The sequence below is a fragment of the Mesoplodon densirostris genome, chromosome 11 (assembly GCF_025265405.1).
Source record: "Mesoplodon densirostris isolate mMesDen1 chromosome 11, mMesDen1 primary haplotype, whole genome shotgun sequence".
In the NCBI taxonomy this organism is placed as follows: domain Eukaryota; kingdom Metazoa; phylum Chordata; class Mammalia; order Artiodactyla; family Ziphiidae; genus Mesoplodon; species Mesoplodon densirostris.
Genome location: NC_082671.1, coordinates 5595038 through 5716933, shown reverse-complemented (window position 1 = coordinate 5716933; position 121896 = coordinate 5595038). Strand labels below are relative to the sequence as shown.

The following is a 121896-nucleotide window of genomic DNA, read 5'->3' as shown; positions in this document are numbered from 1 at the left end:
ACCAAATGACATCTCCAGGCCTCATCTTCCACGTAGGTTTCCTGGAGCGCGCGCGCACACACACACACACACGCATACACTCATTCCTGGGGGACAAACAACAAGTATGTTTTAGATGCTTGATAAGTATTCTTGTTGGGGCAGAAAGTGTCACCCAAGTTATGCAAGTACAAAGCATTAAAGTACATTTAGTTCTTTTTTTGTGTAAAAGTCAAGATTGTAGATGAGAATCTATTTTTGTTAGATTTATGATAAATCCACATAGACTATCACAGGTATCAGAATTATCTCTATATCGTGATGCTAAAAAGTATTGAGCAGGCGGCTGAAACCTGACACCATGTCCCAGAGCTCGTGACAGTGAAATCCAAGGACCCACAGGGGCAATGGACCACTGGAAAGATGTGACCTGACCAGGTCTGGCTTTGGCTGGGGCTACCGTGCAGTCAGCCCGGGTGGGTCAGAGGGAGGGAGAGGGAATTTATGTCACAGCAGGATGTCCTTGTCTGTACTTGTCTCTCTGGGCGTCCATCTTCCAGAGGGCACATCTCCCTTGCTGAATCAGTCCTGGGCATCAGACTTTGTTTTTACAGATTTATTGAGGTATAATTGACATACCTTAAAATTCACCCCTTGCAAGTATATGCTTTAATTATTTTTAATAAATGTATAGAGTTGTGCAACCATCACTACAAGCCAGTTTGAGGACATTGCTACCATCCTAAAAATGTTATTAAGTTCATTTGCAGTCAACATTGACTCCCATCTCCCGACCCAGGTAGTCACGGATCTGCTTTCTGTCTCTGTAATTTGCCTTTTCTGGGCATTTAATATAAATGAATCATATAATATGTATAGGCTTTGCAACTGGCTTCTTGAAGCATGATTTGTTTAGGTTCATCCATGCTGTAAAATGCACAGGTATTTCATTCCTTTCTAGCACCAAATAGCATTCCATTGAGTGGATATACCACACTGGGTTTATTCATTCAGCAGCTGGTAGACATTTGGATTATTTCCAATTTAGAGCTATTATGAATAATGCTGCAGTGAACATTCACTTACAAGTCTTTGTGTGAACACATCTTCATTTCTCTTGGATAGATTCCTTAGAGTGAATTTGCTGGGTTTGGGGGAAGTTTATATCCAAAGTAGATGCACCATTTTCATTCCTGCCAGGAATGTGTAAGTGTTCCCATTTCTCCAGATCTTCGTCAATACTGTCCTTCTAAATAGAGCACACTAGTGAGTGTGTGGTGGTATCGCACTGTGATTTTCATCTGCATTTCCTAATGACTAATGACGTTGAGCCCCTTTCCATGTGCTTATTAGCTCTTCATATGTCTTTCTTGGTGAAATGTTTATTCAAGTCTTTTATCCATTCTTCAGTGGGGTTGTCTGTCTTCTTATTGAGTTGTAAAAGTTCTTTTCATATTCTGGATACAAGTCCTTTAACAAATACATGTTTTGCAAATATTTTATCCCAGTCTGTGGCTGGATTTTTCCATTTGTTAAGGTTGTTTCTTGAAGCATAAAGGTTTTTTAGTTTTAATAAAGTGCAATTTATCCATTTTTTATGGCTCTTGTGTTGGAGCCATAAAGATTTTCACAAGATTTCTCAAAGATTTTTCTCCTATGTTTTCTTCTAAAAGTTTTATAGTTTTAGCTCTTTCACGTAGGACTATGATCCATTTTGAGTTAATTTTTATGTGTGATGTGAGAGAAGGATCTAAGTTATGGATATCCCCCATCCCAGTCCCTCTTGCTGCAAAGATTATCATATCTCCATTGAATTGTCTTGTTACTTTAGTTGAAAATCAAATGACCATAAATGTAAAGTTTTATTTCTAGACTTTCAATTCTGTTCCAATAATCTATATGCCCAACTTGATGCCAATACCACATTGCCTTGATCCCTGAAGGTTTTTAATAAGTTTTGTAATCACGTGGTGTAAATCCTCCAACTTTTTTTTCTTTTACAAAATTGTCTTGGCTACCCTAGGTCTTTGCATTTTCCATATAAAATTTTAGGATCAACTTGTCATTTCTACCAAAAATCAAATTAGGGAGAAATGACATCTTAACAACATTGAGTCTTCCAATCCATGACCATTTCACCTTCGTTTATTAAGATCTTACTTTAGATTTAATTTGTTCTTCTTTTTCTAGTTTCCTAAGATGGAAACTTAGATTACTGATTTTAGATCTTTCTTCTTTTCTAATATATGCATTCAATCCTATAATTTCCCTTGAAGCACTGCTTTCACTGAATTAGACAAATTTTGATAAGTTGCATTCATTTTCATTTAGTTCAAAATATTTTAAAATTTCTCTTGAGACAGGAAAGCAGGTAATGGTTGGAGAGGTAGGTAGACTGACTTGAGACTTCTTTCACCATGAGTTATTTAGAAACGTGTGATTCAATCTCCAAATATTTTGGGATTTCCCATCTATCTTTCTGTTATTGATTTCTACTTTAATTTTGTTGTGGTGAGAACACACTTTGTATTATTTTTATTCTTTTAAATTGTGTATAAATGTTCTTTAGTGGTCCCAAATGTGTCTATCTTGCTGAATATTCCATGTGAGTTTGAGAAGACTGTGTATTCTACTTTTGTTGAAGTGTTGATTAGATCCAGTTGATTAATTGTGCTATTCAGTTCAACTATATCCTTATTAATTTTCTGCCTACTGAATCCATCAGTTACTGAAAGAGGGGTCTGAAGTCTCCAACTATAATAGTGGATTTGTCTCTTTCTCCTTGCTTTCTGTTTTGCCACTCTGCTGTCAGGTGCGTACATGTTAAGGATTGAGTCTTCCTGGGGAATTGACTCCTGTATCACTAGGTAATGTCCTTCTTTATCCATGATAACCTACCTTGTTCTGCAGTCTGATTTGCCAAATTAATGTAGCTCCTGCAGCTTTCCTTTGATTAGTGTAGCATGGTGCACCCCTTTCATTTAATCTATCTGTGTCTTTATATTTAAATTGGGTTTCTTATAGACAACATATAGTTGGGTCTTGTGCTTTTACTCATTGTGACAATCTTGGTCTTTTGATTTGATATTCATATTTTAAGTGATATTTTATAACATTGGATTAATATCTACTGCATTTATAACCATCTTGTATTTGTTACACTTGTCCTTTGTTTCTTTTTTTATTTTCCCCTCTTTCTTTTCCTTCTCAATTTCTTCCTCCTGTTGTTATAATATTGCTGTCATTCACTTATCTATATGGTGTAATCACCCCAAATATTGTTATTACTAGTACTCTAAACAAATATTTATCAATTAGATCAATTAAGAATAAGATAAGTAAAAAATTTTATTTTACTTCACTTATTCCTTCCCTGATGTTCTCCCTTTGATTATATAGATCCAAGTTTCTGACCTATGTCATTTTCCTTCTCTCTTTTTCTTTGTCTTTTTTTCCATTTATTTTTTAATTGAAGTATACGTGATTTACAATGTTGTTTTAGTTTCAGGTGTATAGCAAAGTGATTCAGTTATACATACGCACATTATATATATACATTTATATTCTTTTTCAGAGTCTTTTCCATTATAGCTTATTACAAGATATTGAGTAGAGTTCCCTGTAGTATACAGTAGGTCCTTGTTGGTTATCTATTATATATATAATACGTGTATACCTTCAGGTGAGACAGGAAGGCTCTAGGGAACTGGAGCTTGTTAATTGCCCTTCCCCCCCAGTGGTTAAGGCTCTGGTAAAGTTGGTCCCTTGGAGAGCAGAACTTCATTATGGAGAATGTTCTGGGCATATATAAAAATGGTCACTTCCCCCAACCTCTGCCTGAAACATGAGGGAATTTGTGTCGGGTCCTGACCTTGAGAATCCAGTGGGTTCCTGAAAGTAGAACTCGTAAAAATGGGGGGGCCTCCCTAAAACTGCACCTCCAGGAGATTCTCAATCTCCAGAAAATCCACACTCGGCCTCCAGCAGTTCATCAAAATTATCATTTAAGTGTTTCTACCCTTTTATGGCCACAGCGACTTCTTCCCCAGATGAGCTGATCAAGGCTGTGGTTCTCCATATTCACCTGTTCCCCCAGGATGGTTCCTTGCCTGTGATGTCCATTTTCTGATATTCATTTTCTAAGATATTCATTTATTTTCAGTTGGTTCAGCTTTTATCTTGTCAGAAGTATAGAAGTGATGAGTTCCAAACTCTTTACGTGTTACAGCTGAAACTGGAATTCCTCCATTCTTTTACTTTTAATCTCATTGTTTCTTTGACTCTAAGCCACTTCCCTTGTAGACAGGATATAGTTTGGTCTTGCTCTTTTTTATTCAGTCTGATAATCTGTGCTTTTAAAGTGGAGTGTTTAGTGACAATTCTGCACCCAGTTCCATGCGTGGGTCTTTTTTCCCACACCACCAAGCAATTCTCTGACATCAGCTGGGTTTTCAATTCAATTTTGACACTACCTGGAAATAGCATCTGATTCCACAAGTTGAGGGTTCAGTTGCACAAGCCTGTCCCCCACTTCAGATGCCAATTGAAAGTCCAGGTTGTTACCTGTGCTTCTGACCAACCAGCTATAAACTGGAGGTTCCCACGACCCCCTCCTCTGGTTTGATTAATTTGCTAGAGTTGCTCACAGAACTCAGGAAACAAAGGATATCAAAAGATACAAATCAACAGCCAGATCAAGAGATACACAGCACAGGGTCCCAAACAAAAGAGCTTCTGTCCCAGTGGAGGTTGGCGCCCAGCATGGTGGCACATGGAAGTGTTCTGGTTCACCAACCTGGAAGGTCTCCAAACCCCATCCTTTGGGGGTTTTATGGAGGCCCCATTACACAGGCTTGATTGATTAAATCGTGGGCTGTTGTAATTGACTCAACCTTCAGCCCCTCTCCCTTGCCCAGAAATCAGGGGGTGGCATTGAAAGTTCCAACTCTCAGTTCATGGTTGGTTCCCCTGCCAACTAGCTCCCCCATCTTTAGGGGATTTCCAAAAGTCATCTCATTAATATAAACTCAGTTGTGGTGGAAAGGGACTTGTTATAAATAACACGACACCCATTTTACCTTTATGACTCTGAAGCTATTTGGGAAACTGAGGACAGGAGACCAAATATTATAACAAAAGATACCCCTATGGCTCTAACCACTTAGGAAGTCCCAAGGGTTTTGGGAGCTGTGAGTCAGAAACCATGGACAAAGACCAAATATATATTTCTTATCATAAATCACAATATCACAGTAGCCCATTTACATTTAGTGTAATTACTGATATGGTTGGATTTACATCTGCTATTTTGGTATTTGTTTTCTATTTTTCTCATGTCTTTTTTAATTCCCCTCCTCCTCCCTTCCTTCCTTCTTTTGTGTTCAATAACTATTTTTAGTGTATCATTTTAATTCCTCCGTTGATTTTTTTGCTATATTTTTAGTACTTTCTTGATGGTTGCTCTAAGTATTATAATATGCATCTCAACCTACTCCAAATCTAATTGAGAATAACACTAAATTAATTCTAGAAACTTTGTTTCGATATATTTTCCTTTCGTCTCCCTCCTTTGGTCCATTATTATCCTATCTATTTCTACATAGCTATTTCTACCTAATAATACAGTGTTATAATGTTTGCTTTATACAGCTTCTTTTAAAGAAGTTAGGAGAAGAAACGAGAAAATGTATTTATAGAGCCTTCTGTATTTACACACATCTTTATCATTTCTGGAACTCTTCATTTCTTATTGTGGTTTTGAGTATTATCTGGTGTTACTTTCTTTCAGCCTAAAGGACTTCCTTTAGTATTTCTTGTAAGGTGTGTCTGCTAGTAAAACATTATACTGGTCTTTGGTTATCTGGGAGTATCTCTATTTTGCTCTCATTTGTGAAGGATGGTTTTGCTGGATATAGAATTCTCGGTGGACAGATATTTTTCAGCCCTGTGAATATGCCAGTCCATTCCTCTGTGGCCTCCATTGTTTCAGAACGGATTCATTTGTATAATTTCTACCTTTTTATTGAAGTTTTTAAAATTCATTGAATCATTATTGTAATACTTTCCTTAAATTTTAAACACAGTTTCTTTTACTTACTTAAACATATTTATAATAGCTGCTGTAAAGATTTTGTCTGATAAACCCAACATCTTAGGGACACACAGAGACAGTTTCTCTTGACTGCAATTTTTTTTTCTGAATATGGTCACAATTTCTTGTTACTTTGCCTGTCTTGTAATTTCTTTGGTGAAAACTGGGTATTTTACATAGTATATTTAGCGATGATGTCTTCTAATTTTCTGCTAATGGTGTTGGGTTTTGGTATGTGTGTGTTTGTTTAATAACTTGCCCGCACTAAGTTTACTTCTGCTAAGTTTACCACCTCTGCAGGGTGCATCCATGAAGGCCTCTGCTGTTTTGTTTTTCTTGTGTTGTATTCTTGAGCCTAGCTTTCTGCAGTCATCCTTTGTCTTCTTAGATCAGTGTTCAACCAAAGATTGGTCACAGGTTGGGCTCAAGTACCACGAGCCAGTAAGACCTCCACTCTCTGCTGATAAACCTGTGAGTGAGCTGGGCAGCACACTCCAATGTACAGGTTTTTTTGTTTTTTCAAGTCTGCCCAGGCTTCTGTTTTCCATCAAGCCCTTGCATCTCCACCGTACGTGTGGGCAGGTTCCACTGGCCAGCACTGTGTGGGTGACGTGGGCTGTTCCTGTCTGTGTAGTGCTTGCAACCTGGGTCAACCCGTGATATGTGGAGAGTTTATCCATCTCCCCATGGCTGCTTCACCTCCCTCAATTTCCAGGTAATCACCAGTCCATTGCTCACCAGTTTCAAGCTAGCAGAGCTGCTGGCCCTCCCTGTCCACTTGCTTCTGAGATCACTGTTTAAACTGACACCTCTCCAAATACAAAGAGGCCACTCTGGCAATGACAAAACACTGCTCACTTTCCCAGTCTGCCCTGGTTGAACCATCAAACAACAGAGCTTCTGGGGATGAGAACAGCTCCAGGCAAGAACACAAATTCAGTCGTTTTCGTGGACAAACATTTCTCAGTTTGTGGCATGTTTTCAGTCAACTTCTGGAGGGCTGAAATGGTTGTTTGTGACAGTTTTGACCAAGCTTTAAAGTTGCTATTTGGAGAACTGGTTTATCAAACTCTTTACGTTCTCATGCTGGAAGTTACCCTCTGAGCAGGAGGTTTTTACTGTGTCTTTCCCAAGCCTGGAAAAGTGATGTACAAGGAAGGTAAGAGCTCTGGGCTGAAAGCTTTTCAGTCTGGACCCTGCCTCTTAACCAGCTCTTGCCCTTTGCCATTTCCTTAGCAGAAAAGCATGGGGGTGGATGGGTGATTGCCACCGTTTTTCCCATTTTGAAAATGTTAAGTTTCTAATAGAATTCAGCTCATAAATGTACACAGTGGACCTAAAGATATTAATTGATTTCACCCTTTCCCTGATCCTGATGTCATTTTTATGTCAGACTTTGTCTCCAAGGAAGGTTATGTGTGTGTGTTTCATCTAAGAAGAGGCAAGTCCTTTGACTCCAGTAGAAAAAGGAGGTGATTGGTTTCGTTTTCTCCCTTCTCTTCCCTTCCATTCCCTCCTCTTTTCTCTCCCCCCGCCCTGCCTTCCCCCCACCCTGTCTCTCACCTCGTTTCTTCCATTCGATCACTGTGAGCCCTGACTTAGCCCCACGCTCTGGGCTAAGTACTGCCTGCGTGAGTTATCCCCCCTGCTCCCCACGACACCCTCATCAGGTCGGTCCTGCGTCGACGACATGTGACACATGAGGAAACTCAAGATGGGAGAAACTTCCCGGTTTGCTCAAAGCCAAAGAGTTAGTTTGTGTCTCCCTCCCTATCCCCTTCCCCTCTGGGACACCAACTCCAGAAATAAATTGGGCATGAGGCGGCGGTGCGATGGTGTCTCTGGGAGACATGGTTGGGAGTCGGGGGTGGGGAGTAGGATGCTCCTCCCCGCTGTGAGGTGAGGGCGAAGGCTTCCTGCGCAGGGGCGGCGTGAGAGCTGGATCTGGCCCTGGACTTCGGATGGAGACGGCCGGGAAGGCCCTTTGGGCAGGAGAACAAGGTTAGCACAACACTGATGCTGGAGTGCAAACGAGGACCTCTTAAAGGCCTGTCGTCGGTGAGTCAGAAGGAGCGAACTCACAGGTGCCGAGCACTTTGGAGGCCAGCCTAAAGATTTTGGATTTCATTCAGAAAACACAGAAAGGGTGTTCATGGAAGGTTTTTCTGTGCAGAGGGGGGACAGGTCTAGACTGTGCTTTGCATTTGTCATCATCTGGCCGTCCCGTGTAGGGAGCGTTGGGTGCAGGAGAGAATAAAAGTATACAGTCAAGGGCTTCCCTGGTGGCGCAGTGGTTGAGAGTCCGCCTGCCAATGCTGGGGACACAGGTTCGTTTTCTCGGGCCGGGAAGGTCCCACATGCCGCGGAGCGGCTGGGCCCGTGAGCCATGGCCGCTGAGCCTGCGCGTCCGGAGCCTGTGCTCCGCAACGGGAGAGGCCACAACAGTGAGAGTCCCTCGTACGGCAAAAAAAAAAAAAAAAGTATACAGTCAAGGTCATTGTGTAGAAGGAGGGGAGGAAACCTGAGCCCAGGTGACAAACTGGGAAAGGAGACTAGGTGCAGGCCAAAGCGTCACCAAGGAGAGTCCATGGGGCTTAGGAGGACTTACCACCTCTTAAATCAGTAGCAAAATCCTACTACCAATCTCATCTTTTATTGCTGTCTAGTGAGCTGTTTTATACTCTCTGTATTGTTTTTCCTGAAATAACGTTAAGCAGTTGTAGTCTTGATTCTTTCCTCTTTTCCAGTGGGTCAAGAGACAACTGTAGCTTTAAAAAAAATAGGTCATTTACATTTTCTCTGGGAGGCAAGACAGATGCTGTCCTTCTGCATGGCGCCCGGGGAGAGTCAACATTGAAAGGTCTGTTTGTTTTTCTGGCTTCCACCTGTTGGAAATTCTGTCGTCGTAGCCTCTCATAATAAGGAAAAAGGGTCAGCAGGAAATTCCTGCACTGGGACAGGGAATGTTTCCACTGTTCCCCTGGGGGACCACACACGAGCAACTTGCCTCCCATTATAGTCGAGAGCAGCACGTTAGCAAGAAAACACAGAGACGCGGGTGGGGGGGGGGGCGGGGGGCTCAGGAGGAGGAGCGCGCATCTCCCTGAAGCGTGCCCTGCAAGCCCACGGACTGCTCTATGTGCGCCCCCTGCCGGGGCGGGTGGGTAGCAGCTCCCTCACAAAGAATAAGTGGAGTTTGGTGAGAACAACAGCCCCTTGGAAGCAGTGATTCCTTAGATGAGTCTCAGCCTTTCCAACTCTCAGTTACTCCACCTGTAAAATAATACAATGTACGGTAGCAAAGAATCAGTAAGAGCCAATGCGTTGGGCATTTTTTATGTACCAGCTACTCTTCTAAACCCTTTAAAGACACACTCTTATTTAGATCCTTAGAGCAACCCTGTGCTACAGGAACGGTCACTGCCCACATGCTAGCAATGGAGGAACGTTCAGTAACTCGTCAAGGTCACAGCAGACAGATTGGAGCACCGAGGTCCAAACCCAGGTCTCTGGCTCCAGACATGTACTTCACCGCTGATATCTTAAGACCTCGTGGGACCCAGAGGGGCAAACAAGCATCCGTACGTGGAATGGCTTTAGGACTCGAAAGGCCATCTCAACCCGCAACGTAACAGTATTAATACTACCTTTTAACAACAACGACAGCAATGGTAGGTACCTCTGATGCCCCTGATCTCTCTGCCCTCGGGGATGGGTACGCTTCACATCAGAAGAGCTACACGAGCCCTTGCAGTCCTGGATGCTGATAATAAAGGTCGTCCTTTCCCGTCAAGGGGCTGGGAGGAGGGTAGGCCACCTGTGCCGCTTGCTGTGCTACCCGGAAGGCCAGCCCTCACATGTGGATGACGGGACAGCACAAGACTCAGAGATGGACACAGTCACCTTTGACCTTGGGGCTGACGCAAGCAGGCACAGCCCAGAGCAGGGACGGCGAAACCCAGTGCGTGGCGCAGGGGTGTGAGGAGGAGGGCGGGAGAGACCTGACAGCCTTCTGAACCTCCGGTGGGGACAGCTCCGGTGCATCCCTGCTGCTGGCGTATGGGGCGGGGTGGGGCGAGGGGGGGCTGTGAGCCTGTGGTACCCGGGCTTCATGGAGAGGCACGTCCGCAGCACATAGCAATTTATAACAGCGTCTCGATACGTGTTTACCGAGTGTTTCCATCCCTCCTGGAACGGGGCTTGGTGTGGAGGGGAGGCGAGCAGAACCGGGGAGAGAAAGGAGATGCTAACCTATAAACCAGCGAGGGAACCGTGGGTTCACCAAAGAGGGGCTGAGAGCTCTTTTGGAGCCGGCGTCTGGGGAAGGATTCCCTGAGAAGCGGGCATTTCCGTGGGGCCTGGATGGATGAGTAGGATTTCGTGCGCAGGCAGAGAAGAATGGGAAAGCGCGTTCCAGGCAAAGCAAGAGCCCCCGGCAGCTGGTGGGTGGCCGCCAGAGCGTGGCTGCATGTGTGTGTTTGGGGGAGAAGCTGCGAGTCTGGAAAGGTAGCTCGTGTCCAGAGAGTGTGGGTGGAGGGCCCTGTGTGCCAGGCTCAGGGCCATCCTTCAGCCTGACTGCCTCGGGAGGCCTTTGAAGGTTTATTTAATGCTTTATTAATTGGATGCTTTTTATTACACAAGCCCTCATGACCACGGTAGAATGTACAGAAGAGGCAGAAATGTATAAAGGACAAAAGCCCAGAGATACCAGCTGGAGGGGGCCTGGATGTTGCAGGTTTTCAGGGAGACTCACCTAGTCTGTCACTTTTTCTAGCGGGCCACTAAGGCCGGGGACTGATGTCCACCTTTAGAGAAATGCCTGGAAACATCCTGGAATGGGGGCAAGAGGCTTCTGGGACTCCGGAACAGAGGGGCCCAGGAAGCCCGACCAGTCAGACAGGCTGTCACCAGCAGCCCCGCCCTCGACACCCAGGCTCTCCAGCAGGGCAGTCAGAGGTCGCCGCCAGCCCGGTCCCCACGCGGCGGGTTTGCGCAGATCCCGGAGGGCGCCCGGGAGGCGGCGGCTCCCGGCGCCACTTCCGCTGGGGGCCGGTTCATTGGCGCGGGGTCGCGTGGAGCGGCGGGAGGGCGGGCGGTGCCTGACAGCTGTGGGCCGGCGGCGCACGGTGGCTGCGGAGTCGAGGCGGCGGCGGCGCTGGTGCAAGGTGGGTCCGGAGGGAGGGAGTGGGAGGTGTGGATGGGCGCCCCACCCCCACCCCTGCCCGGCAGCCGGCCCGGGTGGCACTTCCTGCTCTCTGGCCTGCCGCGGGGGCCCGCGAGGGTGTGCAGCACATGCAGTTCCGAGGTGTGCGCCCCAGGGAGCAGCTGGACTCCCCACCCCTGTCCCCAGGCCCCGCCTGGCCCTGGCCCCCCCTGACGCTCTGAACCCTGTGCGGACTAGAGGAGGGCCAGAAGCCCCCGGTCTGAGATCAGAAGGGACCTCAGGGACCCTGTCGCCACACCCAGCCTCTTCATTTCACAGAAAAAGAAACCGAGGTTCAGAGTGGTGAAGTGACTTGTCCAGGATGGCAGGTCTGGAAGCCAGAAGTCCTCACCTGGAGGTCAGTGCTGCTGGGAGCCCTTGCGACGGGGCCAGGACAGCAGGCTGTGGCCCTGAGTAGAAACAAGGCTCTGGGAGAGACGGAGTCAGAAAGACAAAGAGACAGAAAGAGAACCTCCCAGAGCAAAGGAGGGTCAGGAAATGGGGCGGCACTTCCTCCCTGGCCCCGCTTGAGCTGTGGTCTGGCTGCGTGACTCAGCCAGCCTTGCTGACTCTGGCCTAGGTGTGTGTGTGCCTGTGTGTGTACGTGGGTAAGTGCACGGGAAAGCCCTCTGACTACATAGGTCTGTCCACATGCACACAGTGACCTTGCTGGGAGTCTGCCCTGGGTTTGGTATCTGAAGAGGATACCAAGGACCCCAGATGACTTAGTTCTGAGTGGCTCCAGACAGCAGGAAAGGCCCGGAGGGTGGGAGTCCCCGGAAGGGGGTGCAGATCAGAGTCCAGGAGAAGAGCCTAACTCATGAGGCAGTGAGTTCCCTGTCACTGGAAGAAACCAACATGTACCAGAGAATCTTTTTATCAAGGCTGTGGGCCTAGGAATATGAAACTTGCTAGGGCAGCGTACTCCGTATAGAATTGGAATTATTTTATCTTGAGGGCCCAGGGTTTGTGTCCTTTTTTGGGCGACATTACCATGCATGGCCATGTTCGGTAGTGTTTGCCCATCAGAGCTGCTGTGTGCACAGTTTTGGGAGATAAATGAGAGGCCTGTGTCTGCCCTCTGAGGCCCCCTCGCCTCTCAGTACTGACTGGAAGGGGTGATGAATGACGTGAGTCTAGGGTGAGTTTGCAGGAGGGGGTCATCACCTCTGCAAGGAGTGGGTCAGGTGGCCCTCTGGAGGTGGCGCTTCGGCTGGGCCTTGAGGAGGAGGCTGGGTCAGGGCGTTTGGGGTCAGGGACGTCTCAGCAGAGTCAGGGAGGTGGCGGTGTCTGGGGACCAGGGAAAACGCAGTGGACAGTGTGGTGCAGAATGTGGGCTGGGACGAGGTCGGGGAAAGCCTGGTGCGTCAGGCCAGGAAACCTGCACGTCTTATTCGGCCTGGGCATTTTTGGATGGGTTCTGAGAAGGGCAGTGAGGTCACTGGGGTTCCGAAGAACTTGTCATTTGACAGCGATATTTGGGAAGCAGAGGATGCTGTGGGAGGAGAACCCGGGAAGGAGAGGAGGCTGAGCAGGGCTGCAGGGCATGCGGAGGAGGGCAGGGCCAGGGATGCTGCTAAAAGGGGCCAGGGTAGGAGGAGAAGCCGTCTGTTATAGGCCGGCACCCGTGGTAGGGCATTTCCACCCAGGACCCCACTTAGTCCTCCCCACAACCCGACGGAGAGCTAGTCACTGCTGTCTCCACTCTGTAAAGGAGGAAACTGAGACTCAGATCAGAGAGGTCAACAACTTGTCCAAGGTCACACAGCACATGAGTGGTGGGGCAGGGACTGAACCAGAGAAGGCTGGAATAGATCCAATCTGGCAGCTACATAAATGTCAGAGGCCTGAGCAGAGGAAGAGACCATGGTGATGGAGACTGGGGTTCCAGGGCTGGACAGGGAAGCCCAGGTTAGGAGCAGGGTCGGGTTTGGTGGTGATTGGAGATGTGTGAGCCTGTGATGGTCCCAAGCACCGGGGTCGGGGCTGCAGTAGCTATTGCTCTGCAGCCCTACCTCGAGGCTCTCTGTCATGGATTTGCTGAGCCCACAGGCAGCTGGGGGGTGGCCGGGCTGAGGGAGTTTGGTGGGGGATCCCCCAGGGATCTGGTAAGTCAGTCGCTGAGTTCACGCGCACACGGAACATGCGTGCGTGCTGTGCCCGTGCTCGGGGCCCTCAGGCATTTGTCATTACTCCTTGGGCGAGAATTCATTCAGGTTGTCACACTCTCCCAGGCCTTGGTTCCTTCCTGTGTTTCACCCATGAAAAGGGCTGGACAGACCCTGAAGATGTGTTTGCAGAATATTGTGGAATTCCACAAGTGCCTTTTCAGGATCCTAAGAACAGGGCCAGGCCTCTTACGGTGTCAGAGCATCTGGGTGACCTAGGGCCAACTGTGCTCAGTTTTACAGATGGGGAAACTGAGGCTTCAGAAATCACGGTCCTTCACCAGTGGTGAGTGAGTGGCAGAGAGGGTGCCGACCCCTGAGCTCCTGGCCCTCTCCACTGCCATGCGGGGGGGCAGCCTCCAGCCTCTCCCTTTATAAAACCGCCCTGGGGGGTGGTTTTCACAGACAGACCCCCGCATCAGATGGACCCTTTCCAACTATTATTCTCTTTTTCCCCGTTAAACAATACACACTCACACCCATACACAAAATGGAAAATGATTTCCATTCACCCGTCTGGTGGTCAAGTCATGTTTGACGTCTCAGAGGGTTTCCATTTCTCTAAGGGAAATGTGGTGAGACCTACCTAGTCTAGTCAGTGAGCCAGAAAGCACCCCATCCCCGTGTGCAGAGCCAGAGGAGTCCCCACTACCGTCAGCATGTAAATAAGGTGGCACCCATAGGGGAGCAGCGGAGAGAACAGGCGGGAGACCGGGAGACAAAGGGAAGAGAAAAGGAGGAAAGGCAAACTGAGCAAGTTTCCGGCACAGGGCAGAGCTACCTTTGGGGACACACCCTCTGGGGACCTGGTTGTCCGATCCTCAGACAGTGTGGAGCAGGGAGGTAACGAGGGGGCCCTAAAAAAAGACAAGAGCTCCTCAGCCTGACCATCCATCCTGCAACCCGTTCACGTTCACGTTTGAGAGTGAAAGGCAGAGTGTTGGCAGTGATGCTGGGACAACGGGCAGAAGCTAGGCTGTCCTGGGCAAACTGTCGTCCTGATGACAGCACACGTCGAGCGCCAGACGTGGATCTGCTGTTTAAGCCTCACGAGGACCCAATGGCGTAGGCGCTGCTATCATTCCCGCTTTATAGGAAGAGTACAGGAGGAACAGAGAGGCAGAACGCCACGCCCAGGGTCACACAGCCAGTAACTGGCAGAGGCAGGGTTTGCAGCAGGCAGTTTGGCTGCCCCAGAGCCGGGGCCCACAGCTTCACACCTCACTGGCCCTGGAGGCTTGGATGCACCAACAGCTTTGGCACAGACAAGACTCCCTGTCGCTTTCCACGACTCAGCGCGTGACCTTTTGGTTCTTGTCATCCCTTCCCCGCTGTTCTCAAAGCCCGATTTAGCCTGACTTCATCTGTGGTCGAGCCCGAGGTGATGCGGGGGAAGTGCCCTGCAGGTCCTGTCCTCTGTGGCCCCTGCACCTGCTTCAGGCTGGTCTCTCCCTTCTTTCTTGCCTTGTAACCGCTCTGCTGTTCAGACAAGGTCACGGGGACGGATGGACTGGGTCAGACACGGGAAGACCCTCTTGAAGACCAGTGTGGGGAGTGGGTTGTCTGCCTGAGGGGACTCTCAGGGGCCGCCGTCTGGGGGACTAAGTGACATTCAGGGGCCTCTCCCAGCTTGAGGAATATGAGCTTTTCTTTTGCGACAGATTCTTCCGAGACGTTGCATTCCCTTTGTCAGTTTGTTTTGGCTCCCAGCCCTGGCTTCTCAGAAAGTCAGCGGTACTTTCTCCCCTGCCCGTTTGTTGACACATCCTGGTCGGGCAGCAGAGCCTGACCCTGGTGACACGCCAGTGAGCAGACAGGTGTCCCAGGAGGCTCAGATTCCAAGGGCCTCTGAACCCACTGAGCCTGTGCTGAAGGCTCTTTATTTGCATAGTAGAGCAGCCCTGTGGCTGGTTGGCTTGGCCCCGGCCCTCTGCTCCCGGGACCCCTGGGTCTGTGCAGCTCTCTGTCCTGCTGGGCCGAGGGGAAAGGCGAGAAGAGCAAGACATAGTGCACACGCTGTGGGTGTGCTGAGACCTGCCGCATCCAGGATCCAGCGGTGTGGACGCCCGCCTCCCAGACCTGCATTTGCATCTCTGGCCAGGCAGCTTCCTGAACTCCCTTTTTAACTAAGGGGAATAGGAGGCTGGCTCCAATGGCTGAATTATCAGGGCAGACAAGAGGAAAATCTCCTATTACTGGGTGATTGGCTTATTTTCACTTTATTTACTTTAGAGATCGCTCCGCGTTGAGCTCCGGGATTTGGTGGATGGATGGAGCTTTGCCACATTGAAGCTGTGTAAACACAAACCCTTGCCCGCTGGTTTGGAAGGTTGCACTGGTGCTGAGGTGGGGGAAGGAGACCAGCTTCCCACAGCGCTACCCTGATCCAACACAGAATGTCAGGAACCCCCTTCTCCCCTGTGCCTTGAGGCTGGATGCACAGAAATGCCCCAAGCATGGCTAAGAGCTTGGCTCCAGTGGAGTCACTGGTCCTTACAGCAGCCTGGCAAGATAAGTGACTATTATTATTATTCTCCCCATGTTATGGATGAGAAAACCAAGGCTGCGAGAGCTGGAGTAACTTGCTTGAGGTCATACGGCTCCTAAGAGGCTGAGCTGGGATTTGAACCCAGGCAACCTGGCCCCAGGGTCACGGGCTCAACCCAGCCTGCCCCTCGGGATGCTGAGCGCCGGGAACAGTTCTGACTCTAACCAGCCATGTGTCCTCGGGATTCACTTTTCTGGCCGGCAGGGGCTGGGTCACCACATCAGCTCTTGTTCTTGATTGTGATCAGTTGTGCTTTTCTGTCCCCTCTTTGTGTCTTGCTGTCGCCTGATCCTGCATCTGCTCAGGGCAAGGTACTTTATTTCTGGGGTGTGGTTGTCCTGCTACAAATGTGGCTACGTGTGTTTCCTAGTTCTCCAGCAGGCATTCTTTCTAGCATTTTTATCTTCTGCGCTGTGTCTCTCTGGCACATTTCTTTTGTTGGGGGGAGGGGTTCAGCAAGGCATTTAATTAATTAACGAACTTTTAATATTTTAATTCTATTGGAGTAAGTTGATGTACAATGTTGTGTTAGTTTCAGGTGTACAGCAAAGTGATTCAGTTATACGTATATATATATATATATTTATATATGTATATTCATTCTTTTTTAGATTCTTTTCTTGTATAGGTTATCACAGAATATTGAGTAGAGTTTCCTGTGTTATGCAGTAGGCTCTTATATATAGTAGTGTGTATATGTTAATCCCAAGCTCCTGATTTATCCCTCCCACCATGTTTCCCCTTTGGTAACCATGAGTTTGTTTTCGATATCTGTAATTCTGTTTCTGTTTTGTAAATAAGTTCATTTCTATCTTTATTTTTTAATTAGAATCCACATATGAGTGATATCATATGATATTTGTCTTTCTCTGTCTGACTTACTTCACGTCGTATGATGATCTCTAGGTCCATCCATCTTGCTGCAAATGACATTATCTCACCTTTTTTATGGCTGAGTAGTATTCCATTGTATATACACACCACATCTTCTTTATCCATTCATCTGTCATTGGACATTTAGGTTGTTTCTATATCTTGGCTATTGTGAATAGTGCTGCTATGAATATCGGGGTGCACGTATCTTTTCAGATTATGGTTTTCTCCAGATATATGCCCAGCTGTCTGGCACGTTTCTTGTTGCTTGTCATTACCCTCTCCATGAACTATACTAGCCCCTGCTGTGTTGTCCTATACTCAGGTTTTGGGGGTTCATCTTTGCTCTGGGCTCGGGGTTCTGGCTTCAGTAGGTGTGGTGTAATTCTGGGGATGAAGGCAGATGGAGAAGCAGCAAGGCCCCCAACAGACTCCCACAGGGACCCCTGCAAATAAGAGAATGTATTGAGTGCCTGCCATGTGCCAGGCACTTTTTCTCATCTAGGACTTAGCATCCCCATTTTACAGATGAGAAAACCGAGGCTCAGAGAGGTAAATCGGTCATCTGAGTCCACACACCTAGTTCTGGTATAGACACCTCCCTCAGGGACACCCCACCATGCTGCTTCTCCCTGCGCCCCACGCTGGCTGCCTGCAAAGAGCTGCCCTGGTGAGTGGAGGGCTCTGCTTGATACCAGAGCTCTGTTAACACACCTGTAAGATCCCCTGACTCCACACCAGGTGAGCTGCCCCAGGCACAGCCCAGTCAGAAATACAGGGGTGGGGAGGGCCAGTTAAAAAGTCTGCTCTGGAACTTCTTTTTAAGGAATGCAATTTTAATACATTGAACCACGGCTCAAATCAGAAACAAAGACACAGAAAGGAACTGCTAAGGGAAATGAATGTTAATGAAAAAAAAAATGACTAGGCCTCCATTATGTAATCACACATTGCAAACTAAAAATATTTTTTTAAATGCACAAGACCTATTTACTGGAATTAGAAATAGAATCAAAAGCTCTAATTTGTACTGAATAGTGATCGTGTTATTCCACTCACACCACATCTGAATTTCCTGACAGTGGAGGGGCTAAATCAATGAGGTTTTATTAAATGTTAATGCACTCCCCCCGCAAAAAAACCCTCCAGAACAAAAGCAAAAGGGTTGAACACCTACTGTGTGCAGTGCATTGTACTGGGAGAAAGAACAAAGCCCACAGTACTTCTTCTGACAGCATAGGAGACCCCTGCCGAGCGAGCAGGACAGACTGTATGTTCTCTAGAGGGACATGGACTTTGGAGAGGCTTAACTAGTTAGGCGAGAGCAGAGTGGGGCCTGCAAGGATGGTGGAATTCAGCAGATGGGGGTGGTGGGGTCCTGGAAGAGTGTTGCGTGGGGGGTCTTCAGTCCATCTTAGTAGACAGCGTCTGAGGACCAGTCTGCATAGAAATGAAACCGATGAATTTCTGCCCAGGCTGTAAGATGTGCCTTGACCCTCTCCGTATTTCTAAGGGTCACCTCCTCCTCTGGCTGGCCTCCACTGACTCAGTTTACCATCTAAAAGCGATGAGGACCCAGGATGCGGCCCTGGACCCTCTGAACCTTCCTGTTTCCTGTGGATAGAGGCTGTCGTATAGAATGAAGCACAGCTGGCCCTGCCTGGCACACGAGTGTCTGCTCTGGAGGGAGCATCTCTAGAATCTGCATGGGTGTGGGGGGGTGTTACATGGACCACGCTCCGTTAGGAAGGAGATGGTGATCGAAACCCCACAGAAGGTGCTGTGGGGCTGAGGGGGAAGCAGGTAGGCCCACCCTCAGAGGCTGACTCACTTCGTACAAACTTATCCACCAGGAAAGCCAAACAAAACAGACGGCAAGGAGAAGCCAGGTGATACCCTTTTAACAATAGGCCACTGTTGATTTCTTTCCTGTCTGCTGCCTTGTCAGCCCTGGTTGGTTATAGGGCCAAAGGCAGCTTTTCACAGTTGGCCCCATCCGAGGTCTGGTCACAGTGGTTGATGGAGACCTCTGTGCCCCTGCCTGCCCGGGGCTGTGGTGTGTCCCTCACCGGGCAGCAGTGCCGTGCTCCGTCTGCAGCCGGCGGAGTCTCTGGGCTAGGCTGTCCAGAGTCACTTTAGAAAGAGATGCTGAGCTTCCCTGGTGGCTCAGTGGTTGAGAGTCCACCTGCCGATGCAGGGGACACGGGTTCGTGCCCCGGTCCGGGAGGATACCCCATGCCGTGGAGCGGCTGGGCCCGTGAGCCATGGCCGCTGAGCCTGCACTTCCGGAGCCTGTGCTCCGCAACGGGAGAGGCCACAACAGTGAGAGGCCCGCGTACCGCTAAAAAAAAAAAAAGAAAAAAAGAAAGAGATGCTGACTAGCACAGAGATGGTCCTGGCTGACCATCTCGCTGTCACCCAGGGGACACGCATACCCACCCCACTGCCGATGGCAGTGAGCTGTACCTCCAGGCCAGCTGAGCATGTGTTTTCTTTCCTGAGACTAAGACACAAGCTGAGCGACCAGCTCCCGTCCTCTGGCCCTGCCCCATCTGATGGGGTCCTGATGCGGCCCTCCTAGGATGCAGTTCTAGAACTCAGCGCCGGGGGGCCAGAGCCGGCAGATGGGTGAGCAGCTGTGCTTGGTGGCAGGTTCGCGTCGGGAGGAACTTCTCCGCGTGCCGCTTGCGGGCTCCGGCCGCCTCACTGATGAAATAGCTGTCCTTCCCATCTCTTAGGCAGGTCATGACCGTGGGATGAAGCAGTGACAAGGTGAAAGTGCTTTGAAGTGGGGCTGCTTATATTTTTTGCAGCCCAGTGGTTTCCATCCATTCATCAAGTTGGGCTTAATTAACCATTTTCTTCGTAGGTCATCTAACGGGTCCACGTGGTGTCGGCTCAGGCCTGGGTGCCTTTTAATAGGGTGGCTGCACAGTCCAGTTAGGGGACTGAGGCTTAGCTGGCGACCTATATTCCAGAACTCTCTGGCCCGCCGAAGCAAGACCCTCAGCTGGCAGTGGGAAGCGTCGGGCTGCCTGGGACCTCAGGGAGCCTGCACTCTGCTTCCATCCACAGCAGCCTGGAGACACCCACAAATCTAGAGAGAACCTGAAGGCTGGTCGTCTTCAAGAAACCGTCCACAGTGGGTCCTGTTGTTCAGAGCTCCTGCCCTCCCTTTGCAAATATTTGCCCAGGCCTGGGGAGAGTGGATGTAACCACGGATAAGAAAGGATGGAGGATGCTGGGAGTCAGGCAGTGTGGGTGTGTGTGGTCAGACACCCGTGGGCTTAACTTCGTGTCGATACAGTCAGTTCTCATTCCCGGAGAGCCTCCCATGTACTCAGGAGCCCTAAGCTGTGAGATGGGGCTAATGTTACCATCCTTCACTTAGAAGTGAGGAACCGAGAAGCTAAGCAACTCACTCAAGGTCACATAGCCGGTCAGCATAGAATCAATCCAAGCACGGGCACTTGGACAGCAGAGCCCCCGCTCTTAAGAGGGTCAGTCATGTCACACTGGTGATGATCCTTCATATGGATGGAGCTCTTTGCCGTGTACACAGCCGTCCACGCAATGCTTTTAAATCTTTACAGCAGTGAGGTGAGCATTAGGCTGGGTATTATAGACCTGACGGTGCATAGTAAATGAAATTATGACTGAGGAAACAGTTGGGAAATTGTAAAATGCTCTACAAATATGGAATAATGGTTGACTCCAATTTACAGGTGAGGAAAAGAAAGTCAGAGAGGTTAACTGGCTTGCCTGGGGACACACAGGTGACAAAGGGCAGAGTGGAGATGCCAGCCCGGGTCCTAGGACCTCCTAACTGGTGCTATTTGTTTCCTTGACATCATCAGGGAAGGACTGGCTCTGAGTTTATCTGTCCCTCCTCCATCCCCGTCTCCCGTCCTTGCCCGCCACCACCAAATTGGTGCCATATGAAAATTAGGCAGAGAATCTAAAGGAGACTAAGCTCGCTTTCCTTAGCTTGGCTTCCTTGTCCTAAATGAAAAAGAGAGTGAAGTTAGGGGTGGAGCTGGGGAGGGTATCTGTCAGCACGGGGGCGGGGTGGGGGGATCCTCTGTGTGCTGCTCCCCCCTACTTGGCGGAAGAGCCCTGGGAAGGGGTGGGCAGGACAGGCCATTTTGCCCCCGTGGATGGGCCAGCACGTATTTTATGATCTCATGAAACTGTGGACACAAATTTATTTTAAAATTGTGAGTTAAGCTGGAATCCAGGGTCTGTCCCTGGGGCTTGTGTGTTCACGTGCAGTATTTATAAAACAAAGAAAGCATAAATATTTTGTCTGAAAGATCTTAGGCTTGCTACTGAAAAGATGAAAAGAAAACCTCTAAAGCATCAGCTCTGCAGTGCAGCCTTTTACGACGTGGAAAAGCGCTAGAGTTCTATCTCACACTTGAAGCAGAGGGAGGGATTCCTTTTGCTAACAATGTCTTATTTACTTGCTTGTTTATTAATTTTTGAAAAGATAAGAAATGAACATTTATTTCACACCTTCTAAATGCAGAATCTATGTTCTGAGCATTTGTATGTGGTGGCTCATTTATTCCTCACAAAGACCTTGCTTATGTATTTCTTTTTTTTTTTTTTTGCGGTACGCGGGCCTCTCACTGTTGTGGCCTCTCCCGTTGCGGAGCACAGGCTCCGGACGCGCAGGCTCAGCGGCCATGGCTCACGCGCCCAGCCGCTCCGCGGCATGGGGGATCCTCCCGGACCCGGGCACGAACCCGCGTCCCCTGCATCGGCAGGCAGACTCCCAACCACTGCGCCACCAGGGATAGCCCAACTTATGTATTTTTTAAATGAGGCTATCAAGATTCTGAGAGATTAACTTGATTCAAACTTCCCAGATAGTAAGAAATGACAGCAAATGCGAGATAAATACGTCTGACTTCCAATTGATGTTATTTCCTCAACAACAGACTGAGAAAATCTATTTTCATTTTCTTTGTTTTTCATTCCTTCTTTAATCTCAGATCTTCCATCTAGAATCCTTCCTCCCATCTGAAATACCGCTTTAACAAATGTCATTTAATGAGGGTCTGTGACAAACTAGAGTTTTATTTATTGGAGAATGTCTTCATTTCTCTTTTTCTTAAAGGACATATTCTTTAAGGCTAGAATTCTCAGATGACAGTTACTTTGGTTTAGCGTGTGGAAGGTATTCTACGTTGTGACCATTGAAAGGGAACGCTTTCTCTTTGGCTGCTTTTAAGAATATGTTAGCCTCTAGCTTTCATGTCTCTTAAGCTCCCATATTCTTCTGAGTCTTTGTCTTTTGGGGCTGCATTTGGTTAATTTATTTTGACCTAGCTTCTAGTTCACGGCTTTTTTCTCAGGCTGTATCTACTATGCAATTAAGTCTGTCCACAGTTGGTGATTTCAGTTATTTAATTTTTATTTCTAAAAATTCTCTTGGGTCCATTTTTCTTGAAATCTTCTTGATTATTTCTCATGTGTTTTTTTGTTTTTGGTTGTTGTTCCCTGTTCATATTTACCAGCTCATCTTTAATTTCTTTAATTACATTATAGTCATAATTATAGTCAGAACCCGAATATTCCATTATCTGAAGACATGCCTGGCCAGTGAGTTCCTTCCTTTCTTGCCAGCTCATCAATGCTTTTAGAAATATTGTTTTTTATCATTTATACAAGATTTTCAGTGGGAGGTTCAGTCTAAGTACTTAGCCTGCCGTAATGCGGGAAATAGCAGTCCAGCATATTTATTTAGTATTGACAAAATTAGGAGAGGGAAAAGCAATCCAATGGAGGTCGGCCTTCTGGACCTAGAAGCCCACCCTCTACTGAAAGGCTTCTGTGAGTGCCCCCAAACAGCTCATGAGATACCTCGGTGAGGAGCGGTCATGGCGTGGCTCACCCAGTGGAGACTTGTTCTGTTCAGCACCCACCCACCAAGGACGTGATGCCAGAAGGAGCACTGACCAAACAAGAGGAGGAGATTTTCAGGAGTCATTTTATCTCTGAGAGTTTCCAGGATGGATGTAGAGAGGACCACTGAGTCCAAGGCAGCCTCCACCTCTCCTCCGCCTTTGCCGCATCGAACCCCTCCATCCTCTTGATCCCGCTTCTAAATAGCCTAGCATCCATCCACCTGTACCTCCTCATCTGCCTCCGCCCTGGTCAGGACACAGCAGCGTTTGTCTGGACTGTAATATTCCCCTAACGGGTCTCAGTGTATCCACTCCCCCTCCTCCCCCTCCTAAATTCATTCCCACAAGGAGCCCAAGTCACCATTTAAAAATGCACGTCAGATCCTGTCTCTTGCAGCCTTTAGGTGTAGCTTCAGTGATTACTCACGGCCGTGCGGATGGAGTCCCAGGTCAGCATTAAAGCCAGAGATCTCATCCCAGAGAACAAAGCTTAATCCTGCCACTTCCCTGATACCAGAGGAAGGTGGGCCTGCTTCTCCCTTAGGGACCAGTAAAACATTTCCAGGGTCCCTCCCACGAAGCCCCTCTCCTGTCTCAGTGACCAGCAGGGGGTCAGGAGCCCACCCCCACCACCTTCCAGCAAGGGCCTGCACTTGCTTTGACTGGATGGGGCCCTGAGCTGAGCAGAAGGTCACTTATTACCCTGAGTGATGAACAAAATTGGAATCTTTTTGGAAAGGAGGAAGGGAAAAATGAGTGACATTAGGCAGGCAGCCAGGGTCTGCTGCCAAACCTGACCCAGACCACAGCTGGCAGTTGATTTCAGAAGTCCCAGGAGGAAAATTAAGAGACTTTCAGGGCGCTCTCTATCCTGAGATCTATAATGAGTTACTTGAAGCCAAACTGAGGACACCTTCTGTCTGTGTGTTCTACCGGCAGGTCCCGCCCTGACCACAGCTGCCCTTCAGGAGACTGGCCTGGAGCCACGGTCGGGCCACTGGGCTGCTTGTCAAGGGTGGGGCAGTGGCGACTTGCCACCTTGCCTCGTCAGCCCGGCCTGGGGCTCCACCTGGCACTCGGCGCGGCCACGGAGAGAGCTCCAGGAGGACCCCGGAGACCGGGATCCAGAAGAAACCGCAGGAGAGACCAGTCAAGGTGAGCTGTCCCCACCCCTGCCCACCCCGGGTGTGTAGCTGGACACGAGGCTTCTTATGGTGAGAATCAGAGGTTCCTAGAGGCAGGTATGGTGTGAGCAGCCACCTGCAGGAAGGCTGGGCCGAGCGAGCAGAGGTTCTGAATGATGCCACAGGAAACAGTATCTCTCATCTTCTGTAGCCCCTCTTAAAAAGTGTTGGTCAGCTTACCCAAGTGGACTCCCAGACCATGTGGCCCTTGTGTTTTCTGCGTGCCGGGTTTGTGGAGGGCTGCAGAAAAGGCTCACTGTCCCTCCAGGGCCTGCCTCTCTGAACAGAAAAAGCAAGTGCGTGAGAAACCAATGTGAGAGCCTTCGATCAAGGGTGGCAGATGGATGTCACAGACGACAGTGGGCCTCCGCGGTGGGCGAGAAGTTTGAGTTCCAGGCCAGGCGCAGGGGTGACAGCTTCTAGAAGTTGTCTGCTAGCCTGACATTCTAGTTCCCCCAGTTCTTCAGCCAAAAGGAAATACAGTAGAAGATGGAGTCCGGATGGCAGCACCGTGGGGTTTAGTTACGGGTGACCTATGTAGCGTCCGCTGGGGGCTGAAGTCACGCTTATTTGGCCACCGTGCTGTGTGTTGTTACGTCTTATGTGTCTGTCTTAAACCTTCAGATTGTCGACTCCTTGAGGGCAGTCACAATACTCTACTTCTCTTATATTCTTCGCGAGGTCGCTACTCAGTAATTGCGTACTGTTTGATTGTTCGCTGTATACCTATGCGATAAAGCGTGATCAGTCAGGGCCTAGAATTCTCATTCATTGGGCAGAGTCGCCATCAGCATCTCCTGAGCACCTCCTGAGGTGGGAGAATGTCAGATGCCTTTGCCGCTAGAGCTGGCCTGAGTGTATTCATTCCTTAGGGCTGCCCTATGAGTGCAGGACACTGGGGGATTTAAAACAACAGAAATGTGTTGTCTCACGGTTCCGGAGGATGGAAGTCCAAAGTCAAGGTGTTGGCAGGGCCCTGCTCCCTCTCCGACCAGCAGGGGAAGTCCTTCCTGGCTGCCTCCTTGTTCTGGCTGTTGGTTGGCAATCTTCAGCGTTTCTCGGCTTGCAGCCTCATAATCCACACTCTGCCTGCGTTGTCACACAGTTTATCCCTGTGTGTCTCTGTCTTCACGTGACTGTCTTCTGAGGACACCGGTCATATTGGGGTACCTTCTGAGGTCTTGGGATTTAGGACTTCACTGTGCCTTTTCTTGGAGATCGTAGTTCAACCTGGAACACTAAGTGAGCTCTTTTCAGTGACAAGACTAGGATGTACACGGGGCCGGGGTGAATAGTTGCTGTGTCCCTTGGTGCGGGTGGAAGGAACAGGGAGATGAATCAGCGGGCCGTGTCCTCTGTTCTCTCGATATCCTCCAGGGAACGTGGCTGGGCCCAGTGGAACACACATGACGCTCTGGCCAGTGATGGGATGCCACGCTCCTATCACTGCACCTTTTTTTTTTTTTTTTTTTTTTTGCGGTACTCAGGCCTCTCACTGTTGTGGCCTCTCCCGTTGCGGAGCACAGGCTCCGGACGCGCAGGCCCAGAGGCCTTGGCTCACGGGCCCAGCCGCTCCACAGCATGTGGGATCTTCCTGGACCGGGGCACGAACCCGCGTTCCCTGCATCGGCAGGCGGACTCTCAACCACTGCGCCACCAGGGAAGCCCCGCTGCACCTTTTTTATAGGACAAGTCAGGGAGAGGCCTCAACCGAAGGGAGCAAATAGACCATCTGGGTTCCGGTCAGCCTTAACTTGGGAGGAAGGTGGAGAAACCCAAGCTCAGAAGCTGGTGGAGAGTGGCACCCCCTTCTCCTGGGAGAACAGGAGCTCCTGGGCCCAACCAGCTCATTGCCAGGCAACCCAGAGGGTGTTCCAGATGCCAGATTTGAACAACCTGCTGGTCTTCAAACCCAACACAACTTGGACCCCTTGCTACCAACTTTCTGCCTCCCGGTCGGGACCCCTTAGTGCAGAGGTTGTAAAGCTGAGGCCAACAGGCCATGTGTAGCCTGTAGATGTGTGTTGTTCACACTGGCCGGTGTTCACATTGTTTTTATATTATTTTTGGAGTAAGTGCTGTATTCACATAGCTCAAAAGTCAAATCATTATAGAAAGATACCCAGTGACCTCTTATACCAACCTCCACCTGCCCATCCTGCCCCCTCCCAGTAACCATTTTTATTTGTTTCTTATTGCAAAGAAGAAGCAGTACAAATATACATTCTCCCTCCATCCCATTCTTTCTTACATAATTATAGTATACATACTACACACGCTGTTTTACCTCGCTTTTTTCACTTCATTGATCTTGGCGATCTTTCCCTATCAGTGAACCAGGAGCTTTCTCCTTCTTTTTCACAGGGGTGTAGTATTCCATTATATGTATCGCTATGAACTTCCTTCTAAGAACCGCTGCATCCCATAGATGCAGCGGTTTTTTGTATGGTTGTGAGTGTTCTGCTGTATGGATGCACCGTCATTTATTCAACCAATCCCTGCTGATGGACACAAGCTGTTTATAGCTGTTTGGTGTTTATTTCAAGTAACGTTGCAGTGAATAAAACTGTATTTCGTCCTGTACCTGAACACGTACAACATTTTAAAATTCGGAAATATCTTTGAATGACCAAAAGGGCTGGAAACACTGGGTTCTGATGAGTGTATGTTGACAGCCGGGTGGATCGAGTGGCAGCTGTCTCTAAGGGTCCCTAACTGGGGACCAGCCTGCCCACATCCAACGTTTTCTCCACCCCCTCTCTGGCTCTTCCGCTAAGGCTAAGTGCTGACTCTCACTGAGCACACGAGGATGCTGCTTTTCTCATAGTAGATTAAGAAGGAAGGGAAATTGCTCTCGTCCTAATGTCTCTTCAAAATGGAAAATGAAAGTCAGGGAGGCTGTGTTTTTCCAGAAACAAGGGAAGGGCAGACGTCTACGTGGATGTGATTCTGCTTCATTTGCACCTGATGGGTCGGCCCCTGTGTGTTATCGTCTGAGCGCTTGAGCGCACCCCTGCCTTGCTAGGCCCCTGCCTTCTTCTCATCTCAGGAGGGAAGGAACTCTGCTCGCTGGTTGCTTTTGCTCTGCTTGGAGAACTTCAGCTGCTCAGAGACCAGCAGTAAAAACGAACAAGAGAGTCAAGAGTACTGTTCGATGACATATATCATCTCACCAGAAACCCACGAGGACATGGTATTCCTACGCCTGTTTTATAGACAAGAAAACAGTAACGGAGTGAAGTCGCTCGGCCAAGGTTCCTAACTTGTACATGGCAGACCTAGGATCTGACCCAAGAATTTCAGGCTCTAGAACCTGTTGTTTTAGCCGATATATTATGCTGCCTCCAAAGTCTGAAAAAAGAGGTGTGGTTCACGGTTACACCTTTGTGACTGTTGTCAGTGGTGGCATGGTGAGGACGGTCACGACAAAGAGAACATCTCTGAAAATGGGTGAGATGGCGACGTGCCCCAGAGGAGGCACATAAAGAGGATGCCATTTTGTTCTCCTAACAAAGGCGATGGCTCATCCTTTGTGGTCTGTCACATTGTATAGAGAGGAATTGGCTTCATTGCCCCTGAGGGGCTTTTATACCCAAACATCTAGGGAGCGCCTTCTGCATGCCAGGCCCTGTGCCTGGCGTGAGAGATGAGACGAAAGAGCCACATCCTGGTCGGAGGGGCCGAGTGAAGACATGTGGACCGAAAGCTGCAGTGCCACCTGGTACACGGATGTGTCAGGCTGGGTCCTGAATTTCTTGACAAAAGAAACAAATTCACTGTGGAGTAAGGAGGTGGGTGGTTTCCTGTCTTGGGTCCACCGTTGCCTGATGAAGGAAGGAAGCGGGGCCCGGAAGCAGAGGCTGTGAGTTAAGGTGTTGAGCCATCTTTCTGCCCGCAGCCTGGGGGGAGGCTGATGGTCCTGCTCTCCGGAGGCCGTGGGCTCCTTGAGATGGCCTCGGCTGGGGTCGAGAGGCGGCCGGAAGGAAGCCTCCTTTCCCATCGCTGTCCCCCAGCTCAGCTTTTCTCGTTCCTGGTCATTTGCTGAGCAGCTGAGCTGGGCTTACCTCCCCGTGAGGCACTTACTCTCTTCCCCAGTGAAGGACCAGCCTAGCCAGCCTGGGGGCAGGGATAGGGCTGGGAGGGCACAGTTCACACCCTAGCAGAAGGCTCTGCAGACCGGGGCTTCTTGTCACTGGGACACGCCTTTCTTGGTTTTTTATTGTCACTGTTTATCTTTCATCTCCCCCAAGTTTGCAGCATCTGTCATCTCTGTGGCTATCTTAGAACAACGGGGTGGGGGGTTGCTTTCTATTTATTCTTTCTTGAGTGTGACGCTAACCACAAGGGCCTACAGGCAGGGGGATGGGGAGGGAGCCAATGCCTCTTCAAACCCTGTGGTCCTCCGTGCAGCTGGGGCTGGTGGTGAAACTGACAAGACCAAGGTGGTAGATGTGCCCCAGTGACCATGAGGGCTGGAGGGATATGGCCTGTGCTTCTGTGGATGAGCAAAGGGAGCGAGTTGCTTTCTGGGTACAAAGGAGAATTTGGCGTCCGGAGGGAATACAGACAACAGGCATTTCTAGGGCCACAGCTGTGTGGGCTTCTCCGTGCTGGCAGCTGGGTGGACATTCAAGAGAAGAATCCTGTGTCCTTCTTGTCCTCAAGGAACTTAGTGACAAGGAGAGGAGATAAATAACAAGGATTTACTGTAGAGCCCACGGAACTATATTCAATATCTTGTAATGGAAAAGAATCGAAGAAAAAAGAACATAGATACATACATATATATGTGTATATGTATAACTGAATCCCTTTGCTATACACCTGAAACTAACACAATATTGTAAATCAAGTATACTCCAATTAGAAAAAAAAAAGAGGAGCAAAATGTACAGCTGAGCTGTGCTCTTGGGCCTGTTTTCTCATTGGAGAAATGAATGAGGTTGAACTTGCTGAGGATTCCTAACGGGGTCGGTGGAGTAGTGCCTTGCTGTGTTTGTGAGTGGATCAATCACCTGGGGGTCTCCTTATAAAAGGAACATTCTGATGCGGTAGGTCTAGTCCAAGGCTGAAGATCCTGCATTTCCAACAGACTCCCAGGTGCTACTGCTGGTCCAAGGACCACAGTGCTTTGAGTGTTGAAGCCCCGTAGGGCATTCTGGAAATCTGTGGGGTGGCTTTGAACTGCCATGTGACTAAGAGATGCCCTTGGCATTGACTGGGTGCGGGTTAGGGTACGGTTTAGGGTTAGGGTACGGGTTAGGGTATGGGTTGGGATATGGGTTAGGCTACGGGTTAGGGTATGGGTTAGGGTATGGGTTAGGGTACGGGTTAGAGTATGGGTTAGGGTTAGGGTACGGGTTAGGGTTAGGGTATGAGGGTATGGGTTAGGGTACAGGTTAGGGTATGGGTTAGGGTACAGGTTAGGGTACAGGTTAGGGTACGGGTTAGGGTATGGTTAGGGTACGGGTTAGGGTATGGGTTAGGGTACAGGTTAGGGTACGGGTTAGGGTATGGGTTAGGGTACAGGTTAGAGTATGGGTTGGGGTATGGGTTAGGGTACGGGTTAGGGTATGGGTTAGGGTTAGGGTATGGGTTAGGGTTAGGGTACGGGTTAGGGTATGGGTTAGGGTACAGGTTAGGGTATGGGTACGGGTACGGGTTAGGGTTAGGGTATGGGTTAGGGTTAGGGTTAGGGTTAGGGATACTCCTTGTGGTTCCACGTGCAAATCAACCCCATCAGTGAAGAATTGTCACCTGCCCTGGCAAACTCAATCCAACACAAAGAGAAATCAGTTAGTACCTTTGACATAGTAGTGTGAAACATTTTCAAAGAAGTTATGCCCAAAGCCCAGTGATTTAGGAGCTGGTTGTTTTGGGACAAGAAGCCTGAATGGAATAAAGGCAGAGTCCTGAGGTGATTGGATAATTTCCCCACTCCACGCGTTCTGTCTAGTTTAGAGCATTTCCAAACATACATTTAACTGAAAAGGGTTTCAGTGCAATGTGGAGTTACTGCAAAGGCAAGGAAACCTTTGTAACAGGAGATTCGAGACTCCATCTAACAGGCATAGACTTAGGGCAGCACATATTGAATTAGCAGGTGCCTGAGGTGCCAGCATCTTAGGGAACTTCTGTATGGACGCTGTTTTAGAAATAGTTTATAGTCTACTGTATGTATATGTATAATCTAATCTATCTAGCTGTATACACATATATAGGGAGTTCAGTGATAAGAAACCTCTTGCAAAATTTATATATTACAATGATTTTCTTTGGGGTTGCCTGGGAACTCTGATGTTCTCATTAGACATCTACCAAACAACTTTTTCCAATCCATCTTCCTCTCCCCTCTCCCTAAAGGAAAAGGATAATGTTTCCAAGGCTTTTTTAATGCTAAAGACTGAATATTGGGATTGACATATATACACGAATATGTATAAGATGGATAACTAATAAGAACCTGCTGTATAAAAAAATAAATAAAATAAAATTCAAAAAAAAACACTGAATATGTGTGCCTACCCCCCTCCATGGGTGGAGTTTCCAGGTTAGAGACTTGGTTTTCCATGATACCTTGTTCCCTGTCTCAGCACGCTAAAGTATATTACATCATACTTGTATATAAGGCTTCGCTCATTCACAAGAATACTTTACTTCTTTGTTTTCTCTATTTCCACACTTGTAATTTAATTTCACAGTGAGGTGATTTCCTTCCTGTTATCAGATGCAGACAGGTAAACGGGTTTGTTGTTTCTCATCCTAACATGTTGTATTCTGCTGTCCTCTGCTCGTTTATTTCCTTGTGCTCCTTATATGGGTGGTTTAGCCTAACCTTACCCCTCACGAGCATGTATAAGCATTGTCTGCCTCATTCTGGGTTCCAGGGCAGTCACGCATGAGTACTTCCTTACTGAAGAGGTTATTATTTTGTTATAAATGGCATTCCCTTTTCTCCTTCAGATTACAATTAGAGCTCAATGATGCATATGGGTCAACTGATTTATCTAGGAGTTTTATTTCCGGCGGTGGAGGGGGCGTTTCCAAATATTTGTTATAAAAAGGGGGTGTTGATTGGAGAGGGCGGGGCATCACGGACAAAATGATCTCGGAGGTCAGGGACCTTCTTTGTGCAACATAGAAAAAACAGTAGATGACAGGCAGTGTGATTTGTGAGTAAACTGAAAATCATCCTATCAGGGAAAGTTGGTGTCACCCATGATGTCTGCTTGGATGAGAGGCTGTGAGTCCTCGAGCCTGGGAAACTCTAAGAAACCAAACAACAAAACCTTGTTCCCCTCCCCGACCCCGCTCCTCACACTTTGACCCCACTCAGGATCACGTGAAACTGAATCTCTGGAGTGAGGCCCAGGCATCTGGAGTCTAAAACTGTCCCCAGATGATTCTAATGTGCTGAGAGGTTCTGGTTGTCCCAACTACCAGAACCTATGAAGGTGAGCCTATCAGAAAAAGGTTTTTGCAGATGTCATTCAGCTACAGATCTCCGGGTGAGACCATCCTGATTATCCAGGTGGGCCCTAAATTCAGTGACAGGTGTCCTTATAAGAGGCACGCGGAGTAGAGACCCAGGGAGGACAAGGCCGTGTGAAGACAGAGGCAGAGCCTCTAGTGATGGGGACACCGGGAGGCGCCAGAAGCCAGAAGTAAGGAAAGGACTCTCTCTAGAGCCTTCAGAGGGAGCACGGCCCTGTGGACACCTTGATTTAGGACTTCCGGCTTCTAGAACTATGAGAGAATCCATTTCTGTTGTTTTAAGATACCTAGTTGTTTCTTTTTTTCTTTTTTAACATCTTTATTGGAGTATAATTGCTTTACAGTTGTTAGTTTCTGCTTTATAACAAAGTGAATCCGTTATACATATCCATATACATATGTCCCCGTATCTCCTCCCTCTTGCATCTCCCTTCCACCCTCCCTATCCCACCCCTCTAGGTGGTCACAAAGCACCGATCTGATCTCCCTGTGCTATGCGGCTCCTTCCCACTAGCTATCTATTTTGCATTTGGTAGTGTATATATGATACCCAGTTTTGTTGTTGTTGTTGTTGTTTGCAGTATGTGGGCCTCTCACTGTTGTGGCCTCTCCCGTTGTGGAGCACAGGCTCCGGACGCACAGGCTCAGCGGCCATGGCTCACGGGCCCAGCCGCTCCGCGGCATGTGGGATCTTCCCAGACCGGGGCATGAACCCGTGTCCCCTGCATCAGCAGGCGGACTCTCAACCACTGCGCCACCAGGGAAGCCCAGATACCCAGTTTTTGATCATTTGTTTTGGCAGCCCCAGCAAATGAATGCTCTGCCTATAAGGTGGATAAAATTTGGTGAGATGGGGACTTCCCTGGTGGCACAGTGGTTAAGAATCCTCCTGTCAATGCAAGGGACATGGGTTCAATCTCTGGTCCGGGAAGATCCCACATGCTGTGGAGCAACTAAGCCCGTGCACCACAACTACTGAGCCTGCACGCTACAACTACTGAAGCCCGCGTGCCTAGAGCCCGTGCTCTGCAACAAGAGAAGCCACCGCAATGAGAAGCCCATGCACTGCAACGAAGACCCAACGCAGCCAAAATTAAAGTAAATTAAATAAATAAATTTTTTTTAAGAAGGACCATTTAAAAAATTTTTGGTGAGATAGAAGGAGTAAAGGAGTTTTTCAGAAATGGAAGCAAAATGAATGAAATTGAGAAGGCACGGCTAGAGGTAGAATAGAGGCAGAGTGGCTACCACAGAGGGCTGTTCCTAAGACAAGTGGGAACTCCTTCTGTACAGAGCCCCCCCAGAGCACCCCAGAAGTTGGCGATGCCTTTCCTCTCCATCTCTCCTGGCATATTTCAGGGAATTGGCTTTGCCACACCTCCTTAGAGCACAAAAGGCCCAGGAACCCGGGAAGTGAGTTTGAACTTCCTTCCGCAAGCATGGGGGCTACTGGGGGATGCTGAGGAGGGAACTATGTGGCGAAGTTTGGAGGCCTGCCTGCCTGGCCTGGCGTTGCACGTCTCAACACTGGGTCCCTTCTGCTCTCCGCCCCTCCCTGCATTGGGGGTGGGGGGGACCTCTTTCCATGGCAGCTTCGTGAGTTTGAGTGAAGCATTTGTTTCCCAGCCCGGGAGGTCTGGGTGACTTCACCAACATCAGTGCGTGGATCTGCCGACATCTTAGAAGTTGATCCCTTCTGCAGACCCCTAACTAGAGCTCCATCACTTCTGAGGAACCCCGGAGGGACCGTCCTCAGCCCACCACATTGGAATGAGGGCAACCAGCTTCCAAGCGTGCACAATGCCAACTGTACTTTGTTAATAACCAGGCACTTATCTTTCGGAGGCATCTCGTGGGCACTGCGTTGAAACCCAGACCCAAACCCTACTTTCTGCCAACACAAGCAAGGGAAGCATTCTTTATGGAGCCTGGGAAACCAGAGTCCTCCCTGACTCTTCGGCCAGCCCAGCGGGAGCTGACGGGTGAGAGTGTTTGTACTGGAACTCACTAATCACGTGACTGGATCGCATGTGTGCATTTCCCAGGCATTGTTTTGAATAGCAGACTCAGAAAGGACCAGTAGCACGGGAGCAGAGAGGTCACCCTAAGAATGATTGCCTTAGGGGTGGAGAAGCGATTAAATGCTGCCTGGCAGGAGCTGTCTAGGGACTACAGTGCCCTGAACTGCAGGTGGGCAAGGGGGCCTGGATGGGATGCAGAGAGAAACAGAAACATGGGAGCAGCCACCCATCAGCCGTGTTGGAGATTTAACGTCACCTGATGTCCCAGATATGAAGGAAGGACACAGGAACACCTTCTTTTCATTTCATGGGGATGAACGTCTTTACAGAAAGCAGGTCGGGCTTCCCTGGTGGCGCAGTGGTTGAGAGTCCGCCTGCCGATGCAGGGGACACGGGTTCGTGCCCCGGTCCAGGAAGATCCCACATGCTGCGGAGTGGCTGGGCCCGTGAACCTTGGCCGCTGAGCCTGCGCGTCCGGAGCCTGTGCTCCGCAACGGGAAAGGCCACAACAGTGAGAGGCCTGCATACCGCAAAAAAAAAAAAAAAAAAAGAAAGAAAGAAAAAGAAAGCAGGTCACTTCCTCCATGGACACCCCCCTTTGACACTGTGAGGTCAGTGGCTTCTGTTTTAATGTCAAGGTCGAGGCTGCAGAATGCTGGGTGCAGGTCGGAAGGCAGCTGCTGACCTCGAGGTGCAGTGTTGGGGTCCCCTGGATAGGATGCTCTGGTAGAGGTCATTCTGGGCATCCTCCCACTTCCAGGAACCCCTGCCCATTATGGGTTGTGAAAAAGAAGGGCATCTTCAAGTGAGCGTGATGCTGAAGCCAGGGACGGAGGACCACTGCCGCTAAGCCTCCCCGGGTGCTGAGCTGCCCCCTCTCGAGCCTTCCTCTCACTCTGATCCTGAGAGAGGGCACCAGTGAAGATGTTTCCAGCCAAGCAGCAGAGTGTTCTGAACGCAGACATACAGCCTGTTTCAAAACCTCCACCTCCGATGTCGTCCTATTGGCAAGAAAACCAGAGGGATTTTCCCGGCGTGGGTGGAAGACACCCACCGATCTGACACTAACTGGCCCCCTGAACTGTGGGGAGAAACTGGACCCCAGGGAGTCATGCCTCCCGGAGAATCCTTGCTGTGATGGGACGTCTAGGGCTGGCTGCCTTCCCACAGGTGGGGACAACCTGGAGAAGGGTGGCCCCAAGACCAGCCACAGGTCCATTCAATGGATAGACACGGGGTGAGGCCTCCTGCTCAGCACTCAGGACAGGACCGAGGATGCTGCTGGGAACAGGCCAAGCTGCCCTCGGGGAGCTTAGGTCCAGCAGGAGAGGCAGAGGTCAACTGATGCTGCGTTGTTACAATGGGCATACATGCTAGAGAGGGGTCGAGGTCCCTGAGAACCTACAACAGTAAACCTAGTCTGAGGGTCTTAAAGGGCATCTGCCCCTTTAAGATCTGCCCTATTTACAAATGGACCCTCCCCATTACAGATGAGGAAACTGGCTCCCAATTCTGTCTCCATCTCGGCCGGGGGTCAGTTCACGTCTGCTGTGGTCGGGGCCAGTTTGACGGACATTGTCAGGACAGTGTCGAGGTCCAGGAAGTCGTAAAGCCCTCGGTGGATGGGGGGGTGGCAGGGGTGCCCACAGCCTGGGCTGGCGAGGGGCTCTTTCCACGGGCCCTATTTCTGAGAGGCGGGAGCTCTTCCAAGGGATGGGTGAGTCCCTGTGGAGCTGTTTGTCCCTGAGTTGACATCAGAAATAACGAGCATGCTTGGGAAGCAGCCGTGGCAGGGTCCATGCTCAGGTGTTGGCCCTGCCTTCAGGCTGCCCTCCAGCCTTTCCCTCCCCTCCCCTCCCCTCCCCACTCTGAGCCTCTGGGCCAGCCCAGGTCACCACAGCCCCTCGCTGCTCTAGTCTCCTTGTTTCTACGAGGTTTCTGTTTGACTCCGTCCTCCACGCTGTCTTCAAACTGTCCTGGTTCTCTTACCCTTGGCTGTATGACCTCAGGCAGGTGACTTGACCTTTCTGAGCCTCGTGTGTAAACGAGGGCGGTCGACATCATACACGGTTGTAAGTAGGATCAGTTAGGACAATGTCCTTGCACCCAGCACAGCGCCTGGCATGTATTAGCTGCCTTAAGTGCGTAAGTTTCTGCAACCCATGATAAGTCCTTACCACCGACGAAATAAAGAATGACCCCCTTAGCATTCAGCTCATCCAAGAAGCTTCTGTGGACTCCTGTTCTGTGCTAGTCATTGTGCTAGTGCTATGGTTACAGGATGAGTGAGCCAGGATCCCTGACCTCCAGGAGCTAAAAATTTAGTGGGGGGATAGATTTGAATAGAACCAAGTGTAACACAGTGTGATGAGTGATGTTTTAACAGAAAGCACCAAGGGCGATAGGAGCACAGAATAAGCAACTGAGTCCGTTTGGCCTGGCCTCCCAGGCTCCCAGGCCCCCAGTCCTACCTCTTTCGACGTGAATGCCCAGGCATAGTCTGTCAGACATCAGCACTCAGTCTTGGGAAAGAGCTTGTTCTGTTGGGAAGAAAGCAGGCACTTTTTAAATGTTGATCAGTTTTGCAGCAGTGTCTTTAATATATACCAGCCACCTTGAAATACATCTGATTAACCACCAGATCTCACGCTGAGCCTGTGTTTGGCTTTGATGTACTCATCTGCAAGGAAATATTGGAAAGCTAATCATCATAGGACTTTTACCGCTTATAAAACGCCTTTTATCTTCAAAGTGGTTTACAACCACTAATTATGAGACGAATTAGTGTGAACAGCAACCGTGTCACAGAGACCCCCAAACCATTATCAAGGCCTTTAACGTATCTTATAATATAGCAAGAGAAGTGTGAATGGTGCTGCTGAATATTAGTTGCCCAGACTTGGAAGAGTTATTTTATAGCGGTAGAGACAGCTGTTCCCTGTCTCCCTTGAGGCCAGACAAGGAAATTGGACCTAATTCGAGGAAAAAGGAGGCAGAACATAGCGGTTGCATAAGCCACAGCAGGCAGAGTGGTGAGTTGCCCTCTCAAAGGTGCTTCTGTACAGCTGCCCCTTTAAACGGGCTGGTGGGGCATGTGGCCTTCCTGGTGGCCTGTGGTGGGTGACATCACACCATGAGGTCCCCTCCCACTGGGCCATCAAAGGTAGATCATATGTCTTCATGTAGTGTTTTTTTGTCATTGTGTTGCTTTTTTGTTTATGAGTTTCTTTTGTTAGAACTGTATCTGGGGTGGAGGAGGCCAGTTTGGGTTCCATAATGGGAAGAAAGATAACAGTAGCTAACACTCATAAGGTACTACCCTTGCCTTCATTGTACAGGTGAGGAAAGTGGGGCTCAGAGAGGTTGAGTAACCTGTTTGTGGCCACACAGCCAGGGGCTCGGGGGCTCTGGACTTGGACCTGATGTTCTAACCCACCACAGTAAGAGGCCTATCAGAGAAGGGGTGGGACTGTCCGAAGCCCCCCCGGCACTGTTGAAGTAAAGAACAATCTGATACACAACAGGGAAAGACTCCTTTCCAGACTGGCCTGCCTCCTGTGCTTAATAGTTTAATTGTGAGCAGTGGTTGGTGAAGAAGCAGCATCTTTGTTCATCTGTCTCCCTGTCCTGGTCCCACCAGAGGGTATTCTTAGGGCTGTGGGGTGTCGGAGGCCACAGGCATGAATGTCAGGCAGGCCACCTGTGAGACCCTGAAGCTTGGGAAAAGCACACTTTCCCAGGTACTCAGATGGATTTAAAATGGGCCCTGAGCTGTAAGTCTAGGGTGGGGAATACAGTTTAAAGAGGCATCTTCACCTGTGCAGACCATGCTGGGGATTCAGAGATCACCCTCTCGGGAGACCCTGGGCAGAAACATTAGCCTCACAATTTCTTTCGTGGTGAGAGCTGACGGTCGGTAGCTTGACAGTGACCACGGTGGGAATATTGACACCACAGAAATAGGCAGAAGCTGCAAATCAGCGTTCTTCCCCACCCTCCCAGGGGGCCTGATGGTTAAATATTGCGGTATCTTTTTTTCTAACACCATTTCTGACACCAAATGTGTGTCCTAGGATACAATTCAATTCTAACACTAACACAGAGCCCACAGGGTAAAGGCTCAGTCCCACAAGACTGTCCCCATTCAGATGCCAGCTGCACATCCCAAGTTGTTACCCTGTTGTACTCCACCCCGCAGACCTGTAAGCCCTGTACTCGCCCAGCCTCAAAACCGAAAAAAGAGCCTGGAGGCGGCAACAGAGACATGAGTGGTTTATTGAATAGGGGATTTTACATGTCGGAAGCAAAAGGGTCCTGGAGTGACACCCTGCCATGCATGGCAGACGGCAGGCAGGACCTGGCAGCGGTGTTGACTCCCAGGGGAAGAGGGAGGTTACCAGTTATAGAGGGGATTGCCATAGGTTGGCCCATCAGTTGGTTACCAGGAAAACCAGCAGAGGACACACCCCTCACCACCCCTTTGATCCACTATCATAGTGGAGACGTTCTGATCTAAAGATGAGACCAGTCACTAGCTGGGGCTGGGGGCAAGTACTAGGCATTTATTGATTAGACTGTATGGTTGAGAGGGAAGGTCAGTCATGTGGGTAGGTGTGGGTGCAACAGGGACTGGTCGAGCAGGGGATGTGCAGAGAGCAAGGGAGCAGCCACCTTGGGGGGCCTCATCATACACCCCCATACATCTGACCGACTAGCTATAAATTCTGAGTTTCCCACAACCGCTCCTCAGGTTCAAAAACTCTCTAGCGCACAGAACTCAGGAAGGTGCCTTACTTATTATTACCAATTGTTATAAAGGATACAACTGGGGAACAGCCAGAAGGAAGAAAGCCCAAGGCAAGGGAAGGTAGGGTATGGCATGGGTGCGGCACCCCCTAGATCTTCCACGGGTTCACCAACCCGGAAGCTCCCCAAGCCCCATCCTTTGGGGCTTCTTTTTTTTTTTTTTTTTTTGCGGTACACGGGCCTCTCACTGTTGTGGCCTCTCCCACTGCGGAGCACAGGTTCCGGACACGCAGGCTCAGCGGCCATGGCTCACAGGCCCAGCCGCTCCACGGCATGTGGGATCTTCCCAGACCGGGTCACGAACCCATGTCCCCTGCATCGACAGGTGGTCTCTCAACCACTGCGCCACCAGGGAAGCCCTGGGGCTTCTTATGTAGGCAGAATTGATTAAATCATTGGCCATGGGTGATTAACTCAAGCTCTGGCCTCTCTGTCCTTCCTGGAGGTTGGCGGTGGGGCTGAAAGTTCTAACCTACTGTGGACAAAAAATGTCACCATTTCAGTAAACAACAATGTTGAGACCATCAAGCTATCGGTCACTGAAGCCACCCCCAGCCGTGCACCCTGAGGTGATGCAGGATGGAGAAAAATAAGATACCGGCCCTACATATTTACGATGCATATGAAAGGAATAATTTCAATGAGCCCAGACCCTTGCATCTTCCCATACATAGAAAAGTCCTAAAATCATTAACTTGAGATGTCTGTTTTTTGTGATTAGCAGTAATTTTTTTTTTTTTTTTGCGGTACGCGGGCCTCTCACTGTTGTGGCCTCTCCCGTTGCGGAGCACAGGCTCCGGACACGCAGGCTCAGCGGCCATGGCTCACGGGCCCAGCCGCTCCGCGGGGTGTGGGATCTTCCCAGACCGGGGCACGAACCCGTGTCCCCTGCATCGGCAGGCGGACTCTCAACCACTGCACCACCACAGAAGCCCAGCAGTAATCTTTTGATCTTCGACTACAAGTTTTATTTTTTAGCAAAAACTCCTATGTATCCTGGCTCCTTCCTTGCCTCTTGGGAACGGAGCGATCTGAGAGGCTGCCTTCCAGTGCTAGGGTCCTCAAGAGTGTCCTCAAAAAAAACATAATTCTCAACTTTTAGGCCGTGCATTCTTTTCAGTCGCCACTTCGAATCACACGGTTGGTTCCTCTGGCCACCAGCCCCCATTCCTGAAACCGAGCCAGAGTCACTCCTTAGCATGAACTCAGATGTAGTTGAAAAGGGGCTCATTGTAAATAACAAAAGACCCTTCTTTCGTTCAGGAAATTCTGAGGGTTTTAGGAGCTCTGCACCAGGAACTGGCACAAAGACCAGATAGATATTGTTCCTTGTACCACCAATACGTTCCCTTCTCAGCCCTCACTCTCAGTGGCCAGTTAGGAAGCCAGCACACACTTACTGAGCACCTGTTCTATGCAAAGTACCAGGCTGGGAATTTGTTCATTTAAATGATCAAATATCCATTTCACACTTACTAAGATTTCTTGATAGGGCTTCTGCTTTTGCAGAAGAAATAAGACATATCACGTGCACTTGAAAATCTAGCCGACTGGATCAAGCCGGGGGTTCTAATGCATGAAGCATGAAAGAGTAAGTACTCAGAGGGACAGAGGCCAAAGCAGTCCAGACCAGGGAGTCAGGGAAGACTTCTTGGAGGAGGCGGACTTAGAGCTGGGCCCTGAAGGCACATACAAGGCTGAGAGTTGGCGCAGACTGTGGAGCGTTCTTACAGGGAGGGAGGGCGAACTGAAACTGCCCTTCATTGAGTCCTAGAAAACAAACGCAGCCCCTGTATGCCTCTGGTCTTCTCACTTACTCTCAGGGGTGGTAAGTTCGAGTCCCAGCTCTTCCTGATGACCCTGGACAGGTCACGTAACCTCTCGGAGACTGAGATGTTCATTACTAAAAGAGGGAAAAGACAGCCAGTCCGGACAGCGTCACAGGATCGCTATGGAAATGGGATGATACAAGTGAAAGTTCTTTTTAAACTGTGAAATACAATTAGCATCATTATGAGTTTATATGTCTTTCATTATTTTATCACCTCCCAAGGAGTCATCTCACTATCAGAATTTCGAACGAAAAAGAATAATGCTGAAAATGCCCTAGAAATTACTGTAAGAGCTCACACTTACCAACCGCTTACTGTGTGCCAGGCATCGTTTCCAAGTGTTTTACCCGTTTTTACGTTGCCCGGTCCTCACAGGAAGTAGGTACTGTCACCTGCTTTTTTACAGATGGGGCAGTTGAGGGTTAGGGCCTGTGTGGATGGCATGTGGGTGGCCCAGAGCCTCTCCTTCCCCCACGTCCTATGAACCAGATGCTTTTGGTGGCCTGCCCTCATCACAGTGGGAGGACTGGCCATTTCCTTGTCCTGTGGCCACTTCCAGCTGCTGGCCTCTGTCCCTTTGCCTGGGGGCTTTCTCCAAAGCCATCACCCATGGCCCACTGGAGCGCTGGGGGTTAACACCCTCAGGGGCAGCCTCCCCATGACTGAGTGGTTGGCCTACAAGTAGCCTGACCCTTTCCCCTGGGGTTGGACCCCTGAGACCTGTGATCTACCCTTGAGTTCCCGGGAGGCCCCCAGCAGCTGCTCGCCCGTTGCTGGCTGGAGAAGGTGCCTCTCGCAGGCTGATTCCCTTCCCACTCCCCGGACAGTGTTTCCCGCGTCCCTTCCAAACAAGCCACTTTCACCCAAAGCCCTGTCTCAGGGTCTTCTAAGACACCACCGATCAGAAGCTGAATTGTGTCCCCGAAAGGTATGTTGAAGCCTTACCCCCCAGGACCTTGGAATGTGACCTGATTTGGAAGTAGGGTGATTATGAATGTAATTAGTCAAGTTGAGATGAGGTCATTGAGCAGGCCCTTAATCAATAGGACTGGTGATAAGACAGGAAGAGGATGGGGGCAGACACGGGAGGGGAGAGGCCACGTGATGAAGAAGGCAGAGCTCACAGGAGAGATGCAGCCGAAAGCCAAGGACTCCAGGGTGGCCGCCACCTCCAGACGCTGGGAAGAGGCAAAGAAGGATCCTACCTGGAGTCTCAGGGCGCACAGCCTGCTCTGAGACATCTGGAGTTTGGGCTTCTAGCCCCAGAACTGTGAGAGAGTACGTTTCTGTTGTTTAAGCCACCCAGTGTTTGGTCCTCTGTTGTAGTGGCCCTAGGAAACTAACACACCTCCTGTCTGAGGTCTTGATTCTTCCTTAACTTGCTCCCTCCCAGGGGTCCGGTAAGACCTGTGAGCATCTCACGTCCTTTGCTGGTGCAGCTCCCTTTCAGATCCTTTGCTCAGCAACCCTCCTGTGTCCTCACAGCTTGACACGACTGGCCCGTCCGCCTCTCTTTGACACGGCCAACGTGGAGTTAGTGGTGGACATGTGGGGCATTGCCACATATAGAATATTCCTCCATTGGAGCCTGGGTAATTAATGGGATTTGAATGGATCCTGAAGATGCTTTGGAGCTCTTGACTTCCTAATTGTCTGCTGCAGGAGAGATTCAAGGGAGATCAGGGTGACTTTCAAGTCAGTCTCTGGTGTGGTGTGCCGCAAGGTATCAGCCATTCTCCAGCTCCGTGGAGCCCAGAGTGAGGGGGAAGGGAGCTTAGGGCCTTCAGAAGGGATATGGGCTTGGTCCATGAATGTTCTGATTACAGCAGTTACTAAGCTGTGAATTACTTTGGAAATCTGGGAAATGTTCCTGGAAATATTTGAGGGCTGGATAATTTCCATCTGTGTATAAAAGCTTTCATGGAACCATTCTGGAGGGAGAATGGCAGTCTGCCGGCTCTGATAGAGACGGGCAGATAAAAATGGGCTCTTTTTTCCCTTTGTGATGGTGATGGCCTTTGCCCTTTGCCTCTGGAACGCATCGCACCCTTTTCCCTTTTATGGGTGTACTGTCTGGTGGCCAAAAAAATCTTGGAGACAGAAAGCTGTGTCCAGCCGGGGCCCAGGGCATCACAGGGCTTCATCCAAGTGTGAGGCAGCCAAGCCCATCACAGAGCTTCCATTTTATTTTGAAATGAAAATAGAAGCACTTCTGTTGTTTTGTCTTCCCTTCTACTTGGAAACCCCACAGATGCTGTGGGAAGACCGCAGGTCAAAGCCAGAGGAGAAAGGAGGCGAACTCATAAAGGGAAATTGTCTGCAGGAGGGGCTCTGCCCTGCTCCCTTACTTTCCAAGTTCATTTAGCTCCCTACACTAAGGGACTGAGCATTTTCACAGGGAAATGACTTAATTTTCAGCCATTTCCGGCTTGCCAGAGTTGAAAGTATGAGGAAGAAACTGGATCCTGGGAATAAACACAGTAGGCAGGCCTAGATTTGCAAGTCCTGGGGAATATGAGAAGGGTCTGGCTGATGTATTCTTTTTTTAAAAAAATAGATCTAGTCAACTATTGACATACAATAAACCACATGTGTTTAAAATGTATAATTTGATGTTTTGATATATATTTGTATCTACGTGTATGTATGTTTGCGTATGTGTGTCTGTCTGTATGTATATGTACATCTCCATGCAACCATCACCACAATTAAGATTTCGAACATATCCACACCCCCAAAAGTTTGCTGTTGCCCATTTGTCATTCCTCCTTTTCACCCTTCCCTACCCTCCCTTATCTCTTTCCTGTCACTATAGATGAGTCTTCATTTTTTTATAATTTTATATAAGTAGAATCAAATAGGATGCACTCTTTTTGTCCAGCTTCTTTCACTCACATGATTATTTTGAGATTCATACAGTTTGTTGCTTGGATCAACAGTCCCTTCCTTTCAAAGCTGAATAGCATCCCTTTGTGTGTTTATACCACAATCTTACCAGTTCACCTGCTGATGAATATTTGGGCTGCTTTTGGCTACTACAAATAAAGCTTCTGTGAACCTTCACGGACAAGTCTTTGTATGGACGTATGCTTTTATTCTCTTGGGTAAGTAATCTTGAGGAGTGTCGTGGCTGGATCAGATGGTAGAAGTTTGTTTGACTTTTCTAGGAGACCGCAAAGTGTTTTCCGAAGGGATTGTACGTTTGTGGACATTCCCACCAGCGACCTATGAGTGTTCCATCCTGTCACCCCACATCCTTGGCAAGACTTGATCAATCTTTTTCTTTTCAGACATTCTAACAAGTGTGTAGTGGCATTTCATTTTGGTTTTAAATTTCATTTCCCTTATGACTAATAATGATGAACATTTTCGTGTGGTTATTTGATATCCACATATCTTATTTAGTGAAGCGCCTGTTCAAATGTTTGTCCATTTAAAAACAACTGAGTTGTTGATTTTCTTTTAAAAATTTTAAAATAGATATAGTGTTGTTCGGGCTATCTATTTCTTCTTGAGTGAGCTTTGATATTTAGTGTGATATTTCAAGGAATTTGTCCATCTCATCTAAATTGTCAAATTTATTGACATAAAGTAGTTCATAATATTCCCTTATTATCCTTTTAATGTCTGTAGAATTTGTAATGATGTCATCTTAACTTCCTTATACTATATGTATCTTCTCTCTTTATTGATCTTCTTAAAGGCCTAGCTTTTAGTTTTGTTGATTTTCTCCATTGTTTTTCTCTATGGTTTTCTATTTCATTGATTTCTGTTCTGATTGTTATTATTTCTTCTCCTTACTTTGGGTTTAATTTACTCTTCTTTTTCTAGTTTCTAGAGGTAGAAGATGAGGCCATTGGCCTGAGACCTTTCTTCCTTTCTAATATATTTGTTTAGGGCTATAAATTTTTTCCTGAGTACTGCTTTAGCAATATACTACAAAATTTGAAATATTGTACTTCTATTTTCATTTCATTCAAATTATTCTTAAATTCCATTTTCATTTCTCCTTTGAGCCATGGGTTTCTAGAAGTATGTTACATAGTTTCCACATTTGGAGATTTTCCAGAGGTCTTTCTGTCATTGGTTCTAACATAATTGCATTGTGATCAGAGTACATACTTTGTATGACTGAATCCTTTTAAATTTATTGGAACTTGTTTTGTGGACCAGAATATGGACTGTCTTGGTAAATGTTCCATGTGCACTTGAAAGTGTGTTCAGGTTTTGTTGGGTGGATTGTTCTATAAATGTCAAGTAGGTCAAAATAGTTGATAGTTTTGTTCAAGTCTTCTGTATCCTTACTGATTTCTGTCTTCTTGTTTTATTAATTATTGATAGAGGGATAATGAAATCTGAATGTGATTGTGGATTTGTCTAGTTCTCCTTGAAGTTCTATCAGTTTTTGTTTTATGCATTTGCTTTTTGCACCTGTTGTTAGGTGCATATGTGTTTAGATTGTTTTATCCTATTGATGAATCGCCCTCTTTATCATTATGAAATGACTTTATCTCCATTAATATTCTTTGTTCTATAGAATCTATTTTGCCTCATATTAATATGCAGCTTTCCCTTGACTAGTGTGAACATGCTATATATTTTTTCAGTCTTTTACTTTTAACCTATTTGTGTCTTTTTTAAAATAAAAATTTATTTATTTATTTATTTATTTATTTACTTTGGCTGCGTTGGGTCTTCGTTGCTGCGCATGGGCTTTCTCTAGTTGCAGCGAGCGGGGGCTGCTCTTTGTTGTCGTTCACGGGCTTCTCATTTCAAGTGGCTTCTCTTGTTGCGGAGCACGGGCTCTAGGTGCACGGGCTTGTGGCTCACGGGCTCTAGGGTGCAGGCTCAATAGTTGTGGTGCACGGGCTTAGTTGTTCCACAGCATGAGGGGTCTTCCCAGACCAGGGCTCGAACCCGTGTCCCCTGCATAAGCAAGCGGATTCCTAACCACTGTGCCATCAGGGAAGTCCCCTATTTGTGTCTTTATGCTAAGGTACATTTCTTTTAGGCAGCATATAGTTGGGTTTCCTCAATTTAGGGTGTCTGTCAGGCTCCACCTGGGTTTCCCCTTCCTGTGCCATGAACTGAAAACTCTTTAGGCAATAATGGGGCATATTTCATTTGTTTCCCATCTCTCAGGAACAAGGCTTAGACTAGAGGGAGGCAAGTGTGGGCCCTTTGGGAGCAAAATTTAAAAAGCTAGTCACTCTCAGATACACAGCTTCGAGAGTGGAATCCTCTCCTTGCACCTTAAGAAGATACTCTCAAGAGTGGGAGTACAGGGTTAGGACCTGAGACTCAATGCCTCTTAATCTGATACTTTAGGGGCCTCCCTCCACTCACCCTAGTCCCAGCCCTGCTGGTCACTATCCTTCATTGCCTGATATCCAGTGTCTGGAAAACCATTAAAAAAAAAAAAAAAATATATATATATATATATATATATATATATATATATATATATATATATATATATATATATATATATCATCTGGATTTTGGGTTATTTCAACTGGGAAGGTAAATCCAGTCCCTGTTATTCCATCTTTTCTGGAAACAGAAGTCTGGACTTATTCTTTATGTGATGAAAATCCCATATAAAGAGCTTCCTGACTGAAACACAAATGCCTTCAGGCATCCCTGCAAAGCATTTATGAAAGAGCCGTCTTCCTTCATTCAACAGAGAATCAATGAGCACTTACTTTATACCATCTTTGGGCTGATACCTGGGGCTAAAATCAAATAAGAGGTGGTGCCTCTCTTCTAGTGCCCATAGCCGACCTCTTTAGAACTGTGAGATTGCCTCTTTTATGCCATGCATCACCTGTGACATGGGCCAGGGAAGCTGGGAGCCAGAGAAAGTCAGACCTAGAATGGAGAGATCAGGTTTACTCGTTCCCAGGCCCAGAGTGGCTTTGGGGCTCTCTTACGCTCACCCAGCTGGTCAGTAGTAGTGGATTGCTATGCACTCTATTTTGAGGGCTATAGAGGAGGAACCCAACCCCAAAGACCTTCCTCCACTGCCGGTCACCATGACTGAAATCCACCATTAGAGGGCGAGGAAATGGGAAAATGTATATAGAGACCACGGTGTGGTGCCTGCCTCCAAGTAAACACTCCAGAAATGGAAGCTGATCTATCAGCATCTGTGTTCTTGCCATTGATTTAGGTTGGGAGAAATCCTCTGGCCTCCTCCTTTCAAGCTGGAAATGTCTGTTTTTCTTTCCCCCTTCTTCTCTGCTCTCTTTGATGGGCTGGCTGATCTGTTCATGATCAGGGCACGTGTCCCCTTGTTCCGAGCTTGTGCTGATGAAGAGAGAAACAGGCACTGGTGAGCGGTCCTCTGCTTCCCTCCCATCCCCTCTCATCCTCTTCCAGCCTTCCTCCATCCCTACCACGCTCACTCCTCTCTCTCATCTTCCACCTTCAGGTTCTGAAAAGACTCGAAGAAATTGACAGATCTGGATGGCCACGCCCGACAGGAGAGTGGTCTCCAGACCCCGGGGACCTGGCTGGGGGCACCAGGGGAGCGGGGCCTGCCTGGGCTCCCTGGACAACCTGCCATGTGAGGGGACCCAGGAACTGGCACCGGCACAGCTGGTCATGCTGAGGAAGGCACAGGAGTTCTTCCAGACCTGTGACGCCGAGGGCAAGGGCTTCATCACCAGGAAGGATATGCAGGTAAGAGGGTCCCGGCTTGCACCTGCCCACCTGGAATGCCACCTGGAATGCATGGGTCTCCCTTTCTTGGGCTGGGGCCTGCCCCACGGGAGGTGATGTCTTTAACAGAAAAGCTGCCGTCAACTCTGTCCTGGAAGGAGGCATCGGCCTAAACTCTCCTGGGAGCTAGATCTCCTGGGTTCATTCTTTTTCTGGCCTTCACTTGGTGTCAGACTCGGGGGCTATTTTCTCTGAGTCAGTAACTCCCCAGAATTGTGGAAAAGGGTGGCAGCCATATAAGAAACTTAAGTGAGACACGGAGAAGAACCTTCTGGAACAAAGGTGGAGAGGCACTGACTTGTTACTTTACAACACAGCTCCGAGCTGTGCCCAAGCCACTCCCATGAGGTGCCATGACTCTCAGTCAGCTCTGTCACAGTGTTACTGAACCAAACTTGGATCTGTTTGCCCATGCACAGCAAAGCCGATCTACTGACCCCAGATTGTGGTGAAAGAAAGGGCAGCGTTTATTGCAGGCGCCAAGCAAGCAGTCCGGGGCAGCTAGTGCTCAAAACACCTGAACTCCTTCAGACTTCCCTGGCGGTTCAGTGGTTAAGACTTCACCTTCCAATGCAGGGGGTGCAGGTTTGATCCCTGGTCAGGGAGCTAAGATCCCGCATGCCTCAGGGCCAAGAAACCAACACATAAAGCAGAAGCGGTATTGTAACGAATTCAATAAAGACTTCAAAAATGGTCCACAGTAAAAAAAAAACCAAAAAAACAAAAAACACCCGAACTCCTCAATGGTTTTCAGCAAATCATTTTTAAAGGCCAGGTGAGAGAGGGGAGTCCCGGGGTATATGATCAGCTCGTGCACGGTTCTCTGGTTGGTGGTGGTATCAGGGCGGGGTCACAGGGCTTCACATGATCAGTCCTTAGGCTCCAGGAGGCCTGGGGGGCTGTGTGCTCGTGGTCATCAAGTAGTTAATGTCTTCCGTTTGGTGGTGGTTTTAGCATCTGTAAAACAACTCACGAAATGTGCATCAGATACTATTATCTAGGCCCTCTAGAGAGGACCTAAAGCAGAGGGTATGGGGAGGCGTCTGTCCCGCGAAGGCCCCGTAAGGTCCTGCTTGGTTACAGCAGCACTAGCAGCCACAGGCAGTGTGGAAACAGCAGAGTGTGACCTGTTCCCAAACAACTTTATTTACCTACACTGAAATGTACGTTGTATGTCATTTTCATGTGTCACCAAATCTTCTTTTGATACTGTTTTCAATCATTTAAAAATGTAAAAGCGATTCTTAGCTCTCTGGCTGTACAAAAACAGGCACTGGGTCCCATTTACAGGGCGGGGCGTGGTTTGCCCACCCCTGGTCTGGTGCCTTCCCAGTGTCTTCCTTAAGTCTCTCATGCTGCAGTCATGATTTCACCCCGAGAATAAAGGAAGCGCGGGCTGCACTGGAGCTCTGACAGCATCTGTCCACACCACCCTCCCATCACTCGTACGTCAGGGGCATTTTGGGGAGGGACACACAGCTGCACTAATGGGAAGAAGACCCGTGATGGGAAGGTTTTCATTTTTAAGGCTGTTTTCTCAGAGTACACTGAAGTTGGGCCATGAAATGCAGACCCTCGTTTGTATCCGTCCCACCTCCCCTCGCTGTGTGAGCCTCGCGGCCTGGAGGCTTGTGACCTGGATGGAGCACCGCAGGCCTTTCTCCCACCAGCCCCACGGGGTGGAATACTCTGGCTTCTCCCAGACTCTCCCCCGTCCAGTAGATGCTTCAGGATTTGAGGGGAAAGACCTGGGAACAGTGGTACCTTAGCCCACGAGAGCCTGGGCCTCTCTAGTTTTCAGCAATTGACACCTGGTAAATTTCTGCCACTGATACTCATCCCCAAAGCCTCACCCCACCAAGAAGTCCAGCCTACGTGTGTTTTGAGGAAACCTTGACAACCCCAGCCTGGGAATTCATAGTCGTCCTTCACAGGCCTGTAGCCATGGTGCTTGCAGGAGTGGTTTTAATGGCATGTTTCATTTGTGCTTCTCCTTCTAGAAAGAAAGAAAAGGGAATTTTCTTTTATTGAGGGTCAACCGTGGGTCATATGCACAGTGCAACTCAGCACTCTCACTAAATATACCCCCATTAACCTGCACCAAAGCCCACTCTTTAATGAAGCCCGGGAGAGGCACGGAGAGTTTAAACTCTGAGGTATCAATTGTTCAAGAAATCATTTGCGTTGGGCTCGGAATGAAGTCAGAAGCATCAGATCCCAGAGACACCACAGCAGCCTTGTTCCCTCCGGCCTCAGCCCTGGTCCAGACAGCAGGAGGAGGGCGGGGCATCCCACCAGCGAGTCTGCTGGGTGGGTCTGTGGCATTCCGCTCTGCCGGGCTGCAGTTTCCTGAACTTTCTGCGTGCCTGTGGACAGCGAAGCATTTGAAAAGTTCAGCTCTTCTAGCTGAGAGAATGATATCACAAGAGAACAAAACGTGTCATCGAAGGGCCGCCTCTCTGCCGCTTTCACGGTCCTGTCTGGAGGAGGATGGGCTGGAAGGAGATTGGGGAAGAAAGTCACCCTCTTGCTGTCCACCCTGGGTTCCCTGTGAGGCCCACGCGCCCTGGTTGGTTCTCCTGGCAGGACTGAGGACATCTGCCTGCTGCTGTCAACCCGGCACGTACCGCGGCGGCCGGTGGCTGGCCCCTGGGTCCTGGTCACCACCCCCTTTCTCACCCTCGGCTCCCAGCACGGCCTCTCGGGACCTGGAGAAGAGCTCACAGCATGCACGCCCACCCAGATCCAGATGCCGGGAAAGGCCTGTTAAGGCGGAGAGTGGCTGGGGCAGGGTGGGGCGCCTGGGCAGGAGGGGCCGGCGGGGGAGGGGAGCTGGCACAAAACCCACACACAGTTGCCATCCTTCGAGGGAGGGGGAGGGGCAAGGCTGCTCCCCTGGTGCTCCCATTCTTCTTTCTCCTGAGTAACGGAAGAAAGCCACCTGCAGCGGGTGAGACAGGCTCCCAGCCACCCGAGAGGTGGGGAAACCCAGGCATCCGAGAGGTGATCGGACAGCAGCAGCCGTGAGCTGCTGACACCCTGAAAGAGCAGGACCACAGACGGAAAGGAGCAGGTCCCCAGGGCCGAGGCCAGGATGCAAGCCGCCCTGAGCTCCCGCTACGGGACGCGAGATGGATGATATTGACCTGTGAGCGCAGAGTTTAGGCAGGGGTTGGAGGGCCTTCAGCTCCACCCGTGGTCCCCCAGCCCTCACTGCCTCCTCCACAATGAACCCCTCTGTGTGTCCCATGGAGATCATTCCAGGCAGAACTGGGGTGAAGGTTGCTTTGCAGGGAGGGGTCCCCTAGAGAACCAGAGTCGTGAGCCGGAGGGTCCCTAGTGAGAGGCAGAGGGACACGGGAGGACCAGGCTGGAGAGGGCGTGAAGGGACCCCTCCAGCTGGGAGAGGGAGGTGGGGACAGGTCGGGCAGGAGATCTCTGAAGACACCAGCAGCCTCATAAACCCTGTTTCCCTGATTTCTTAGAGGACTGTAATGGCTATGACCAATGCCAAGTACCCACCCTGCAACACTGCGTGGAATTCCTGGATTAGCCAAACTGTAAAGAAGCATCTAGGACTTGGCCAGCCAGCCGAACCTGTCTCTCTCGCTGTTCCTGTGAGTGCCGTGAAATTGGAGCACAGCCGGGCTCTCTCCTTCTCATACCATCCGCGGCAGATTCCAAGTTACAACACGGACTTGGGAAGCTGCGACAAAGGCCTGCAAAGCCTCAAACACGCATGATCTGGCCTTTACAGGGGACGCTGGTTGACTCCTGATCTAGGTTAACAAAGAGACTCTTAAAGAATTTTGTGGTACATTTTGCCCTGAGTTTTAATCCTGAATATGCCACTTACTAGCAATGGGAATTTGTGTAAGTCGCTTAAGCCCTCTAAGCTGTAGCCCCTCATCTGTGAATTATTTATAACTAACTCCCAGCGTTAGAAGAGAATCAGGCGTGTGTGTACATGGAGAGCACTTAGCCCTGAGCTGGGACCTGGAAATCTCTCCATAAATGCTCACTGTGTGTGTGTGTGTGTGTGTGTGTGTGTGCCATTGGGGGTGGGGGGACTTATACCCCAAGTCTTAACACAATTCCTAGTGTCCTCCACTCTAAATTGTGTTTCTAAATTGTGGTAAAATACACGTAACAAAATTCCCCATCTGAACCATTTTTAAGTGATATTTCAGTGCTTTTCAATACATTCACATTGTTGTGTAACCCTCACCAGAACTCTCCTTATTTTGCAAAATAGAAACTCTCTCCCCATTAAACACTAACTCCCCACCCCCCAGGACCACCATCCTACTTTCTGTCTCTATGGATATGGCTCCTCTGGGACCTCGTGTAAGTAGAATCATACAGTATCCGTCCTTTGGTGACTGCCTTATTTCACTTAGCAAAATGTCTTCAAGATTCCACATGGTGGCACGTGTCAGAATTTCCTCTCTTTTTAGGGCTGGATAAGATTCCATTTTATCTATTTACCGCATTTTGTTTATCCATTTGGCTGTTGATGGGCACTTGGGTTGCCCCAAGTGCCCATCACGTTGCTATGGAGAGGAACGTACAAATGCTCTTTGAGTCCCTGCTTTCAGTTCTTTGGGGTATATACCCCAAAGTGGGATTGCTGGATCATATGGCAATTCTATTTTTAATATTTTGAGGTATCCTATACTGTTTCTGCAGTGGCTGCTCTGTCATACTGGGAGGTCAAGTGCAAGTCATCTGTCTGCCTCAGAGATCAAGAAGGGGCTTTTCTGCTGGAGAGGGTCCCTTCCATTCATCTCTAGCTGGTGCTGCTCTTGGTTGTGTCCAGTCTATGTGAACGAGGGCAGTTTGGCTTCTTAGAGGACATTTGGCAATGTCTAGGGACATTCTTGATTGGAATGACTGGAGAGGAAGAGGCTACGGGCATCTACTAAGTAATGTCCGGAGATGCTGCTAAATGTCCTGTAAAGCATGGGAGAGCTCCTCCCCCACCTCCCTCTCCAACAAAGAATTCTTCATCCCGAGATGTCAATAGCACAGAGGTTGAGACTCCCGTCTGCACCCAGCCGTCAGCCTGAACCAAGCACATCAAGGCACCAGGCGGAATCAAGGTAGATCCCACCTCTGGACCTCACAGTCCCAGCCTGAAGATGTCTGGTGCATCTGGGCTCTACCGCAGGGAGGAGAGTGGTTGGTGCTGGGAGAAGGGTCTGAACAGGAGGCTTTGGGAGCCTGGAAAGAGGGAGAGATTAATCTGGCTGTAAAGGTAGATCTCCTGGTTTTCTCTTTAATGAGCATTTCCCTTAGATGCAGTTGAAGCTGTGCAACCCTTGGCTTTAAGCTGCACGAGGCATGTTGCGGGCTGGTGACCAGGAAGGTAGAGGGTCCGGCTGGGGTGTAGCGGGAGACAGCGTTTTCCCCTGGCTCTGGGAGCCTGCGCCCTCAGCATGGCTCCTGCAGGACTGTTTCCTGTTCCACGCCCCAGTTTATAAGACCTGGCCGAGCACCCCTGGGTGGGGGATGGGGGCTGGTCAGGATCTAGAGTAGATGGGGTCTAGACCAGTGCTCCGTGGACAGGAGTTCAGGACCGCCTGCTAGCACTCGTAGTCACTCATTTACTGATTCACTTGTTCAACAAGTATCTAAATACCGCCTGGTTGTCAGCATTGGGCTAGATCCTGGGGCCATGACAGTGAACAAAAATGAATGGGGTCCCTCTTCCCAGAGCTTCCAGGCCACTGAAGGAGCAGACATTCATCCACTAATCGCATCCATCAGTATGTAAAGTACAAAGTGAGGTGAGACTTATGAACGAAAGAAATGTGTCTGGGGGGGGGGTCTGGATCGCTGGTCTAAGCTGGGGGCTGCAGAGGCTTCCTGAGGAAGTGATGCAGGAATTCAGAGTTCAGAGGAAGCAGGAATTTAGAGTGAACTGGAAGGCGGCGGAGGGAGGCCACGGTTGGAGGGAGTGTGGAATCATAAAGAGCCACTGGTTGGGCCGTGGGCAAAGTGAGGAGGGCAAGCCGGCCTTCTCCCCGACTCCCTCCCCCACCACCTGCTCTTCCAGGTGGGAGTGGGAGACAGGATCCACCCGTGAAGCGGGATTCTGGAAGGCTGGCATGGCTGGTGCTGGCCGGGCAGACTTTTGGTGGCAGGGGTGGGATAGCAATGAGAGAAAGGAATTAAGGATGCATGGATGCATGGAGAACCCTTAGCTGACAGCGGAAGCCCTGAAGGGGAAATTGCTTCTTTATCCCAGCCTGGCCTCCACTGTGACTTTAGGGAAATCTCAGAGCTTTGCGGGTTATCAGCACCGTGGAATGAATCATCGCGTCCCTCTCCACCTGGCTTGGCTCCTTTAGTTAAAAATGTAGACAGTACTAGGTACCCAGGCAACAAGAGCAGAATAAGTTGGTTTTACATGGCTCTGCAGGGCCAGAGAAGAAAGATAAGTAAGAGGTAATTATGGTTATTAAAACTAAAGGATTTTTCAGGTAGGGCCAATAAAGAGAGGTTGAGGCATCAGGCATGTGCAGTTTGCAGAGAAGGCTGGAGAAGCCCTCGGTACTACTTTGGCAGGACGTGAAGAGGGAGGATGACTTGGAGAATGTCACATTGCCCTCCTTAGCTTCAGTGACAGCAAGAGGAGGAAGCTGGTTTGAGACAGAGACAAGGAATAGGATTAGAGCATGGGAAGGACTTGGGGTCAGAAGTGTTGTTGGATTCAGGGATGACACCTGAGGCGGGGTGTGACCTAGCTTTTCCTGGGTGATGCTAACAAGAGTAAGGGTGCCCACGTGTGGATATTTTGGGCAAGAGGCAAGTTGAGGGTCCCACTGACTCTGCAATTCCCTTCAGCCCCTTTCTGGGTCCAGCACAGTGTGAGAGACCACATTTTAGAGATCACATTCAGGCGGAGGGTAGGGAAGGGGGCAGGATTATCCCAAGGAAAGGACTTGAATCTTGGGTTTTCACCCTACCTCCAATGTGATGCCTTTAGCTTCAAATGGAGCTAATGAACTTCCTGCTTGCAAACTTGACTCCATCCTCGCCCTGCATTCTCTGCCTTTGGCTTTGAGACAGCTGGTTTATGGATTGTTGATAAGACAGAGATTCTGCGGTTTGCTCAGCAGATGCACTTCTGGAATCCTTGCGCACACTCTCTCTTACCTTCCTTTTTAAAATCCTCATTCCTGTGTAATTCAGTGATTCTAAACGCCTCCCACAGCATCCTGTCTCCCCACATTGTAATGCATCATCGTCTCTCTCTTTTTTTTTTTTTTTTTTTGCGGTACGCGGGCCTCTCACTGTTGTGGCCTCTCCCGTTGTGGAGCACAGGCTCCGGACGCGCAGGCTCAGCGGCCATGGCTCACAGGCCCAGCCGCTCCGCGGCATGTGGGATCCTCCCAGACCTGGGCACGAACCCGTGTCCCCTGCATCGGCAGGTGGACTCTCAACCACTGTGCCACCAGGGAAGCCCCATCGTCTCTCTTAATGCAAGTACCTGCCAAATTAATCGTTATGGCTTATCAGCTAGAAGGGTGCCTGAGGGTCAAACCGAGTGTCTCGCCAATTAGGTTATGGGCTTTCACACCTGCCAGCTCTTTTTTGACTGTTCAGATAGGCGTGTACCTTCCTTCCTGTGGCCCCGTGGTCCTTGTCTTCAGCCGTCAGTCACTTCCACAGTGGCAGTTTTGTGCAGTCATCCCTCGGGGAACTATGAGGATGGGGGAGGGTCAGCTGGGCTGTAATGAACTCCCTTGGGGAGTCTTCATTGGGAGGTTTTGATTATTAGGGTAGAAGAGGGCACTTGCTTCAACGATGCAAGTTAACGTTGGCCTGGGGCCACCGGTGCGTCAGGCAGAAGCCAGAGGGAAGCATCCACAGGTCAGCCGCTTTGCTCCTCAGCCATCCGTGTCTGCCCTCCTCTCCCTGCGTGGTCTGGGGCCACCCAGGACTCAGGTCCAGTGACCTCATACCCCATCTCGGCCAGTTCCCTTTTACAACACAAATACTCTTTTTTTTAAGGGTATTTTTTTTGATGTGGACCTTTTTTAAAGTGTTTATTGAATTTTTTACAATATTGCTTCTTTTTTATGTTTTGGTTTTTTTGGCCGCGAGGCATGTGGGATCTTAGCTCCCCAACCAGGGATCGAACCTGCACCCCGTGCATTGGAAGGCAAAGTCTTAACCACTGAACCGCCAGGGAAGTCCAACACAAATACTCTTAAGGCAGTGGCAGTTCATGTCTTTTCAGGAAGTAGTTGAGAGCCAGCAGGGAGTAGGAGTGGGGGGCAGGCTGGTATGATGGGTGTGTGTCACCCAGTGGCTTTGTCCAGCTTCCTTTCAGAGCTAAAGGACGATAGTGTGTGTCCACAGAAACTGCAGCCCTGGGACATGAGTGGCCTCCATCAGGGAAGGCTGCTGAGAGTGTGACCCACACCTGCATGGCAACAGGGGGACAGGGGGAGGGGCTTGGGCAGAGCAGGTGCAACCAGAGGGAAACCCGGCTGTGCCGTTCACTCACTGAGTGACCTTGGGGGGTCGGCGGCCTTGGCGGGGACCTTCTGCTCCCCCCTTTCTTTCTCTACCTCCCTCATACTTTTTTTTTTTTTGCGGTGCGCGGACCTTTCACTGTTGTGGCCTCTCCCGTTGCGGAGCACAGGCTCCGGACGCGCAGGCTCAGCGGCCATGGCTCACGGGCCCAGCCGCTCTGCGACATGTGGGATCTTCCCGGACCGGGGCAGGAGCCCGTGTCCCCTGCATCGGCAGGCAGACTCTCAACCACTGCGCCACCAGGGAAGCCCTGTGCAATATTCTTTACATTCATTATCCCATTGACCTTGACCGCATCGTGTTGTGCAGGTATTATCCTAAACGGGATTCAGTCCCATGCAGTTCTGGTCCTTTACAGCTGTGAAAGTGCCAGCTTTGAAGTCAGACCTGGATTTGATCCTGGCCATGTCACTTACTGGCATGGACAGGTCATTTAACATCATGCTTCATCTATAAAAGGGGGATAGTAATGCCCACTTCAAAGAACTGTCATGAGAATTAAATGCAAACATATATATAATAAATTATATATAAATATAGTAATAAATGTACACATATTTACTTATAAATCATCCTGCAAGCTGCCTACCACATGAGTAGGCAACTAAGAGATGGTGGAGGAGGAGAAGGGTGGTGAAGCTTCAGAATCTGGCTTCTGGCTTTTGTTGGGGGGTGGGGCAGCGGAAGGCGCTGCCCCCCTCGGCAGCCGTCCGTGATGAGCAGTGTTAACCAGCGGGGTCTGGATTGTTTTCAGAGGCTGCATAAGGAGCTGCCCCTCAGCCTGGAGGACCTGGAGGATGTGTTTGATGCCCTGGATGCTGACGGCAATGGCTTTCTGACCCCAGCGGAGTTCACCACTGGATTTAGTAAGTTCTGGTGGATGCTGGGGCCCCAGGGTATGGGTTGGCCTAAAGCCATGTAAGGGGCATCCCTGCCCCACCAGCTCTGAGGGTCCATGAAGCACAAGCTTTCTTGCCTCCTGAAGTTTACAGGCTGTGGGTCATTTGGTCTCTTTTCACGTGTCCACCTCCGCTGCTCACACCACTGCCCCCTCAGTGCCCACCACGCTGTCACCGCCAGGTCCCCTCCTACTGGAAAATGGCAGGGAACGAGCAGAGAAGCTCTGGCAGAAAGCTCAGTTTAAGAGAGGGGGCTGAGATGGGATTTCCAGCCTGTCCGTTTCTGCCGAGATACCAGTGGACAACAGAGTGGGAGGCTTGTACGGCTCGTTTCAACCTGAGTGTGGCTGAGTCCTCCAGGTTGAGGGGCAACAGCTTTCAGAGGAATTTGTAAAGGGTTTGAATAGACCAGTCGTTCTCAAGGTGACCAGGAGGAAAAACAACTGAGATGCATGAACAAGATTATAAAAAGAAAAACAGATACACCATCAGATCCAATACTGATCAGATATTGATTAGAACAAATATGGGTCAGATAAATCACCATACATCTGCCCCCTTCAAGGTGCCAGGTATTCGCTTGGAAGTGTCTGATGCCTTTCCTGACCTTCAGGAATCTATAATTGACTTGTAAACGTGAAGCGCAGTGATGCTGATGGCCAGGATGACCCAGAGCATAGGCAGGCAGGCTGCTTGAGTGCGATGGGGGAAAGGTCTTGTTTAGAGAAGAAATCAATGAAGAGATGATGCTAAGCCAGCCTTTAAAAGATTAAGAACCGCAAAGGTGCCGTAGTACCTGCCATGCGCTCTGCCTTTCCCAGATTCTAGCATCTCTGGCAGAATCTCATCCAAGTAGGAAAGACATAAAATCCAGAGCATGGCATCCAAGGATGTTTGCTACAGGGAGTCTGGCCTCCCCTTTTCTCCTCTCAGCTGGACCTCAATCGATTCCTGGCAACTGAGGAAGCAAAGGTCTTCCTGGGCGAGTGTTGCCTAATCCAGATCCTTGTGCCCATGCATCCCCCAGGTCACTTCTTCTTCGGCCAGAATAAGCCAAGTGAGGAAGATACTGGTGAGCACCCGGCCCAGCTCCAGGAAGAGAAGGTGTATCAGACCAGAGGGGATGAGGATCTGGGTGACATGGACGAAGATGAGGAAGCCCAGTTCCAGATGCTAATGGACAGGCTTGGAGCCCAAAAGGTTTTGGAAGAGTAAGTGGCGACTCTGATCTGGGGGATGGAGCCCAGCCTAGGGGCAACCTTCCTATCTGTTCTGTCCAAACTTAACGCCTATTAAGCCCTCAGCCAAGCCCTGTGTCCCTGCTTCCAGCGAGGCCACTGGCCCCATGCAGCCTGCCCTTGGCCATGACCTGTCTGCGTCAGGGTCTAGGGCTCTGCCTCTGCTTTTACATTATTTTCACGGGAAACACTCCTATCCCCTGATCTCCCACACTCCTTCCTCACACCCCTGCTGTCCACAATCAGTACAGTCCTTGGCTTGGCCTTGCTCCCTGAGGGCGGCCCGCCCATCAGAGGGCTGTGCAAGGATTGAAACCCTTGAGGGTTTCGGTGTGTCCTGCCTAAGGCTTCCTGTCACCATCAGCTCACCAGCATCTCCACCGCCGCTGGGTCTCTGGGGCCGCAGTGCGTCCCACGTGCTGTGCTCCTGCCAAAGCCACCTTACACGGAAGCGTTTGCGCGTCAGATCCCTGAGCCGAACCAAGCCTGTTCTGGAAGCCGAGGTGGGAGGTGAACCTGTTTTTACCAGCTCATCACTTGGGTGATCAGTAACTCAGCTGAAACTTTTAGGTGGCTGCAACTTCAAACCAAACGTAATACCCCCATTTTTTTTTCTTTTTTGCAAAGAGTGTTTTGTAAGAAAGAGACACATAGATGTAAACCCAGGCCTTTGCCATGAAACGAAATGAAATCAAGTGATGTTGTAGCTAGTGGAAACCAGAGGGTCGCCCGAAAAACATGGAATAAGTTCTGCCCCTTTGCCATCACCTTTTGCCTTTTTGTGTTGGGGTCTCCAGGTCTTGGGTTGGGTGTGTGTTTCATGAGTGAGGGGGGAATGGCCTGATGGTTGGAGCTGATGTGTCTGGAGCTTGGGAAGAAGAAGACTGAGGAGGAAAATGATAAAGGGGAAGCAAGAGAGAGGGGCCTTCACACAACATGCAGGCCAAGAAAGTATGTGTAGCTCCCAGCATCTTTTAGGTTGTGGCAGAGTTGAGACAGGCTGGCAGAAGCCTGGGCAAGCCAGAGGGGACAGTAGCTCCACTTCTCCAAGGACAAGAGGCCAGAGCCCAGTGACCATGCCCACGACCCCGTGAAGGCTCGTCCTGGAGGAGGGGGCAGGAGAGGGCAGTGTGGGCGAGCCAAGGGACTGTCATGAAAGAGAGGTGTCTCTCTGCCCACCCATCACTTCTAAGTCGCCACCCTCCTGCAGGGCTCTCAAATCAGAGCTCACCAGAGGTTTCTCTGAGGGCGTCAGTCAAAGGCCCACGCAGGGCCGAGCCAACACGAGAGCTCCTGGAGAAGAGAAGGCTCTGGGGAAGGTTCCAAGAGTGGTCGATAAAAACCGACACACAGAAGATGGTGCCCAGCCATTGTCATCTTCCTTGAAGTTAAACAAGAAGGAAGTGGGCTTTTGCTGCAGTGTGAGGGAAAATGGTCCAGACTGTAGGACCCCAGATGAGGAAACAGACGAGGCTGGAAAACTTCAGAGGTCTTTAAAGGTCTCACCGACCAAGATGGTTTGTGTACTGTTCTGGAAGCAGGGAGATGGATGGACTGACCACCCAGAACCCTTTCTCACCCTGCACCCCTGTATTCTTCCAAGAGAGCGGCCTTGGCTTTGTCCAAGAGTGGTAGACAGAACACCTGGGCTCCCGGCTTTTCTCGGTGCTTCGACTGGCTGAGTGATTTGGCAGCTAATCGGCCTTGGTTTATTTTTCATCCAGCATTGAGAGACTTATCCCTTCTCCAGAAGTCTGGCAGGAGGTGATGTGGCCACGACTAGGATGTTCAGGTAGCTTTGGAAGAGCGTCAGGTAGGTCTGCAAATCTCACTGGAGGCTCTCACCCTAATGGTTCTCTGCCAGGCTCCAGCAGGAACCCAGGGGATGGGAGCAGACAGACCTCGGCCAGCAAGGTGCATCTTGATCTTATAATGCATTTACCTTATGAGGGGCAACCTGCCACAGTGATGGAAAGTCATCGTGGTATCTCCCAGAGACCCCTTATCTCTGAACCCTTTGTGCAATCCCCATTGTATCTACAGCCCAATAGAGCGACAGCCACAGCATGTTCTGTATGGGGGGAAAATGGAAATTATTCTGGGAAACGGGAGGCTCCTTACCTCCCCTTCTCTCGTTTCCTAGATCTCTCATGTCATCCAGATCAGTGCTAGGTTTTCAACAAATAATAAATACTTGTTGGGTGGATGGATGGGAGGATGGATGGATGGATGGGAGGATGGATGGTGGATGGATGGATGGATGGATGGATGGATGGTTGGATGGATGGATGGTTGTTTGGATGGATGGGAGGGTGGATGGGTGGGTGGGTGGGTGGATGAATGGATGGATGGTTGGATGGATGGGAGGATGGATGGATGGTTGAGTGGGTGGATGGATGGATGGTTGGATGGATGGATGGTGGATGGATGGATGGTTGAGTGGGTGGATGGATGGATGGGTGGATGGATTGATGGATGGATGGGTGGATGGATGGATGGATGGTTGGATGGATGAGAGGGTGGATGGGTGGGTGGGTGGGTGGATGAATGGATGGATGGTTGGATGGATGGTGGATGGATGGATGGTTGGGTGGGTGGGTGGATGGATGGTTGGATGGATGGTTGGATGGATGGGAGGATGGATGGTGGATGGATGGATGGTCTAGATGAGTTGGTGGATGCTTGGATGGAATGGAGCAAGGGAAGGAAAGAGGGAAGGAGGGATGATTGGATAGATGATCAGATAACTGACCAGAAGCAGGTTCATTTCTCGGTGGGCCTCTTCTCTGCTGGGCGCAGAGAGTAACATTTACACCCCAGGCACATTGCTAACATGGCACTATCAAGTATCACTTTTGAGTGAAATTTCTCAGATATAGTGCTTGTTACCCAGCACAAGGGATTTTATTCTTTATCCTGAGGGTCCCTAGTTGTAGCTACCTTCAGATCCAAGTGGTTTTAGACTTTAATGAAATCAGATCACCCTCTGGCTGTCTGTTTGATCACTGGCTGTAGACTCTTGAGTCTCTCCAGAGACAGAGCAGGTCCATGGGTGTGCCGCCTCCCGCCGCCCCCACCCCGTCACCTTGACCGTGACCCGTGTGTCTCCTCTGCTGACCGCCAGCGTGCCCGTTGGGGAGGGAGCGGTTCTCGGCACGCCACTCTGTGTCTGTGCCTCTCTGCCGGCCTCCGGCCCCCCGCCTCTCCTCCCGTCTGTCCGTGTGTGCACGCACATCTCTCAGGCTGGCTCCTTCCCTTACTCTCTCCTGTCATCACGCCCCGCTGCCTCCAGGCCCCAGTGGGCTGCTGCAGCTTCCCTTCCGCTCCCCGCGGTGACAACTGCTTCCTGCCATCCATCAGATGCCACGTCCTTCGCTCTCAGCTGTGAGGCGCATCCTTCCTGGGGCGACAGGCTCGCTGCTTCAGCTCCACGGCGCCTGTCCTCACACGCGCTGGGCTCCTGTCCTCCCCGCTGCCTCCTGGCATTTGGAGATGCTCCTGGCCCGCGGGTCTGTGTGCTCAGCACCGCCAGCTCATCACGGGAGACAGAAAGCAAAGCTGTTGAGTGTGGCCATTAGGAAGCCAGCATGACTCCTGGCTTCATCACTTCCCAGCTGAGGGATCTGAGACCGCTCACCTCACCCCTCTTCGTCCGTCCCCTCCCCCGTAAACGGGGGTGTTAGCAGCACCTGCCTCACTGGAAGGTCGAGTGAGCAAACGTGCATAAAGCAGCCAGCATGCGGCAAGCGCTCAATAAATGTCAGCCACTGCTGTTCCTGCACTGACGAAGCTAATGATGTTCTGGCCGTTGGTGTCACACTTGGGACCTCCGTGTGTCCCGTGAAGCCTCATGTCCACGCTCCCACCCTAATGCTCCTTTTTCTCTCACAGTGAAAATGACGTCAAGCAACTCTGGCTGCAGCTGAAGAAGGATGAGCCTCACTTACTGTCCAACTTTGAGGATTTTCTGACCAGAATCTTCTCGCAGCTCCTAGAAGCCCACGAGGAGAAGAACGAGCTGGAGTGCGCCCTGAAAAAGTGGGTACCAGTCTCAGCCGCCCTCTGTACAGACGCGTGCAAACCAGACACACCTCTTCTGTCTTATATTCGGTGATGCCGCCTTATGGCCATCCGCCAGAGCAGGGGCCGGGCCTGTGGCTGTCCCCGGATATCTATTTCTAAGCCCTCGCTCACATTTATTAGGCCCTCACCATGTCCTAGGCACTATCCTAAATTCCTACACAGCCCATATGGATATTTATCATTAGCCACAATTTACCGATGGGGAAATCGAGGCACTGAAAGGGTAAGTACCACGCCCCCAGAACACACAGTGTATACGCGGCAGAGCCACGACTCAGAGCAAGATGGTCTGGTGCCCGAGACGCATTAGAAACCACTGTGTCTGCCTCGGGGCAGTAAGGCCCCGGCCTATGGGACTTACCCCCATCTCTGGACCAGCCCCCGGCCCTCCTGCCCTCTCACTCCCGTCATGGTCTTAAGTTTCTCCTGCTGCCCTCTTGGCCCCGGGGTCTCTACAGATATTTAGTGCTTTCTAGAACTCCTCCTGTACTGGAGGACGCTGCCCCAGGCACTGTGCTTGGGACCTGAAGAAGCTGGTTGGGGAGCCAAGCCCGAGCTGGCCAGGCCCCGGGCGCCGCAGGTGCGGGCCCGCCAGGTGGGGGGTCCCTTGGCCTGTGGGGACGAGTGTGCCAGCGGGGCTCTGTGCTTGTCCACACTCATCAACGAACATTGCAGCGAGGAACTCGATTTTATGACCCACAGGGTAACTCAGGACAGCTTACCGTCCTGAAGCCTTGGCCAGAACGCAGGCTGGGGGGCGAGCTCAGGAGCACCCTGGGGAGGTCCTTCCCGGGCGCCTTGTCCCACCCGGAGATGTGCTCATGTTCCATAGGAATCCTCAGCGATTCCAACAGAGACCGCAAGAAAGCACACAAGCCCCTAATTTAGAGAGAGAGCACTACGTGTGCGGACTGCTGTCCACGCACCACCCTGAGCTCCCTTTCATCTCATGCCTTCTCCCCAGCAACTCTAAAATAACTTGCTGAGGCCCACTGGGTATACACAGGTCTAGAAGAGGACCTTTAGGACCCTGAATTATGAGAAATCATGGCCGTGTGCTGCTGGAGGGAACACGGTCGGGCTAGAGGAGTGTTCAGAGCATTCTGGGCCGAGGCTCCCAGGGCTGGGAGAGAGAGGTGTTGAGGGTATACGCTATAGAGCCTTTAGCTGAGTAAGCTGTGAGTCAGAGCTGAGTCCGAATCTTGGTTCTGCTGCCTACTAGCTGTGTGACTTAGGCCAAGTTACTTAACCTCTCTGAGTTGCAGCTTCCTTATGTGTAAGATAGGGACGGTAATACCCGTCTCATAGACCTGTGAGGATTACATGTCAGCATTTAGAACAGTGTGGGCACTTAGTAAGTATTCGATGAACGTTAAAATAATAACATTTATTACTATTTTAAATAAGTATGTCTGTGAGCCTTGGAGGATTTGCCTGGCTGAAGTGGAGAGTTGGAGGTGAAGTATAAAGATCCCTTTATCCGGGCTTCCCTGGTGGCGCAGTGGTTGAGAGTCTGCCTGCCGATGCAGGGGACACGGGTTCATGCCCCGGTCCGGGAAGATCCCACATGCCACGGAGCGGCTGGGCCCATGAGCCATGGCCGCTGAGCTTGTGCGTCCGGAGCCTGTGCTCCGCAACGGGAGAGGCCACAACAGTGAGAGGCCCACGTACCACAAAAAAAAAAAAAAAAAAAAAAAAAAAAATCCCTTTATCCTTTTAGACAACACAGTGTAGAGCTTTGCTGTTGAAGTCTAGTCTGTGGACCAGCAGCTTCGGAATCACCTGGAAGCTTCTCAGGAATGCAGAGCCTCAGGCCTCGCCCCAGGCCTACTGACTCTGCGTTTTCACAAGATGTCCAGGTGCCTCTTGTGTGGATGTGAGAAGCAGGCCCAGGGAATCAGGGGCTCTGGGTCAGAGTGGTGTGTGGCTGTCCAACCAGCTAGCTCTGTGGCCTTGCTCTGGTCTCCTGGCCTCTCTGAGCCTGGATTTTCCCACGTGTAAAATGAGGCTTATTTTCTGCCCCTCACCACCCCCCTCTCTGAGTCCAGCACAGGTCACCCCAAGGAGCCACAGGGAAAGTCAGGGGCACCCCCAGAGGGGACGGCTCCCTTGTTTCATAAGGAGATGAGGGCCGCAATGGCTGCAGTGACCCAGCTCGGGACCCAGAATCTTACCTGCAGGGGGCGCCTCTGCTGGCCTGCACCTCCGCAGGGAGAGACTTACCGCAGAGCCTCTTGGGCCATACATCCATCTCTAAGTGGCCTCCATTCGTGTTTTTGTTCCAATTCGATGATGGTTAAAAAGTTCTTGAGCTGAAAGTCAAGGTCACTCTCAGCTGCGTGGTCGAAACTAGCTCAGCCAGGAGTTCCAGCCTTCTGTGCCCATCCTCCGTTCATATGCCTGCCAGCTACCCCTGCCCCAGGTCAGCTGACGGAGTCCACTCCAGCCTGGGGGCTCGGTGGGGGGCTCGGGGGTCACTGAGCTCTCTGGCAGTCCTTTTCCCAGAGACCTGTAGCAAGCAGAGCATGGCAACAGGAGACAGGAGCAAACTGAGGTCCTGCCCAGGCACTGCCACTGACCAGCTGTGTGACCTCAGGCAATGTGCTTTACCTCTCTGTGCATATGTTTCCTTACCGGCAACATTCGAGAACGGGATTGGTGTTGTTCAAACTTTCTGATTGCGACTGGCCAGAAGACACGCGCTTGACTTTGCAGCTCCCACACTTGTGTGTGTGAATAACTGAGACAAAAGTTTCATGAGATGTGTTCACCCTCGTGATATGTGGCGGGATCTGAGGTTTTCTCTTAGAGTCTCTTGTGTTCTGTTCTCTTCTGTTAAAGAAAGAAAAAGGGTGTTCACATCTTGTTTCCGGGTTCTTCCTGGACCAGGGCATCCCTGAAGGTCCTTGCAGCTTAGAAGTCAAAGAAAAAACTGAAACCCCAATGGGATACAGAATAGTTAGACGGGAGGTTTTACAAATGGCTCGGCATGAGACTAAATGATTCTGGGACATCTAGGAGGCGAGTTTGGGGGTTTGGGCTTGTTTGCAGGAGGGGCACACTCTGGCTGGTGAAGGGAGGTCTGGGGAATCGTTTGACTCGGGCTGCAGTCTGGGGAACCCTGACTGTCAAAGCATCTCCCAGGTTCCGCCACGAGCAGGCTGTTCAGTCCAGGGGCTGACACGTCACTCCATCTGGGAAATGAGCGCTTGTCCCAGAGAGGGCGACGAGACTTGACTGCTGTGCGCAGCCCAGGGCTGGGCACCAGGGTACAGTCGTGTGTGACTAGTAGCTGGCCTGTAACGGGCACTTGTTCTGTGCCAGGCTGAGCTGAGCCAGCGGAACACAGCGTCCCCGTCTTTGAGGAGTTGACGATCACACCAGTGAAGCAGGGCTGTAAACATTCTGCCGCACAGCCGACCAGGAACCCCCGCGCTGTTGAAACACCTGACGGCGTGGCCACTGGCAGCAGTGGCCTCAGCTGCCCCCCCCTTTTCCGAACCGCACACCTCGTTTCTGTGTCCCACGGGGCCCAGAGACTTGCGACCGACCTGGGGGGCGTCCTGGTCCCAGGTCCCCAGCCTAGCCGTGTCCCTCAGGGTTACAGTTTCACTGCAGTGAGTGAGAAAGGCCCCCTACAGCATCCTCCAGGGTCACCTCCAGCCTCTAGGAGGGAGGAGGATGCAGCGGGGGCAGTGCTTGGGCTTGACATCTTGAAGCTGATGTCCAGAGGCCCAGGCTCTAGGGCAGTGTCAGAAGCAACTCCAGGCCTTTCCTCCTGGCTCTGGATTTTATTTTCTGACCCTGCATGTCGGGAGCAGGGGAAAGAAGCAAGCCTGGGGGCCTTCAAACTCCCACCCTCTTGCCTTTGGGGCAGAAGTTGAGAAAACCTCAGATCTGAGTTAGACTCTGGGTTCAGTGTTTGACGCTGGTGTGTGTCCACCGAGAAGCAGCCACGGCCCGGCGGGGTGAGGTGGGGGCCAGGTGGAATGCAGGACCCTGGGCTGGTGCCCAGCTCGTCTGCGGCACCTCCAGAGTGGACCGCATTCCCTCCACTTCCCTCGGAGGAGGAGGAGGGGGTCAGATTGCAACCAAGCCACTTTTCTGTGTGCACCATGCAGAGGCTTGGCGAACCTTACATTTTACCATGGGAGACATGGTTTGATGTGAGGAGGAACTTCTGGCCGTCAGAGCTACGAATTCCTTTGCCGCTGAAAGCACGCTGCCCAATTATGTTGATCTGGGAAAAAAAAACTTGAGCTCTCCAGGTGTAGAACGATGCTGCCTGGAGGAAGCAGGAACTTCAGACCGTTCACCAGTAGCGGATGCTGGGGCCCTACTCCAGGAGGGGCCCGTTGCCTTGGTCTGGGGCGAGGGCCCCACGTCTGCACGTATAAAATACCCCGAGGGATTCTGACCTTGGACCCGAGTTGGAATCTGCCAGAGGAGTTGCCCTGGTTGAGTTCCTTACCAAGATCTAACCCGGAGGATGGGGGTAAGAATGGATTCGGCTGTGTCTGGGGAGTGCTTTGAGCTCTTTGAAGAAAAGTGCTTTCGAGATCCAAGGCAGCCCTCTCTCAGTCTTCGGCAGCTCAGTAGCCTGTTCTGCATCCACGGTGGACCACCCTTGGCCTTGACACGTTGTGCGACGCTCCCCACACCCTCACTGGCATCAGTCACTCCTCTGCACTGTCTTTCCTCTCCAAATGATTCAGGTCTCGGGCAGTGTCTCGGGAGCGTGCGGGGTGGGGCTCTGGGAGGGCTTCGCTTGCAGCTCCCACCCAGCCACTCTCCTGCTGCTTTCTGTCTAGACCCATTTTCCTCGGCTCGGCAAGAGTGTCCAGACCAGGAGGGAATGTGTCTCACAACCTGACAGGCAGCCCAACCGTGATCCTGGCACCTGACACAAGCCTGAGAACTGGTGTTCTGTGATGTGTGTGGGGGGGGGGGGCGGGGAGGTCATCATTTCCTTGGCCTTGCTTCCAGGTAGGGCAGCAATTAAAGCATCGTACGTATGGCAGGTGGCCCTTACGTACCACTTGTGACAAGCCTTAGCTGTGTGGTTCTTGAATGTTAGCTTGTTTCAGAATGACCAGGGACTCTTCATTAGAGTACATTCCCAGGTCCCTCCTCCAGGGGGTCTAAATCAGTGTGTTTTGGGGGCAGGGGACCCAGCAATGTGCATCTTAGCACACGTTCCCCAGGGGTTCTGATGTTGGCAGACCCAAGACCCCACTGAGAAATGCTGCTCTAGCCTGTTTCTCCAGAAGGTACCAGCCTGCAAAAGGCACGCCCAGGAGCCCTTCCAGTCTATAATACCACTCCTGTTCTCAGAGCGGAGGGAAGTTCTTGGGGAGGGCTCTAGGCCACAAGGCCACAGCTTAGTCACGCACGTGTCTTTTTATTGGTATATTATTATCGGAGGCAGAAGCACATTGTTAACTTGGCCCTGAGAGCCGATGGAAAGGTGAGGTTGATTTGTGCTCTGTGTGCACCGCGGGCATGATCTGTAAACCTGACTGATGAGAAATGGTTTGCTTTATCGGATGGGATAAAGCTGCAGAGTTGGTTTATACAAGGCAGCAGAATCTAATTAGGGAGAAACCATCCATCTTGAAAATCCAATTGGCGGTTTTACAGCCTTTGCAGAATTTTCTACAAACTCTTATGTTTGCCATTCATTCACCTCTACCCTAATCGTGTGAGGCTGTGTGCATGTGAGAGAGAGAGGGACAGACAGAGACAGAGAGGCATTAGAGAGACTGAGAGAGGCTGATTTCACTGAGAGAGAATGATTTCAGGGGAACAAGGGAACCCTAAGTGGGTTTTTCTAGTAAGAGCCTCCCTTTGCAGCCGGAGACCGCAGTTGCGTGGGGAAGGCGGCAGGGGGCAGTGGTGAGTCTGAGTCCCTCACGACTGTTCTCATCCCTACGGCAAAACTGGCGGAGGTTGAACTTGCTTCCATTTTCTTCTCCGGCAAATAGCAGACTCATTGAGATGTTTCTGGCCCAGGGTCTTCACTCCGTGATCAGAGCCTGAGGGGCCAGGGTGGGGGGGTGGGATACCCGGGAAAGGGGGCAACCTCCAGACATTCGGCCCCATTCCTCACCCCAGGGCGTGCTCACTCCACAATTGACAGACCCCAGATGGAATCTGGATGCTGACAATCCTAAATGCAGAGGTTTGGAGTTGTCAGGCTTTTTTTTTTTTCTTTCCTTCTTTTTCTTTTTTTAAAATTTTTATCGGAGTATAGCTGATTTACAATGTTGTGTTAGTTTCAGGTGTACAGCAAAGTGAATCAGTTATACATATACATATATCCCCTCTTTTTTAGATTCTTTTCCCATATAGGTCATTACACAGTATTAAGCAGAGTTCCCTGTGCTATCCAGTAGGTCCTTATTAGTTATCCATTTTATATATCGTAGTGTGTATATGTCAATCCCAGTCTCCCAATTTATCCCCCCCCTTTTCTCCCCCTGGAAACCATAAGTTTGTTTTCTACATCTGTAACTCTATTTCTGTTTTGTAAATAAGCTCTTTTGTATCTCTTTTTTTTTTTAGATTCCACCTATAAGCAATATCGTATGATATTTGTCTTAAAACTGAGGGTGGTGAGAGGGCAGTGTGGTACTGTAGATGCACATGGGGTGCGAGTCGAGGCCTGGATTCTTCCCCCACTCTGGCCCAGGGAACCAGATGACCACACACTGGCCACTTGCACTGCCCCGACCCTCACTTCCTTCACATGGGATACAGGACACTTGTCTGTGATGGGAGGGGAACTCTTCCTCTCTCTGCATCTGCCTTTCCCCAGGCTTTGCAAACCAGAGTCCTATGGATCAGACCACTGTCGGTCCACATGGAAACACATGAGATCAGAGCGACTGCTCTCCGAGGCCAGTGGCCATTTCTGAAGCTCTGCTTTGAGTTCAAGCTTCTGAAATTTATCCCAACTGTAGAAGAATGCCATTTGCTCTGTTCAGGGTCAAGACTATCCTTTCATTTAGGGAAGGAAGATGCTACTTTTCTTCCTGGAATGATTTCAGCCCACCCTGCCTAGAACCTAGAGGCGGGACCAGATGACTTTCTGAGACCTTTTGTTCCTCAGTGAAGGCAAAGGAGAGAGGGAACAGGAAAAAAATATGTTGACCAAGTAATATTCTATAGCAGAAAAGCTTGGCCTGTGTGCCATTAGCTGGAACCCCGGTGGAACTGAGTATTAATGCTCTGTTCTAGCCTGGTACCTTGACTCTCGGTGTGCAATGCACTTTGTGAAGCTTAATTAATTTCCACAGTACTTGTGGGAGGCTGGCAGGGAAAGTCCTTGCCCACTACAAATCCTCTCTGAGGGCCCCTTTGAACCTAAGCCTTGTATTGACATGAGCATCACTATTCCCAGCCCATTTTGCTTCCCACGTGTCCCATCCTTAGATCTCCAGTACCCCTGATACCATGCACGTGCACCCTACACACCCACACACACATACACACACACACAGAGTCAACCTTCTGAGAGGGGGCATCCACCACAGTCAGACGTCCTGGGTGGCATTGCATCCTCGACGTCAGGCCTGGGCCTTTCACCCTGCCTTTCAGTAGGTTCCATCATTTTCAGATCCATCAGTACGCTTGCAGCATCCTCAGTATATAATTGTTCTCCTTCCCCCCACTGTTGAAAATCTCCCTTTTCTGGACTCAGCCTTTCTTAACTTTTCCCCTGATAACTCTACACCCGCCCCACTGCCGGAGCAGGTAGCTTCCTCCACTTAACTCAGCCAAGGCTGTGTGGTCGCAGAATTATGTCAGCTGGAGCTCAGGAAGGCACCATGGGGTGGGGTTGGCACCGTGGGGTGGTGTGTGGCCTCTTCTGCCTGTTCCTTTCCTCCACGCCACTTACGCATGGACTTGGAGTTCATAAATGCTGAATTCCTGGTGGGCAGAGACCATTCGGTAAGTCTAAATTATGTTACCCAGAATGTTGTTTTATGAAGTAGTCAATCAATACTTGTTAATGCTGGTGGTGACATAATGGGTCTGCTAGACATTTCCACATGCATGATCTTACTAAGTCCACATGATTTCTTTCTTTTTAAAAAATTTTTATTGGAGTCTAGTTGATTTACAGTGTTGTGTTAGTTTCAGGTGTACAGCAAAGTGAATCAGTTATACATAGATCAACTCTTTTTTTAGATTCTTTCCCCATATAGGCCATTACAGAGTATTGAGTAGAGCTCCCTGTGCTATGCAGTAGGTCCTTATTAGTTATCCATTTTATATATGTGGTGTGTATATGTCAATCCCAATCTCCCAATGTATCCCTCCCCCCCTTACCCCCTGGTAACGATAAGTTTGTTTTCTCCACCTGTAACTCTATTTCTGTTTTGTAGATAAGTTCATGTGTACCCTTTTTTTTTTTTTTTTTCGGCACGTGGGCCTCTCACTGTTGTGGCCTCTCCCGTTGCGGAGCACAGGCTCCGGACACGCAGGCTAAGCGGCCATGGCTCACAGGCCCAGCCGCTCCGCGGCATGTGGGATCTTCCTGGACCAGGGTACGAACCCGCGTCCTCTGCATCGGCAGGCGGACTCTCAACCACTGCGCCACCAGGGAAACCCCCATGTGTACCCATTTTTTACACATGACTTCTTTCTAATACAGGTATTACCATCTGGTTTTCCAGATACAGAAAACCTCGAGCTCATCGAGGTAATGTGGCTCGTCCAAGGCCAGAAAGCTTATAAATGTCAAAAGCAGGATTTGAACCGAGGCCTTCTCACTCTGGGTCTAATGAACTCTGGGCCAACTGTAGGTGTCAGCAGGGGGTTACACAAGAAAGGCTCCCCAGCTACCACAGTGAGACAGAAAGGAGAGGATAAATACTTAGGGCTCATGACTCTTACTCACTCTCCCTGGCTCCTTCACATATGTCCCCCGCCCCCCTGAGAACTCGCGTCTCTCTCCCTCCCTTCTCTTATCTCTCTCTTCTCTCCCTCTGTTGTTCAAAATAACTAGGCATAGATATCATAGAATGAAATCATTAGACACTGCCCTGGGGGAAGGGAGTGTTTTCAGAGTGGTTAATAGAAGACAGGTTGCATATTTATGCTCACATGTAATTAATTGAGAGCTCAGAGAGCTCTATTACAGGCTGTTCTTCTTGTCGTGTTCAACATGTTTACCAATGGCATGAATTAAGGGAGATATGGAGGAATATTTTGTAGTAATAAAAAAAAAAGGTCCATCCATAGAGAAGATACAACAAATATAAACCTGTATGTGCCAAACAACATAGCAAAACACAAAAAGCAGAAACTTAGAAAAACAAAGAAAATTTGATAAAAACAAGACTTTAGAAGAGTTCTAGAAGACTTCAACAAACTTATCTCAAATTTGACATATCAGTCAAGCAAAAAGCACATCAAATATACAAAGTATTTGAAACCATCAACCAGCAAGCTTGATTTAAGAAATGAATGTGGAGCCGTGTGCCTTGCAGTAGAATACACATTCTTGTTATAGAACTTACGTAAAAATTGACAATATGGGGATACAAAGGAAAGGCTAATAGATTCCAAAAAGTAATCCCTTACCAATACATTTTCTTACTATAATACAATAAAACGAGAAACCAACAGTTTATATATTTTTTAAAATGCTCTTCCTTTTTTTCTTTTTTAAAATATATTTATTTATTTTATTTATTTGGCTTCACAGGATCTTCGTCATGGCACACGGGAACTTTAGTTGTGGCATGTGGACTCCTTAGTTGCAGCATGGGGGCTCTTTAGTTGCAGCATGCGGGATCTAGTTCCCTGACAAGGGATCAAACTCAGGCCCCCTGCACTGGGAGCTCAGAGTCTTAACCACTGGACCACCAGAGAAGTCCCTAAAATGCTCTTCTAAGTAAATCTCAGATAAATTAAATAATCAAAACCAACATTATAGGTTACTTAGATTACACGATGATTGAAAACTTAAAATATCAACAAAATTTGGAAGGTCATTGAATACACTGAGCCACCAGTTGGGATCCATTAAGATAGTGACAGTTGAGAAAGATGGACTGAATCTAACAAGCATAAAATCTAACAGAATTACATTTGAGATCTTGCCAAAATCCAAAACACCAATGGCAAAAGCACAAGGTGGGAGAGATATAATTCAGTCACACCACCTTTTTCTTTGTTTTTAAAATTAATTAATTTATTTATTTTTGGTTGCTTTGGGTCTTCGTTGCTGCACATGGGCTTTCTTTAGTTGCAACAAGTGGGCTTCTCATTGTGGTGGCTTGTCTTTGCTGTGGAGCACAAGCTCTAGGTGCGCGGGCTTCAGTAGTTGTGACACATAGGCTCAGTAGTTGTGGCTCATGGGCTTAGTTGCTCCTGGCATATGGGATCTTCCAGGACCAGGGATCGAGCCCATGTCCTCTGCATTAGCAGGCGGATTCTTAACCACTGTGCCACCAGGGAAGTCCCTCAGTCGCACCATCTTTAAAACAAAAACCATCACTCTGCCATCAAGTGTAGGGGTTTTAGTTGACACATGGGTTCAGCATTCATCAACTATGTGATGTGACTGCCCAGAAAAGTGAATGTGCTCTTAGGCTGCATGAATAGGTAGGCAGCAACTAGAGCAAGAGAGATCTAATCTGCACCGATCAGACCTCATACACTGGGCATTCAGTTTGCGACTCTATGGCCTGAGAAAGCTCAATTACAGCCCATTCAGAAAAGAGTAAAGGGGATGGTGAAGGGACTTCCAAAAGAAAAAAATCCATATGAGACATGGCTGGAGGAAGTGAAGAGGCATGACCGCAACCCAAGGCTACTCCTTGAAGTCTTAATGTTGTTCAAAAATATATGAAGTGTTATGAGCTGCTTAGAGATCCAGCATTCCCTCTCACTGGAGGTGTTCTAACCCAGTCTGGGTAAATACTTGGTAGAGATATTGTGGCGAGGATTTTAACACTGGAAAAATAGGTGGTTGGATCAGACAAGCCTTCCAACCCCGAAATTCTTCAGTTCCCCTGGAATCTGGTATTTCCCGCCATGTGGTCCACCCATGGACTTCTGAGTCTGGTATTCAAACTCTTAAATTTATTTCTTACAGATTTTCAGCATTAACATTTTGAGCACAGGCCCTGTGGGTGACATCAATGTCTGAGTGTTCGTAACCTAGTGAAGACAGCATAAACCCAAAGGAAAGAGGAGTTCAGGACTTTGAAATGTTCAGATAAAGACATATGGTGTCCTCCAAGGTCAGTCAGTGCGTTGGAACAGACAGGGAAATACTCACGGAGAAGACTTCAAAGCCTGTGTTTGTGTGTGTCAGGCAATCTGAGTGGTTTTAGAAAGAGTGGCAGCAACAAAGGGGTGTATAATAAGCAAACATAATCAGTTGCCTCTTTCCTCTGATGGCAGAACGTGGTAAGCCCGGCTGGAGCACCATACGCCATATGCCCAGATCTTTTGAGAGTGTCTCTAGCCATTGTTTCTCCCAGAAAAATAATTTCTCTGCAGCCCCTGCTCACACACAGCCTGCATCTCTAATGGATCGCTCCGACAGGAGGTTTTATTGACTAAGCTTTCTGTTCTTCATCTTCCTGATTGCTTCTGACCCTTTCTAAACCTAGCAACCCTTTTATTCTTGAAACAAAGACCCTCCTCCCTTGGGGAGCGTTAGCCCTTGCCCCCCGCAGCCCATGATAATAATTACAATAATAAATAATCCCTTACATCCATTTAGGACTTTGCAGTTCCAAATACCTTGCACACCTGCTCTCTTTTTTTACACTTTTATTGGAGTATAATTGCTTTACAATGGTGTGTTAGTTTCTGCTGTATAACAAAGTGAATCAGCTATACATATACATATATCCCCATATCCTCTCCCTCTTGCGTCTCCCTCCCTCCCTCCTTATCCCACCCCTCTAGGTGGTCACTAAGCACCGAGCTGATCTCCCTGTGCTTTGTGGCTGCTTCCCACTAGCTATCTATTTTACGTTTGGTAGTGTATATATGTCCATGCCACTCTCTCACTTTGTCACAGCTTACCCTTCCCCCTCCCCATATCCTCAAGTCCATTCTTTAGTAGCTCTGTGTCTTTATTCCTGTCTTACCCCTAGGTTCTTCATGACATTTTTTTTCTTAGATTCCATATATATGTGTTAGCATACGGTATTTGTCTTTCTCTTTGTGACTTACTTCACTCTGTATGACAGACTCTAGGTCCATCCACCTCACTACAAATAACTAAATTTCGTTTCTTTTTTATGGCTGAGTAAATATTCCATTGTAACACCTGCTCTCTTGTTTGGTCATCGAGATGATGCTGGGAGGAGCCGGGGGTACAGGTGCTACTTTGGGGTCGGAGGAGGTCTTCTGCCCTCTGAGCTGGTTTGGTGATGGGAGTGGTGTGCACAGCACCTTAATCATCTCATTCCCGGGGCTCGGGTGTCCGGCCCTGGGTCAGGGCTCATCCTCTGAAGTCATTCAGGCCTTGGCAGCCTCCCAGGATGCTGGCCGGTTTTGTTCAAGAGCGTTTGCAAAGAATGAGTTCCATGTCTGATCCAGTGTGGGCCCAGGGTCGCTGATGCCCGCCTGCATCCCAGGACTTCTTTGTGGTGGGCACATCCTTTGTGTTGAGGGCTGGGCGTAGGTGCCATTCAGAGGCTACATCTCTCTTCCCCCCATTTGTTTGTTTGTTTGCTTGTAGCAATTTGCAAAATTACTTACTTACGACTAACAGACTGACATGTGAGCACGAGAAGCATAGAGTTTATTAATTTAATCCAATAAACCTTCAAGTTAATATAACACATTTAATGATAGTGTAGAATTAATGCTCTGCATGGTTATTAGGCCTAAATGGTACACAGTTTATATGCCTGACTGTAATTAGTATTGCTTTAGCAGCGTCAAATCCATTTTTAAGTTTTTCTCATATCACTTTATTAGTTCCCTGGTACTTATATAGTTGGAATCACCGTCTGTAAAGTTTTCCTGGATACCGTTTACCATGTAGCATTGGAATTTCTTCCAGCACAGGAAGGTAATTCCAGGCTCCAGGGAAAGACCATCTTTGTTTCTGAAATTTCCTTTCCACTGTATCATTTCTGTCCCCGAGGTGTCCCTATGCAACAGCAGGTGCCTCGGCTCCTTATTTCTTGCCAAGATTTTCTTGTAATTGTTATGGGGTAGCTAAGAACCGAAGTAACAATCCAAACATTTGTCATTTACCAAGAAGAGAGTTCTCACTCTTCACCAGAAAGACATTTGTTACTCCTGGGATGGGAAGCCCAGTGATGAACACAGAGCCTTGGCTTGGAGGAGTCTTGGAGAGCTGTGCCCTCCTGCTGAGCACACCCTGGGCCAGTGCCATACTCACTCAGAGTCGGGTTTGTGGTCTTGGGGATACAACCAAGAAAGGGAACTCAGACAGGTGAGTGACCTTGACCGTGCAGATCCACACCGGTTTCCTCGTCTGGGTCAGTTGTGTGGTTTCTGTAGAACTGGAAGGATGCCAGTCAAACTGGCAGCCTGTGCATGTGGTGCCAGGTTCCCCCTCAGGTAGCGCGTGAGGAAGGGGCCACCTATGGGCTGTGGTGCAGCCTCGGGCGGCGGGGGAGTCCTGGCGCTGGACTGGGTCCCAGGGGGACTTAGGGATACAGGGAGGTGGGAGTTTGAATGACGGAAGGCTCAGGGGAATGAATGCTTTCCTATCCTTGATGTTTTCTTCCGAAATCTCTCTGGTACCTCTTAGAACCGAGAACCAGGGCTGTTTGTTCAATTATAAAAGCCTCCTTCGTTGAATAAAGAACAAGGGAGTGCCAGCATTTGAGTTTCGAACGGCAGGTGCCAAAATTGGCAGTAGGTGTGTCTATTACAGGTTGAAAACAGACCTGGAGAGCTATGACATAAGCCTGCTTGCTGGAGCCTAGAGTTTCCTTAACAGGAAAGAGGGCAGGGAGCAAGGGGCAGAGAGGGCCTTCTGTGCCCGGCCAGAGAAGAGGTATAGAGGTGCAGTCCCCTGGGAATGTCACATGTGATCATCTCCAGTCTTGGTTCAAATGCTAATACCTGGTCCTTCCCATTTGAACTTGGGGGAGTACTTGAAGGAGTATCTATTACTGGGAGAGAAGGAGAAGACATCCTGGGGTGACCCACAAGCCTTGTCCCCAGAGCCGCATCTGTCTTCATCTCCACGTAGGAGCAGAGAGGCCAGCTACGTACTTCCTGTCCTGCGGGGCTCTTCGGAGTAGGAGGGGGCGCTGAGAACCCAATGTGTCTCTATTGCCATCAGCATTTACCCAGCCTCACCCTTCCCGTGGCCCTGTGCCGATGGGTGAGCCCTTGGACAGGTGTGGCCCGCTTCCTTTCTAGGGGTGTCGTGAGGGTGGTGGCGGTCATCACATGGAACCTTTTGAGATCCTATGAGAAATGAGGGTCACGCAAAGTTCAGCACATAGTTTCCAGAAGAGAACAGTTCAGATGGTGCTGATGGAACCAGGCAGAGAGAAAGCGCCCAAAGTGGGAAACAGATACACCAAGAAACCAAGCAGAACAGAAGCCCACACCACATACCTTTATGCTGTCAACAAGCATATAGGGATCCGTGGGCAATAGGATGGTGAGTGTCACAGAGGCTGGGTGGATTGGTGCTGAGATAAGGCAGAGGACAGGAAGGTAGAGCCGGGGATGCTCCCCAGGGGAGCGTGTGGATCGCCTGGGAGGGACAGCTGGGAGACAGGAGCATGAGAGGACCCTGCTGGGCCTCAGTGGTCAGCTGACCCTGCAGCCTTGGCTGACCCGACCGCCATGGCCGCCCACCCCACCCAGAGCTCCACTGGGGTATAAAGGCATCTCATCACGCTCTCTTTTTGTCACCTGTGCAGGAAAATTGCTGCCTATGATGAAGAAATCCAGCACCTCTATGAGGAGATGGAACAGCAAATCAAAAGTGAGAAAGAGCAGTTTCTCCTGAAGGCAAGAGTCCATTCCCGGGGCTTGGCTCTGCGGGCAAGGCTGAAATACCACCTGCTCTGACCATGCCCTCTCCCCAGCCCCGGATCTAAGATTGCAGTGCCCCATGGCACTATTGATTTCCTGTTTCCCTGCTTTGTTTATTTTTTTCAAGGCCGTTGTCACCTTCAAATATGGCATATGATTTACAGGTTTATTTTTATTGATTGTGGTCTGTCTCGTCCTACTAAGACGTAAGCCCCAAAGAGCAGGGATCTTTACCTTTTACGTGCTAATGTACCCTCAGCACTTCCACCGTGCTTGGAGCACAGCAGGCAGGCGTTCAACAAATAGTTGTTGAATCAGTGAATGAGTGAACAAGGAATAAATGCAGAGAAGGATGGAGGGGCTTTACCAGTTAAAGCAGCCTGAAGACTGGCTTGATGTTGGCTGCTCTCGAGACCTCCACGGCAAGCCTGCACGAACGCGACAGCCCGTGCCACTCCACGCCCAGCAGCTCCCCTAAGGGGACCCTCGTTAGAGCCGATGCTTCCCATCCTTTCCCCTTGGAAACCTAGCAATTTTAATTCCCAAGACAACTCAAGTTCCACGCTTCTCGAATTCCACGGGGGAAAATGTAAAACTCACATTCCTGCTCCTAGTCTGGCACTTAGCCTTCCACCAAGCCCTGCTGTTTGTCCTGGGAGCTCAGAACTGGTGAAATCCCTTCCTGTTCCAGGCTAAGCAGGATCCTTTAGGGGAACATATTCATCAGACAGAGCTACAGGAAACTCCCTCTTATCCATTTTCGGATTATCCACTTGTTGGGTTCTCAGCGGAAAAGTCTTGGATCTTGAAAGGTGGCCTCCTGTCTTAGTTCGGGCCATTACAAGAATATCATAACCTGGGTGGCTTATAAACAACAAACATTCATTTCTCATGGCTTTGGAGGCTGGAAGTCCAAGATCAGGGTGCCAGTGTGGTCAGGTTCAAGTAACAGCCCTGTTCCGGGTTGCAGGCTGCCAACTTCTCTGTGTCCTCACGTGGTCAAGCAGACTCTCTGGGGTATCAGACAAGGGCACTAATCCCACTCTGGTGGGCTCTGCCCTCGTGACCTAATCACTTCCCAAAGAGCCCACCTCCTTGGGGCCATCTCCTTGGGGGTTAAGTTTCAACGTATGAATTTTTTTAAGGTTTTTTTTCTTTTTTTATTAATTTATTTTATTTATTTTTACGGTGTTGGGTCTTCGTTTCTGTGCGAGGGCTTTCTCTAGTTGTGGCAAGCGGGGGCCACTCTTCATCGCGGTGCACGGGCCTCTCTTGTTGCGGAGCACAGGCTCCAGATGCGCAGGCTCAGTAGTTGTGGCCCAGTTGCTCCACGGCATGTGGGATCCTCCCAGACCAGGGCTCGAACCCGTGCCCCCTGCATTAGCAGGCAGATTCTCAACCACTGCGCCACCAGGGAAGCCCTCAACGTATGAATTTTGAACATAGAGACCCCATCACCGGCTGCCTCTCAACGCGGAACCTGAGCCGCTGTCACGTCCCTTCCCTAATCCTTAAGGCAGGTTGGTCTAAACCAGCGTTTCACTTTATGCTGCCGATATCCACACCACGGCCCCATTTCTTATCACAGATGCCCTTCCAGCTGAGAGGGCGTCAGAATGCTTTCCAGAAAAAGCCGGGTGCGTTCTCCACCCAGAGCCCTCTGGAGGCTGGGCAGTATTTCCAGACCTCCCCCTCGCCTTCCTTTTTAGAGGGCTAATGCGTCCTGGCTGACCCCGCCCTCCCCCGACTTCCAGCCTTAGTGAAGGCGAACAGGCAGAGAGAACTCGCAGCTCTTCACCGAGCTGACCCTACGGGGGGCGGTTTCCGAGGGCCTCAGCCTTACCCCCGCTGCACCCTCTGCAATAGTAGACCCGCTCCCTTTACTCCAGTGGCTTTGTGCACAGAGGGGCCGAGTTCTGGGGCGGGGGCAGGGGGCGGCATTCGGCCCCTCCCCCCCACCATGACTACAGGTCAAAGGTCATAGCTAAGGAAAGATGCTGCTTCCAGAAGCAAAAGGTGGGTCAACGCCTGGGGACTGGGAGCGGAAAGAGGTCATGGGGAAAAAATTCCAGGGCAAATCTGCACCAGGTGGGGGGGTCTGACCCCGCTGCCCCCCACCCCCCAGCTCCGGCTCCAACCTTCTCAAGGCCTCTGAGCCCCAAACGCCTTTCAGGCTCAGCGCTGGGTTGTATGCTGTTTGCATACGCGTGGGAGCCGTGAACACGTGTTCGGCCGTGCTGTTAAGCCTTCGGACGCGCAGGCTTGGCCTGGCCACCGTGTGAGGTTGGTTGGCTACAGTTCATGACAGCTTGAGAGGCCACACCGTCTGGCCAGGGCTTGGAGCTCAGCATGTCACTGGCCGTGACCCCCTCAGCACTCTGTGCCCGGCAGGGGCGGTGAGACACTCCCTCTGGCCTTTGTGGGGCTGCCAGGCATCAGCTGGGGATCCTGGAGCTGCTCGCCCCACCCCCAGCCAGCGGGGTGGAGAAGATTCCCTGCAGCAAACGTTGGGAGGAGGGGCTGCCTGGTCATACCCTGCCTCCACCGTCAGGTGTGGCCGACACGAGGACGGTCATGGGCTCCCCCCAAGCCCCGCTGACCTGTCCAAAATGGGCAGAGAGGGCTTCTCTGGTGGCGCAGCGGTTGAGAGTCCGCCTGCCGATGCAGGGGACACGGGTTCGTGCCCCGGTCCGGGAGGATCCCACATGCCGCGGAGCGGCTGGGCCCGTGAGCCATGGCCGCTGAGCCTGCGCGTCCGGAGCCTGTGCTCCGCAACGGGAGAGGCCACGACAGTGAGAGGCCCGCGTACGTACCGAAAAAAAAAAAAATGGGCAGAGGAACGAGGTGGCATCTCCAGATGAGGAGCTGAGGAAGAGCCCTGGGCTTTGACGGGGGCCTTTGTCCCCTCACCCTGCTGCTCCCAGACAGGGCTGCCCCCTAGGGCTGCATCTCACCACTGTCCTCCTTGGGGAGGTGTCCTTCCACGTCACGGAAAGCCCGTGGGGCTCCTGTGGTGAGTTACACGGAAGCCACGATGCTTTCTTCTCTTCCTACCTGTCCTGCGCCGGGGCCATGCCTCGGACAAGCCGGGAGCTGCAGATGGTACAGGTAGTTTTGTTTCCCAAGAAACAGTGACGTGGAAGAAAAAAGCAGGGAAGCTGGGCAAGGCAAGGGCTGCACCCCGAGTCTCCCGCTGCCCACTCAGGGCCCTTACACCAGATGAGGCTCTGGTGAGAGTGTCAGGCATCCTGCCAGCCACACACTTTCCTCTTTGTCCCACGACCAGGCCCCTTCCCGCTTGCATCACTGGGGTCTCCGCATCCCTGAGTGGGGAAGGCCGGTTCTAGGGCAGGAGGGAGGGGCTGTGGAGCTCAGGGCAGAGACCCCCCCGGGGCTTGGGAGCCCTCCGTCCCAGTGGGGACACAGCGAGGGCCTAGACCTGCCTGAAGGAGGAAGAAGTGGAGCCCCTGTGTTTTCAGAGGGAGGGCAGTTTAAAGGATTGAATGACTGCGCCCAACATGGACAGAATATCCGAGCCGGAAGGGCATTCCATCTTCCAATGGACCGACAGGAGCCTGAGGCCTGAGATTCCAGCTCAGCCCCTGTTCAGTTCCCCATTCGGTACCCACCCACTAACCGACGCTGCCTCTCTTGTGGGAGGCGGTCATCCGACATGGTCATACGTGGTGAGGGCTGGCATTGTGCACACTCTCCATCCACCAGGGCAGGCGGGTGACCAAAGCCCTGGGATGTTGTGGGAAGACCCCAAAGGATGGGCGGGCCCCTCCCTGCTGTTGAGCAGGTTCAAGGTGGGGGAAAAAAAATCTCCATCCCGGTGCATCTGGGTCTCACGTGTCCTTCTTCCTGGCTTGGCAGGACACGGAGAGGTTCCAGGCCTGCAGTCAGGAGCTGCAACAGAAGCTGTTCTCCAAGGAGCAGGAACTGGAGCGGCTCATCCAGAAGCAGAAGCGGGTATGTTCTTGTCCGTGTCCTCAGAGCACCTGCTGTGCACTCCATACTCTCCTCTGGCGCTTGCCCACTTTCCCTACCATTCACTTAAGGACTTTGTTTTCTTAAATCTGAGAAGAACCATTTAGTCATACAAAAGAGAGCATTTGAAATCACAGTTGATCCCAAGATAAAGCCTTTACTCTCCACTGCCTGGTGTTTAACTTGGAAAAATTGCCAAGAATTCTCCCAAGTATCCTCCGCAGACATCGTGGTATAATTATGCCCAGGAGGCACCAGAATGCCAAAACGTTACTTTGTTTCCTGCATCCTGTATGAGAGATAAGGGGGATGCCGCAGTACAGGGGTCACAGACACTGATATCTGGGGGGAGGCTGCAGACTGTGATGTCTCCCTGCCAGGATGGCCAGGGATACCTCCAGCTGGAAGAGCAGGTTGACCAGGACTAAGGTCAATTTGTCCATCCCCTGTCTCCCCGTGTGCCCGTACAAGGTGCGTCAGCCTCCTTTGGGACAGTTCCCGTCACCCCGCAGGGTGGATGCAGACACCAGACGCGCTCCTGATGCACCTGAGTCCCCAGAGACAGGCTGGGTGGTGTCCCAGGGTCCATCCACTGTGGCTGGGAGCGCGTGGCTCAGGACCCCAGGGAGATGGGTCACCTAGGCGAACCTCGCGCTTGCAGCCTCCTCTCCAAAGCGAGGGGCTCGTAGGAGAGAGAGGCCCGGATGCCACTTGGCCTCCTGTTTTGTTTTGTCTGGTGCTGGAAGGCATCCAGCCCTGGACAGACCCAGACACATTGGTTGCATTTGAATAGAAAGGGATATTTTTAGCAGCACATTAAAATACACTTGAAGACACCCCCGTGCTAAGGCTGGAGAGGGTTCCACTCCTCTGAGTATCCAACCTGTAGATTTCGGTTTCTCTCCTGCAGCAAGATGCTCTCACGGCCAGCTGCCTCCCCTCCCCCCGCCCCTCCCCTCCCCCGCCCCTCCCCCCCCCAGCCTGCAGAGTCATACCTGGCTTCTCCTCCTCTCCCTCCTCCTCACTATTATGCATTAAGTTCTTACCAATTAGATTTTTCCCTCCAATGAATGACTGCCACTCGACTTAATCACTACATGCTTGCCTGATTACTCAGGGGCGTCTTGAGAATCACACAAAATTCCTTGTTGTTGCTTCCTTCTTCTCTTACTGGCCACATTCATTAAACTGAATTTATTCTTCCTGCCTCCAGAAGGGTGTATGTGCGCCTTAAGGGGCAGGACAGAGCTGACTGAGCCTTGACGGCAGTGAGGGGCATAGCGTGGGTTCCCGCCCACCACGTGGAGGAAGCAGGCGTGGCTGGGAAAGGCTGGCCTGATGGCGGGGGGTGCTTGCTCATCGCTCCCCTCTGCACAACGCCCCCGTTCCTTTCCAGCTGGAAGGCCAGTGCACCGCCCTGCACAGCGACAAGCAGGAAACCAAGGCTGAGAACACCAAGCTGAAACTCACCAACCGGGAGCTGGCCGGGGAGTTGGAGCGGACGTCCTGGGAGCTGCAGGATGCCCAGCAGCAGCTGGAAAGCCTCCAGCAAGAGGCCCGAAAACTCCACCAGGAGAAGGAGATGTGAGTGTCACCCTTGTGCCCTCCAGATCCGTCCCCTGCTGTGAGCGTGTCAGCCCCTCCCCCCCGACCCTCCTCCTTGCTCATAACATGGGGATGGGGCTCCTTGGTCCCTGGGAGCTCTTCTAACCTTCTAGGATTCTGAGACGATGAAGCAGACCAGTTCTGTGCCAAGCACTACCTAGGATTGACAAGAAACGTACAGCCTCATTCTCAGAAAATGTATTATGTGATTAGAAAGACGTTACCCAACCAACAAATAGGAGGCAGTCTGGGGGAAAATCCTGAGTGGAAAGACCAGACATTGACTGTCATGGTTCGGAGACCTGGGAGCACAGGGGGGGCCAGGAACACTGCCGAGGTCAGCATGTAGTTCGACAGGGCGTGTGACAGTGCCTGGACGCTTCACCCCAGCTCTGCCCACTTTTTTCCTTCCTCTTTTTCCTTCCTTTTTCAGCCTCCCTCTGTGTGGGCAGCCCCACATCTTTAGGGACTGGTTTGCTGATAAACTACTTTACGTGTCCAGCCATTGGGTTTGGCTTGCTGGATGGAGGTGCCCCTGGGAACAGTCCAAGGCTGGGTCTGCACCTGAGCCAGAGAAGTCACTGAGGAATCGGTCTCAGGAGTGTTAGGCTTTGAGAACAAGGGCTCTCTGAGGCCCTGGAATCTCACTTGCTTATCTATTCATCCATGTACCAGTGCATTCACTGGCGGATTCACATCAGCAACATTTGTTGAAAGCTACTCAATGCTTTCAACACTGTCTTGGGCACTCAGCGTACCTCACTTACGTCGAAAATCTGACATTATCTCATTTGACCTTCTTAGCATCCTGATGTGCCAGGTATTGCTGTTATCAACTCTAATTTATGAATGAGGAAACTGAGGTCCAGAGGTGTTAAGTACCTGTCCTGAGATGCTAAGTGCTGGACACACGCTGCTGACTCCCCACAGTGGCAAATGAGTCAGCCGGAAAATCTGTGCCCAGGACTAGGACTGGCCACCCTTCACTCACTCGTTTTGTTCAAGGACTCATGTAGTCATTCTGCAAAACCTGGGTGCCTGGTCCTGGGTGAGGTAATGTATAAAGTCTGATTTCAAAAAAAGGGCAGTCTTACCAATGCTTGATGTTTTACATGTGTTAACTCTCTTTGTTCAAAAGCCCTGACTCTGTCTGACCGCTGGCAAATCGTCGGTGCATCAACCTAAATCAAATTGTTCTGCTGGGGCTTCCCTGGTGGCACAGTGGTTGAGAGTCCACCTACCGATGCAGGGGGCGCGAGTTCGTGCCCCGGTCCGGGAAGATCCCACATGCCGCGGAGCGGCTGGGCCCATGAGCCATGGCCGCTGAGCCTGCGTGTCCGGAGCCTGTGCTCCACAACGGGAGAGGCCACAACAGTGAAAAGCCCGCGTACCGCAAGAAGGAAAAAAAAAATTGGTCTGCTGTCTGCCTCATGTGTGGTGTCCTGTACTGTTTGGGAATGATCTAGAGTGAGAGGGAGGGGATGTGTTTGGATTTGGAGTTTTACCCTAGGAAGATATCTCAGGTTGAAAAGGATATGTCTTCCCAAGCAGCTGACTTAAAGTAAAATCAGCCCCTCCATTCCAAGGCTTGGATGCCCGGTGGAAGGACAGTATATTTCATTGTCAACAAGCAAAATCGGTTCCTCCCCATTGAGATCAGGTCAGCCAGGTGCTTAACTTTATAAACAGAATTAAGGAGTCAGGCTCTAAAAATTCAATCAAGTCCTGAAAGCGACAAACATCTGAAAGGCACAGGCATGAGAAAGGCAAATGGAAATGAGCACCGGAGCCGGGGTAACGAATCACAGCGTGAGGATTAAAATCTTTCTGAAGCCTTATCTTAATTAAGCAAGGCAGAGACACAGTCTCTGGAGGCTGGGAATTGAAAAAGAGGGAAGGAGGGTTAGGAGGGAGAAAGAAATGAGTCCAGAACCTTCGCGACTTTTTTTCAATAAGAAGCTTGCAGCAGCGTGTGCAGCCGGGGAACCGCCTGGAGCCCAGAAGAGCGTGTCTCGTCCAGAGAGGCCCGGAGAGAAGGGCAGGGAGAGGCTTAGCTCCGGAGAGCAGGATCCCAGACCAGCCGAGCTGACAGGACCTTTGGGCTGGGACCCACCTCTCCATTTCACAGATGAAAAACTGAAGCTCAGAGAGGGGTAGTGAGCAACCCGCAGCCACCCAGCTAGTTAGTGTCAGAAAACAAGGTCACAGCCTCGTCCTCCTGATACCCTGTGCTTCCCCAATGATGTCCAGCTGCCGGATGCTGCTGGGAGGGGGGAGAGTGGGCCTCTAGATCAACAGACCCCGTCCTGTATCAGCTGGAGTTCTGAATGGACAAAATGAATTTTCCTGTTCTCTGAAGATGCCCAAGGAAAGAGAAGTAGATTTTAAAATCAGATAAAGAAGGAGCAATCAAGCAGGGGAGACAATATAAAGATGAAGGTCGGCTGGAAGGCAGCACCTCTATTTTGTTAATTGTGTCTGGGGGAGAGGTGGTTTATGACAAGGCACGAAATGTGGCTGAAAGAGGTTTGCCCCCCACCCCCTGACTCCCAGCCTCCCGTCACCCAGAGGGCACCAGTCCTGGCTCCTTGTGGGTCCTTCCAGAGTGTTCTGTACATGTGCCCACGCACACACACACACGCACACAGACACACGCACGCACACAGACACACGCACACACACACAAACACACAGAGACACACAGACACCCACGCACACACAGACACACAGAGACACACACACAGACACGCTCACACACAGAGACATACACACTCAGACACACAGACACATGCACACAGGCACAGACACACAGAGACACATTAACACACACACACACACACACACACGCAGACACACACTCTCACACTTCAGTTACAAAGCGACAGCACACTGTTCTACATTTGCCTGTGCTTTTCCCTTGATGGACCCTTTGGAGAACGCTCCGTATTTCTTTCTTTCTCATAAAAACACAGCCAACAGCCCTTCCCTCCCAGCAGCCATAAACCTCTCACCAGTTAGTACCGTAAAATGGCAAGTTCTGTTCCTTTCACTTCACCTGTTAGCCAGACATAAACTTGTAGAACATCTAGGTTAGAAGGACTTTCAAGGTCATTTTAGTCAAATATCCAAGTGCCTTTTTTTTTGCAGAAATGCTTTTCTATTTGTTAACACACAAAAAATCTATCTGAATATACATATGTGTGCATGTTTAGATAGATGTGTGTCTACTAGACAAACAGACGTAGGTTTGCACCAATACATACCACGTATGTGTGTGTATATGTGTGTGTGCACGGTGCCAAGGTCCCTGGTGCCTTGTAAGCAGGGCCAGAGGAGGCTTGGAGTGAGGTCCTCTTTGTTGTGGAGGAATTGGCCCCTCGGTCAGACACTGTGAGAACCCGTTAGGTTAGGTCTCCGGTGTGAGTGACTGTCCTCAGCGGGGAAAGCCCTCTGCTTCCGGCTGCCCCAGGAAGAAGCAGGACCTGGGATGGGGGTGGTGGAGCCCCAAAGCCGGACGCAGGCAACCTGAGCTTCCAGGGCGCCAGGTTGAGAGCAGACAGCTGTGCTCACCAGGCGTCCCAGATGGTGTTTAGGGACCCAGGTTGGATAATAGGGAAGACATTGTTTTCCCTCCAGTTGACATTAAATATAATTGGTAATAAAATGTTGGGAGTTTGCAGCTCTGCAGGAGCCAGAGAAGTTCTGTTACTTAATAAGCATTTTCTGAGGTGAACTTGGAATTTGAGACAGTCTGTTACTGTCGCAAACTGACTTTATAATTCTGCTATAAAGGGGAAAACCCCACAGATACCGCTCAAGGAATAAGGCGATTGCGAGTCCTGTGGCCCCAGCAAGCTCGTGGTGATGTGGATGGGCTTGCCAGGGGACCGTCCTTACGCAGCTCAGCCTGTGCACAGTCCAGGCAGCCCTGACAGCCCGTGGCAGTGACGCACTTACTAGGCTGTGGCTTGGAAATATGGGACCCTTTGCAGTAAGCGTGGGGGAGATTTAAAATCTCTGAGCTGTGGTGCAGGGCACAGAGGGAAGGATGGAAGCAAAACTGTGCAGTTAAGCAAGGTTTATTTTCCAACATCACCCCATTCTGCTTTACTTTTTTCCTTTCTTCTCTGAGTGGTGCTGGATTCCTCCCTAACCCCCCCCTCCCCGCTTCCAGCTCTCTTCCTCCCTCCATCCCTGCCATCTGCCCTCCCCGCCCCTCCTTTAGCCCTTCTCTCTTTTTTCTCTTCCCACTGCTCTTTGTTGACGGCACCTCCAAGCCAGCCACTGTGTCGAGGATACAGATGTACACAAAGCGCACAAAGCCCCCTGCCTCGCAGCCTGAGTTGCCCTCCAGCCACCCTGTGTATGTCTCAGCTTCTCTCTCCCCTTCCTCAAAACTCTTATGATTGACATGCTCACACTGTGATGTAAATGACGGATTATGATTGATACATTAAATCTCTGCTTTGTAGCTAGAGATAAGAAATTTTAGTCAAAGAAATGAATGTGCAACAGTGGAAATTCCAGATCTCCGGGAACAGATTGGAGACTGTTGGGGGAAAGTGGGGAAGGAAAGATAGGTCTTCAGTAGCTCCTGCAAACAAAGTAAACCAGCATGGGGGGGACGGGGGGAGGGAGAAACACCACCTCTGCTCTCACCCTCCGAGGTTGGGCTGGAGAAGAGTATTGATTCTGATTCCCTGACCTCTGGTGGGGGCGGGGCAGGACCACTGGGAGCCTGAGAAAACAGTGCAGTCATCATCAAGCTGTATCCTTGGGACAGGGAGTCGGGGGTCTAGATTAGGACCCTGACTCAGTCCTGGGTTGCCAGGGAGAGTTATCAAACCTACTTGACTATCTGTGTCTATAAAATAGGGATCGGGCTTCCCTGGTGGCGCAGTGGTTGAGAGTCCGCCTGCCGATGCAGGGGACATGGGTTCGTGTCCCGGTCTGGGAAGATCCCACATGCTGCGGAGTGGCTGGGCCCGTGAGCCATGGCCACTGAGCCTGCGCGTCCGGAGCCTGTGCTCCGCAGCGGGAGAGGCCACAACAGTGAGAGGCCCGCGTACCAAAACAAAACAAAACAAACAAACAAACAAACAAAAAAACAGGGATCATTTCACCTTCCAAATAAGGTGTCTGAGACGACTTGGTGAGACCTGGCCATAAACCCTGCACGAGGCCGTGCTCTCCAGTGGAAGGCCAGCCCGGGCACCACCTTCCAGGTCCAACTTCATCACTGCCTCGTGCCCTGGTAGCACCCCCTCCCCACCATGTCACTCATCACTGCCCTCTTGCATCCCCTGCAGGGAAGTCTACCGCGTCACGGAGATTCTGCATCGGGAGAAGTCAGGACTCCTGAAACAGCTGGATTTCCTAAGGTGCGTCTGCATCCCAGAGCCTTGGGTGGGAAGGGGCACCCCCAGAGTCTTCCCTGCCTGCTGAGGGAGCGCCCACATTTCCCTGGTCCCCAACATACTGTTCGACAACTGAGCACCACCTCTCCATATGTTTGGTCCATTGACACAGGTGCCCACCCCCCTCTCCAGCTGGTACCTCTGCAGGCAGGCGCTGCCGCCTCCTGCTTGGTACCTGGCACGGTACTTGCTCAGGTGGGAGGAGAACTGAATTTATGGAGCATCTCGTCCGTGCCAGAGGTAGTATCTCCTTCATCTTCCACAAAACCTGGGAAGCAGGTCAGCTGTTAATACAGGGGTTAGCCATCAAGGAAGCTGATGTCAGAGAGATGGAGTCATTTACCAGAGTGACCCAGACGCTCGCTGCCAGAGCCGGAACGGAGTCCACAGCTGGCGGATGGTCTTTATTCTGCCGTATTCTGTTCATGTTCGTTGAATGAGTAAATGAATCACCAACAGAGCAGCAGGAAGGGCGTTAGGAGTGTCCTCAGCCTGTTAAGCTACCTGTGAATTCAAAGCTCATGGGTTTGGTTTGGATTATCCCCCCCAAAAAACAACCAAACCCAAACGGGCGTGGGGAAACATGGAATGTTCAGTTTTGCCTCTGAGCTTTCTAAGTCACTATACTTGCTGCCTGTCAAACACCTCCTGGGGATTAGTGATGAAATGTGGGTCCTGATTTTTAAAGTGCAGGTGGGTTTGAATTGGGTACGTTTTGAAGGTTTTGAGGTTTTTGTTGTTGTTGTTGTTTTAATTTGAAAGCAAGGTGAAATCACTGCATCTGGCATCTTTGATGCCACCAAATAGAAAAGTTCTTCAAACTGAATGCATTTCAGATTTGTTTCCCTCAAGATGTGATTCCAAAGGCCAGGGAGATGGAAGTGGTTCTTAGGGGCCAAGTTCTAATCCCTGTGAGAGAAGGTCTGGGTTCTCAGGAAGGCTTTAGTGAAGGCAGAGAATAAGACGTACAAGAACGAGTTTGGTTGGGTTTTTTCCCTTTTTTCTATTGTACTTAGAAAACAATACAGGGGCGGATTCAGTGTGAAGGCTCAGGGGAGGATGACAAGGCAGCACCCTGCCAACACTTGTGGGTCTTTTTCATGGAGACCAGCGTCTGTGCAGAATCCCAGCCTGAACCTTGCTGTGCTGTCACCTGGTCCCCGAGCCAGCTGGGGAGAGCCCAGATGTGGCGGGAGAGCCCACGGCAGACTCTTCCTCCACAGTGAGATCTCCGGGTAGAGACAGAGAGCCAGGGGAAACGGGCATCAGGGAGAGAAAGAGAGAGCTGGGAGCAGGTGGGGTGGGAGGACAGCGGGAACTGGGAGGGGGGATCAGGACCACAGCTGGGGTGTGACCCAGTGGCGAGGGGCTGCCGTCCTAAGGGAAATGGGGGCACATGGAAGCAGTTTCAGGGCGCTTGGTAGGAATGTGCACTTTGGAGCTGGATCTGGTTCCAGACTCAGCCCTGCCCCTCATCCCCTGTGCAACCTTGAGCAGTTGTCAACCACCTGCACATGCCTGTGTCGCAGGCTTCCGGGGAGAATTGGGTGACTTGTGCACGGCCGTCGCTACAGGGCGGTGCCATGAAGGACAGAGGACACACGTACAGAGCAGAACATTCCCTTGCCTGTCGGAGCCTCTGCATGGAGATGCTCCAGGAGACAAGAGATGAAGGCGTCTCTTCCAAGTCCGGGGCTCCCTAAGTCCTCACCCAGGTGCAAGGCTGCTGATGCCACTGCCCGCAGAGGGAGGGTCCTTGTGGCAGGAGGAGCTCCCTTCACTCAGGGTTTATAAGATACCCTCCCCGCACCCCGCGACTGCCCCCACGAGCTTGTCCTGAGGCCCTGGCTGTGTGCCTGCCTGCCCATCAAATGTGTAACTGGTCCAAAACAACCCCACACACATTCCTGCTGTTTCCTGCAGGACTGGGGGACTGAGGACATTAGTCCAGCCCGCCTCTGGTCTAACACGCAGGGTGCAGGCAGCACACGTAGCCGAGTGCCTGCACACAGTAGGCGCCAGAGCACGGCCGCATTGCCATGACAAGGGTCAGACCGCTGCCATGCCCTCTCTTCCCCTTCAAAAGTGCTGATGGTTCTGAGGCCACTGGCCGGGAGAGTCAGAGGGTCAGAGAGTCACAAAACTGGAAAGCACCCCGAGGCCACCTGGCCATCCCCTAAACCTCACGCTTTGGTAGATAAAGTTCCCACCGTAACCTCGAGTGCATTCTGCGGTTGCACCGCGTCCCCAGGTCCACTCAGTCCCCCGCTGAAGCCCTAACGCCTCCTCTCCATCCTCACGGCAGCCAGCACCATCCTGAGACCTTCCCCCTGTGCTCTGCCCCCCACCTCTGCCTTCACTGCCAGCCAAGGCCAGCCCCCAGCTCGTGCTCTGTAACTAGATCCCACCTTCCTCAAGAACTACTCCCGTCTTTCTTCTCTCTCTCCTCTACTGTCAGTTTTTTCTCTTTGGGAGAGACGGACAAATGTGCTAGAATATTTCTTGTCTAATATCTCTTGTCTCCACTGGCCCATCCAGCTACTTCCCATTTCTTTCATCACTTTCAACAGAACTTCCAAAGAGTTGTTTCCATTTACACTCAGCCGTCTCCATTTCCCAGCCTCACATTCTCAGCCCTCCACCAGGCTTTTTCTCCCCTGAACGTGGAACCAATGACCTCCATGTTGCTTAAACTATGGGCCAGTTCTCAGGGCCCCATCCTTGTCCCCAGCACATCACTCTTAGCACAGAGTTTCTAGGACTCCTTTTAAAACTTGAGTCAGGTCAGGACACTCCTCGGCCAAAGCCCACCCCCCATGGCTTCATATCTCATTGGGATAAGTTCAGAGTTCTGACAATGGCCCACGGCAGGGGATGGCAGAGCCCCACCTCCCCCATCTTTCCTCGGACCTCACTCTGAGCATCCACTCCCTCGTTTCCGTTCCCCTGGATGCGCACCACGTATCTCCCAACCCCAGGCCCTTCACTTGCCGTTCCCTCTGCCTGTGACCCTCTCCCCCATCCCTGCTGGGCTCACCCCACCGCACCCTTTAAGCCTCTGCTCAGTTGCCACCTCCTCAGCGAGGTGCTCTTTGACCCCCCTCCATCTCTGGCCCTCTTTATACCACTTCTTCCCCACTTTACTCTTCTCAATAGCAATGAAATACAAATGCCCTGGGGGCAGGAACTTTTTCTTCCATTCCTTGGTGGAGCCCTGACAGCCAGCCGTGCTCGGCACACAGTGCGGGCTCAGGCATGCAGGCACACATGCACTCATGAATGAAAGGTTTAGAGGAGGGGGGGGCCCACAGCAAGTTCAAGGCGGAGCTGGAACACCCGGTCTGCTCTGTGGAAGGCTCCCTTAGTGATCAGATGAACCAGTGCAGGGTCCTGAAGGGCCCTGGGTGTCACAAGGCCATTCTGTCTCTCCCCCTGCCTCTGACCTGACTTATACACAATTACCCTCTGCCCTTAGCCACCATCCCTAAGGAAAGTGGTTCCACGCCCTCCCCGGGCCTTCCATGCCCGGCCTTCCTCTGTACCCATCTGACCGTCAAACCAATGCTATTGCATCTGTTGACTGCAAGCCCCATGTCTGAATAGATTCCCCTTTTCCATCCACAGGGAAAGGAACAAGCATCTTCGGGATGAACGGGACATACGTTTTCAGGTAATTGGCCAGTGCCCCCTCCCCTGGGGGAAGACAAAGACTGGGGCCCAGGGGCAGCCAGACCTGTGCTGGGACTGGTCCAAGAAGATCCTGAGGCTTGGAATCTGGTCACTCTTTTGTGTGGGCAGGACAGTGGCATAAGATTTTTTGAAAATAGTAAAAACTCAGGTTGACCTATAGGGTCATAGTGTGTTAATTTTCCGTGAAGTGACACACTTTCCTCTTCGCACCACGAGACTGGAATACTCGGGACGGTCCCACGTTTCTTGGATGTAGAAATGATGGTTCCATCCACGAGACGGTGCAGTTGAAATGGCACCATCACTTTTAAACCAAAATGCTCAGTTTTTTTCTTCATTAACATTTGGATCGCTTGATGAAAATTTTTCATTTTTACACTGTCGTAGAAAGAATTAAAAATGTATATTTACATAGTTGATTTTATGTAGAATTTTTTTACCCCGTGGGGACCGATGCTTCTCTGAACCTGATTGCCACACTTACATACTTTCCCAAATAGCACGAAAATCCTGTATTTATTTAAAGAATTTCACTTCCGGCTGCGTTAAACAGAATCTAGGATTTCTCATTCCCCTAACATCCTCCCCTTTAGACAGTAGCTGTGGAAGCTCTGAAGGGAGGAAAAAGGCGGGCAGGATGGGTTGATGTGACATTCTGATTATCAGGATTATAATATTTTTATTATATTAAAATTATATATTTATTAAATATATAAATATATTTAATAATATTATTATAATATATATATTAAATATATATTATATTAAAATTATAATATTATTATTATTATTCACACCATGAATTTCACGTGTGTCCTCGGGCAAATCATTAGCCTCCTTGGACCATGACCCCAGTTATCACATGAGGAAAGAGAATCTCTATCCTTTTTTCCATATTGTAGGGATTTTTGTGTGTGTGAAAAACTCTTGGAAAGGAAGGTCTTGCGCTGGACCCTCAGCTGTTCAGTGCCCTAAATGTGGTCAGTACACGGCAGCTAGTTTGCCCCGGATTCGGTGCAACCTAGTTTATAAGTGCAAATCCTTTAGGGACCTTGTATGTCACAGTGTCTTTTCTACCGCTGGCTGTCAGCAACATGTCTCTGTGTACTATCAGAGCAAGGCTTAAGCCTACGCAAGTTTGTTTGATGGTGGTAATGGTTATAATTGTTAAGAAGTAACACTGAATTTAGTTTAAAACTTCCTAACAAATGTCACCTTAATCCCTTGACCTCGCTTTCCTGCACCTGCCAAACTCGTTCTGCTTTGAGAAGGGAATGGAATTAAGGGAATAAGAACCCTTGCGGGGAATAGAAGAAAGAGGGATAAAATCGTGTTCATGCCGCATCACAATTAAAGATTAATTTGGGATCACAGCCATACCTTCCGGGGCCCTGGGAGCACTGCAACCCCTCCTTCTTTCAGGAAGGATCCCTAGGAACCACGGGGCTGGCTGGTTAATGAGAGGTTCTTCCTGTGATCTAACCCCCCCTTATCTGGAAAACATCTGTCAGGGGAGCCCTGGCGAGGCAGGTGTAAGCCCCCCACTCCACCCAGTCTCTCCATTGCAGATATGTGAGCAGTTTACCTACAGCCAGCCTACTTCCACAAAAGACCTGAAATACCCTGTCCTAGCTTCGTAGCTGTGGACAAGGCACTGGGTTCCTTGATCCTCCTATCTGGGGGTTTGGAAATAAAGAGGGATTGAAACCCCACTGAAGAGTGTGTGTGATTTAAAGATGCACAGAGTTTTTTCTGCCCATAAATATTTTTCCTATGCATCCCACATTTAGCTTGTCCTCTTGCAAATTATCACTACTCCTGGGAAGGGTAACCTGGCAGACCCCAGGCTCGAAACTTTGATTAGCTTATTAGACAGGAGATGGAGGAATTATGGTGAGAGATGACAGCAAAAGGAAAGAGTGGGTGAGGGCTAGCACGAGCCCAGGCCATCGCTTGCTTCCTTTAGAGTTTTATTTCAAGCCTGAACTATGAGGTGGGGAAATTGAGCCCTTTTCTGCTCCAACGTTGGGACAAATCAGTAGGCGTGGATCTGAGGCCATTTTGTGTTTCTACAGAAAGACAAGGCAGCCAAGGCAAACACAGCTGCTTCCAAGGCAAGCCAGAAGCAGCGATCTGGCTCTGTGATCGGCAAATACGTGGATGGCGGAGGGATGCTCAGAAGGTAAGGCATCCCTGCTCCGCTCATTCATTACCTGTTCCTTGGTCTTGTCAGGTTGGGAGCAGGCTCTGAGCCCAAGCTGAGTGCAGATTGGCCCTGGCGGGAAGCCTGGGGTCAGCCACTGTCGCTCCCCTTGAGTCTTGGAGGACGCGTGCCTTCCTGTTCTGACAGCTAGGTGCAGGGCAAGCACTTAGGACAGGCTGTTCCTGCCAGGGGGCGCTGAAGAGGGGCTGCAGATCAGGGGAGGGACAGAGGGGGTCGGAGGACGAGGGGTCAGAGAGAGGGAGGGAGTGGGTGCTGGGCCGGGCTCTGCTGTCTGTTGAGCAGAATGGATGCTCTTGGTTTTTCAGGGACGGGACTGCGTGAGTCTGAAGGGTAATTAGAGTGTAGTACGGAATCTCCAATCGTTGAAGTCCTTTACAGATGAGAATGGGGCCTGTACTTGACAGACTCCTTTCAATAAGTCATATTTAATTAACTCAGGGATAACATGCTTGGTTGTTGTTGGACAGCACACGATTGCACCTAAGTCCCCAGAGGGGTGGCCCGTTGCTCCCCGAAGGAGGCACACCAGCCTCCCACCCCTACCCCTGCCCTGTCTTCTCTGGGGCACGTGCTTCATCCCATGGATGGCCACAGAGGGGTGGAGGCTGCCAGATCCCCAAGTATCAAACCCGGGACAAAGTGTGTGCCCTTGCTCGTCCAGGAGACCCTGAGGACAGCAAGCACGAAATAGATAAATCTGCCAAGTGGAGGTGACCTGGGCATGTCAGTCCCTGATGGCTCAAGACCTTGACCCTGATCACCGTGAATTCCTCTTCTAAATAGCTGAACCAGGAGACACAACATGGGAGCCAAATTCCCACAGCAGCAGTTCACCTGTTGGTTCCTCGGAACGGAATACTTGCTTCCAACAAGCAGAGACCGATTGCCTACTCTGTACCTGACATTCTCTGAGTCCTGTGAAGTCTCCAAAGATCAATTAGACACGAGTTCTCTCCTTCATATCCATTACTGAGTGCCTGCTGTGTGCAAGACTCAGTGCCATGTGCTGGGGATACGGAGTGAACAAAATAGCCCCCATCTCTGCTTTCATGGAGCTGCTAACTGAGTGGAGGAAACAGACAATAATTGATGAGTAAATGATAAATTGCAAACCCCGAATTCCCACGCAGACTTTGTCAGAGGTGACTGCTGTCTGCTGCTGGTACATAGCATTTGGTGGCAAAACCGAAAAGGAGCTTAGTCATGCTAAGCTGAAGGTATTCCAGAATGTAATAGTGCTTGAGAGTTTCCCAAGTAAGAAGCTTTTGCCAAGAAACGCTTCATTGAGGGTCATTTCAGTGTCTGTTTCTTTTCTAGTTGCAAGGCCTTTGAAAAGCCATGCTCTGCATCTATGCGTGTGCATACTTGCTCACAACACGTGCTCACACATGTGCACTCGTGTGTGTGAGCAGAGTGAAAGCAGATGGGAACGCTAATTGTGTGCTGAAGTGGCTAGGCACTTAGTAGGCGCGTCAGAATGTAGAAGAGATTTGTTGGAAAGATGGCAGTCAGTTTCTGGAAAAAGCTGATTTTATAAATAAGTGTAAGAGTCCTGGAATTGCTACAAATCCTTTCTTTTATATCAAGGGATCCAAACTAAGTCAGCACTTTTGTGAGCAAGCATTATACCTTAATTTATCTTTCAGAAGTGTCCAGAGTTCAGAACAGTGATACATTCATTTTTTTCTTTTTTTTCCTGTTTTTGGTCCTTAGGGGCCAGAAATGCTAGAAGCTGGGGGGGGGGCAGGAGTTGGGGCAAGTGAAGGGGCTTTCCCTGTTCTGCATATTCTGTGTCCGTCGCCCACTTTCGCCTCGCCACCGCATCCTGCTCTATTTTCTAGTTCTCGAGTGTGTGTGTGTGTGTGTGTGTGTGTGTGTGTGTTTCGATTCTGGACTCAAGTTCCTCCCCGTAAAACAGCCCTCAGCTCGACTTGCTCATAAAGGCCTGAGAGGGGGCCGCACCAGGAGGGCCTGTGGGGCCTTTGCTCGCAAACCTTGGGGACACAGCCCGTGCCCTGGACCCACGTCTGGGGCCCGACTGCTCCACACCCCCTGCTGCTTCTCCTTGTTCTGGATGCTCAGGTGCTTCTGGAAGCAAACGTGCACTCAGGCCTCCGAGGCCACTCACTCCTGATCCTAAGGAGAAAGGAAGGAGAAGCGGGTGGAGGGCTTCCTTCCCACCCTGAGCTGGTGGTGGACGCTTGCCGTGCCGGGGTCCCTCCCAGAGCAGGGGTCCCCCTCGCCTGCATCCCCGAGGGCTGCTTCCCTAACAGGTCTGGTTTATGCACTGGCTTACTGGGGAGGTGGGCAGGGCGGAAGGGTGAGGAAACAGGCCTGGAGAGTTGGCGTCTTACCTGGGGACACACAGCTGGTAAGGGCTGGCATGGGACCAGGGCAAAGGCCACCGACTGTTAACCCAGGATGCTTTGTTTCCACATCTGTTACGCTCCTTTCTTCACACCTTTACTTCTCCTTTGTGGCACTTGCCACAATCTGGAACAGTGTAGTGAGTGTGTCATGACTGCTCTAGCCCTGCTAAGTCAAGCACTCCACGAGGACGGGGGCTGTGTGCATCTGTTGCCGACTGTCATTAGCTTAATACCTGGGAGCCAGCGTCACCTTCACCACCTTCACCTTCATCATCACCTTCACCTTCATCATCACCTTCACCTTCATCACCTTCACCTTCATCATCACCTTCACCTTCATCACCACCTTCACCTTCATCATCACCTTCACCTTCATCATCTTCACCTTCATCACCTTCACCTTCATCACCTTCACCACCTTCACCTTCACCTTCACCACCTTTGCCTTCATCATCTTCACCTTCATCATCATCCCCTTCACCTTCATCATCACCTTCACCTTCATCTCACCTTCATCATAAGGACATTGAATGAATGAGCTAAACGATGCTGGGTCTGGTTTTCCCTTTCTTGGCCCCTCTCTGCCCCCCCAAAAGTGTGCTCCTCAGCTGTTTGTCACAGACCCCCAGCTTCCATTCAGATACATTTTACAATATTCTCCCCACTCTTCATTCTTCTCCAAAACAGCCAGTCAGAGGAGGAAGAAGATGTGTTTGGCGTCCCGAGGAGGAGAAGCTCCCTGGGCCTGAGTGGGGCCCCCCTTGCAGAAGAGGGGCCAGGGACCGGGGGTCTGCTCCCCCGGCCGCTCCGCAGAATCATCTCCATTGAAGAGGACCCACTGCCCCAGCTGCTGGGGGGCGGCTCTGAGCAGCCACTGGGCAAATGCCCGGAAGAAGGGGAGGCCTCCAACCAGGGGCTGGAGGGACAAACCGGGCCGTCCCGACCTCTGGGCCTCACACCTGCGTCTCCCCGAGGGCAGCCCGTCGGAAAAGAAACCCCGTCTGAGGTAAGAGTGCATCCCACAGTGGCTTGTAGGTCACCCTGTGCCTTGTCCCTCAAGTGTGAGCCCAAGAGCCCCAAGGCCACTCAGGAAGCCAGACTCAGCAGGCCTGGTGATGCAGCAAATTTGTGTCCCTCGGGTACCACCCTTCTCTGCTCTGCCGAGTGTCATGATGGAGACGCGGGGGTCTGGGGACACTCTCCTAACACCTTCTGTTCTTGGCCCCTATGTGTTTTTTTCTGATTCAGATTCTGCATTTATAGAGTAGGACTGAGCCTCTGCTGGGCAATTAGCGTCAGCTATCACATGCTTTAAAAATGGTACCTCTTCTGGTCCGTTCTGTAACCGCCCCCGGCAGGCCAGTCCCTGCTGGGGAAGTCTGCACACCATCGCTTTTCCCTCGGTTCCTAATCAGCTCGCCCCCTCCCGACAGTGTGACGCTCCACTCCCACCCTCCATCCCTGCGCCCCCCACCAGCTCTCCCTGCTGAGTTCTCCCGGAGAAGGGGGCCACATGGACCGTCCTCCTCTGGATCACTGATGATGCTCCTCACCTTGTTTGTGACCCAGGCCTTGGAACTGGCCCCTCAGCCCTCCCCCTGCCCGCCGCTGGACCCTCTAGAACAGTTCCCTCACCCTGTGGCGGCCTTCAGAGCTGAGCGGTCCGAGTGAGGCGTTGGCATGCGTACCAGCGAGCCCTCTCCAGCCCCTGCATGGGGACTTCTTGGCCTCGGTTATCATTCTTGGGCCTGGATTACGATTCGTGCCTACAAACCACTCCTCTGAAGGGCCCTGGGCCAAGGGAGGGGGGAGAACTTGGTGGGTGGGACCCTTGGTGGGTGGGGCATCCCTCCTACACCCCCTTCTACATCCCCAAAAGTGCACAGACTACACTTGCTGGCAGTGGGCACAAATGGGGCTTTAAATACCCCACAATAGCCCCCCAAATGTGAAAGAAGTGTTAAGAGGGCCCCGGGAGACGGGGTGAAGGAAGAGGCTCAGCGTGCGTGTCAGCCGTGGCATCTGATCCTTGCAGTTGTTGGATGAGGGGCATCAGAGATCTGTTCTCCCCTTAGGCAGGTGGGGAAGTAGAGTACAGAGCGAAGAGGCCCACCCAGCCCCCAGTGATGGGAGCCCAGCCTTCGCACCCACCGCTCTGCATCCCCACCGGCTGCACCGGGATGCGCTGCTGTTTAGCTGGGACGGAAACTGCAGCAGAGAGGAAATGTGTCTGCTGGAAGTCAGTCACACAGCAGCCTCAACAGAAGGTCCCTTGCAAGGCCGCTGAGCCATCAATTAGGTACCAGCTTTCGGGAAAGTAGTTTGATAATAGGAATCAACAACTTTAAAAGTCCACCTCCTTTGAACCAGCCCTCCTACTTCTAGCAACCTTTCCTAAGGAAATAACCAAAATCAGACAAAAACTTAATTCAAGCATGTAAGTACATAAGAGCAAATAATTGAAAAAACAACAATAGGGACATAAATTAGACTATATTAATTTAATAGAACATTATAGTGCTATTAAAAATCACATTTTGGGAAAACTTCAGTGACTCAGAAATATTTATATATAATTCAATAACATAGGAACAAATAGAAAATTACACATAAATTTATATTATATATAATAATATAAATAAAGTATACATAGTATCTCAAATTTCTCTCAAAAAACATATATTGCCAGGACTTCCCTGGTGGCACAGTGGTTAGGAATCTGCCTGCCAGTGCAGGGGACACGGGATCGAGCCCTGGTCCGGGAAGATCCCACATGCCGTGGAGCATGTAAGCCTGTGCGCCACAACTACTGAGCACTCGTGCCACAACTACTGAAGCCCGTGTGCTTAGAGCCCAGGCTGTGCAACAAGAGAAGGCGCCACAATAAGCCTATGCACCGCAATAAAGACCCAACACACCAAAAATAAATAAATAAATAAATAAAATTTATTAAAAAAAAAAAAAAAACATATATTGATTCATCTATATAAAAAAAGAAGCCTGGAAGAAATGCATCCAAATAGGAATAGTGACCATTTCAGGGTTGGGGGGTAAATTATGAATAGTTATTAATTTCCTCTCTGCTAAGTTTCCTACTTTTAGAAATTAGTGTATATTACTTTCATTTTTTAAAGCTTTAAAAAAATAAAAACAGTGGTGGGAAGGAGAATGAGAACAGATCCCCTGACTTGCCAGTGGAGGGAGCCTTTCTCCAGCCCCGCCCCACAATTTTGTTGTCTCACTGTCGTTCGCGGGCAGGTGAATTGTCCCCCAGGTTAAGGGCAAGAACTGGAATAGCTTCGCTGCTCCTGTGAGATGGGTCCTTCCCCAGACTGAACCATCACCGGGTTGATTGTATCCTGTCCTGCCGGAGGCGGGGGCCAGGGTGAGGGGAGCACAGAGCAAGGTCAGCCACCGCCTCTGCAGCCAAGACCATCTCCTCCCACCGTCCCCGGGCCTGGGGTGGACCCATAGCTGCACTGAGCTTTAGTCTCAAACAAAGGACAAATGGAGCACAAGCCTGGCAGAGAGTGATGCTTGTGCAATGCAGGAATAAAGAAACTGGGGCCAGTCCAGTGTTTCTGAGTGTGGGTTTCTCTTTTTTTTTTTTTAAGTTGGGTTTAAATTCCTATAATTGACCTTGAGTTCCCTCCTAAGTACAGCATGGAATTGATTTCTCCCCAAAAGGCTGTTAATGGCTTTTCTCTGAAATTCAAGTACTGCTAATATCTGCTGCTACTCCACTATAGTATTTGCTCAGTGAGAGGTGCTAATTTTCCCCAAATCCACTTCCAAATAGATTCTAAAAAGCCTCCTCATCTGGCCTGGCAGTGCTGGGCTGGGCCTGAAGACAGGATCTGGGGGAGCACACGGCTTTCTGGACTTAGTGACCATTCGGAGAACGGGCCCTGTGCTGGCCCTCACTCTGACTCTCACTCACCCAGCATCCTGGAGCAGGTCCACTTCCTGCTGGGCCGTAGCACGCCAGAATAACAGGCAGGCCAGTTCCCAGTCTCTCCCGCTGCCGGGTGGAGAAGGAGCACCCATGACTGTGTTCTGGAAAGTTCTTCCCGTAGCCTGGCATCTTGGGGTTTCCCAAGCTACTGAGTGGAGACTGTCTTGCCTTACTCCCAGGGCAGGCAGGGACCGTAGATGGAAGGTGAGCTGGGACAGAGGGAAGCATGCAGGGGGGTGAGCGTGTCCTCCATCCGGTCCAGGCTTTCAGTGACACGGCAGAAACGAGAGGCCCAACCCCAGCCTGGGATGCCTCTGCCCCCGAGTTATAGATAAGCCTGCTATATCTTCTATATCTCCCCTTCCCCTGCAAACACCCGCCTTGTCCTCCCCATCCACCCCCTGCAGAGAATCTCTGCTTCCTCCTTAAGCCCCAGCCCAGAGCCCCCCAGCTCCCCGCGCCCCGAGACCCTTGATTCCTGGTCCGTGCTCTGGGCACTCGGAGCATCGTGCCGTGACTGTGTGTACACGTGGCCGCCTTCCCTGCACCACACACCCGGCCCAGCACAGGGCCTGCGGCACAGCACGTGGGCAGCAGTGGTGGTGGAATGAAAGCCTCTCTTCCCGCTGCTGAAGCTGGAAGGAGCCTCGGTGCGCTGAGCCCGAAGCTTCCTGCATCCAAGGCCCAAGCAGCCTCCCCAGTGCTGGTTGCGGGTCCCTCCCTGGACACTGCAGGGACAGGTCAGGGTTAGGGGTGGCAGGCGGCCGTCCCAACATTCTACCCTGCTGTCTGTCTTCCACAGGAGGAAGGCTCTGTGTCCACCCCAGACCGGCTCTTCAAGATCGTGTTTGTGGGCAATTCCTCCGTGGGGAAGACGTCCTTCCTGAGCCGGTTCTACGATGGCAAGTTCTCCCCGGGTTCAGCGGCCACCGTGGGTGAGTTCTCGGCCCTGGGCCGGACCCCAGCCCACCTCTGGGAAGGGGCGGCTGTGAGAAGGGTGCCCAGGGAGGGGCTTGGAGCCCCGTAGGAGGGGCTGAGGGCTGGGCTGGTAGGTGAGGCCCTCCTCTGCCTGGTGCTCCACAGGCATGGGGCCACGAACGGTTCCTATGCCCAAGATGAGGGGCTCTGAAGTTGGCAAAGATGGACTTCTGGCCCTTTGTCCCCTCTCTGAGCCTGTCTGTCTTCAATCACCCCTTCCCCACTTTCTCTGTGTGTGTGTGTGCGTGCATGCACACTTGTATAGACGGGCAGGATGGAGGACAGTGCTCTGGGGGCTTCTTTTACCCATCACATTTCCTCATCCTGCATCCCGGGCCTGCTGGGTAACAGCTGGAGTCCACTGTAGACACTCGTTAAGCTCAGCTACTAATAGCTGATCAGGGCTTCATGCACCTCCATTATTATCTCGGGTAATTCTGTATTTAGATAGGAGCCTTTGCCCCTTCACCCAGAGGTGCTCCTTGCATTGGAGTATGTGGTAAGACCCAAGGGCATATTGACCTTTTAGTTTCTACCAAGGTGAATCACTCGAGGAAAAAAAAATGAATCCTTTGGCTGCCTTCTATGTGCCATTTAACCACGCTAAGTCAACTACATTAAAAATACATTGATATGATCTGAATATTTACCATGGGTTTTGATATTTATCATTTCCATCTGTCTTCCCGACAACCCTGAAAGGCAAGCATTGCTATCAGCCCAATGGACAGACCAAGACACTGAGGCCCAGAGAGGTCCAGAGGCGGGTCCTCATTCCCACCCGCTGGTTGGTGCTGATACTGGTCCCCACCCAACCCCACATGCACCTCTGCTGTCCCAGCCCACTGTCTCCCCAACAATACTGCGCTGTGCGTGCTCAGAGCCCAATTTCCGCCACAGGAGGCAGGCAGAGGCTGGCACAGGCAGGGGAGGCCGCTAAGGTCCAATGGGGCATCGGAAGTCCCGGACCTTCATCTCAGCTCTGCCACTGACCAGCTGTGTGACCTCGGGAGGAGGTGTTTCCTTTTCGGCTTCAGTCTTTCCTCACCTGAAAAAAATGAGAGATTTGAACCAGGCCAGCCAAGACTGCTTCCAAGCCCAGGGCTCTGTCCAGACCACCTCTGACCCCTGGAGGTCTCACAAGCTGGCCCTCCAGGACAATCTGAGACAAACTTTCCTGCCCCAGAGCCTGCATGGGGTGAGTCTGGTCTCTTCCTCCAGGATAACCTGAACGGGCCGTTCCTTCCAACTTTCTTCCTACAGATGGGTCTCTTCCCACGACTGTAGGCGCCCTGTTCTTACTGCTGAGCCTTTGCAGTTTCCAAATCCGGAGCCCCCCTCCTGCCCCACCCCCCGCCCCATTCCACCCAGAAACTGGGCACATCGCAAGGTGAAGAATCAGGACTCTGATGGGAAGACGGCCCGGAAGAGCCTGGCCTCGAGCGGCTGGAAGGGATGGCTAGGAGTGACCCCCGTGTGCCAAGTGTGGTGACACAGGAAACAGCGGCTGCAGAGCTGGACTGGCCCTCCCTGGAGCGTTCCATGGGGTGGCCACAGAACCTGAGGTCCCAGCTCGGGCATAGGCTGTGGGAGCAGGGGAGGGATGCTGCACCCCCAGGGGCGGCCCTCCGGCAGTGACATGGTGCCTCTCCTGTTGGTAAAATCAGGGAATCGGGGTCTGCTTACACCTCCAACTGGTGCCCCTGAGATGGAAAGCTCTGAAAAAGAGAAAATCAGACTAATTTGCACTCCCCGGGAGGCCAATTATGGAAACACCTACAATTTAGGAAGGGGAAAAATATCAAAGTTTCCAAATCTGGGACGCCCTTGGTCGAGCTGTGCAAAACGAGCCAGAGCGGCAGCTGGAATTTGCCTCCCCGGCACACGTGTCAGGGCGCTGATGTCACACCAGCCGCCTGGAAGATGCTCCCTTTAAAGACACAGATGAGCCACCGAGTCCTGGGCTCCCAGGGCTCAAGCAGGCCAACCCCTGTCAAGCACAGCAGCCCTGGACCCTCAGCACAGCACCAACAGGGGCGCGGTGGTGCCTTAAAGCTCTCCTCCATCACCGAAGGGACTTCCTGATCGCCCAGCCCCTCATGAGCACGTGACCTGTCCTCGACCTTCGGCTTGTGCGTGATGTGGCTTCCGTGATGCAACAGTCTGTCTTGGGGCGCCCCTGCCCTCCCCACCTGAGCACCAGCAGATCCCTTGTAAAGCAGGTGTGTGGGCCCTGCGGGTGTCCTGGAGATGTCAGACGATGGTCCTTGCAGAACGTTGGAGCTCATTTTGTCAATGAGAAGAATGGCTGTTAGAGGCTAAGGCTCTAGAACCCAGGACTCTGAGTCCAGAGCTCTTCCCGAGCCCCGCCTTGGTTCATGGCCCTGCTTTCAACCGGGGCCCATGGCCCAAGGTGTTTCTTCCGCCCTCTCCTGGGCACCAGTCCGGTTCCATCCCTCTCCTCAGCTCCACAGAGAAATCCCGAGAGCTTCCCCTCCGGGACATCTCGCTGGCACTCCCCGCTCCCAGGCCCTCTTGCCTGGAATGACCTGTCCTGTCCAGAAAGGTGAACGCCACCCTTCCTGGGGTCCATCACCCACAGCTCTGACCCACACATCCCACACACAGCACACTCCATGGTGATCAGGCCCCCGAGGTCCAGTCCTCATTCGGAACCACTGAAGTTGCACGTCGTGGGTCCCCTCCACGTGTTTGCCGAATGCTACAGCTGGACGTAAAATCATGGACACCCAACTTCTCTCCAGCACCCCCGTCACACCTCAGTTTACAGATGGGGAAAGCGAAGCCCCCCAGATGGGGTGAAGTCACGTCGTCAAGGTCACACAGCTGGTCAGAGGCAGGACTGAGGCAGGAACATGAGGTCTGGGCTCCCAGACCGTTGGAACAGGTGCAGGGGGGGCGGTCTCAGGAATCCCTCTGGCCCCTCGTCACTCTGTGCAGCCTCTTCTGCTGGACGCTGACTCCCCGTGTCCTCCCAGACCCCACGCATCCCTTGGGCTTGTTCGTCTGCTTCCCGGCCTGCGGGCCTGAGGCTGTAGGGAGGGGTACCTCGTGGACCAGCGGGGACTCGCCGAGCTCCTTGTCCACCAGCAGAGCAGCTACCAGTGAGGCCGAGGGACCCAGCCGTCCCTCCACCACCTGCCTTTGCATCAGAGAGAGGGCTCATCCTCGGGGGCTTCAGATCAGGCCCTGAAGGTGTGATGACTGCGGCTGGCTTTCCCCTGGGTTGTTATCAGGCTGTGGGCAGCCCCCCGGCCTCCCAGAGCACAGATGGGGGAAGCCCTACTGCTTTAGCTAAGAAAACACCCTTGGGTTTGGTTTCCATCTCTTCTGATGGGAGCATTTAGCCTTGGACTTTCTAGGTGAAACGAAGCTGCCAGGGGCCCCGTGCCCAGGGTACTGCTGTGAAAAGAGGAATGAGCCTCAGAACTGGGTTTGCAACTCACTGAGGCTGCTGACCAGCGTGGGCAAGGCTGGACTCCTGCTTCTTTATCCTTCTATGGTTTGGGAAGAGAAGGGGGGTGCACGTGTGTGCGCGTGTGAGTATGGGTACGTGTGTGTGTGTGTGCGTGTGTGTGCAGATAGCAACCCGCATGTGGATGTCCAGGGGAGCACGGTGAAGAGGGAGAGATGGCACATGGAAACAGGGGATACCAAGCATTCTACCAACGGGACACGGCCCTCTTTTCCTTACCTAGACATGCGCATTCTCTCTGACTCTCTTCTGTGAGCCCAGGGCCTCTGCAGTCCTGCTAACGTTCTAGGAGCGGATGACCCTCCCATCTCTCCTCCCCTGCCCGGCCCCTCACACACTCGCCTTTGCCTGGAGACCGAGGCAGGGATGCCCTTTTCCGTCAACTACCTCTTGGTTGTCTGTCTGTCAGTCTGTCTGTCTGTCTCTATCTGGCCAGGCTGCTGTTGCCTGTCCCTACCTGAGCCCTCCAGAGTAAGGACCCCAGAGGCTGGGCCTTTTAGAGGCTGGGAGGGGATGCCCTCTGGTTCCAAGATCTGATGCCTTAAGGGGGAAAAACATTTTACACCTGGTTGAGTATCTGCGAACATTCTCACTGGGTGTAGGAGGGAGGAATGTTTGTTATCAAAGCACCTGCATTCAGGTCCTCTGTCTGAGGGCTGCTGTGGGATCTCCCTGCCTTGCACCCTCTCTCCGGGATCCATGACGCCAGGTAGGGTCATCCGCCAGGTAGGGTCGCAGCCTCAGAGGGAGGATTGCAAGTGGCTTGATGGCTGGGGTTAGGAGCTCTGATTCCATCTCTAAGGGGCATTTGCCTCTGATTCCCTCCCCCACCGCTTTTCTTCTCTTCTATCCCTCCCTCCACCCGCCAAGCCCTCCCCTCCTGCCCCTCCTCCCCCACCTACCTTTGCATCACCACAGTGGGAGTCTGGAAGTGTGATCCATCCCCCAGGGATATGCGGATTTTACTATGGGAACTTTGAAAAGCGTTTTAGGGAGAAAGAAGAAAAGGGAGGGAGGAAGGAATCTGAGGACAGTCTTTCTGTCGCTTCATCTTCCCAAGGAGGGAGTAAATGATAATTCTTTGCGTTGGTAGATTGCTTTTCCATATGTGATCTCATTCGATCCCTAAAGAGGGTCTGGATGACACTGCAGTGAGCAGCCTGCGGTTCAGAGAGGTTCCGTGACTGGATCAAGGTCCCACAGCCGGTCAGTGGCAGAGACAGGACCAGAACCCAGGTCCGGGGCCTCCCGGTCCCATGCTCGGTCCCGGCCCACACCACCTGTCAGGAGCTGCAGGGCGAGGGCCACGCCCTCGGGCTGATGGGATTCCAGGCTGGGGCGTGGGTTCCGGACTTGGACATGATGTTCGGCTCCCCCCACCCCCCCACCCCCCCGCAGGCATCGATTACCACGTGAAGACCGTGCGCGTGGACGACTCGCGGGTGGCCCTGCAGCTGTGGGACACGGCGGGGCAGGAGAGGTGAGGAGCACCCCCCCCCCGTAACCCCGCCTCTCCTCTCCCCGCGGGGGCAGGCGGTGGCGGCAGAGGAGGCTGCGCACCTGACCCGGCCCTTTGCACAGGTATCGCTGCATCACCCAGCAGTTCTTCCGCAAGGCGGACGGCGTCGTGGTCATGTACGATCTCACAGCCAGGCGGTCCTTCCTGGCCGTGCGGCAGTGGCTGAGCAGCGTGGAGGTGAGCTGGGGGCCTCCGGGCGGCCCCTCTTCCTGGGCCCGCTGCCCTCTCTGGACACCTGACTCACAGTCCACCTTCTCCGGGAAAAAAACGGTTCAGGCGTCCATGCGTCAGTCCACCCAAGTGCCCGGCACCAGACTGGTTACTGGGGACCCAAAGGTGAACACGAGAGGTGCGGTCCCTGCCCTCATGGGGGGAGGGGGCTGGGGGAAGGACACAGGACAAATACTGATTAAGCCAATAATGGTGTCATTAAGATTGTGAAAAGTGGGGTAGGATTAGGGGAGGGAGTGTCAAGTGTCAAGGACGGATGGTTCCCAACGTGTTTAACCTGAGTCACCACCGCCTCTCCTGCATTTTTCTAGCTTCAGGGGGTCCCGCTGTGACCAGCCCAGGACCATCATGCTCACGGTTTGGGGGCCTGGGTCACAACCCTTCGCACGAGGGGAGGCTGATCTGCAATGTGCAGGACCCAGGCTCACCCCAGAGTCACCTCAGGCCGGGCCCTCAAGACAGGGGGCTCTTCCTTGAATCCTGGATTCTCTGTAAGACTCTGCTTTTTTGCTGTTATCCTTGCAATATGCTGCTTTGTAAGTGCTTTTTACTTCCTGACCACCTGCATGTCCTCCTCTGCCACTGAATGCAGACGTCTCAAGGCCAAGGGCAGTGTGCCGAGCCACTTATTATTTTTTACAGGCCCCCTCCCGCCCGATTCTTTCACACACAGTCAAATAGTCCCAGCTCCTTCCATCGGCAGGACCCACGCTTTGTTCGTTTATTTGTTCTAAACGCTGCCAGGCATTGTTCTGGGGTCTGGGCATTCCAGCACCAGAGAAAAGAGTCCCTCTCCCCCTGGAGCTTATGTTCAACCCTCTGCTCAAGCCCATAGGCCTTGCCCAGCCCCTTCCCTCCTCATCAGTCAGGCTGCCACGCTGCTATCCAGGACGCAGCTGCCAGCCCGGGCCCCTGCTGCCCTCTGCACGTCTTTGTCATCGTGACCGGTACTTGGGTCCCACAGTGCTGGGCAGACATTGGACGCGTGCATGGATGCCGTGTCACTGTGCAGGCGGGATACTGGGGTTGTTCATTTCATTTGTTTCAACCCTCAGATCTATGCTTCCTCACACCAAAATCTGTTTCTCTTGAAGTTTGGGTTGGATGGGCCGCTCCTTTCTCTCCCGTTAATCTACATCCTTGTCATTACCAAGAAAAATGAGGAGCAAGAATGGAAGCCAGATGCAAGCGTTTCTCAGAAATTTGCTCGCTACAAATTAGTTTCCAAAATTATTGCGTCTAAAACACAATAGAGAAAATGTACGTTTTGAAATGTAGTGAATGGCTCTATACCGAGCTAACAGTGGAGACAGATGGTGGGGTGATCTGGAAGTGAACCCTCTTTAAACTTTGTAATTTATGACATGATTTTTTTTTTCTTTTTTTTTTTGCGGTACGCGGGCCTCTCACTGTTGTGGCCTCTCCCGTAGCGGAGCACAGGCTCCGGACGTGCAGGCTCAGCCGCCATGGCTCACAGGCCCAGCCGCTCCGTGGCATGTGGGATCTTCCCGGGCCAGGGCACGAACTCGTGTCCCCTGCATCGGCAAGTGGACTCTCAACCACTGCGCCACCAGGGAAGTCCCTGACCCTCCCCAGCCCCACTGCTGGAGGCACATTACAGCGAGCCTCCCGTGCCTGCTCCAGGGAGTGGCCCGGCCCCTCCCCGTGTACCGCAGGCCCGCTTGCCCTTCCCCTGCATCTCACTGGATCTTGGATTCCCGGCCGTGCTTCCCCTGCATCTCACTGACTCTTGGATTCCCGGCCGTGGTTCCCCTGCATCTCACTGGATCTTGGATCCCCGGCCGTGCTCCCCCTGCATCTCACTGGATCTTGGATCCCTGGCCGTGCTCCCCCTGCATCTCACTGGATCTTGGATTCCCGGCCGTGCTCCCCCTGCATCTCACTGGATCTTGGATCCCCGGCCGTGCTTCCCCTGCATCTCACTGGATCTTGGATCCCCGGCCGTGCTCCCCCTGCATCTCACTGGATCTTGGATCCCCGGCCGTGCTCCCCCTGCATCTCACTGGATCTTGGATCCCCGGCCATGCTCCCCCTGCATCTCACTGGATCTCGGATCCCCGGCCGTGCTTCCCCTGCATCTCACTGGATCTCGGATCCCAGGCCGTGCTTCCCCTGCATCTCACTGGATCTCGGATCCCCGGCCGTGGTCCCCCTGCATCTCACTGGATCTTGGATCCCCGGCCGTGGTCCCCTGCATCTCACTGGATCTTGGATCCCCGGCCGTGCTTCCCCTGCATCTCACTGGATCTTGGATCCCCGGCCGTGCTCCCCCTGCATCTCACTGGATCTTGGATCCCCGGCCGTGCTTCCCCTGCATCTCACTGGATCTTGGATCCCCGGCCGTGGTCCCCCTGCATCTCACTGGATCTTGGATCCCCGGCCGTGCTTCCCCTGCATCTCACTGACTCTTGGATCCCCGGCCGTGGTCCCCCTGCATCTCACTGGATCTTGGATCCCCGGCCGTGGTCCCCCTGCATCTCACTGGATCTTGGATCCCCGGCCGTGCTTCCCCTGCATCTCACTGACTCTTGGATCCCCGGCCGTGCTTCCCCTGCATCTCACTGGATCTTGGATCCCCGGCCGTGCTTCCCCTGCATCTCACTGACTCTTGGATTCCTGGCCGTGCTTCCCCTGCATCTCACTGGATCTTGGATCCCCGGCCGTGGTCCCCCTGCATCTCACTGGATCTTGGATCCCCGGCCGTGGTCCCCCTGCATCTCACTGGATCTTGGATCCCCGGCCGTGCTTCCCCTGCATCTCACTGGATCTTGGATCCCCGGCCGTGCTTCCCCTGCATCTCACTGGATCTCGGATCCCCGGCCGTGGTCCCTGGCTGTGATATTTGCTGCTGCGCCTCGGACTTGGCAACTCATCACATCCCCCTGGTAGCTTTCTGGGCCTCGGGTTTTCTCGTTCACCCTGTGCTCCGTTCCTGCCTGCCTTTCTAACAAGTTCTCACAAGCCAGTGCTGCTGGTCCAGGGACCACACTTTGAGAAGCAAGATTCTAAATCCTTTTCTAAGATGTTTGTGTTCCTTCAGCAAGAAGTTGCGGGGCATGACCCATGTGCCCAGCCCACGCCATGCGCTCTGGAGGACTCAGTGTGATGCACCGGTGCAGCGGCCCCAGGGTTCTGCGAGCAGGTGCTGGAGGCTGTGTCAAGTGGGGTTGTGTGTTGAGGATATGGACCCGTGGCAACATAAATGCAGTTGTTCTCAAGATTCTTGAAAAGCTAAGTCGTTCCGCCTTGGCAACCAGCCATCAGAGACGTCAGGGGATAGATTAAAACTTGACACCTAATTGGATCGGAGGGGAACTGAAAATAATCAGCCCTTGATGTTTGTGGCGCACCTTGAATTTCCATAGCACTCCCAGTGCTTCGCCAGCCCCTTGCCAGGAGAAGGGAGGGTGGAGGGGGCGCTTTAATAACAGGCTTTGGGTTTAGAAGCCTTATTATTAAGTGAATGGCAGCCAGCTGTTCGCAGCACCCCTTCCCCCATCAACCTGAAAAGCCGTACCCAAGGAAAGGGCTGACATTGCCACGGATTATACATGGCAAAGACTGACTCTTAGGTTGCGTGGGGCAGGAACAGCTGCTGGGGAGGCGTGGAGTTCCCTGCAAAGGACATTCTCATCGTCCCAGCCCAGCCACCGCCTGGCCGTGAAACGTGGGCCAGTCACTCCATGGAGGGGTGGACCAGAGGGTCTGGAAGGTTCCTCCTGGCCCCCGCGTTCTATAGGGGCTGGCACTTGACTCTCTGGGGGGCCGGGATGGAGCAGTTGTGTGTGTGTGGATGAGAGAACCCTGCCAGCCCAGAGGGAACCAAATGCCTTGGGCACAAGAGAAGGGGCGACTGCTCTGCTTTATGAGGTGTCCTGCCCCACACCCCCTCCTCTCCCACCTCAGCACCTTTACCTGGCCCGCAGGTGTCCTGCAGAAAAGGCCCAAGCGGGGCCCAGACACACTCTGTGCTGATTCTCCGGCCATTTAGCTTTCCCGTGCACTTCCAGGAAATCAAAGCAGTTAGACCTTCCTACCAACTCAGCATCCCCCACCCTCCTGACCACCACATCTCTGCTGCGTGGTACTGGTTTAACCAGTCCAATCTAGAGGAGAAACTGGTCAGGCTCTAAGGGCCCCATGTTTAGACTGTGAGGCACCCTGGACATCTGAAGACTTTGGGGCCTGTATCAGGTAGAGAAGATAGGATATGGTACAAGCCCGATGGGCCGGTATTTCTCCCGAATCCAGATTTTTGGTCCGCAGTGTCTGCAGTCCTGGCGTGTTAGCTTCTCGTTTGGATCTTTCTGTCATCCCAAGAGCACTGTCCTGTTAGGCCTACACATCCAGGAAGTGGCATCTGACCCAAGTCACCAACCAGCAAGGCCAGTACCTCTGAGCCAGAAAAAAAACATGGAGATTAATCTCACATAGCCTCTTGTTTTATAGTTCTGCAGCTTTCCTCTCCCTTCCCGGACGGCTGACTGGCTCTCACTCTCTGATCTTTGTCACCGGTGACAATATACAGCACACGGCAAAAAATAGCAGTTTGATTTTTTTTTTCCCCACGTTCCAAGTTGAGCTCAAAGTGCTGGCAGTTGAGAACGAGCTACGCAAATAAATCTTGTTTTGACTCATCGTCCAGGGGGGCGGATAAATATGGAAACCCCCAATATATAATTTTGCAGTCATTTTCTTCTGAGCATAAATGCACGCTTTAATGTGCTGAGAAATGTTTGTGTTCTGCCTCTGGAGAAATAGCAGCACTTGCCTGGCTAAGTGCTTCTTCTTGCCTCCCAGCGAATAGATATTAACACACACACACGCACACGCACACACAGAGCAACCAACCAAATGCAACAGCTGCACGTCCTGAGCTGAAAGCCAACGCTTGCTCTGAGTTGACAGCTTCTGTAAGTGAAAGTCAGAGGCGGGGAATCTTTGGAATTTCAGCAAGTCTGTTTTCCAGGAAGTTCAAGTTCAGAGAAAGGTCACTGAAGTGGTGGAAGGTGGAGAGGCTTGCTTGTGTGTCAGACCAGCTCTGGAGCCCACCTCACAGCTCAGGGAAGAGAGAGGGAAGAGAGGAGGGATCCAGGTGGGTCCCACAGAGAGACGTGGCAGAGCCAGACAGAGCCTGGGCCTCCTGCACAGAGCCTGTGCCCAGCCCGGGAGCTGCCCTCAGACCAGTCCCTCTGACCTGGTGTGCCCATGGGACTTTAGCAACATCTATAAAAATGTCTACAGGGCTTCCCTGGTGGCGCAGTGGTTGAGAGTCTGCCTGCCGATGCAGGGGACGCGGGTTCGTGCCCCGGTCCGGGAGGATCCCACATGCTGCGGAGCGGCTGGGCCCGTGAGCCATGGCCGCTGAGCCTGCGCATCCGGAGCCTGTGCTCCACAGCGGGAGAGGCCACAACAGTGAGAGGCCCGCGTACCGCACAAAAAAAAAAAAAAAAAAAAAGTAAGTGTGGCTTCATCTGGTGGATAATTATAAGCCTCTTTGTCCAAGCAGCGGACAGGCCAACACCCTCGTTAAGTAGGTGAATGATGTAAAGTGTAGGGAAAAAGCTCAAGTCTCGAGGTTCAAGTCAGAGAGGACCATGAAACCCCCAGTCCAGCCCCAGTGCCTCCTGTGTCGAAGGGTGACCTGGGGCCGGGGTGAGGGTGCCTGGCTTCCTGCGATGGATAGCACACGCCCTGGCCTTATGTGTGTTCTCACTTATTTTTGCCACGTCTTTGGAGATAGGCCTAAGTCTCCTACATCAGCACAGGCCAGGGCCCTGGGAGGGGAAACAAGGGGTCCAGAGAGTTTGTATAAGAGGGGAACGCTGCAGAGAGCAGAAAACCGCGGCTCCGGCTGGGGCCTGGGCTATTTCTTCCTGCTCCTTCTAAGCTCTTTTATTTTTATTTTTTTAGCCAGGAATCTCTTTAGGAAGGGAGACTACCTCTCCTTTTCCAAGAAGCAGCCCTGCTGCTCATGGTGTAGGGCCCAGATGCTGGGCTGACTGTTCCTACCTCATCCTATTTGGTGGCTCAGGACCTGGCATCCCCTTTACAAGGGAGGAACAAGCCATCGCCCATAACAAGTAATACCAGATTCCGGGCTAGAATCCCACCCTGGGATTTCAAGTCTGATGCTCTTATTCTCAGAGCGTTTCCATGTCAAGAAATCCCACCAGCCTTAGTCATTCCTCACACATCCATCTACAAATATCTCTCTCGCGCGTGTGCTCCAAATAGCAAGTCTTCTGGCCCATATTCCTGCTTCTTCCTCTTTTCTTCCTTTTCTGTGAAAAACTCTTCACGCAAGCTTCTGCGGCACAGCGCAGGTGGGGGACAGGGTATTCCCAGTACCCGCAGTCACGGTCCACGCACGTAGCCATCAGTGGGTTCCTTACTTGCAGATAACTGGAATATGGCGACGTCTACCCAACACATCCACCGCCCTGTGCATAAGTCAGTCTACTTCTGATGGGTCAGAAGGCACTGTAAGATCTTGGGCCTCTGAGTCATCGTTGCAAATGTTCATTACCATCTCACCACGAATATATGGAAATACTGCCTTTAGAGAGTTCTGGTTAATGAGACACTAAATAGCAGAGAGGTCATTGGAAATAAGAATTCAGAGCCAAGGATTAGAGAAAGGTGGCCCCGTACACTAAAGGGTGGGTCCCCATAACGCTAACTTTGTTGGATGTTCTTTTGGATTCTCTGAGCTTTAACATTCTCATTTAGTACACGAGAGTTTTTTCACTGCTGAACTACAATAAAAATGAATGGGTAGGCAGAGGAACCACGGAGGCTTCATTCCGAATGTGAGGCTATTTAAACCCAAAACAGGTGACCTGTCAGATGGACCATGGACATTTATTTGACGGGGTCTAGGGTAAAGCAGCCGAACTGTTGGCGAAACTAGCCACCGGCAGTCTTCTGGTGTCCCACGGCCTTCTCTACTTAGTGAAACAGAGCTGCAGTGAATAACTGTTTATTACCGAATTATGATTAAAAGCCCCTAATTAAATATCTCACAAAGCAAAAATAACAACCTGCGTAAATGTGAACATTACCATATTGACTCACTCAGTAGCTATGCGTCCTGGGCCCTTGGGGTGCAAAGACCCTGGGGAGCAGGGACCCTGGGGTGTAGGGACCCTGGGGTGCAGGGACCCTGGGATGTAGGGTGCAGGGACTCTGGGGTGTAGGGACCCTGGGGTGCAAAGACCCTAGCATTCAGGGACCCTGGGTGCAGGGACCCTGGGGTGAAGGCCCCTGGCTGATATGACACAGGACACAGCCCCTGGAGGAGTAAATAGGGTTGAGCCCTGGAATAAACCTGTTCTTCTGGCCCATGAAGTACGACTGCTGTGGCTCCCGTTCTTCCAGATCAGGGCTCCTTCAGAGCCAGGGCACCCAGGACAGGGGTCCCCATGGGGTGACCTCCAGGGAGGCACATGACAGTCATGTATCACGCGCTGTGGACCCAAGACCGTGACTCGGATGTGGACCCAGCCCTCGGGGAGCTACGTGCCCAGTTCAAGGCCGCCAGAGGTACGCTGCTGACCGTGCAGCCCCTGGGCCTCCTCAAAAGCCCATTGAGCAACTCCTTGTTCCTTCTGGTCACATCGATCAAGTCTGATCACGTGGGGACGCCCTCGGGGGCTCCGTACGGACACCTATTGTATCACCGCCAGCTGTGCCCTATCCTGCTCCCAGTGCCAGGCCATGGGCAGCGGGGTAAAGGGGGGGTCCCTGCACTGAGAGGGCTGGGAGGCACCCAGAGGCAGCCTTGAGCACCTTGCAGAAGCCCGGCAAACCAAGGCTCTGGGAGATGGTGGTCCCCTCTGTGCTTCGGGGTGACTCTGTTATCACCAGCCTTTGTGGCAGCAGGGGGTTCTCGAGCTAGTTTGTGTCTTTGCAGCTAGTGTTTCCACCTGCCCTTCCCGGTTCTCTTTAAGGATGCTTCTCTCACTTGGGGGATTATCTGTTCCGCAGGAAGCTGTGGGAGACCGCATTCCCGTTCTTCTGCTGGGCAACAAAGTCGACAACGAGAAAGAGCGGGAAGTGCCACGGGGCCTGGCAGAGCAGCTGGCCAAGGTGAGGGGCAAGCATCCCCGTCTCTCTGGACAGGGAGGGATCCCAAGGGGAGTCGGGCATGTACCCAAGAGCCGGGGTGGGAACCTTCTCTGGGAGCCCCCTGTGAAGTCAGCAAGCGGGCTGGATGGTGTCCTGGCATCGTGGGGCTGGTCCAGCTGCCGCACGTGGAACTTTCCACAGAGAACTTGACTCAGGTGTGGGGAATTTCCCAGATTCTCTTCCTTGGAACTCAGAACTATGAATCCTCAGATAGTAGGAGGTTACTTATTTCAGTCCCCCAGCTGATCCTTGAATCCCATCATCTATGTTTCCCTACTTGGTTGCCTTCAGGGATGAGACACTCACTACCTGTCGGGCAGCGTGCTCTTCCTCGGGCAGCTCTGTTACAGCATCCATCCTTCCTACCAAGACTGAGCGTCCAAGCTGCAAACTCCAGATAAATTCAGGGCAGGCACTGCAAAGCCAACCATTAAAATAAGCATCAACCCTCTTGCCCAAGCAGGGAACTGTCGCGGCGTGATGGAAATCAGGCAGCAACACAAGCCATGCTCACTCCTTGGCTTGGCTTCTTCTTCTGCCTCAGAGTGGTTTTCGGGGAACTGTGTGTCTGGCGAGATAGGGCTTCCCAGCCCCAGGATTCCATAATTCTCAGTGTGCTTGCTCTAGGCAGAGACTCGGGACCTCAGAGGCTAGGGAGGCAGGCACAGGTGGTGAAACTCAAGGGAAAAAGGAGGAAGAAAGTCCAGCAGCTGCATGTCCACGGGCTGCATCCACAATTCCCAGTCCAAGGAGCTCTGAACACAAAGGTTTTTGCATTGCGTTTGGCAGAAAAAACCTGACCGGAACTGATGTGAGGCTATTTATGGGTTTTGTTTACCTCACTTTGAATAAATATTCAAATATTTCACTGAAGAATTATTAATATATTTGATTATAGCCTGCTATCCCAGATCCACAGAGGCTATTATATAATATGTATTATAGACAAGTATTCGCTTTCTAAAACTCAAAAATTCTGGATTCCAAAATACATCTGGATCCAAGGTTTTTGATTAAGGAGTGAAAAGAAAGGAGCCCGTACATCCTGGACAGCAATTCCAGAAAGTGTAAATCACAAAGGCAGCAGTGTAGGTCCTATTGTTTTATAGTTGTTACGGCTCCCCTGAGAGATAGTTCCAGAGCCTGCATCAGTCAGGGAGCACGAGGGACAGAAATCAACCTGGTACAGAGAGGGGAGGGGACGACGCAAGGAAGTGAGGGTGTGGTAAGTGCAGAGGGGCATTCTCGCACGCCCCCCATGGCTCCCTCCAGCCCCCCCCGCCCATATTCTCCTTCATGCCCTCTGTTCTCTTGATTCCAGGAGCACAACCTGATCTTCTACGAATGCAGTGCCTATTCCGGTCACAACACCCAAGAGTCCGTGCTCCATCTGGCCAGGTAAAGAGACACCACTCAGCCGGTCCCTCTGTCCATCTGAGCCGTCTGGCTAGAGCGGCTGGAGGCCTAGGCCTTTGTGTGGGACCCCAGGGGTGAGGGACAGCCCTCCGAAACACAGTGACAAAAAGAAAGCCTCCGCTCACTCCCCAACTGCAGTCTTCTTCTGAGCCTTAAAGGCTGCCTTTTCCCCAGGGATCCTCTTTTCAAATGCAAATGCTCCTGGGAAAGGTCAGATCGGAGGCCCCTCAATGTTGGCTAATATTTTAGCAGGGATTAGTTGGCAGCCAGCTGGGTTATACTATGGGCTCCTGGGGGAGGGGGAGGGGGACCCAAGGAGAGGGGCTGCGATGGGAGACACAGAGGCACCCAAGAGAACAGCACTCAAAAGACTGGTCCCGTAAGCCTCTGCCTACACTGAGAGTAAGGAAACAGAACCACACAAGCCCCATTTCAATCCTTGGGCAATTCACTCATTCATCCATCTAGGCATCCATCCACGCCTCCATCCGTCTGTCCATCCATCCCTCCCTCCATCCATCCCTCCATCCATCTATCCAGCCAGCCAGCCAGCAAATACTGACTAGTGCTCATTTTGCGCTCAGCCTTCATCTTGGGGCATCTAAAATATATTTTTATTTGAGTAACTAATAGCCCAGGACAACTTCTTCAATGCACTGGAGAGGTGCTGGAGTTATGGAAGACCTAGGGAGTTATGGGGAAAATTCTAGGGTTTTCTCTGCCACTGATTCCCGGGGCAAGTCACCCTGCCTTTCTGAGCTTTGCCCCCAGCATAGGAACATCCATCGTATTTTCCCTGCCCACTCAAGGGTTGCTGTAAAAATCAGAAGACATGCTTCAGATGAAAGCTCTTGGAAAGTATAAAGCAGGGATAAGATACTTAATGCTGTTTTTAATCCTTCACCTCTTATAGTTAATCTGGAGCTGTGCTCATGCGGGAAGCCCCACCATAAAGTTAACAACCAATAAATATAATTTTTGAGCCTCTGCTGTGTGCTGGGTACTGTGATAGGCTGCAGAGACAAAAGATACAGTCTCTGCCGTCAGCACCTCACCCTCTGCTGAGGGAGCCAGCACAGAAGCAGTGCATTACACCCAGTGATGGGGCTATAACGGAGAAAGGATCCACGTGCTCTCAGAGCATCAGGAGAGACTTCCTGGAGGAGGTGTTATGAAGGACGCATATTGACTACACTCTGGCTTTACAAATTATAGTCGTGCACCTGTGCTCGCCGGGGGAGACTTGGAGGACTCTCTCTCTCTCTGATGCTCTGGGGAGGCTGGGTCCCTCCTCATGACCCAGATGGCCTGTAACCTGAGGTGCCTTGCAGCTTCTCTGCTGCTGACACTCTACCTTCCCCTCTCCCAGGATCCTCAAGGAGCAAGAAGACACAGTGAGGGAAGACACCATTCAGATTGACCGCCCCGCCAAGAAGAAAGCCTGCTGCGGCTGATACAGGCCCCCTAGGACTCCCACCCAGGCCTGAGGCCACAGGGCCTACCCTGCCTCCTGCACAGATGCCCTCACCAAGGCCCACCCATACCTTTATCCTTGTCAGCGATGTCCCCCACCCCAAAGGAAGGAAAACACACCCCGTCAGGAAAGCTGCTCTTGGAGCATCTTGGGGTCTTTCTCCCCCTTCTCTGTCTAGACCCAGTTGCCTATCCCTTTCTTTTTTCTCCCCCCGGCTTGGTTTCCTGGGGAAACAACAGATGGGCTTTTCCAGAAAAGCCACCACGTGCCTTTCCCACCTCCCTTCTCACCCCCTGCCCTTAGGAGCCTTGGCACTAAGGTTGCCATGGCAACTGAGCAAGGCAGACTTGCTGCTTCCTGTAGGCCAAAGACACAGCACTGGGGCAGCTGGTCTGGCCTTGGAGCCTGCTCTCTGGATGGCAGTGGGATACCCTTGGCATGTGCTTCGTGGACGTTGAGATGCCCGTGGGTGTTGAGAAAAGCACACTGGGGTACCTGCATCCTGTCCCACCCTCTCCCCCTCACGGGTCCTGCTCCTTCCCAAGCTTCTGGGCCCCTCCTCTCTCAGCAGCCACCATGCCTCCAGTAGTTGACCCCTTGCGTTCTCTGGAGCCATGCCTTCCAAAAACCACAGCCTTTGCTCCCCGCCGCCCACCCAGACCCCTGACGCCAAGGTGGAGCGTGGGCGATAAATGTACGCCTGGGGTCAGGGAGTGGGCTTACTAACTGCTTAACTTTGACTAGGAGATGAAAAGAAAACCAGGGCAACAAAACCATCTGTTGCTAAACAGAGAGGCCACGTCTGAGGGTATAAATAAGTATATATAGCTATGTAAAAGCCATTTTCTAAATGTTTCTCAAAATAGCTCTTCAAAATTTGTACATGATGATTAACAGGGTAGATTGACAGGCAGGCAGGGAGGCCCAACACCAGGTCCGTAGTTACTGATTTCACTTTATGTTACTTTTTTCTAGAAGGCTCTATTTTTTTTTTAAAGTGTGGCTGTGATGTTGACATTTTGCTGGGGTCTGAGTGTGAACAGAGGGTAGCTGTCGGCCTTGGCACCCCTGTGAGGGCCCCGGCACAGGGCACTTGGATGGAGGGGACTGATCTGGGCCTGTGTGTGGGCCCGTCCGCTAGGTGGTGAGGTCCCAACCCCTGGCAGCGCTCCAGCGTCACTGGCTGGTGTCCAGGGGGTTGGCGAGGGCACTCTTGCCCTGGCTGGGAGTTTGGATGCAATGATCATAAATATCACTGCCTGTGACCATCCTAGGGCTAGACCCAGGCCCCCCATAGGAAATTGGGTGACGTCCATGTGTGGTGGGGCATGCAGGAAGGAAGGGAGCAGAAAGTATCCACGGGCCTCCAAGAAGATGATTCAAGACACCTGCACAGAGCCAGCCGGACCGTGGGGCGGGAGGGAAAGCCACCGGCCAGAGCTCCCAAGGGTATTCCTGTGGCCTCTTTCCCAAACCAGCCTCAGGGTCAGAGCCCATGGGCCACAAGCAAGCGCCAGCCGCCATGTGCAGACTTTCTCTCTCGTCCAGCCTTTGTAGGCCCCTGGGAGCCCACAGAGGTGGGGGACAAAAGCCAGCACCAAGCACCTGGAGGTGCCCAGGATCTTGGGCAAGCCTGCTCCCTCCCGGGCCCCCATCGCATCAGTAAAATAAGGAGTGGGCAATTTGATGCTTCAGGTTCTTCCTGCTCGGAGGGCTTGTGTTCACTGTCTAACTTATGCTGGCCCCCAGTCCAGGTGTGAAGGGACCCCACAGGAAGCTTCTTTCCCTAAGAGAGGGCGCTGCTGATGGTCTCACTCGTGGGATGGGTCACCCAGAAGTGGCCCTGCAATGTCTGTGTGTGTGCACGTGCAGGGCAGGTAGAAGAGAGGGGACAGCATGGAGAAAGTGAACAAGCTCTCCCGCTTCTGACAAAAAACAGAGATGTCAACGGGACTCATGGGCCCAGCAGGCTGTAGCCGGGGCTCCCCAAGCCCACAGGTGCCTTCATCCCCAGACACTAGTCCCTGGTTTGGGTTTCGAGCAGGGTGGGATGACCCTAGTGCCTGGCCTTCCAGCATGTTGGGTAAATCCCCACGAACCCTCAAAGATCCAGGCAGAAAGAGGGGCAGGAAGGGTCGTTAGGCCTCTGCTGCTTCCTTCTCTAGCCCCACCTGAAAAAAAATGGCAGAGGGGACCTCAGAGAGACTCTCAGAAGTTCTGTGTCCCTGGGTCTCAGGTGCCCCTTCCCTCCCTATTCCTTTGAAGCAACCCCAGTGGCCGCCAGCCCGGCCCAGAGCCTAGCACAGTGGGTCAGAAAAGCCTCCTAGCTCCAACCCCTTGCTGCTGGAATGACCCTGAGCAAGTCACTTAAGCAGGTTTCCTGTCTGTCTGTAGACGGGAGGTTTCCACGTCTACCTCACAGGGATGTTTAGGTATCACGGGAGGCAGTGCATGTGAAGTGCCCAGAACACATAGGTGCTGATAAGTAGGGGCTACAGTCATGGTCAAGGTCGAGTTTCTGCCCAGACCCCTTGCCTTGCCTCAGTTTCAGATTTAGCAGCAGCTAACACTAAGGGTCCTCCTGTAACTGGGAACTGCAGGGACACCACCTCGTTTGTGTGCCTGCTTGTTCAGCCCATTCCCCCAGCTTCTGAGCTTGTGTCCGGCGTTGCCTCTTGGCCCTGCCCGTCTTTGTCCTGCGGGTTTCCTGGTTTTCCAGTCGGGCCCACGTCCCACCACTCTCCCTCCCTGCCGTGGTTCTCCCGGACTCAGCCCGTTCCCAGTGCTTACCCAGGGATGCCCTGTGCTTGTCGGCATCCCTGGCCCCATGCTCGCTCCCTGATTCCAATTCCTCGGGCTTCTCCCAGGTCTGCAGCTGCCTTCACCCTGAGTGGCCACCACGAGCTCCATCACCAAACCAACAGCCCTGTCGCTTTGCTCCTTGTCCCACACGTATTTCCCCTCACAGCCCCTCTGGGGTCTCTTCTGTTCCTCTGTGATACCCTGACTTTCTCCCACCTCTCCCCGCCCTGTACTCTTTCCCCAGTGTCCATACCTCTGCCCAATCTTGGAGTCCCCTCCCCCTTCTCTCCCCCAGGCCCACAGGTGGCGTCTGCAGCCTCCATCCTAAATGGCTCAACCCTTTGTCTCTGTCATGAGTGGTCACTACTCCAAAGGGTCTTAAACCAATTTCAGCCAAGGTGTTAATGTCAGTGGTGTTCAGGGCCATATTTATACCTTAACAAAGAACTCTAAAGGAGACAAAACTTTAATAGATAAATCCTTAGTGCTAGACGATTAAGCACCATAGTGAGTCATGGGGCTCAAATATTTAGGACAGAGCTGCTTCTGCTGTGCTCCTCTTAAAGGTCTCAGTTTGCTTCATGTACTTGGGGCTCTATTTCTAAGTTCTTATATATATATATATTTTTTTCTTTTCTTTTTGCGGTATGTGGGCCTCTCACTGTTGTGGCCTCTCCCGTTGTGGAGCACAGGCTCCGGATGCGCAGGCCCAGCGGCCATGGCTCACGGGCCCAGCCGCTCCGCGGCATATGGGATCCTCCCAGACCGGGGCACGAACCCGTATCCCCTGCATCGGCAGGCGGACTCTTAACCACTGCGCCACCAGGGAGGCCCCTAAGTTCTTATATATTTAAAAAAATTTTATTGGAGTACAGTTGATTTAAAATGTTGTGTTAGTTTCTGTTATACAGCAAAGTGAATCAGTTATACATATACATATATCCACTTTTTTTTAGGTTATTTTCCCATATAGGTCTTTACAGAGTACTGAGTGAGTTCCTTGTGCTATACAGTAGGTTCTTAGTAGTTATCTATTTTATATATAGTAGTGTGTATATGTCAATCCCAGTCTCCTGATTTATCCCTCCCTTGGTAACCATAAGTTTGTTTTCTACATCTGTGACTCCTTGGTAACCATAAGTTTGTTTTCTACATCTGTGACTCCTTGGTAACCATAAGTTTGTGTTCTACATCTGTGACTTCTATTTCTGTTTTGGAAGTAAGTTCATTTGTACTCTTTTTTTCAGAATCCACATATAAGCGATAGTATATGATATCTGTCTTTCTCTGTCTGACTTACTTCACTCGTATGTTTATAGTTGTTATCTCTTCTTGATGAATTGACCCTTTATCATCATAAAGTGTGCTTCTTTGTCTTTAGTCACAATTTTTGTCTTAAAGTCTATTTTGTCTGATGTTAGTACAGCCACTCTAGCTCTTTTGGTTGATACATCTTCCAAATGATAAATCTTCTCTACCCTTTTACCTTCAGCCTATTTGTGCCTTTGAATCTAAAGTGGTTCTCTTGTAGACAGCATGTAGTTGGATCATGTTTTTAAATCTTTTCTTCCAGTCTCTGTTTTTTAATTGGAAAGTTTAATCTGTTTATATTTAATGTGATGAGTAAAGTATGATTTGTGTCAGCCATTTTGCTATTTCTTTTCTGTATTTTATATGTCCTTTCGGTTCCTCTATTCCTCCACTACTGCCTTCTTTTGTTGTTTGTATTAGTTATTTTCTACTGTACAACTGTAATTCTCTTGTAATTTTATTTACTATGTATAATTTATTTGTTTTCTTGGTGGTTGCCCTGGGGGGGTCACCATTAATATCTCAATTTACAACATTTTGGATTTATAATGACTTAATTCCAATAGTATAAAAAATTTGTTCCTGTATAATTTCTATTCCCCCTTCCCCTGTTATTATTATAAATTACATCTTTATACATTTTATGCCCATCAACATA

General features: G+C 51.1%; 1 protein-coding gene across 1 annotated transcript; it reads left to right on the top strand.

Annotated features, from left to right (window-relative positions):
* The first annotated feature begins 11152 nt into the window (after positions 1-11152).
* Positions 11153-120492, top strand: CRACR2A (calcium release activated channel regulator 2A). Its single transcript, XM_060113714.1, has 19 exons — positions 11153-11235; positions 23714-23929; positions 46545-46795; positions 56136-56247; positions 57308-57491; positions 61410-61556; positions 76496-76586; positions 80487-80582; positions 81997-82184; positions 87515-87586; positions 91247-91292; positions 93388-93494; positions 96593-96911; positions 100663-100795; positions 105733-105814; positions 105916-106030; positions 114095-114196; positions 115557-115633; positions 117021-120492. Exons 3-19 carry the CDS (start codon positions 46580-46582, stop codon positions 117103-117105), a joined length of 2172 nt encoding a protein of 723 aa, XP_059969697.1. The 5' UTR covers positions 11153-11235; positions 23714-23929; positions 46545-46579; the 3' UTR covers positions 117106-120492.
* The last annotated feature ends 1404 nt before the right edge of the window (positions 120493-121896 follow it).

Coding starts and splice junctions, on each gene's coding strand:
- CRACR2A (XM_060113714.1), top strand. CDS start 46,580: ATGGCCACGCCCGACAGGAGAGTGGTCTCCAGACCCCGGGGACCTGGC. Junction 93,495..96,592: donor GGCGGAGGGATGCTCAGAAG/GTAAGGCATCCC, acceptor TCTCCAAAACAG/CCAGTCAGAGGAGGAAGAAG. Junction 114,197..115,556: donor TGGCAGAGCAGCTGGCCAAG/GTGAGGGGCAAG, acceptor TCTTGATTCCAG/GAGCACAACCTGATCTTCTA.